The following is a 144,179-nucleotide window of genomic DNA, read 5'->3' on the forward strand; positions in this document are numbered from 1 at the left end:
ATCTGTGTCTAAAATCTCTTTGGGAAATGGCATTAGGAAAATATGTTTTTTGACCACCCCCTTCTCTCAGCCCCTGCTTCACGGATAACGCTGAAACTTTCCATGCAGAACTGGGCAACAAAGGGTCCTTTTTTGGAAAACTTCATGAAGATGCGTCAAACGGCCTGAAAGTTATTGGCAAACCAAGAAACGATTTTCCTATGGATACTAGGTCCTAACTATAACTACCTATTGGTGACTGACAGTAGGTTTTATATATACATACATATATTATATATAGACATATAAATTACTTACTGGCGGTCACCAGTAGGTAGTTATAGTTAGGACCTTGTTTCTATTCAAAAAGCGTTTTTTTCCCAATAATTTTGGCGGCGATTGACGAATCTTTGTGAAATTCTCAAAACTATTCGGGCGCTCCAGTCACTCCTGTCTATTAGGTTTTGGGGTGAATCGTCAAACGGGGCCGAGAAAAAGGGGGGTCCCAAAACACGTTTTCCATATGTTATTTTCCATAGGAAATTTTAGACAAAGCTACAACCCGAACTGCTGAACGGAATTACACCAAATTTGGCTAAAAGGTAGCCCTTGGTTCAGAAAAAACCCTTTTTGTTAAATGGTGTAAATCTGTTCAGTAGTTTTTGAGACATTAGAAAAAGAAAAAATATCGATATCTGTGGGTGTGGTGGGTTCACGAACCCTCCCGAGCAGGAGCTTCATTCTTATTGGCTCCCAACACTACAAACCAGGAACGGTTGGCAGCCATTTTTGTGACTCGGTTACCAAGTCAGAAGAAATCTTTTCAAAAGTGGAGTTACTCACACACCTAGTCAGTCATGCAAAGAATCAATCACACTCCATGTACTCACCTATACAGTTATACACACACCACCTCACTTATTCATACAGATACTAATGCATACTTACTGTCTTATATATTCACTGATACAAGCACACACTCATCCATACAGCTGCTGTCACAATCAATGAAACTCTCACGTATAGTTATTATATACTCCAACTCACACATACACTGCCTTTTACATATGTAGTTCCTTGGACATGTACCACTGAGACATCCATTCACTCACCAACACACCCAGATACACACTCACCCACCCATACAGCTGTTTTCACATGCACTCTTGAATCCATATACCCAGTGAATCAACCACTCATACATCTATGCACAGTCACGCACCTCCCACCCACCCACACACACACTCAGTCTCTCATAGAAATACTCAGGCAACCAATCAATTACCAATATAGACACTTGTGTGGCTACTGACCAACCCATGCAGCAGCTTACACAACAACAGACAGACTGATACAGACATTCACACAGTTTAGTCAGTAACCCAGGCATTCAGTAAGACACATTTAATCATTCAGTCATGCACCTACAAAATCCTCCATCCAGACACTTATACACCCATTCATTCTTCAATGCACCTTGGCATATATATAAAACATATTTAAACTTTACAGGAGCACACAGTCACTGGATGATGTCATCAGTGATGTCATTTGAGATGTCATCAGTGATGTCACTGACCATGTCATGAATGATGTAATATGTGATGTCATCAGCAATGCATTGCGGGGGCACAAGTTATGGTTAGCTGAACTAACTATAACAGTGGAATTTCTATGGTTTTGTACAATTGAAATGTCCAACTAACTATAACGTCCCTGAAACCTATGTTTTTTCAGTGAAAAAACAAAGGTTACAGGGATGTTATAGTTAAGCTCAGATTTTACATGCACAAACCTGTGAAATTCAGCAGTTACGATTACCTGAGCTAACTATAACTTACGACCAGGCAATGCACAGCTTATGACCTCAAATATTACATCACTCATTACATGGTCAGTGACATCACTGATAACATCTCCAATGACATCTCTGATGACATCACTGATTACATCATCCAGTGAGTGTAGGTATTTCATAAACATTTGTGAGACTTAAAGCTAGATACTAAGCTATTGCATCAGGTAAATTACTATTCTTTCTCTACTACCAGTGAGTGATACTATTTCTCACATATGTCATTTGAGCGGTAGGGTGAATGTATCTGTGTGTGATTGGTTGTATGGGGTGTGTGAGTGGCTATATGTGTGAATACATGGGTGTGTCAGTAGCTGTATGGGTGAGTGAGTGGCTGTATGAGTGGCCGTATGGTTGATCCAATGGCTGTTTGAGTGGGTGTTTGGTTAACTGAGTGGGTATGTGAGTGGCTGTATTGGAGAGTGTCTGTGTGAGTGGCTGTATGTGTGAGTGATTGGTTGTGTGAGTGTTTCTATGGATGTGTGAATGGGTATATAAGTGGTTGTGTGGGTGTGTGGATGGGTGCAAGAGTGATTGTATGGGTGAGTGAGTGGTTCTGTTGAAAGGCTGTATCGGTGAGTAGAGGTGTGAGTGACTGTGTGCGTGTGTAAGTAGCTATATTGTTGAGTGAGTGGGTGTGTGAGTAGCTGTATGGGTGAGCGAGTAGCTATATAAGTGACTGTATGGGTGAGTAAGTGGCTGTGTGAGTAGAATATGGGTGAGTGTCTGTGTCAGTTACTGTATGTGTGAGTGAGTGGGTATGTGAGTGGCTCTGTGTATGAATAAGTATGTGTGTGAGTGGCTGTGTGGGCATGTGAGTAGATGTTTGAGAGGTTGTGTGGGTGTGTGATTGGTTCTATAGATGATGTCATCAGTGATATCATTTGTGATGTAATTTGGGATGTCATCAGTAATGTCACTGACCATGCCATTAATGATGTAATATGTGAGGTCATAAGCAGTACAATATGGGGGAAAAATTATAGTTAGTTGACGTAACTATAACTGCTGAATTTCACGGGTTTTGTGTGTGTAAAATCTAAGTCTAACTATAATGTCATAAAACTCTTTTATCCAGTGAATTTGTACTCTTATTTTTAAATATTATTTCCTAACTATAGCTTCCTTGCAACCTTTGGTTTTTTTAAATAAAATTTCCTAACCATAGCATTCCTGTAACTTTTTTGTTTTTTGTTAATGGAAATTCTGCATTGTTTTTTACAGTTATTTCCTAGCGATTGCGTCCCTGTAATGTTTGGTTATTTAGGAAATTTTTATGTTTTTAAAATTTTTAAATCCTATCTATAACCTGTAACCTTTGAATGTGGGCATGTGAGTGACTGTTTAGATCGGTGAGTGTAAGTGGTTTTGTAGGTGTGTGAGTGGCTATGTGGGTCAATGAGTGGATGTTTGAGTGGCTGTATGGATGTGTTATTGGCTGTGTAAGTGGCTATATGGGTCTGTGAATGAGTGCGTGAGAAGCTGCATGGGTGAGTGACAGGATGTTTGAGACTGTATGGACCTATGAGTAGACAGGTGAGTAGCTGTTTGGGTGTGCAACTGGTTTTATGATTGGCTGTATGGGTCTGTGAATAGGTGTATGAGTACCATTATGGATCTGTAAATGGGTGTGTGAGCGGCTGCATTGATCTGTAATGGGTGTGTGAGTGGCTGAATGGGTGTGTGAGTGGGTGTGTAAAAAGGTTTTTGGGTGTGTGAGTGGCTGTATTTGTCTGTGAGTGGGTGTGAGGCTGTGTGTGTGAGTGGCTGTATGGGTCTGTGAGTGGGTGTGTTAGTAGTTTTATGGGTCTGAGAGTGGGTGTCTGAGTGTCTGTGTGGTTGTGTCAGTAGCTGTGTGCATGGCTGGGGTAGAACGGAACCCCACCTTTCAACAAGTGTCCACCGTTTAGCCCAGAATATCTACCCAACTGGAGTACTCACTACTTCTTAATTACTGAGAGCTACCTCCTTGGGTAAATGTCCAGTGCGTATTGTATGCTACATCTGTGTAATGGACTCTTAGGAAATGTCTCCAGTGGCCTTATGTGCGTTACCGCAATGTGAATGTTACTTATGTGACTTCATCCAGAAATCTGTGAGGAGATAACAAGACTACAAAGAGGTAAATCTCCACCGAAACAAGGGTCTTTCCACTTGACTATATGAAGTAAGTGCTTCGTTGTTTGACTGAGATGTCCTCATATTCCTCGGCTTCAAGAAAGTGTCACCAGGATTTGCAGGAAATGCGCCGGGGTGCCTTTAGGCAAACTGTCTATAACCCTGGCAGAAGGCGGGAAGACCTTTGCATGTTACTAATGTGGACAGAGAGGGCCAAAGGGGCGGATCTTCCAGGTTATTTGCCCATCTGCCCACTCATAGTAATTTAAACCGAGAACCTTGGACTCTGGTCTCACCAGGAAAGGCCAAGTAGGAACCCACTGCACAGCCACTACAGATAGCGCTCTAATAGATCAACAATGCTTTCGATACTGTAATGTACTACAATGTAATGCTTTCGATACTGTGTCCCACCATATACTGATCCAACGCCTAGAGGAAGCTGGAGTAGCAGGCACCGCTCTTCAGTGGTTTTGATCTTTCCTTTCAGATCGAACCTTTAAAGTGGCAATACCACCCTGCCAATATACTATCCATCCCTTGGGCCTGGGGGTCCCACAGGGCTCCTCGTTGAGCCCCACCTTGTTCAACTTATATGTGAAACCGCTAGCTGCAGTCGTCAAACAGTGGGGTTTGACGATGACCTCATATGCTGACGATACACAGCTGGCGGTGACACTGAGTGGAGACCCTGAAGGTGAGGCCCCCAGATTCTGAGCAGGACTTGTGGCAGTAGCGAGTTGGCTTCGTACCAATTGCTTACAGTTGAATGCCACCAAAACTGAAGTGCTGGTCTTGGGGAAACATGCTGAGCTATGGGGAGACCAGTGGTGGCCTCCAGAGCTGGGCATTATTCCTATCCCAGCCTCAGAAGTGAAAAACCTAGGAATTTGGCTGGATCCCGCGCTCACCTTCACAGGCCACACGAAGAAGGTTGCAGCCACCTGCTACGGTATCTTGCGTGGCATAAGGCCGGTCCTGAAATATTTCGACCCTCCCACCCAGCAGCTCATGGTCCAAGCCTCGGTTTTATCCCGGCTGGACTACGGAAGTGCGCTGATGTTAGGGGTAAACCAGGCTGAGGCATCCAGGCTTCAAAGGGTACAAAATGCTGCGGCGCGGGCCATTGTTGGTCTTCCCAGACATTGTTCTGTTTCGGGCACCATCTCGGCCCAACATTGGTTACCGGTCAGACGGAGGATCAAGTTTAAAGCGCTCTGTCTGGCCTTTAAAATCATGAAACATTCTTTGCCGCCGGCTCTTGCTAACTTGCTTATCCCCTACATCCCTTTGAGGTATTTAAGATCAGAGGCTCTTCATCTGGCAGTCTGCCCCCGTTTCAAACTTAGTAGAATGGGTGGCCGCTCCTACCGGGTGCTCGCTGAGGGGCTGTGGAATTCGCTCCCGGTGCACATCCGAGCTCTGAATGATCTGTTCACCTTCAGGCGTGCTATTAAAACTTTCCTGTTCCCTGTTTCCAAGTAGCCGCCCCCCTTTCTTTTTCCTTCCGTATGTTATGTTATAGTACCTGTCTAAGCGCCAGGACGCCCCTTTGCTGGGGCAGCTGAGCGCTATAAAAATAATATTAACATAACATAACATAACATAACATAACATAACATAACATAACATAACAATGCATTAACCTCCAGGAAGGATATCAGATCATCTTCCAATGTGAATTGCTGAGAAAAAACACTTGCTTTGTGTTTACAAGCCCAGGAAGTTTGGATAATTTGTCATTTACAGAAGTGAATCTTCAACTGAGGCACCTGCTATGTTTATCCTAGACCAGAACCGTTGTCTCTGGAGTTCAAAATGGCCTCTTCCTTTCTCAGGTTCAGGAAAGCATTAAAGACCTGGCTTTTTACTTTGGATCTGATTAGTTATCTTTGAATCATGTTTGATCCTCTGTACCTTACCGGTCATGGGCAGCTTCAAGACACCTCTTAGCAAACATTGCAACTTATAAATTAGAAATTAAACCAAATTTACATTTGTAAGTGCCTCACGTTGAGTTTTAATTTCTAAAATGAGCATCTGGGTAAGAAAGACCAGCCCAAATTTAAAGGGGGAAGGGGGCCATGTGGACCCCCTACCCAGGTTGATTTAGCCCCATTGACCCCATCCCTGGTTTCTTACTCCAGAGTTCCCTGGAGCCAACACAGTGCATCCAGTGTACTACATTAGGAACCATGGGAGCCTCAAAGTCTCTGCAGTCTTGGCCTCCTCCCCGCCTCCAGTGGGTGACGGCAATGCTCCCACACATACGGAGCAGTAAAAAATCCTGCTCCCTGCATGTTGGAGCAATCCTTTCATCAGTTTCCATGCTGGTTGACAGCAGATAGGGAAACAGATGAAAACACTGCTCCCCGGTAGCAGGAACAGTTATCCTACTCCCTCCTGCTGGGAGCAGAGTTACTGTTTGCTCTTGCGTGTTGAGAGCTGTTGAAGGTCCAGCCAAGAGAGAGCATGCTGCGCTGCTATCTCCTGAGGGTGGGCACCTCAGGAGATAGCAGGAGCTGGCACTGTGGGGTGGCTGTCCATAAGCCCTTTATCGGTTCTAGGACGGGGCCACTTGCCCCACTCATTCAATTAACATAGGCCGTTCCAGGGTGGTAGTGGTCCCTCTGGCCCTATATGGCCCAGGAGGAGGGCTGCACACACGCCCCCTCCCACTTTTAAATATTCCATAGGCCCCAGGAAGTTGGAGGTCACTGGGGCCTGGGGAGCCTGCCTGACCCTTCTTTAAAAGTTTTATTTTAGCACCAGGGAGTTGGTGGTCCCCAAGCTACAAACAGCCCCAGGAGAGAGGTCTGCTTGGCCCCTCACATTTAAAAAGCAAGCCCCGGGGAGGTGGTGGACCCCGAAGCTTCCATGGGCCCATGGAGGGGGTCAATATGGCCAGTCTCGATTATAATACAAAACCCTGGGAGGTGGTGGTCCCCGGGGTTCAATAGCACCTTAGGAGGGAAACCCATGTACCCCCTACTACTTTTTTTAATTCCCACATACCCCATGGACCTGGCCCACCCAGGTCCTATATTATAAACAAGCACATCAGACATTTTGTTTTGCTTACTAAATTTTCACTGAATTCAACATTTTTGGCAAATAAATAGAAAAAAAAATTCCCCTGGTGAGGTCCCGGCACCAATGCAAGGGGATCAGGGTATTTTTACCCTGCCTCCTTTCTGTCTTTTTTAATCTTTTTGCTTGAGACTCGGCTGAACCAAGCCCTAAGATCCCTGCCAAAGTTTAGCAGCCAAACAGATCTTTCCATGAGATTGGGAGGATTCACAGATGGGTAGCATCCCTAGATCAAAAAATGTGGTTTTCTTTTAATGTCTCAAACTACTGAACGGATTTATAACAAATAAAAAAAGTGCTCCTTTCAGACCAAGAGCTTTCTTTCTGCCAAATGTGGTGTCATTCTGTCCAGTGGTTTTGTCTGTAGTCATGTGTAAAATCAGTATGTAATTAACATTGGAAATGCTCTTTTTTATAAACCCCCACCCCCTTGTTCTTGGCCACTACTTGACGGAATACCTTGAAACTTTCCATGCACAAAAAGACCCGGAGAAAACATTCTTGGGGAAATTTTATCAAGATTTTTCAGTCGGTGCCAAATATATAGGCAAGTCAAAAAAGCTTTTTCTATGGAAAAGAGGTCCTAGCCATAGCTACTTACTGGTGACCGCCAGTTGGTTTTATATATATATCTATATCTATATCTATGATGTCGCAGATAACCATTTCCATTTTATATGCTTGCATCTGAACTGCGCTGCGGCTGGTATCTAGTGCCCCCAGGACCTTATTTCCTGACAGACAGTTGTCATGGATACTAAACATTGTGTTTATAGGTTTTGCATGCTTATAATATTATCATCTGGGACTCAGTGCGAGGCCGCCTAAATATATCAAAAATATTTCAATCATTGTAATTGAGAACTCCGATTAACTGGTATAAATTTCAATACTACTAGCCCCACAATGCCTCATTTTATAGGCACCAGTGAATGTCTATAAATAGCAGAAATGAAGGAAGGACCCTGTTTTACTACCATGATCAAGAACTTGATGTTTGAAACGCGTAGGAAGAGGAGAGTAATGGTCTGAATAAACCAGTTTTGCAAGCCAAGTAGAGTGCTGCGTGATTTTTCAACCTTGTGGGAAATCATTTTGCGAGAATTGGCCCTTTTCTCGCCGCGAGCACCAGCTGGAATGTGCTCCCCCCGCGAAGGATTGTTTTGCGGATTTGTTTTATATAAATATATATATATATGATGCTCAAAAGGGACCGTTCGGGTGAGAGGCACTTATACCCCAGCATGCAGTACAGCAGTTCAGTGGTATAAATGGCTCAGGCATGCCAATACATGCCAATACATCTCGCAGCTCAAGTCATGTCGCCTGACCCGTTTTGGATTTTATACAATTGCATTAAAAATGAGGATGCAGTTTGAGGCAGTAACATTCGCGCATTACACTGACTACTGAGCACAGAAAGCAACAAACTTGCATGAGCAGCCAATCCAGGGCGGGAAATTGTATAAAAGGGGCGTGGCCAGAACAGACAGTTTTTTAATATCAAGAAAGTCTTTGAAGAAGGAAATCCAAAACACGTCAGGCGACATGACTTGAGCTGCGAGATGTATTGTCATGCCTGAGCCGTTTAAACCACTGAACTGCTGGACTGCATGCTGGCGTAGGAGTGCTTCTCACCCGGACGGTCCCTTTTGAGCTTCATGCTTAGGCGGCTAGCCTGCTGCTGAGAAAGCACCACCCCAGGACGTAGGACTACATCGTCTGAGATACACCCGGGTGAAATATGTGGATTTGCCAGGCTGGATTTAAAACGAGGATGGCAGACTGAGGCAGTAACATATGATTTTTGATTTGCCAATATCTTTGGCGTCGTTTGACGAATCTTCACGAAATTTTCAAAACAAATGGGCCGCTTTAGTCAGCTCCTGTCTTACAAGTGTTGGGGTGATTCGTCAAGCGGGGACCGAGAAAAAAGGGGGGTTTCAAAACACATTTTCTCCATGTTCATTTGCATAGGAAACTTTAGACAAAGCTACAGCCTGAACTGCTGAACGGAATTACACCGAATTTGGCAAAAAGGTAGCTCTCGGTTCATAAAGTGTTCTCTTTGTTAAATGGTTCAAATCCGTTTAGTAGTTTTTGAGAAGTTAAAAAAAGAACGATATCTGGCTGACGCTGTGTATCAGCGAACCCTCCCGAGCTTGAGCTTTATTTTGATTGGCTGCCAACACCACAAACCAAAAAGTGTTGGCAGCCATCTTGTGACTCGGTTGAACGAGTCACAAGAAAAATGGTCAAAACACAAGATAAGGGGGCAGGGTAAAAACACCCTGAGCCCTAGGTCTGTTCAGGGGATCTCACAGGGTGCCCCAGGGCCAAAAAAGGATTTTTTTAAAAAAAAGATCAGATGGATTGGTGTAGGTTCTACAAATCTGGCCTAAATTGTTTTAAAAAATGATGCGTGGGCTCCTGCGCTTCGTTTGTTTTATGTTCTGAGTGGGCCAGGTCCTGGGGGGCAATGCTTTAATATGTAGCGGGTGCCCACAGGGGCCCACTGGAAACCTGGGGACCACCACCTCACTGATGCTTTGTTAATTATGTGAGGGGGCATGAGGCCCACCCACACTGCCCCCGGGACCACCACCTCCCTGGGGCATTGAATAATAAAGATACAGGTTCAATTATGGACCCTGGCATCCGGGACCACCACCTCCAAAGCGTTTTAAACACTAAGGGAGAGGGGCCATGCGCCCCTCCCCTCCAGGAGCCTTCAATTGTCCTGGAGACCGCCATGCCTCAGAGCTGGCTCCAGCAATGTCCCGGGGTGCAGACACCCGGGACATTGCAGTTGGCAGCCTTTCATTGTATACTTCTGCTTCACTTCATGGAAGCAAGAGCAGAAAAACTGCTCTCTCTTCCATGAAGTGAAGCAGAATTGTTTTTGGACAAAGGGAGCTGCATGGTTGCAGCTCCCTTTCCCCAAAAGCAATGCCGGCTCCAGCAGAAGGCTGGGAGCCGGCTGTTACCAGTGGGGCATTGGGGCTCCCTTCACGATCTCCAACATGAGGCCAGGACCCAGGGAAGGGAGCCCATGTGGCCCCCCTACTGTAATGAAATATTCTTTTTTTAAACTTTAAAGAGGCAAAGCCCCGGCGGATGGGGTCCCTGGGGTCAAAAAAGGCCTCAGGAGAAAGGCTGTGTGGCCCCTTCCTTTAAAAGGAATTAGACAAAAAAGTGACCATGCCCTGGGGGATGGGGTCCCTGGGCGGAAATCGGACTCGGAGGAGGGCCACATGGCCTCCTTCCCATTTAAAAAAAAAAGAAATGGCTTAGGCCCTGGGGGATTGCATCCTAGGGCCCCAAACATATTAGGAAAGGGGGCCACATAGCCCCACTTCTAAAAAAAAAGAAAAGAGAAGCCGGCATCTCGCTGAGGACTAGCCCCTTCCCTGCACAACTCTGCAAACACATCTCCTGGTGGATTTTGGGTTCCCTTTAATCCTAAGGGTCCTTAGGGGCCAACTAGCCCACCAGGTACCTCCAGTAAGCCCCACACAGTGGGATTGGTGAGAGGTCATCTGAGGCCATGCCGTTTTTTACACCACTCTGCAACATGCCTCTTGGTACACTGCTGGTCGGGTGATGACGTCCTCCTGTGTCCTGAGGAACTCAGGACTAAAGTGGACTTCATCCTCCGAGCAGCAGTGCGCCAGGAGGCACGTTTGCAGAGTGTTGTAAAAAGGGGGCTTGGCCTCAGACCACTCTGAGAAATCCAGCTGTGTGGGGCTTACTAGAGATAACAGGAGGCCAGGGGATTTCATCTCCCAACCAAGAGTGCACCTGGAGTAAGCATGAGCGGATTTTGCGGATTGGCAATCCGCGAATTTGCGGATTTGCGAACTCGCAATCCGCAAAATCCGCGAATTCCCGCGAATTTGCGGATTTTTTTTTTTTTTGTGTTCGCCCGTGTTTCTGCCAGTTCGCGAGGGTTTTTACAATTTCGCAATTTGCGAACTTACCTGTCGGGTCGCAAGTTTTGCGAACTTGTTGTTTCTACGTGTCCAACCTGTTTGGGACACTCTTCTTCATCACTGCCACTCTCTGTCACCACTGCCACTCTCTGACTACTCATGCCACCCTCTGGCCCACCCATGCCACCCTCTGTTTCATCACCACACCCTCTGGTTGTCCAGTGTACATTATTTTCGGCAAAGCAAAGCACACCTTCCCTGCCTCAAGTGACCTGAATTAATTTGGGGCTGATTAATGTGTCACAGAATATTTTTTTAGCTGGCACCTGCTTCCTTAGTGCGCCCTGATTAGTGATCTTTTGCACTTGCTAAGTGCTTTCATTGTTGCAAAATTAGTTACAACACCTGCCCTGCCCCAACTGACAATAATGAATTAGGGGCTGATTAATGGATTTTAACTTCCAGCCTGGCTCCTGCTTGTCTCCCTTAGCTGTAATTCATGACCTTTGTGGCATATGTGTAACTATTCTGAGGTTCAGAGCAGGGTCACATAATAGTTTCAACTGGCAACTGAACTCTGGAGGGGCCCCTCAGGAAGCACTACAGGAAATGGCTACTAATGATGTGCCTGAACTTTTGAACCTGGTAAGTAGTTACTTTCAGTTTTGCTTAAATCGTATTTCTGCAATTTCGCACTTATTCGCGGGGCGCGAACTCACGCGAACAGTGCGAGCAGTGCGAGCAAAATCCGCTGCTCGCGGATTTGCGGATTTTGCAGGAAATTCGCAAATCTCGCGGATTGCGGATTTCCCGAAAATCCGCAAAATCCGCGAGCGGAACGGATTTTCCGCCCATGCCTAACCTGGAGGCGTGTTTACAGAGTGGTGGAGAAAGGGGGCGTGGCCTTGTCCACCTCCTAACAATCCCACTATCTGGGGTTTACTGGAGGTATCAGGTGGGCTAGTTGGCCCCTAAAGACTCTCAGGAGGCAAGGGGATTTCAATCCACATCCAAGAACGCACCAGGGAGCGCATTAGAGGCTGGTTGGCAAAGGGGTCGTGTGCTGCTATGAGAACTTCCCAATGCTGCTGTGTGGGACTTACTGAAGGTAAGAGGAGGGGGGTTGGCTCCTAAGGTTGTCCCCAAGGGCTACCTACCCCTCCTGTTACCTCCAGTATGTCCCATACAGTGGGATTGCTAAGCGGTCTTCGGAGGCCATACACCCTTTCCCCGCCCTCTGCAAATGCACCTCCAGGCACACTATGGGTTGGGGGATGAAGTCCACTTTACTCTTGAGGAAGTGTGGCGGCCAAGAAGCCCTCCTGGTACCTCCTGCAAGTCCTAAGCAGCGGAATTCCTGAGCGCTGGTTGGGGGCTCAGCCCCCTTTCTCCTCCACTCTACAAACATGATTGCTAGTTAAATAACCAAAGAAATTCGCTGAAAATAAAACAGGTTTCAGGGTCGTTATAGTTAGAAATCAGCATTTGAAAAACATTTGAAATAAGCTGAAAAAACCACAGGTTTCATGGACATTACAGTTAGTAATTAGCATTTGAAATACCTTAGAAATTCAGAACTCACTGAAAATACCACAGGTTTCAGGGACCTTATAGTTAGCAAATAGCATTTTAAAAACCTTAGAAATTCACTGAAAAAACAAAAGTTTCAGGGACGTTATAGTTAGGCTGACATTTCACTAATACAAAAGCAGAGACATTCAGCCGTCATAGTTAGGTGGACTAACTATAACTCGCGCCCCCGCAATACACTGCTGATGACGTCACAAACTACATCACTCATGACGTGGTCAGTGATATCACTGGTGACATCACTGATGACATCTCAAATGACTCAAGGATAATGTATACTACATTAGTAAGGTGAAAGTTTGTCATCCTATGTGAGTAACATGAGTGTATTGTCAGTGGTAGCTGCTGCCACTAAAGCTTGGTCGGGCAACATGGGGAGGAAGAAGGGGGAGAAATAATATTTTTTTAAAAGAACTTACCTGCTACTCCTAGACACCTCCTCAATGCTTCTCTGCTCCAGCTCCCGTGGTGCTCCTCTGCTCCCCTCCCCACCCAAACCAGATGCTGCTCTCATGCTGTTACCCATCTTGAGAGAAGCTCTGGGATTGATCTGAGCGGGCTGAAATGCCGCTCAGTTAGGGACCAGGAGCCCCTGTCTCTTCTCCCACCGGACTGTGCAACACAGCTGTGTTGGGGAAATGCTAAGTGCCCATGTTGGTTGCACTTACCACTCCTCCTCCCTGGGCCTGGCTACTGCTGACGCAGAGCATGACCCCACCCCTCACTGGACTCGGCTGAATTTGCTGAGTAAGTGAAACATAAAATGATCATAAAATAATTTTGTCATCATTTTCTTTTTCATTTGCTGACTTTCAGCAGTGGGGTGATGATCCTCAGCCATAACGGAGGAGCCTCCCATGTAAAATATAATTACAAAAGAGGTTTGGCTGTTTCTTCCAAAACTTTTGTACATTTTCTCTTTTGTCTGTTTACAAAGAGTATATAATAGTCCTTTAACTTCTCTAACTCCTGCTACTGAGTTAGTTACCTGTGCTGCCCATGTTGTTAATTTTTCGTTCTGTGAACTCTGTATAAAACTTTATGCTGCACAAAAGACAAAACAATTCCCATTGCCAATGCTTGTTTAAATGCATGAGGTGAGCGAAGAAGTGAACTCTATACAATATGTGAGGAGGCTTCATATCAGGTATAACACCTTCCACCAATGCTGGCATTTTAGCCAACAGCATTTTGTATGCTGTGTATTTTCAGCTCATAATGGGAGTGTTAATAGAACATTTACAAGCCCCACAGTAAACAGTTTGTTTACTGAAAAGCCAGGAATGGCTGATGGTATTACATGTCATGGTGCCAGTTGACAGCCTTGTGAAATGCAGCATAAAATCTTGGTCTAGACTTTCTGCCTTTCTTCCTTGTAGACAATAAAGGGTTAGACAGTCCAGAGTGTGAGTGCAGAGATAGGCTTTGAAATGCAGAAAGGAGCATCACATTGCTAATACTTAACATTAGCACTCCTTGGAAAAGATGGCCGCAAGCTAAAGGCACTTTATTTACTACAGCAATGTGAGAAGAAGCTGAATGTGTATGAAGGGACACTGAGGACCTGATTCACAAAGGTAAACATTGACCTGAAGTCTAATTTTAAACATGAAGTCTAAAGGCTCGATTCACAAAGGGAAAGTTAGACTACAGGTCTAGGTTTACCTTTGTAAATTTTCCATTTAGACTTCAGGTCTAAACCTGGGGACCTGTCCTCCGCCTGCAGGCTTGAGTAATTTAGATGGAGCGTCTCCAACACTACTGTGATGTGCACAGCATTTAACAGGAGCTGCACTTGCTACAAGTTCAACACCAAGAGGACTGCCAGTCCCTAAAATGTACTGTATTATATTTCTTTATTGCAGGCTCATTTTGATCTGCATTATTGTAAGTGGTAATTGATGCCTTAGTGCTTAAGGGGTATTGCTGACTTTACGCAGATTAAAGGAAGTTGGTGCGCAAGAGCTCAAGCAAAGTTTTTGTACAGCAGCAGTTTCTAAAATAAATTGGCATTTCACAGAGAAAGTGCTTGGGGTTGCATTCGAACTTACCTCATTATCTGTGGAAAAGAAAACAGGTCTTACACATCTTGCAGGAATGAGCAGCACTTCCAAGTAAGAAAAGAATAATTTCTTTCACAGTTGATGAGTTAGCAGATCAGTTTCCTCAATCCTTCAGCTATGAAAGAAATTCTTTTTTGATTCTTGGCTGGGCCATGTTTGCTGAGGCTACATAAGTATAGTTGCCAAGAGGCATCACATCATGTGAGACCCCTTCAGCAATTTCTGCCTTTTTGCATGCAGCAGATTGCCTTCTCTAACATTTATCTTTGCTTCTACATTGAAAATTCCCAACATGCAGATAATGACGGGCTAAAAAGGCAGGACCAACAGAAGGCATCACATGTAATGCAAGGAAAAGTGTCAGCAATGCAATGTGTTTTAAGAGCTTCAAAGTCCATGTATTATGTGGGGTAAAATGGTTCCTTACTTTAGATCATGAAGTATATTACAAGTATACTCTTGGAGTTTAGAGACCAATAAAGGTACTCAGCCTGAGGTCGTATTACTCCATATAATCATGAAACTCATTGATGATTCCCAATATCCACATATTGAACAGAAGGGGGTACTTTATCTCACAAACACACGTTTAACATAAAACAATTATGATTTCTTCAACTAAGCTCTTTCCAAATTGAACATTCTATTAAAATGACATAATACACATCTGCTCTTTCTTGCAAAATTGCATCCACCATGCAAAATGTCACCATACATGCTCTGTAGATTTTGTTAATACCTCTTCTAACATATGAGCTGTCAAATTGGAGTACAGAGTACGTGATTGTTTCTTATCTAAATAAGAAATATACATAAAGAAGTATCTCTTAGATTAACAAGGTTATATTTTTTAAACTATTCTGGTATTTTAAATTACATATATATCTTCAGTTTACATCATTCATGTGGAAGAGTACTAGCGTGTTCTTTTCTGACTTCAAAATCAACAGTAAGTCATTAACATAGCTTACCTAAAAAAACTGAATGATTGTTAATATGCTTTTTTATGCCTAGAGTGCCATCTGCCTGCAAACTCAGTAATAGTTTGGAATAGGTGGTAGTCATATATAAGACCAGTGAAGTGCCTCCAAAATGAAATGTCATAAAAGGTGAAATAGTTCATTTAGCAGATTGAATCTTTCGTTTCAAGTAACATAATATCAAAATGAAGAAGGTATGATGCTAATCTTTCACTCAGAAAGTACTGTAAGACATTCACACCATTATTGTGACTGTTACTGGTAAACATTTAATTTACATCATCTTGCTAGAGTATATGCAAAATCACAGGGTAAGCTCTCCACTCTATAGAGTACATTTATAATATCATGTAAATATGTTGAGCGTCATTAAATCAGAAATATTACTAAAGACTATAAAATGTACTTTCATATACTATGCAATAAACGTTATAGTATTGGGAACAATGTCTGCTTCACAGCCTGTCTTTTTGGCAAAGATGTTATAAAAAGCCTGAATATGGCGTTGGCCAGACTCCAGCACAGTGAAGGCTGACCTGACATTTATAAAGTTCTCCTCAATGTCAATGGGAAATTTACACTGAGAGTGCTCCTGGCAACAATGCAAGAAACACTTTCGACAAGCATATTTTGCCAGCTGGACTGCCATGTCATGTTGACCCGATAAGCTTTTTTTTTGTTTTAGGGAAATAAATCACAAAAGCTGGGGATTATTTCTGTAAAGAAAAAAACATTGTCCCTAATACACTGTACTTTTTCACTTAGTACTTGTTGTGTCATTGTTTCTTTTTTCTGTTCACAACCAACATGTCTTTCCTAGTGGTCACAAAAAGAAGCTGTGTCAGAGGGCCCACACTAAATAGGACTGCTCTATTGATGGCTTAGAGCAGGTGGCAAATATAGTGGATGATAATAGTAGTAGGATGGCCACTGACATTCCTTTCTTTTTCTTTTTTGGATTGGTTTTAATTTATCCAATGAAATATGCCGTTCCCCATTTTATTGCGTGCTGTTTGGTATCGTAAGGCTGCTTGTCCCTAGTTTCAAAATATCTTTTTAATTGACGGTGGATGATAACATATCATCACCTAACCAAGCGCACAGCTTTTTTGCTTATCCGCTATTCGTCTTTATTCAAAAGATACTACAATGCTCAATTTGTTTGACACTTATCTCTTTTGATTTCACTCATGTGTCATTTATTCTGTGCTTTAAAGGATTCTTTTGTGCTTTATATTTTTGTGTTGTTATTATTTATTTTCATACCAACCTTCTTGTTTTTGGCAAATACACAATGATAAACATGTATATTACTATTCATACAGTTTCAATACATCATAAACGGCGATTGTTGAGATAATTGGCCCGATGCATTTCGTGACCGGTTTCCCTTCTTCAGGGGCCACTGTAGAAAGTAACAAAAACATTGTGTCATTTCTATTATTTACGTACATTATTTTTCATTTCATCTTCTTATTTTATCATGCCACTGCAGTTATGAGTGTGCCACCCTATTCTACAATGTTCAATCATATGATCACCTATATTCCTGATACAAACATTTAGAGACATCTTTGATTTTAGTATCCATCTATCCAGTGTATTTTCATATCCACTCAAGAGCTTGTGTGTGTTTTTTCAAATGATACTTACTGATTATAAACAGAATGTCATAATTAGATCTGTGTTTATGCATGTTCCTGTTGTGTTTAATGGTAGTTTAAAAGCATGTACAAAATTGTGCTGTGATCGCATTGTGAATGATATAAACTAGACCGAGAAGTTATGTGCGCCTTAATTATGCTGGCCGTTCTAGGTGCTCATGAATATCTTTAAACAAACCATGTTCCACAGACAAAATGGTGGAAAAACTATTTGCTCAGTATATACCACAAAGAGTTCAACAATGACGCCTATCGAGAAAATCTATTCAAGTACCTTATTTAACGGGAATCGTCCAGAATCGACAATGAAAGTGACATGGCCAATCAGTGTCAATATGCTTGTGTAGTTGAGTTAAGAGAATACCGCATATATTTAAAAGCGAATCGGGACATACCTTTAGGATGAACGGATCTTCCGTACTCTGAAAAATATATTAAGGGACTCTTGTCACAAATCAGCATGAATTTCAGAAAAACAATAAAGATTCCGTTTCTATCAACTCTCTGTGTCGAGAGTTAGGTTGCATGGAAGGGCTCACCTAAGATGCTGTGTTGGTTTTCCTTGTACTCGTGCTCATTCTTCTGAAAGTTTCCGCATTCACTGATGTGAACTAACGCGGAAGTATAAAATGCATTGCGGTGAAATAACGTTCAAGGACGGACTAACGTTTATCGACGTTATCTATCTTATCTGGAAAGGTTCCAAAACAACACTAGAACAAAATATCAGACAGCTGAATTAAAGAAATTCCAGAATAAAATTCACCTACCAGATAGAAGATGAGGCTATATCCTTTTTGGATGTAAAACTTGTAAAAAAAGAACGAGAATTACAAACACAAACATTCGTGAAACCTACTGATCGGAATAACTTTACTGTATCACAGTTTTCACTCACCGCAATTGATCAGAAATTTGCCATTTTCTCGAATGCTTAGAAGCAAAAGGATATGCTCTACATCACAAACACATGAAAATGACTTATGCAGATTAAAAAAGAGATTCGAGGATCGTGGATATCCAACTACCTGCATCGAGAAAGCAGCAGCAAGAGTCAAAACCATTGACAGAAACAATCTACTGATAAGCAAAACTAAAACAAAAACTGCATCTCACAATGTGTTTGTATCAGAGTTTTCAATGAAAGCATTCAGCATAAAAAAGATTATCTCCAAGAGATGGGAGTTACTTCAAAACGATGATGATCTCAAAACATTTTTCAACCAAAACCCATTTTTGCCTACACTAGTAGTCGTAATCTTCAAGAACAACTGAAACACAAAGAGCTACGCAACAACACCCAATATAAAGGGATGAGAAAATGTAACAACTGCACTCACTGCAACAATGTGATGCAACAAAACGTTGTCACACACCCTAGGACAGGAGAAAAAAATACTTTACAACTCACTGCAGATTGCAACACAAGCTTTGTAATATACAGTATCAATTGTCCCTATGGGTTGATGTATATAGGGAAGACAGAGAGAATAGTACAAATATGAATAGGAGAACACAAAAGTATGATTCGGAACCAAAACACAAATTCAAACTTATCAGCTCATTGGCTGACACATAAACACAATATTTCTCAAGTAAAATTCATGGTGATTGAAAAAATTGAAAACAGAGAAGGGATAGATTGTCGCAAGCTCTTATCACAAAGGGAGGTCATGTTGATTAAAAGATTTCAAACAATGGAACCATTAGGTTTAAATGATAAATTAGATCTAGTTTGTTTTCTGTGACCTCAAAGATAGAGTAGCCCCAACTTACAATGTTATAATTGGAATGTTTATGTTATTTTTTTTCAAGATATGTAATGTATAATTGTGATTGAATGGTATGTCTAAGCCACACAAGGAAGAAATGACATTTGGTGACACATATGATTACGATCTTACCACAGGGGATAGCTTTGCCTATTACCCGGCTTTCACTTGTTCTAACGACGGGTGAGTTATACAAGATCACAGACACATGAGCACCACATTATACAAGGAAAACGCCAAGTTCCCTTGGAACTTAAGACAACTAGTCAGTGACGTTATATGCAACACTTGACGCTGCTTCCGATCATTGAATTATGTTTTAGTTCTTATTTTTGGCCACATGCATTCTCTAATAATTTTTGTCTTTATATTAAGTATTTCAGCACTGTGCATTTTTTCTCACTACAATTCAGTTGGTTTCAGACGATTTCATAAGGGGGTCCCTATCGATTAGGCACCATTCCATTATGGATGTTAGAATACTCGTTCACTACGTTAGTCCACTCTTTGCATGTTATTTCACCTCATTACATTGTATACCATCTCAGAACTCGGAATTTTTTCCCGGAACGTTATTTCACCACAACGCATTTTATAATATTTTAGCACTTTGAATTTTTGAACTCTACAATTTAGCCTGTTTCATTCGATTTTGTACGCGGGTTTCTATAGATCAGGCACCATTCCATTATGGCTACCAGAACACTCGTCCCTAACGTTAGTCCGTCTTCGAACGTTATTTCACCGCAATGCATTTTATACTTCCGCGTTAGTTCACGTCAGTGAATGCGGAAACTTTCAGAAGAATGAGCATGAGTACAAGGAAAACCGACACAGCGTCTTAGGTGAGCGCTTCCATGCAACCTAACTCTCGACACAGAGAGTTGATAGAAACTGAATCTTTATTGTTTTTCTGAAATTCACGCTGAGTTGTGACATGACTCCCTTAATATATTTTTCAGAGTACGGAAGATCCGTTCATCCTAAAGGTATGTCCTGATTCGCTTTTAAATATATGCGGTATGCTCTTAACTCAACTACACAAGCATATTGACACTGATTGGCCATGTCACTTTCATTGTAGATTCTGGACGATTCCCATTAAATAAGGTACTTGAATAGATTTTCTCGATAGGCGTCATTGTTGAACTCTATGTGGTATATACTGAGCAAATAGTTTTTCCACAGTTTTGCCTGTGGAACATGGTTTGTTTAAAGATATTCATGAGCACCTAGAACGGCCAGCATATTTATGGCACACTTAACTTCTCGGTCTAGTTTATATCATTCACAATGTGATCACAGCACAATTTTGTACATGCTTTTAAACTACCATTAAACACAACAGGAACATGCATAAATACAGATCCAATTATGACATTCTGTTTATAATCAGTACGTATCATTTGAAAAAAACACACACAAGCTCTTGAGTGGATATGAAAATACACTGGATAGATGGATACTATAATCAAAGATGTCTCTAAATGTTTGTATCGGGTATGGTGGCAATAAGAAGATGAAATGAAAAATAATGTATGTAAATAACAGAAATGACACAATGTTTTTCTTACTTTCTACAGTGGCCACTGAAGAAGGGACACCGGTCCCGAAATGCATCGGGCCAATTATCTCAACAATCGCAGTTTATGATATATTGAAACTGTATGAATAGTAATATAGATGTTAATCATTGTGTATTTGCAAAAAACAAGAAGGTTGTTATGAAAAGAAATAATAACAACACAAAAATATAAAGCACAAAAGAATCCTTTAAAGCACAGAATAAATGGCACATGAGTCAAATAAAAAGAGATAAGTGTCAAACAAATTGAGCATTGTAGTATCTTTGGAATAAATACGAATAGTGGATAAGCAAAAAAAGCTGTGCGCTTGGTTAGGTGATGATATGTTATCATCCACCGTCAATTAAAAAAATATATATATATAGTGGATGAGCCACAAGAAAACGGCTACTGACAGAACCAGCAAAGGCTTCCCAGTCAAAAACATAGGTGGTCCCGCTCTTATTGAGGTGGGAGACTATGGGTCAGGCAGATGGGACACTCGTCTATTTTTGGCAGTTGCCCAGCTTCCGCACAACTCTAAATGATCCCTTAATGACAATAGACAAACTCAAAATGTCTGGACAATGAAACTGAAGATATTATTCATTGATAATGTATGGGGTGATATTTGTGTTTGTGGAAGCAACAAGAAGGCACATTTTGAGCTCAAAGTGTTCAATGTCACCAGTAGGTTTCTGACCTTCCATTGTTATCTATACTACTATCATAAAGAGAGAACACAAACCTTTTGGCAAGGTAAACTCGGGAACCACAGCCCCAATCCACACACCCAATACATTGTTGTAATCCTCAGGGTGTGCAGATGGACATCGGCTATAGAAAATAAAAAAAAACGTAAATTTAAAAATATAACTTAAAAAAAAAGTAGTGCCCTGAAAGTAGCGCCGGCCGCGACGCTGACGGCCCCGACGTAGCGCTGGCCGCATTGTACGTGATGACGAGGAGGAGCGGTGGTGAAGTGAGGAGCTCGGGGAGGAGCGGCGGCTCAGGTACAGGCTCTGGGACAAGGGACAGGAGGGAGCCGGTGCGGGAGGTTGGCCCGGAACAACTGCGGTAAGGCTCAGGGTCTCGGGCAGCATTTCAGGAACACGGGACGGGAGGGAGCCGGTGCGGGAGGTTGGCCCTGAACAACTGCGGTAAGGCTCAGGGTCTGGGGGCAGCATTTCAGGCTTGCGTGCACTCCCGCCCGGGACCCCGCCCGCCACGACATTGTCCGGGACACAGACAATGGCACAGACCGACGCCGGACCAGCGGTCCGACCTGGCCAATTAGGATGTGCGTGATCAGTGTTCGGTTGCATTCCTACAATTTACAATGGGAGCATGCATTCCAGCCTTAATCTGCCCAGAATGTATGCTCCCATTGTAAAATTGGAGGTGCAGTTCATCCTTCAAGGCGCCTGCCACGGGGTGCAGGGATCAACAGGGGGCTCGACCTCCAACCAGAGGCTTTGCACCAAAGGGGGCCCCCAAATGCGAGTTGAGACAACCTTTCTGTGTCAGAAAAGGCCGGCATGGAAAGGCTGCTAAAACCCAAAATCGTAATCCCTAGGGGCGGAAAGAGATGCCCTTAGGATTACTGGCTTCATTCCGACTGGCCGATGGGCTCTCCGAGCCCGTCGGAAGCCAGCCGGAATGACCGGTCGGATTTCTTTTTGACCTCCTCCATCGTAATGAGGTGGACAGAAAAGAATCCGACCAGCATATTACCATACTAATAACATTCTGAAAAACATTGGTGCCTTAGAACGCTCCCAGAATGGATTCCGCCCGTCATAGTACCGAGACCGCATTTTTAGCAGTGAGTGAACATCTACGGACCATCCTGGATGAGGGACAAACTGCGGCTCTCATCCTGCTTAACCTCTGCGCTGCGTTTGACGCGGTCTCCCATAAGATCCTCCTGCGTTGCCTAGAGGAGGTGGGGTGGTAGGTCCGGTCCTGGAGTGGTTAATTTCTTTTCTATCTGACAGATCATTCCAGGTCTCGCCCCCCCCTTCCTCTCAAACGCTCATGTCATCAAGCAGGGGGTTCCTCAGGGCTTGGCATTAAGCCCTGTCCTGTTCAATCTCCATGTTCCAACCCTGGCAGCGGTGGCGAGGGATTCTAACTCGACCATGGTCTTGTACGCCGATGATACGCAGCTAGTGGTGGCCCTCTTCAATGACCATACTCGGGGCACCACACATTTTTGGGCGGCCTATCAGTGGTCGCGCATTGGATGACCACCAACTGCCTTCAACCTAATGCCAACAAGTCAGATGTGCTGCTGGTGTGGAGAGACAAGGGGCTCTGGAGCAAGCATTGGTGACTGACGTCTCTGGCAGTGCCCCAACCCCTAAGCCAGTTGTAAAAAACTTAGGGGTCTGGTTTGACTCTAATCTTGGGTTTCAGAAGCATACCAAGAAGATCGCTGGCACTTGGTTTGGTCTCCTCTGGGGTTTGAGACCGATGCTGGGCTTCTTTGATCCAGCTACCCGCCAGGTGATAGTCTAATCGACTATTCTGTCATGGTTAGACTATGCTAACTCACTTATGTTGGGCACCAATAAGGCGGAAGTTACGCGCCTTTTGCGGATCCAGAATGCAGATGCCCGAGTTCTATTGCGGCTCCCTAGAACTGCTCTGCGACAGGTGCCTTGCCGGGCCTGCACTGGCTACCCATTCCTCAAAGGATTCAATTCAAGGCACTATGCCTGACCTTCAAAACCTTAAAGCTGTCTTCCCCCAAGATTTTGTCTAACTTGTTGATCCCCTATGTAACCACACGCTAGCTGCGCTCACTGAGCAATTCTTGGCAATGGTCCCCTGGGTGAAGCGCCTCAGAACCGGGGGTCGGTCATTTTGGTACCTTGGCGCCAAACTATGGAATTGCCTCCCTGTTCAGATTCGTCGGCTAGATTGCCTGTTGTACTTCCGTAAAGCTATCAAAATCTTCATATTTCCGAAGGTCTAGCTTTATTTATTTATTTTTTTGGATTTGTAAAGCGCGTTGCTGCCACAGCAATGATATCAGAAACCCCAAGAGACCCGGGCCGATCAGTAAACGACAACAGATTAGAATACTTACAGGGAAAGAGCCAGGTCTTTAAGGCTTTACTAAAGGCCAAATGATTCGGCTTTACTCTCATGGAGAAAGGGAGTGTATTCCAGAGTTTCGCGGCCAGATAACCGAAGGAACGACCACCGGCCCTTGCTCTCCAGATGCGTGGGACACGGACCAATGCAAGGTCAGCAGATCGAAGCAAGCGGCCGGCTCATAGTTTTCCAGCAGGTGGAATAGCCCTGGAGGGGCCTGTCGTGACAAAATCTTGTGAGAGTAACAAAGTGCCTTAAACTCAATACGCCGATCAACTGGCAGCCAATGGAGTCTAGGAAGCACATGGGCAACTGAGTGAGATCTAGGCAGAGCAACCAAAAGCCGAGCTGCCGCATTCTGAGCCCTCTGAAGGCATTTAATGCTCGCTTTATTGGCGCCCAGGTAAAGACAGTTGGCGTAGTCCAATCTGGACACAATAGATGCCTGGATGATGGTCTGTCGCACCTTAGGGGGAAAGAAACCGAGCAGTGGCCAGGGACCAAGTAAAAGTCCAAAGCAAGTCCTTGCGACGGCCTTCAACTATTTATCAAAGGTCAGGTTACTGTTGAACCATACGCCCAGGTTTTTCACTGCCTCTTTAGGGCGGGGGCGGGCTTAAAGCGATCCGGCCAGCACTGGTCAGACTTTTGCTCTCTACTGACACTGCTGCAAGTGCCAGGACGCCTCTCCACTGAGGCAGCTGTGCGCTATACAAGTATACCTGACAATAACAATAACAACCATGCATTCGGAAAGACTCCAACCCCAGTTGGATCATTTTTCGACCGCATTGTAACATAGCCCATAGTTTTAAAATTGTTTTAATATTAAATATATTATATTATTGTTTACTATTATATTGGTTTTTATTATGTGTTTTATTGTAAGTTTTAAAAATATATTTTAACATGTATGTTATTATAAAAGTATTACTATTCTTTAAAAATGTTATTGATATTTTTTAGGGTTGTTGGGTTTATTGGGGGTTAGGGTGGGAAGTATTTATTTTTAATTATATACTAAGTTATGTTAATTCATTTGTTAATGTTTTAGCTTTTATATTATTATTTGTTTAAGTAACTGTGCATTCACATTTTATTTTAGGTTGTTGACTTCATAGTGGAATGCGTGAGTTTTTTATTAGTTATGTATTTGATAAACATTAATTGGTTAATATACTGATTATTTTATATATTCTAATTTTTATTTGTTTGCCTCTTAAATGTCATATTTAAGCATTAAAATTTTAGTTTAGGATGTGTACTTTTTTTTAGGTTGCTCTGTAGGTAATTTCTTAAGTTATATATTTGTTTTTGTTAACTCAATACTGTGTTCGTTTTTCAAAATGTTTGTTTCCAACTTTGTAGAGTTATGTATTTCATTTTATATCCAGGTTTTGGTGCTACTGGGAATTGGTTGGGTAAATTATTAAAAAAAAAGTTTTAAAAATGTGAATTGATTAATCTAATATTTATGTTCAGTTTTACATTGGCAAGTAATTATTATTGTTTTGATAATTTTTAATGAAAAATATATATTTTTAAAATATATGTATTATTTAATGGGTTGTTTAGTTCTCCGTGTGTTTTTGTTTTAAGGTATTTTCGAATTATTTTAATTTGTATATTTATTCAATTTGAAAAGAAAACATTTTGTAAAGAAAGATTTTATAGTATAGAGTACAGTTTTAATGGTTGCTTTTTCTGGATGAGTTTGAACTATACTTTTTAGTGTAAGATTTGTATTTTTACTAAATGATTCTATTAATGTATATATTAGTCAAAACAAAATCTACATTTTAAAGTATACAATTAAATGATGTTTTTCTATATTTAAAATATTTTAAAGGACTATATATTATTTGGGTGTAATGTGACCCCTCATATATGCACTTTCTTCAATGGAGTTAGAAAAATAAACATTACCCTCAGCATTCAATGCACTGTCCCTAATGTCTGTTAGACTGTGGATAAAATACTAGCAATCTCCATCACTGTAGTGGAGAGTTCAAAATGGAAGGGAAAAGGGAACCACAATTCAAATGACCCAAATCCCACAAGCAAACAGGAAGCCAGGCAACACCTACATATTACAAGGAGCAGCCAGTCGCACTCAAGAGGATAAGGAACTTCACTGAGGAGGAGTCATGCCATGTAGTTATCTGTGTAGTTGATCATGCAAATGAGCTTCCTGGGCAGTCTTCATATACTTTCAGTGGAGCAGAGAAGGTAGCCACATGGCAAGAGTTGGCAGACTATATCCATGAATTGGTGGTGGAGTGATTCACTATGGGGAGCTGCCAGAAAAAGTGACAGAATGAGAGGGGTCGATAAAGGAGAACATCTCCAATATAAAGATCGCAAAGGCTCTTCCCAGAGGACAACCTAGATCTTGCCTCTGTCTAGCCCCCTCTCTAAGGGGGGGCTTCACCATCCAGCACCTTGATCTCCTGTTTGGATAGTCTGTTTCAGGGAACTCCAATGAAAGGCCAGGTGGGAACACTGACTCTTCTCTCACAACTAGATCTTCTACCAGCACAAATCCCACCTAGTCCTCCCCACCTTTCACAGAGAGGCAGATGTTACACACTGTTAAACACGTTTTCAATTAACTCTGCAATAAAGACTAACAGTTTCCATAAATAGTGCTTTGTTAGCAGCAAATGGAACAGGTGTACTACTGTTAAATAAAAGACAGGAAGTGGGCTGGGTAGCCAAACGGGTCTTCAAAGAGGTAAAACACTTATGATAAGACCCAGGCCCTCCCCCACTTCCTGTACCCCCAGCCAGATGGGAGATCCTGTAATTGAATTAGCAGAGAGGCCGGAAAGGGAGTTTTCAGGGGAGCTAGTCACACCTGCTGGTTGGATTAGCCTGACCTTTAAGCTCTAGGAGCAATTTTCTCCATTTTAGATTTTATGGAACATTGCTTTCTGGGACACGAATTTGCCACACTTCAGGGGAAGTGGTCATCATTGAGGGTGGAACCCTGCATCCCTTTGGACAGGGGTTCCCACCTGCTTGCCAGCCCAGAAGCCTAGATGCATATTGGAGAGCTGAACAGCAACTCAGATCCCTGTCTGGAAGAGACAAGAAGAAGGAGTGCCCTGTGGAACCCCTGCATCAAGGTGACTACACTCTGAAGAAATGCACCTGCTGCACTCTTTGTGCTTCAGCAAAAGAAGGACTTTTCCTGACTCTAAAAGTTTAAGGAGTGGACTCCCTGAAAGCAGCAGGTTAAAAGAGCTCCACCTGCATCATCTCCACCAATAGGAATACTGACAGCATTTAGTAGACCTTTAAGGATTTGGCCACTTGTATTTTAAGTCAGGTAGTCCCAACTTCCTGAGGAGTAATTCAAAGATTCTGGAACCTTCGATTGGTGTTGTGGACCCTTCAAGAGCCCATTACGACCTTTTGGAAGAAGATCCAGAAGACTGGAATCATTTGGAGAATGTGTGTGAAAAAGCTCCATAAGTTGACCAACCCGTTGTCACGAGTAAAGCCATCGATGTTGAACCGCAACCCAGCCTGAAATTCAGATACGTCGAACTGAAAGCTCTGGAGCTCCAAGACAACCAGGATTTCACTGAGGCCACACGCTGAAACCAAGACACCATCATCGATTCGCAAACCAGCCTGACGAGGACCCTCACTCATCGTCAAGAGAAAAAGCTCCAAAAAAGTGATTACGTCGGAAGGTAAAAACTTGACCGTGCCCTACCGCTCATTGTATCCAACATGTGCTCCATTGCGGTCAGCCTTAAACTTTGACTTTGTCCCGGTTAAGTGCGACCAGATGTCCCAAGTTGGCGCTTTTGGCTTTTAGGTCCTATAAATTATTTATTCTTTTAAAAAATCACATCTCGGGTTCCCTACAGCAGATATTTGTAGTTTTGGTGTCATTGTAACCATAAACATATTTCCTATTTATATACATTGATGTTGGATTTTTATTATGTATTGTATCTTGCTTATTTAATGTATTGGTGTTTTAAATTCTTAACACACCTGTCTTCTAAGTTGAGCTTGTCTGCTTGCAGCCAAGCTACCAAGAGTTGTTCAAGGATTAACTTATTTAGAACTTGACTGGACTTTATTTGTGATTGAGGTGTTATTACAAAAACAACGACAACAATTGATCTTTATTTTGGTTAAAGACCATAAAAGTTTAACAAATAATAAAAGTACATTACAAAAGATCAACATAATGTCAAAATAAGCTTAGGACACTAAACCACCAGACACACTGAAAACTCCGTAGAGTAATAGACCATTCTTTGACATTAAAATAATAAATATATATAAAATGTCACTGTTTGACAATTTAGTTTTAAAATAGGTTGAGGGGCGTTATGTTTCAGACTTTCAAAACAAAATTCAACTATACAGTTCAATTCAATTGTCTGAGATAATGTGTAAAAATATGCTTTTTCATTAATAAATAAATACAAACTAGTCTATAACTAATTGTGTATTCCATTTTATTACCTTAAAGTGCATGTGTCAAGTCAGTTATATTTCAGGTATAGCAACCTCATATTTCAAGACTTCCCTTTTTCTTATTAAGCTTACACCAAACAGGTTGTTGCTGACACTAAAAACCACTGGTTGTGTGGTATCCAATCGTAGTAATCTTTCTGCTTTGTGGCATTTCCTCCTACTTTGTATATAAGCTGGACAGAAGACAATAGATGCAATTCGTTTTCTGTTGAGCCTGTGTCACATAAAACACATCTCCCCACCTCCCCATGGCCTGACATCCATTTTACTGTATTTGCATTTATCTGTAAAACACCATACCGGAATTTCAAATATCGAGATTTAGCTAATTGTGGTTGTATTTTGTCTAGGAATGGCTCAAACTTCCAGATTGTTTTCATTAGGAGGAACTGTATTCTCAATGATCCTGCATTAGAAGAGTAAGACAAAGAATCTTGCATAAAGGGCCAAAATGTTTGCTTTAAAAGCTTTTTGGAGCCATGGCCAGACCAGAGGGGTCCTCGCAGAAGCGCTTAAGTCCCAGTTTGAAAAACCAGTCATGCACATGCTTCAACCAAGTCAAACCCGTACCTCCTTTGAGCCTTAACATTTCCCCTCTCTATAGTGAATAAGTTCATCTGTAGACCACAGGCGGACACAAAACTATAGTGGCCTTAGGTTTGGCAGATTGTCTGTACGGTGAAAGTTTAGGTCCATTACAAATGGGGTCAGCGGTGTACAAATTGGAAGGTTTAAAAGTTTCCTCAGAAACTTATTTTCACCCACCGTAATATATCATTCATCGCTGGGCCCCACAGCTCTGTCCCACACAATTATGCCGACTGCGACCTTTATTGAAATACCTCAAGAGCAGGTGAGACTGCTTTAGACAAACTACTCTCAAATCTTCTTATTATTGGGAGAGTGTTTTGGAGTAGTATATTTTCACTTTTTTCTAACTGTGGTCTCCAAGTCATTTTAGTGTCCAAAGTAATACCTAAATAATTAAAATCATGCACATATTCTACCGTCTTGTTGTTGACAGTTAAATGTTTTCTAAAAGATTTACGTGGATTACCTGCCATATATTTAGTTTGACTAGGATTTATTTCTAGGCCCTTAGTCTCACAATATATTCCAAAATATGTATTAAACTTTGCAGGCCTTTAAGAGTTTGGGAGATTAAGATCGTATCATCAGCAAATAGGAGTGCCGGTACAGGCACACCCCCTAGCTTAGGAGAGTTGCGTTCACAACCGAAAAGGTATTCAGGGATATTGTTGACATATAGTGAGAATAAGGTGGGGGCCAACACACATCCCTGCCTTACACCCCCTTTTACCTTTAGGATCAGTGAGTTTGCCCATTGGACCCCATTTAACCCTTGCAAAGTTGTCTTTGTGCAGTCTTATCTGCAAGAGTATTTCCCCGAGTACTCCCTGATTTTTTAGGGACTTCCAGAAGAGATTTCTAGGGGTGAGGTCAAACGCCGCCTTTAAATCAATGCTATTTATAAGTGACCCTTCCTAAATATTGTATATTTCCAAGTTATGCAAAGAAATCTGAAAACCTGATCAGTTGTACTAGTTTTTGTTTTAAATCCTGCCTGATATTGTGATAAAATATTAAACTCCTCAATCCAATCGGTCAATTTATTTAAAATGTTCCTTGCGTATATCTTCCGTAAAACGTCTATTAAACTAATTGGTCTTTAGTGTGAAGGGTGATGGCGATTACCCTTTTTAAAAATAGTTGTGATATCTGCCCCTTTCCATGTTTCCAGTATAGGTGCACACGGAGCGATAGAGTTGCATAACAAATTAATGTAAGGGCCCCAAACTTCTTTGTCATGGTTCCTTGAGTCACCAGGTATCTTATCAGGACCAGAAGCCTTCCCCGATTTTACTGCATCTATAGCTGCCAATGTTTCTTCCAAACTAATTAATAATGGGGCAGTGCTTGAAACTCTTTCATAATCTTGTGGGCAATAGTCGATGTCATTCAAAGGTGTAGAATAGAGACAGGAAAATTGTCTTACCCACATTTTTGTGTATAAAGAAAGGACTTTACTACAGCTCCCATTCTTATTGCCATTTAATAACAAGTGCCAAAAGCAGGATTGGTCTTTTGCTTTGGCCGCAATGATTAATTCCGTCCAAATGTTGTCCTACCATTCTGTTCTGGTTTGGATTAGTAATCTCTTATATTGAGCCCTTTTGTCCCTTAAGCCCACTATATTTTTAGCTTTAGATGCCAGGATGAGCTCCTTTTTTGCATTACGACATTCTTTATTATACCAAGGACAGCTCAACTTACTAGCTTCTGAAATCCCATTTTTGCGTTTATTTGGAATCTTACTTAGTTTAGGTATCAGATCTTTTACCAGTTTATAGTGAATTTCCACGATTGGGATCTCTTAGACAGGTAGGTCTTTCAGATCAACTAGCTGAAAGAGATGTATGGCCAGTGTCAAACATAGGGGGTAGTGATTGCTCTTGATTCTAGCATCGACTACTAGGTCATGAACCATTGGCCACAATTCAATTGAAACTAATATGTAGTCTATACGGCTCTTTGAGCAGCTTCTACTAAAAGTGGGGGCATTTGGACTGTCAGAAGGCAGTGGACCTTTGGAAGCTCGTAGACCCTGCCCTGAGACCAATCTTAGTAGCTGCGCAACAGCAGTTGTGCAGGATACTACCGGGGTACTTTCCAATAGGGGAATATTGTTGGCCAGGTCTTCTTCTTCAAAGATGTTTTCGAATCCAACCACAAGTTCAAATTTGCGAATGAAATCCCCCCCAAAATTATCAAAGCCTTTGAATCAATTGATGTTAAGAAGTAGTCTAAATACTCGATGACCTTGGATTCCTTACTTGCTAAATATGGCCTGGAGTATATATTGAGCATGTGTACTTCTATTTTATCAGGTGTAGTAAATTTTATTCCCAGAATATCCTGCATTGGGGTTTCTACTAGTTTTACATCTATGCCTAAAGTCACCTTTACCCAAATTGAGAGGCTTCCTGAGGGCCTCCCTCTAGCTGAAGGGATGGCCTCTATGCTAAATGTGTTAAAGCCTACTTTATAAGGGGTTTCTTTCAACTGAATTATATCACTCTACCCAATGTAGTCCTGCCATACAACATCTTCCATATTCCTTTTAAGCCCTGCAATATTCCAAGAGATTAGTTTTACCTCTGATCGACATTCTTCCTTATTTTGTTCCTTGTCTACGTCTTCTGTTTAATTTCTCTTTTTTAGCAATTCTTCACAAAGGTTGAAGGAATTATAGGTAAAGTGGTTATTTCTAGCATCCCTTCCCTGGTTCTGGGGTTGGTAGAGAGGCTCCTTATTCAGCCTGCTCTCCTCAACCAGGAGTAGCTCATTCTCATGGACAAAGGGCAACTTTAATTGATCATTATTATCTTGTATTAAGGCCCTCTCTCTGTTTTTAGGGTTGCAAGTTCTATTCTGATAACTATTATTTGAGTGTGGTCTTCCTACCACCTTTGCTGGGATACTAAAGGCCATTTCAACTCCAACTTGGTCAATACTCGTATTTGGTTTATTATCGCTTCCGTGAGTCATAAGTGTGGGGGCGTGTACCCCAGCTAACAGTGCTGTATCTGATTGGGGTATAAATAGTTGTCAGTCTTGGGCATCCAAGTCCGACAATACATGGAATCTATTGGTCGTTGTTACTAGGGTGGGCCTATTGTCCAAGGGCCCTAACTCTGGTATATAGAAATTAAAAAAACAATGGAAGTGCACAAATATTAGTGTTGGGGGAATATGTTGTCTCACAATAATTTAAAAGATAGCGAACCATCTATGGCCTACGAATATTACTCACTATATAATCACCTTTTATAGTTTGGGTAGATTGACCTACCCCTCCTACTCTACGGACCATTAATATCTCCTTGGTATCTGAGGGATGGAATCTTTTATGTTTTGCCAGCAAATCTACGGCAGTATTCTGTAGATCATCCCAACTTTCTCTCCGGTTCACCCTAAGTGAGGGGTACACCACCCAATATTAGTGTATATCGGCATTAAGCTGGAGACAAGCTCAGTACATCCAAATTGGTATACAAGGAGTCATTAATTAGGTCTTTATTTAGGTTCGAAGTCGAAGCGCTTGACCTCCTGCCTACATTTAGTCGTGTTGTACAGCTATTTTGTGTGCCTGGGGGTTTTGTGCTATTAACTGCCCCCTGAGGCCTGTCTCCCATACTATTGCGAGTAGATTTGATCATATTGCCTCCCCTTACTTTCCCATCATATACTTAGAGCAGACATCTATCCACCACTCTCCCATGGTCTCCCCTTTGTAGCTCTTCTGTTTTGCTACCAACCATGTTATATTCTAAGTTTTTTATAACAATATCCAGTTGATTCAATTCAGCCCAAAGCTGTGTAAAATTTTTCCCAAGCAAATCTTGTACATGGGTTTATGTTACACCTAGAATTGGTTCATTAAAGGCAGCATCAGTTTCTGTAGTGGCATCCTTAGTATTAGTGCCTCTGCAATCGTAAGGCACAGGAACCGTGTCAGTCTATGTACCAATGGAGCTGCTTTTAGGTTGACACATATTCACATTATGGACTATATTTTGGCAGTCAATTATTTGAGACCACTTCACAGGCTTGGGTTTCTTTACAGGAGCCCCCATTTTCTTTTTGTCAGCAAAGCTTCAGTTTTTCGCACTACCACATTCTTCAAGACCCTAGTCCTAGTAACTGTGCCTGAAACTACTGGTGTAAATGATTTTGAATCTGGCACAAAAGGGGAAGGAGAGGGTGTAGGTGAGGCATTGGTAGAAATGATGGGCAGGCCATCATGTACACCGTCCCCTGTTCCATCTAACTGAATACCCGCTAGTTGATGATTCCGAAAAATAGATGGTTCCAAGGAGAGGTGTCGCTCAGTTAGTTCTATCTCGTGCATCAGTAATGATTCTGCCCTTACCAAAAAAGCATCTAGCGTACCCGATACTCCCTTTCATTTTTCCATTCTGAATTAACTCCCAGTTGTTGATGCAAAAACAAGACAATAATTTACTACGGTCAACACAATACACAATACCTTTGTTTTGTCAGTATATTACCAAGTCAATAGCTGAAGGGGGCAAGATATTAGAGAAGTTGCCCAGCCCAGCCTCTTCCAGGCTTTGCCTGGGCGCGGGAGCCCACGGCCAACTAAATGGGCCTGCTGACTCAGAGAAAGTGCGCTGACGCCTCCTGGTGCAAGGGCTGCTGGGACTTGTGGTCCGGTCCCCCCTGGCGGTGCTGAAAAGTGCACTCTGCTTTCCTGTAGGGTGTGACAACTGCCGTGGGGATCCTGCTCCTGTCCTGATGGAAGTGTTGAAAGTACGCTGTGCAAGGGAAAAAGTCTGACACCGGCTGTTGGAGGCTGTTATTACTAGTTGAATCAGCTTTAACAGATGAATTTAGAACATCTCTGACAAAACCTGAAAGTCCAGCTTTGCTGATCTATAACTCAAAGGTGGTGAGCTTGGTTTTGTATGGGTCGGAACTATGGGGGTTCGAGAAACTGTCCAAGCTAACTCTTGCAGAAAACAAGTTTCTACGTACACTCACTAGTCTACCTCAAAGTACCCCTACCCTTCCATTTCTTAATGATTTAGGAAGCAAATCTGTTGGTAGATTTAGCTAGGCTCCTTCCCATTTTATACTGGCGTAGAATATGGAGCACCCCGGAACTGAGCACTTTTGGAAATGGTCTGAGGGATGTTATTGAGGATGACCATTTTGATAAAATAGGCCAGTTACGCGATATTAAAGGGGCACTGGTTGGTATGGGATTGTCTACTTTGGGAAAAATCCAGCTAGTACCTATTTCTTATCTAAAGAAGCGATAAAGGAAAGATACTGGAAAATGGTGTGACTAAACATCACACAAATTAACAATAGCACTAGCGATAGCACTACATTGACAGGGAGTTTCTTAATATTGAAACCTTGTCCTCATTGTGAACATTATTGGGATATAATAACAAAACCTCTTGACCGTAAACTTTTCTTTCAATTTAGAGTGGGTACTCCCTCTATCCCTTTAAAAAGCTTCACAGATACATGGTCTCCATCGGGAGAAAATAAATATCCCATCTGCACAGAGCATGCAGAAACCTACCTTCATATTTTATTTGTCTACCCCACGTATGTTGCCCCTTGTATGGACTGGCTAGCCCAGACCTGTGAGAATCTGGGTATTAGACATAGCAGTGTTGTGCTGAGAATTATGTCCGTGGATCCTTCACCTTGCTATGCAATCCCCCAAGCCAGAGTCCTAAAATGCATGTGGTGTATACAATCCAAATTTGTTTTAAACTAATCTATCCGGAATAATTAATGGTTCATATTGGAAGTTACCATCATTGGCATTACCTTTTATTTGTTTGGTGGCTCACTTTTTTGACTCTTTTAAGCTACGGTTCTGCATACTTATAGCAACCTTCGTACAATCCAAACCTTGCTATTCGCCTTGGTATTGATGATATGATGTGACTTTTTAAATGTCTTGTGATGTTTTGACCCTCTATGAACTTTGGCATCAATCCTGTTTCTACGAGGTGTTACCAGCACATTCTTATCTTTTATTTTGAGTCCTGGCCCAGTTTATTTACTATAAAGCCTACATCATCTATAGCTGCTTCTTGCTTGTTTTTAACATTTTTTAATGAATCGTTATTGATTCTTGCACAGCTTTTGGTCTTTTCATGAGTTCTCCTTCTGACGATTAAATTGTAATGTTTTTATCACTTTTATTAGCCGCTTAAAGGAGTTTTTAACCAAATGAATCCATTTACAAATTATTTTTGATGACTTGATATCATTTGAATAATGTCAATGTATGGTATGATATTTTTATTTGATCACACTGTATTTTTGCAGTAATGTTTTTTATGACATTCACTGTCAGAATAAAGTTATTTGACTTAAGGATGACATTAAGATAAATAAATGACTACTTGTAGGCACCTACCTGCTCCTACTAACAAACCACTCTCCAACAATATCAACCTACATAGTATCAGGTGGGGATTTGTTCTGGACAAATGATTAGGAGGAAACAAAAGCCCCAATACTGCTGTTTTAATGCCACCATTAATCAAAGAAAGAGTTTTAGGCGATGGCACCAAAACAAACTCCTTCACACTGAACAGTGTTTTTATCTGGGCAACAGATGGCTATATATAAGGACTATAGCTTATAAATGTTGCCATTATTATGAACCTTTATTTTTAAGAGTCAGACACAAAAAGGCGAATGATCACTACAAAAATCATTGCTGTACGTATGATTATTCCTGATTTTTACTGAAGTAAACCACATTGTGGCTAAGCACTTTAGTCTTCCCCTGTTTTTCACCTGTAGAATTTAATTAATGTGTAATAAAGAAACTGTACCAAAGTGGCTAAGAAATGTATGGTGTTATTTATTAACGTTTTGTTCAGCCCATATCCCTTCCAATAGGGCCATTAAAGAGGAGCCCAAAACAGCTCATGTAATTCACTTCTGGTACAGAACCGTTGTCTGTTTATGAGTGATTCGTCTCACAATCTAAAGTCAGATGTCATGATTGTGATTGAAGTACTGTGATGAGGAAGACAGTGGCAGCCCATCATTCTGAGGGCTGGGGAACAGTTCCTCCATTTTCCAAACCACGATGAGTGTCAGGCTGAGCAAAGGTCAGCCTGATAGATATGCATGGCAGTCAGGTGCTTTACAACCACTAATGCACAGGCGCCAGGCAGCCTGAACCAAGGTTTCCCAGGGTTTAGATCTCACAGCCCTGAGGGCAGTGACCTCATCAGTCCGACATACCCTGTGAGGTCCTCCCTCTCCTGATCAGAGGAGTGCCACTGATGGTTAGCCCTATGAGCTTCAGTTTTAAGCTTTGAAATGTCCTTGGTTGACTGTCTATGAATAATATCTTGCCACTAAGTTGGTGGGGTTGCAAATTTCACTGACCCCACTGAAGGACTGGGTTCTTTAAGACCCAGCGGTGCCAGGGCACAACACCTGAAACCTTCGTGGGTAACCTGCTCCGGCGTACGAATCACAGAGACACGGGACACTTCCTTCGACGTCAAAGATTCAAGGTTTATTTGCTGCAGGGAACACAGAGATCACGGCAAGTACACAGCGTGCAACTTGGGGAGACTGCTTCAAATTGGTTCTGTGGATCGCTCCTTTTATACAGTTTTCACCCATAGGATAACATTGAACACAAAAGTTTACAACCCGGTTCCCACCATTATCTCCCAGAGGGGTCGCTTTGGTCACTTTGAAACACATGAGGTCCGGAACATAAGTGCGGAAACATTTGGCGGTTCCCAACTGTAAAAACCATCTTCCCACCATTAGCAAATTCCAATCAGCAGTAAAACAGATCGAAATAGGAACAAAGACAGGTGCAGAGGAAGACGGAGACAGTGGGGAGATCGGAAAGGGTGTAAAAGGGGAGGTATCGGGAAACACGAGATACAGGCATCAAAAGAACGTGCCTAATGAGATGCACGGCTGAGACAATAAGTCCGTGCGGCAAGATGAGCCTCGAGCGGCGCCATCTGCTTTACAGTAGCAACCCCCTCGTCATAAAGACACTCACAAAGAACATGTGTCTTCCGCAAATATCTTGGAAGTCCCAGGGTCGCGAAGCGGACAACGTCCGTTCGCTGGCTACTTGAGGGCAAGAGACAAAATGGATGCCGTATCTAAGATGGAACCCGTGGGTACAGATGAAAAACCCACATAACAAACGAACGGTTTAAGTTAGCACAGCGAAACTGCGCACACTTACTAAACTCGTCATTTGCGGTTCGTAGATACCAGACTCGACCATATTCGTGCGAGTCGAAAACACCACTTACAATTGTCACGGAACCTCAGACGCTCCTTTTGCCCTCATGTAGGCAAGCACTAGTCGGAATCATATTCGATATTCATCAGACCATCGAGATGTTGCTGTAGCATAGCTCTGTCCAACCGAGTCCCCTTGGTAACAGATGGTTGTCTCATACACGTTGTAGCACAGAGGCCACATAAGGCAGGACCACACTGCACACAAAGGCAACACGTGAACAGGAACACTACAACGACTCCGATGATCATCAGAATTTTCCAACCCCAAGTCGACATCAGGCCCCAAAACCATCCAAGTAGCGTCCAATCCCCTACATCCACGTGTATGGATTCGGAGATCTTATGCAACCTCGAGATGGCCTGATAGACAGTAGGAGCATTATCTGGGATGAAAATGCAGCAGCTCGAATGGATCACCTTACATACCCCACCTCTATCTGCTAAGATGACATCTAAAACCATACGGTTTTGTAACGTCATAAGTCTCTCCGCCTGAAGTTCTGTGGTGATATTACCAAGGGCACTGGCAGTAATATTAGCTGTTGATTCTACCACTCGAGTCAACTGTCTCAGGTTCCTACTATTAACCATAGGTCCCCAAAACGGGAGGAAACCCTTGAAAAAGTCTCCTGCCTCTTGACCGGCAGTATCCTCTTCGCTAATTACGCCTCGTATAACTCTAGTCTTATGATAATCGGCATCTACGGTAAACGTCGGAGGCAACAGATTTGCAATAAAACATGAGCCCATGAAGTCAGCAGGCAACCATGTGTATGCACGATCATAGCAGATAAAGTATGTACCCTTGGCAGCCAGAAACACAGGGGACGAGAACATCGGCAGAATGTAATTTTCAGTGCAAGAACTTGCTCCAAGTCGGGCTTGCGATCTTCGACCACGACCCATAAGACAAAAATTACCAGTGTGGGGTACGACCCATATCGGAGGCGAGCTTTTAAGCTGCTTCTCGCTAGTGAACACACTATATTCACCTCTACTTAGGACCCTATAGGCTTGTATCTCTTCTTCAGGAATAAGCGAAGGATCATAGATCTCACTGTCTAAATCCTCTATTGCTATCGACAAAGGTTTTTGATACGAGGTAGGACCAGAGTAGGGGGAACGTGGTTCTCGAATGGGGTGGAAACCCAGTGCGCTTCGAAACATTGTTTGAAATGCTCGAGCTGACCCTTGGGAACTATACGGTAACACCAGATATGGAATTCCCTTATCTGTAGTATGTGGCATCAACCCACACACCCAACAATTAGTAGTGTTAACCACTAACTGATGCTGATGAAGGAGCTGAATAAAGGAATTGTTGCGGAATTCTACACGTCTAGCCTGTTCGTGTTCCGGTAACATGTGAAAGGAATGGGGAGAAGCAGTAGAGGTAAGATTATGTTAAGGAGTAGGAGTAGGTGTAGCAGGTAAGAAGTAAGACATCGTGTAATACACCCCACCCGCCAATAATGCAGAAGCAGTCAAAAACAATACAAACAGTTGGAATATAAAACATTTGGTACGACTGAGTTGCTGCAGCTTGAATCTGTGGACTTGAGCTCCCTCCAAATCATTCAGCATCGAGAATGCGATTCCCTACGACCGTCCGCAACGTTTCTTGACGCACTTCGTTCTGTGCAGCAATAGTCAATCCCTAGGAGTTCCCAGGAACCAACGGCCTTTAACATAGCGTCAAGACCTACTGTCCAGAAGGAAGTACGCGCGCGGCCCTACGGCCTTCAATGCACAATATGTACGTATGCAAAAACAAAGTCTCTCAGCTGTAAAGGCAAAAGTATAAGGAATGAAGCTCAATATATGTACAGAAATAATTACAGTAATACGAAAGTTCAAAACTGATCACGGAAAACAGGGTAATGCAATCGTCGATACAGCGAAGCAAGATCTTTTTATTTGTCCTTAGTGCGAGATCGCAAAAAGTATCGGGTTTTCCCAGGACGTGTCTGCTCGTCAAACAGAGGATCCGTTGAAGGGACAGCGTCCTGCTGATCAGTTGAGTGTTCTGGTCTTGAGTCTTTTGATGCTACTCGTTCAACAATGTCTTTCTGCTGCGCTGAGGATCCTCCAACTGGCTGCGCGTCGCTAAAAGGCACAAACGCCGGCAATGTTTCTGTTTCAGATGACGCAATGCCTCTCCTTACCCACGGGTCTGCTGGCAAAGGGATGGGGACTCGTTTGGTGTGCGTGGCATGCACCCAATTCTTACGTCCCTCGAGACGAACGGCAGTCCTCGTGGCCAGGAGCACTTGATAGGGTCCGGTGAACCTCGGGTCCAGGTTATTCTTGCGTGAAAAGTTCCTTGTCACCACCCAGTCTCCGGGCTGGAGCTGGTGGCCTGGACCCTCCGTCTGCGTCAGCAATGCGTCGTGAACCTGTTGGTGAATTAACCTCAGTTTAGCAGTCAAGTCATGTAGATAATCGACCAACATTGGGTACTCAAGATCAGAAAACATTCCTGGCCTAGGGACCCCCCACACATTCGCAGGACGGCCGAACACTATTTCATAGGGACTAAGCCCTACTCGGGAGTGTACAGTCGCCCTAGTTGACAGTAATGCTAAAGGCAAAGCGTCAGGCCACGAAAGACCAGTCGTAGCCTGAATCTTCGCTAACTTTAGTTTAAGGGTGCCGTTGTACCCTTCAACCAATCCAGCTGACTGGGGATGATTGGCACTGTGGAATTTCTGATTAATTCCAAGGCCCTTACACACACTCTTCATCACACTTCCAACAAACTCACTTCCGTTATCTGACCACACGACTCTAGGCATTCCATACCGAGGAAAGTATTCCTTCAGTAGGATTTTCGCAGTAGACAAAGCAGTATTGTCTTTGAGAGGATAGGCCTCAATCCATCGGGAGAATGCGCAAACCACAACTAAAACGTATTTCATGTTATTGCATCGCTCCATATGGATGAAGTCCAATTGAATCACCTCAAAGGGATACGAAGGGGGAGCAAAACTGCCAGGAGGAGTTGGGGTTCCTTTGCCAGGATTGTACATCATACACACCATACAATTCTTCACCAGACGTTCAGCACATTTCGTAATACCATCATTCTTCCACACAGGAGATAGCAACTTGCAAATACCTTTCGCGCTAATATGTGCTAACCCATGCGCCATTGTCACAACGGCCAGCACATACGCATCAGGCAACATCCATCTTTTCTGATCCGACAAATCAATCCAACAACCATTCGCATCCAACTTTCCCGTACTTTCTTTCCACTTCGTTTTTTCAGTCTCGGTGGCCTCATTCTGAATTGCTTTCACACTCTCGATAGTGTCTTCACACATACTCGATTCTGTAGGCCACCTAACCGAACTCGTCACATACATTCGAGTGCTAAGGTTCCGGGCAGTCTCCTTAGCAGTCTCGTCCGCAAACGCATTACCACGACCAACATCATCCGTCACCTTACGATGCGCACTACATTTAACAATCGCAACTTGCGTAGGCAAAGTCAATGCATCCAAAAGATCATTCACAAGCTGGCCATGCTGAATCTTCGTACCGTGCGACGTCAAGAAACCTCTCTCTCTCTACAATCGTCCAAAGCTGTGAGCAACACCAAACGCGTATTGACTGTCGGTAAACACATTCACACGTTTCCCTTTTGCTAACACACATGCTCTAGTAAGAGCAATCAGCTCTGCAGCTTGGGCAGAGTTCTGATTCAACCTTGCAGTCTCAACAACAGTATTCAACGTTACAACAGCATAAGCAGTAGTCACATCGCCATTCGGCAACTTAAAGCATGACCCATCCACATACAAAGTGCCATCCGGATCTTCCAATGGGGTGTTTTTAAGGTCCACTCGACCTTTCGTTTCCTCTTCAGTCCTCAAGTAGCAGTCATGTTCTGCTACTTCATCTGACTCTGTGCTAATTGGTAACAAAGTTGCCGGGTTCAGAACGTTACAACGTTTTATCTGAATGTGGCTTGCCAAGAGCGTCAATTCGTACCCAGACAACCTCGCACTCGTCAAGTGCTGAGTTTTCGTTCGATTCAAAAGAGTATCGACTGCATGCGGAACCATCACCGTAAGCATATTATCCATGACCAATCCTGCTGATTGTCGGATGGAGACCGCAGCTGCCGCTGTTGCTCGTAAACAACTCGGCAATGCTCTAGCTACTGGGTCCAAGGTCGAGGAAAAATATGCACATGGACGTTGATTACCACCAAAAGGTTGCGTTAGAACACTCAAAGCACAACCCTCTCTCTCGTGAACATATAACGTAAACGGCTTACCGTAGTCAGGGGTACCTAACACAGGAGCCGAACACAATGAATCACGCAGTTCAGAAAAACTTTTCTGACATTCGTCCGTCCATGGTAAAGGAGTTGAAACATCCTTGCACGTAAGAGCCACCAATGGTTTCCCTAGCAATGAAAAGTTAGGAATCCATTGCCTGCAGTACGACGTGATACCTAGAAAGGCACGCACCTCTCTTTGGGTTTTTGGCACAGCCATTCGCGCAATCGCTGCAATTCTCTCTGGGGTCAATCTCCTTCCCTCCTTTGACAATAAGTGACCTAAATAGGTTACTTCTTGACAACAATATTGGAGTTTAGAAGGTGACACCTTGTGATTTAACTCACAGAGATGTTGCAGCAACGACACCGTAGCAATTTTGCAAATGTCCTGAGTATCAGCAGCCACCAATAAGTCGTCGACGTATTGGATCAAGGCCGCACCAACCGGCAACCTAAATGCATCCAATTGACCCTTCAAGGCTTGACTGTAAATAGATGGACTTTCACAGTAGCCCTGAGGAGCGCGTTTGAACCGGAAGCTGCGTCCACCGAGAGAGAAACCGAAAAGGTCCCTGCTCTCCTCGGCAATCGGGATGCTGAAAAACGCATTTTTCAAGTCAATCACCGAAAACCACGATGCAGAAGCTGGAATAAGAGTCAGTAGCGCCGTGATGTCAGGCACAACAGGAAATTGAGGAACCACAATTTTATTTACCTCCCGTAAATCGATAACAAAACGATAAACAGGTGGTTTTGAAGGATCAGTACGTTTGAGAATGGGCAGCACAGGGCTGTTGCACACGTTTCCCCGAGTCTCTTCAATAACATCTTTCTCGATCAAATCATAGATGATCGCCAATAGTGCTCGTTCACCATCAAGGGAGATACGATATTGGGGAATACGTGGCAGCCGCACATTAGATTTCAACTGAACAACATAAGGGGAGATATCAAGCAGGCCCACGTCATTTGGACCTGTTGCCCACAAAGACGCAGGAAGAGAACTCAATTCCGGTGGGAGCTTGTCGAGGGACAAATACATAGGAGAGACAACCCTTTCTCCTAACGTAAGCTTTACACCCGCAGGGGAACAATACAAAGTTGCGTACAAACGTTTAAGCAAATCCAGGCCCAACAGATTTTCGCCACAACCCGTGGTTAAAATCAACGGAGCTTCTAGCTCACGTGGCCCAATTTGAAGGGGCAAAGGGCACGAAACTGGATTGCTAACGGGGGCGCCAGAGAATCCAACGGAAACATTTGTTAAGCCAGACAAAGGTGCGCCAGGGAGTTTCGAATACATGATAGAACTTTTCGCTGCACCAGTGTCCAACAGAAAAGGCTCAACGACGCCCGATGTAGCAACTGCGACGTAAGGCCCTCTCTGATCAACCGGAACTGATACCACTCCCTCTCCTTGTCTTTGGCTGTCCTAGTAATTACTGTCGTCAGTTCCCTGATCGACGTAATAATCGTCTACATTGTACTGCGCAGATCGTCCTTGCGATGATCCACGTTGGTCGAAACAATTATTAGAATTGGATGAGTTATCTGAGCGATCGTTCTGAGCACCACGACCTCTACCACGTGATGTTTGCTGTGAACCACCACGACCTCCTCTAGATGAGTTACCACTATTACGTTCGTTTAAAACAGGGCAATTGAATTTAATGTGTCCCTCCTGTCTACAATAAGCACATTGATTGTACCCTAACGAGGATCTTTGGGAGGAGGAGTCATTACGGGTTTGGGATCTGTTCGATTGTGGCTGTGACCTATTCTGTTGCGAAGTATTCTGATTTGACCGCGGAGGATACGCTTGTTGCAACAACACTTTAGTTTTGAGTTCTTTCGTCTTTTTATCAGCACGGTCGTTCTCTTCTTTCTCTCTATTCTCATAGTATTGTGCCGTAGCCAATATCTGAGCCGAAGTAGAAACGGCCCATGCACTTTCCGAATTCCTCAATTTATTACTCAAATCGGGCAGTAAGTTTGAAACAAATTTATCCACGAACAACCTTTGACCACCCTCCGTGCCCATATCCTGACCACTATGGTCGATGAATGCCTCCTCAAACTTCGTAAAGAAGTCGGAAACACTCTCTTCTTTCTTCTGCTTACAGGCTGACAACTTGTCCCAGTTCACCTTCATAGCTGGCATAAGAGTTTTCATTAGCGTAATAATCCTTTGAGGAAGATCAAGAATCAATTGGTCGGGTTTAGTAGCAGCTACTTGTCCGGCGTCTGCCGCTACAATGGCAGCCCAAGCACCACCTAATTCAGCCGGGTGATTTTCCTGTCGAATCTTTGCCCATACCGGTTGCGGTACGACATTGCCAAACAACATATCGATATCGGCAAGATTCATTACCGTAGCATCTACAAGCTGAGATAATTCTTTGTAATACCCTGTAGGATTCTTGCGTGGGTCAGGCAAAGATTGCTTCACCTGTAACACTTCCGAGCGTTTCCATGGGAGATGTATCCATACTCTCTGGAAATGCGCCAATGTCGGAGGATTAGCATTAGGATTAGCTGGTATCCAAACCGGCGGAACTTCACGCATGGGATATTGGCCAGACTCGTCTGGTTGTTTTTCAACATCCTCAACAAACAATGCATGAGGGATGGGAGCGGGACGAAGAGATAACAATCGTTCAACAGCACGTCGAACGTTGGTATCCACTATCAGCCCATTTGCGAACTGAAGCTGGAGATCAGACAGAGCGGTGAGCACCTCGTCAGGCGCATCAGCCGCTATTTGATCATAAAGGAACTTACACATTTCATTAAACACATATCTCTGGGTTGGTATATTGAATTGACAAAATGTTTCGAGGACAACACGGGGTGGACTTCTCTGAGGATTTATCATCCAACCCATCGCCATGTTATACAGCGCAACGCGTTCTCTGTTTCCAGGAAGCTGACTACGTCTCTGAGGACCATCAGAACCAGCGGACCCATGAACAGGTCCGAGCGAATGAAAGAAACTAGCCGCAAGAGGAGAATTGCGACTACGAGTAGAGGGAGAAGAATAAGACACAGGACTAACAAGAGAAGGAGTAGAAACAGTAGCAACAACAGGGGTTAACAAAACAGGAGCAGTAGCAGGAGCAGTAGCGGGAACAGGAGGATGTGGAAGCGGAGGAGCAGTAGGAATAGGAACAGACAAAGGAGCAGGAACAGCCGGAAGAACGGATGCAGGTTGAGGAACAGGCGGAAGAATAATAGGCGGAAGAATAGGTACGGCAGGGGCCACAGGAGCTGCGGAACCCTGTACGTACGGAGGTGGCGACTTCATAAGATAAGACATTAAGGGATCCTCAACCGGCTCTTCCTTCTTTTCCGACTCCGTAGGCAAAGCGGGGTAACATTTATCTACAGTCATACGCTGTAATCGGTCAAACACTTCCTTATCCTTAACCTCCTTATCACGCTGAAACTGCTCTGCTTTCTTCACTATGGTAGCAACATTATCTCGCTGATTACGTTTAGTCTGTCTGATTTCTTTCTGTCGGGCTTCTTTGCGCCACAACCGAAAGGCATCAAACATGGCCGGCCTTGACTTTCTTTCGAACAATTTAATCTCTAAATTATCTAAGATCGGAGCTTCGAGGCTACCATGAGGTGGCCAACGAAGGTCGCCGTCCTTCTTTGTGTATTTAATCCAATAATCGTTAAAGGTAATTGGGCCTAGCCCATGTTTACTATAGAGCTCATACATGGGAGTTCCAACCGGAGGTATCGGACACGAGTCCTCCAATCGGGAATCCGTACCACAAGGTCTGAAACAACTAAACAAAGTACTGCGACCAGGCATCTTGCACACTAGCCGAGTTTCACAAACTTCAAGGGTTACGGGATTTACCAAGTCCCAGCAAAGAACAAAACCCTCGGTTTTTGGCGGCTGCAGTCGTCAAACAACACAACAAAGTACGCTAGCAAAGTGTCACCGACAAAAACACTCACACAGCGTTAACAACAAAGACACTTGCTAAAGTGTCAACAACCAAGAACTATGGGAGCGACCCACAAATACTTAACTCAAAGATCGATGGCGTCGCCAGGAAGGCCCGTCAGTCGTCTCGCTATACCAAGGTCTACGCCAGGCGCCAAAACAGGTCTACAGTCAGGGCAGCAGTCCGTCGCAGCCGTCCGGAGGCGGGAATCTTCGCGGGAAAAGTCTTCGGGCCACTTATTTCGACAACAGGATCGATGAAGCGGAGTGCACCTTCCCTCGGAGATTTCACACGAAGTTCCTCACGATCGTCGGGCTTGGACCAGTACCACTGATGCAGCCCCACGTTGGGCGCCAACTGAAGGACTGGGTTCTTTAAGACCCAGCGGTGCCAGGGCACAACACCTGAAACCTTCGTGGGTAACCTGCTCCGGCGTACGAATCACAGAGACACGGGACACTTCCTTCGACGTCAAAGATTCAAGGTTTATTTGCTGCAGGGAACACAGAGATCACGACAAGTACACAGCGTGCAACTTGGGGAGACTGCTTCAAATTGGTTCTGTGGATCGCTCCTTTTATACAGTTTTCACCCATAGGATAACATTGAACACAAAAGTTTACAACCCGGTTCCCACCATTATCCCCCAGAGGGGTCGCTTTGGTCACTTTGAAACACATGAGGTCCGGAACATAAGTGCGGAAACATTTGGCGGTTCCCAACTGTAAAAACCATCTTCCCACCATTAGCAAATTCCAATCAGCAGTAAAACAGATCGAAATAGGAACAAAGACAGGTGCAGAGGAAGACGGAGACAGTGGGGAGATCGGAAAGGGTGTAAAAGGGGAGGTATCGGGAAACACGAGATACAGGCATCAAAAGAACGTGCCTAATGAGATGCACGGCTGAGACAATAAGTCTGTGCGGCAAGATGAGCCTCGAGCGGCGCCATCTGCTTTACAGTAGCAACCCCCTCGTCATAAAGACACTCACAAAGAACATGTGTCTTCCGCAAATATCTTGGAAGTCCCAGGGTCGCGAAGCGGACAACGTCCGTTCGCTGGCTACTTGAGGGCAAGAGACAAAATGGATGCCGTATCTAAGATGGAACCCGTGGGTACAGATGAAAAACCCACATAACAAACGAACGGTTTAAGTTAGCACAGCGAAACTGCGCACACTTACTAAACTCGTCATTTGCGGTTCGTAGATACCAGACTCGACCATATTCGTGCGAGTCGAAAACACCACTTACAATTGTCACGGAACCTCACCACCCCACTCTGTGATGATTTGGGGAAGATCCTACTCGTATTGGCTGACCCATGACAAGATTAGCCAGTGAATGGAGGTGGCAGTATCTTCCATTTTTCTCTTCCCTCCTGAAGCCTCCAGCTCCTTCAGGCACCTACATGCTTCTCCCTCCCACCACCCGTAGGTCCTTCCATCACCACCCCCCAAGAAGTGTTTATTGAATGTTTGGATGCATGTGTGAATGTATGTGTATTTGCACACATGTGATTGGATGTGCAAGTAGGTGAGTGACTACACTCTTGGATTGGTTAGTGCGAGTATTTGAACTGCGTGTGACTGTATGGGGTTCTGCTTGTGAGTGTATGGGTGCAAGTGAGTGTGGGTATGTAGCCCGCCCCTGCCTACCCCACTATTCCTAAAAAGTATGAGCTGCAATGGAGTAAATCACAAGAATGTTTTAAATAGCAAGGTAATTAAATCCATTTACTTTTGAATAATAACAAGTGAATTCATTATGTTTCTCCAATATCCAGTAAGATATAGAGGCACATTATGGAACTTTTAATATCAAGCTGCACATATATTGACTCTACAACATCAACTTGCACTCTATCATCAAGTTTAGTAACTGTAGATTTAGAATAGTATACCTATACTGTCCTATGTATATCATACCATGACACTGATACACTGAAGTTGATATTCATATTCACTGAAAAAAACATAGGTTTTACAGACGTTGTATAGTTAGGAATTAGCATTTAAAAAACCTTAGAAATTCACTGAAAAAAACCTAGGTTTCAGGAACATTATAGTTAGTTGGACATTTGACTCATATATTACCAGAGAAATTCACGTGTTATAGTTAATTGAGCTAACTATAACTTGCACGCCCGCAATGCACTGCTGATGATGTCACATATTACATCACTCATGACATGGTCAGTGACATCACTGATGACATCACTCATGACATCTCAAATGATATGGTGTATCTAAAATCTTTGTTTCAGAAAAATCAAGTATGAGTTGGGTAATTCATAAGGCAATCTTGGTTTCATTTCCAAGTGCGTATCGTTACAGTGACTCCAACCATTATTACACTTTAAATAAACTGTATAATGTCCATTTGAAGTAGTACTTCCAGCATGGAAAACAATAGCATCTTCAGAAATAGTTACTTGATTAGCAACAAAATGTTTAATTTTGGTTTCCACTTTTCTTCCATTTGGTCGACAGTGTTGCAGCATTATAATCATATATTTTCCATATCTTTTGTAGGCATAATGTAGATAGCATTCTTGATTTACAACGAGAACACATCATCTTATGATCAGATTATTTTACTAATTTGGAAAATGGTACAGATTTGTGGTCAGGTATTGTTAAATATAAAAATCGTTCTCTGTCAACTATAGTCCTTGAAGATAATAAGCACTCTTCACATTTATATCCCATTTGTAACTGAGACCAAATAAACTCTCATTCTGAATTCCTTCATCTTCTAGCACTCCAAGCATAACCATCAGAAATTCTTGTGCATCTTTCTGTATATTAGTACTGTACTATAAAGATCCAGTACATGTATCCAACAGTTGGCGAATACCAGAAGCAGAATGGTTCTTACTTCTATCAGTTCTCAATTCTTGAAATAAAGTGTAAAGTGCAGAACATAACGTTTTTTCCTGACTTTCCATAATTTCACCACAAACATCTTCAAGATAAAATATAACATTTAGAATAATATTACCATAGCAGTTGACACCAGAAGCATTTTCTAATTGGTATCCAACAACATCACTTGTTTGTATTTTCTGCTTCTTTACATCTTTTCTTTTCTGTTGATTTTCTTTCTGCTTTTCAACCATAGTTAACTCTTCAACATGTTTGCGTTTTGAACACACAACACGTTTCTCATAAAAAGGATATTCACCTAAATGGGGAGTATAACGCCTTCTCAAATGATGCATTCTCTTACACAATTAACATCAGCACTAACCTTGTTCTCATCAAAATCAATTAAATACAAACCAGGCAACGTTTCTCACTCAAGACAATGAAACATATGCCATTCCCTCTTTAAACACAGTTCTTCCAACATTTACCAAAGCATTATCTACACTTAAATCTTGTGATTTGTGAATAGATATTGCATATGCTAAACAGAAGTGAAATTATTTTCTACGAACATACAAGTCTTTTACAAGCAAAAAATGTGCAATCTGTCTTACCTCTGCAATCTGATCAAATTTAACTTTCAAAAATTCAATTCCATTTCTATTTTGATATTTCACAAAATCAACAACTTTCCCCATTGCTCCATTCACTAAACCTTCTTCTACATTCAGATTACGCTTTAAAATTACCCGACAGTTTTACCATACTTCTACATTTTTTTCTAAGCCAGCAGTTTTTGATACAGACTTTTCCAAAAAAGAATTTAGTCTGTAGTTTTTCTGAAAGAACAGTTGTTATTCCTTGATGCTCAATGTTATCAATAGCTTCAATGTGAACTATTTCTTGATTTTCCAATATCAAATGTATAACACTCTTCCACTGTAGGCATTAAGCAAACTATAGACTTTTTTTAATTTAATTTTCTTGCACATTACTTCTGCTGGTGAGTTTTCATTTCTAAACAATAATCCTCATCTGAAGGCAGGTACTCAGAGCACACACAGTCACAGCGTGAGTTTGCGCAGATTGACATTCCATATTCTATGCTTTGTGCAGTAGAGGTCAGCAGAGGTCAGCAGAGAGCAGTGACGAGCAGCAGTGGAGCAGCGGAAGCAACGGTCCGAGAACGCCAGAGATCACCGGACCGTCGGACCGCGCCGAGAGAAATCTTGGAGTGCTCCCTCCCGCACTCTCCTCCTGCGGAATACGAGCGAGGGCAGAGTGCGAGGGGAGGTGCGAGCAGCGGTACACTGTGAGCATAGGCTAGGAGCGAGGAGCAGGGGGTGAGGAGCGAGGAGCTGGGGTGAGGAGCGAAGAGCAAAGAGCGAAGGGCAGCTGCTGATTATCACAGTACGGCTGACCCACGCTCCCACGCTCCCACTCCCACGCGCTGCCTGATCGCCTGACAGCCCGACTGCTCCGAGGGCAGAGCGGAGAGCAGAGCGGAGCAGGGCTGCACGGAAGACCTCAGCCATCAACGGAGTTAGAAGGGGCAAACCGGTATCAGCAACTGGCAACCGGCAAACAATGGAGCAAAGGGGTCAAAGTAACTACCCGAAGTGACAATTGGAAAGACCCGCAATTGTTTTACTCCCAGCGACAGTTCAGCGCAGGGGCGCGGGGGCACGGAGCGGCTATCAGCATCAGCACATTCACGGCTGGGCTGAACTGAGAACTGAAAACGCAGTGAGGTGTGGTGTGGTGATTTTAGCCAACAAATAAACTCATCAACTCAGTAAAGAAAGCTATCAGCGACAGCCACAGCCACAGTATACACAGTAACAGCAACAGCGCAGCACAGACTACGTGGGAGGGGATAGCCAGCCAAGCAGAGGGGTGCAAGGTCATCAGACAATCGGTTAACTAACCTTCCTCCTGTAACTCTCAAACCCACGCGGACGAGCCCGTGAAGCCGCTGACTTTTGCCAGTAGAACTTGATCATCCCGGGTGCTGGATACATAACAGGACAAAAACCGGTGAGTGGCGGGCTTGGTGTGCTGCGTGCTAGTGCAGGGGTGCAGGGGGGGTGCTAAGGGACAAAAAAAAGGACTAAGTGTGTTTTTTCCATTGGGACAGCAACATCAATACCACGGTCAGTGAGCATCCTAAGCTTCCCCTAAGTGTTTCCTTGCCCTCCAACTTCCACCCTCCACTGCCTGTCTGTTGGTGGGCCGCATCTTAAATACCAATAGATTAACATGAGATCGGGCAAGATTCGGGGGAGCCAAACGAACAAAGGAGGGCAAAATAAGCGAAAACAAAGGTCCAAGCTAGCTAAGGGGGGGATGGAGGCTCAGACGGACGTCTCTACACCTACAGCTAGGGGGGACAGCCCCCTACCAGAAACAACTGACCTGACGGTAGCAAGTGAGACAATGGAACAAATACAGGACCAAATTGCCACGACCATACAAACAAGAAAAACAACGAAAACAGAAGGGGGAAATAAAATGAACATAACTCTGGTTCAGCCTAAAATTTACACAAAATGTTGTTTTCTAAAGAGTCCAGGGGGCATTTTATTTTCAAAGATTAACAAAGCATCAGGCCTTCAATCGCCTTTTGAACCATTTCAATCAGCCTCTAACCATCATCCTAGAGATAAGCGGCCCAGATTGGACGATAGCTACAGCAATAGCATCAGTAACAGCAGAGGAGACAAAAGTACAACATCTATAACACCACCCCAAAAAACTTCTACACCTCAGTGCAATAACATCAAAATGGGGGAAAAGCTCGGGCAAAAGCTCGAGATGACAGGTACCCCGGTAGGACGGGAACTAATCATAGATGCCAACCTAATACAAATACATCGGTCAACGGAAACTATGGATTTGCTGCCATCAATTATGGAGAAGAAGAATTCAAACATCAACGGTAAAACCGAGAAAGCCAGCATAACTAACGAACCAGGCCATGAGGGCAACGCGGGCATAAGTAACAATGAGCAGGGTACTAGTAAAGAGAATACTGCAATTCCATCAGCATGCTTAATGAAGATGGAACCCTCATTAATAGTCCTCGATACAACAAATAACGAATCCATACAAGTATCCAAGGCATCAGAAGGGATGCGAAATAAAGATATAAGTCAGTAGAATTGCACACCAGAGGTGATCGAAGTCTCCTCTTATTTAAGGAAAGAGGAGTGGGAGGAACTCATGGCGGCTTATCCAAAAGACCTCAGCGCAAGCAGGCTGGCCAGCGAGTCAACAAAAAGTGGAACGGTACAGCTGGAGTTAAATACAGTAGGCGTAGGGGGGCCAGGAACAGCGGAACCCTTAAAAAAACCACCGGTGCCCCAAGAAGCGGGACTCCAAGAGCGCCACGGGAATCAGGATACAATTCCGGCTCAGGCAACTCCAGCTCAGGACAGGCAAGAAAGCGCATGGCCCAGTCTTCTTAACACAGTACAACTCCTGGTGGACGCAGCACACTACCAATCAGAGAAAATGGATGCCCAACTAACATTGTTAGACATGTTGGCAGTATTTGTTGCAATAGATGGGAAGCTGGGCACATTAAACTCGCTTCTTCAGAGCAAATTAAATCAATTTGAGGACTCCAAAAGGAGAAATGGCATTGAGTGTGAATGTGGCTCAATCATTGATAAACTGGCCACCCTGCCAACACTAATGTCAGACTTATGTGGACACCTCAAAAGATCTGCCGGATATAGACAGAGGATCGACAGTGACGCACTGGGCTGCCCAAAAACAAATGGTCCCGGTAAAGTGTCTATAGTACAAACAAAGGAGGCTGAGACTGACGCTACCTGTAGTAAGGACACTGATGCCAAACGGCATGATCATCTAAGGTCGGTAGAGAAAACTGAGGATACAGGGGAGAACAGGACGGAGCCACCAACGCCTCTTTTGGCAAGAGTCGAAGACGACACGGATACAAACTATAAATTAAATGCCAAACAGAGGAGAGCAAAAAAACGTAAAGGAAGAAAACAAAAGCTCTGCTCTAAACGTGAAGGTTTTAGGCAACTTTTTGGGCAAACAAAGACTGCAGAACAAAGCATGAGCAACTTGGTGGAAGAATTATCACTAGATCGTGAACACGACGAAAGATGTGGCCCACCTGAAGACATTCCACAATCAATAAACAAAAGCTCAGAGGAAACAACAGCTGTTCCATCAAGTAACCAAGCTGTGGTGCCCCAACTTTCTGGGTCCATCACTTCACTGGCCAACCCTGGTTTACGGAGCGGGCTAATGCACAATATGAAGCCTCGCACAAGCCCGAAAGCTTTAACAACCCCAAGGGGAGAAAAAAAAGGAAGACAAGATCTAGGACCCCCTGAAAACCAAATATTAGCCATCACGAAAGAAACTGTGCCAACCTACCTACAAGCGGAACAGCCAAAGTCAAAAATTGCACATGTAGACCTGACCTTAAACAAGCAGCTTCCATGCCGTGAAACCACTGATCCTACTGTATGTGCAAGCGATCAAATCCCAGCATGGGAGCACCATCGAGAGGGCTCTGGGGCATCAGCAAACATAACAAGTAATTGAAGCTAATAGCAAGATTAAACATGGACAAAGCGGTTGGAGGTGCTATCAACCAAGGGCAAGCTTCGGATGCCATATGGTTCACCCCTGACTATACCTCCAAAGGGAGACACGATATCCTTAACAGAGGCAACATCTTGCGATTATTGGGCCATATCCCTTCACTAACAACTGTGGCAAATTCTGACCTGAAGTCCATTGAATTCATAGCCGTGGAAGGCACAGGAAAAGAAGCGACGAAGACGATTTGGTCTTCGGTAGATCTGACACAAAAGATCCTTATGGAATCTGAGACTTTTAAAAACTGGGGCATCATGTTGAGGCCCTTTTCAAAGCCTCGATATCCGGATGTACTGTGCTCTGAGAGAAGCCTGAACCAGAGGGAGCAGGCAAAAGGAAGAATTATCTCAGTTCTCAGGGGTGCTGTCGGGCCTAGTTGTACGGATAGAAATGGGTTCCTTGAACTCACTCTAGGGGAGCAGAATGGAAGACAAGCCCCTAACGGGTGGCAGGAACACAGACGGTTCGTGAGGACCATAACAAACAGCAATTGACAAATGAAGCGGACAATAATGGAGCACCTACAGGATCAATTGTGCCTATGTTCGTGGAATATAAATGGCCAAGCATCCAAAATGCTTGACTTGGACTTCATAGCTTATATACGATCTGTTGACCTAATAGCGCTACAAGAAACTTGGCTTGCTGAGCCTCCGCACCTTCAGGGATACCTACGTTTTTTCTCTGACGCAAAGAGCTTAGCCAAGTATGGTAATTTGAGAGGAGGCTTGGTAACATATGTAGCTACAACCAGCTTTGTGATGGCCAAAGAAATCGGGCCCTCGGCGATCTGACTCTGACGACAGGACAAGGCAAAACAATTAACACCTGCACCCTGGTCAATGCTTATATACACCCCAAAGAAAAGAAAAAAGCAGCGGAGGAGTTATATGCATATATAGAAAAGTGTATCATGGGTGAAAAAACAGCGAATCTAGTACTCACTGGGGACTTTAACCTCAATCTCATGGGAACAACACAAGAGGAGGGCATCATGGCACAAAATACTATGTGGGCATTACCACAACAAGGCAAGCCACAAAGAGCCGATAAATCAAAGCTGGGAAAGAAGGTACTTGAGGCATTAGAAAACTTTAACATCAGGGCACTAAACGGCAGGTTTACAGGGGATAACCCGCCAGCCTCAACTTTTCACTCGGGAACAGCGAGCAGCACGTTAGATTATACCTTCGTGTCACTCCCACTTTTTCAATTTATAACATCTTATCGGATAGGGAATCAAACAGACAGTGACCATTGTCCTCAGGAAATTACTATGGATCTTGCCAAACCATATTATGAGCGTTCAACGGCTCCTAAGGAGTCCATCTATACCGTAAACTTCAAAAAGATCAAGTATTCGGTTGCAATGTGCGAACTTTTGATTGAACAGGCAAAAACACACTATATGGAGCGCACAGGCACCAATGAAGTAGCAAAATGGGTGCAGTTCAGTACTATTCTGGGGCAATATGCAACAAAGCCAAAAGCGCACACAAGGAGGAACAACCTGGGCACCCTTCCCCAAGCATATAGAGGGAAAGAGTTAATGAGAGCAGTACAAGATCAGAACAACAAAGGGATGCTGCATCAACTCTCTAAACTAAAAGCTTCCCTAAAAAAACTAAAATGGGAAGCAAATAGAACTAAAGAGGAACAACTTTGGGCAACACTCCATGAGGACATAAAAAAGAATGACGGTGCAAATTTTTGGAAGAAAATAAATTCATTAACGCACCCTGCAAAAATGGAGATTACATCTAACATTGCAGAAGCAACTTGGGCAGCATATCTTGAAAACCACTTTAACCGAGATCTGTCGGCCAATCAGATTATGAGCAAATCTTGCCAGGTACGAGGCCACGATGTCGGCGATAGGCTACAAATGCACCCAATCAATCAGGACATGGCAGGAGACGCAGATTATACATCTTTGGAACCCATAATAAAGCGGCAAATAAAGAAAGGAAGAAGGGAAGGTGCGCCTGGTCCAAACGGGATTCCGCCTGTCCTTTTTAAAAAAGACATGGACTATTGGGCAGCGGCACTGGAACACCTCTTTCGGGAGATCAGGCATACTAACATCCTACCAGACACTTGGAAGGGCTCCGTTATTGCCCCCATATATAAAGCAGGGGATAGAGGTATTCCTCAAAATTATCGGTTATTTGCTCTAATCGATAATGATGCGAAGTATTTTGCAGGTCGAATACTGGAAGATCTAAAGACATGGGCCACGAGGAAGTCTCTAATACCTGTCAATCAAACAGGTTTTGTTAAAGCCGTGGGGACAACAACAAACATACTGACAATGAGCATGCTTATAGACAAGGCAGAGATGAAAAAAATGCCCCTGCACCTCTGCTTTATAGACTACAAGGCAGCATTTGACAACATCAACCGCAATTTACTATGGACAAAGCTCAAGGACTGGGGTATCCCAAAAGGTCTACTGGAGCCATTAATTAACCTACATACAGACACTTGGATTCAGATTAAGGTGGGGGACGGCTCAATGCTGTCAAGGCGGATACATACCAACAACGGCCTTAAGCAGGGTTGCGTGTTGGCACCCACACTATTCAATCTGTTCCTGGCGGATCTGGTGCCCTATTAAATAACTGCAACTCACACTCGCCAAAATTAGGAGGCCTAAATCTACCATGCCTCCTATACGTAGACGACCTGGTGTTAATAAGCCATACTAAAGTAGGGCTTCAAAATCTCTTAAATACAACCCAGAGATATTCTGAGCTAAATGATTTAACAGCGAACCTCGAGAAGACGCAAACAATGACAATCAGCAAGAACAAACACAAGAAAAGCTTCTCGTGGTTCTGGAACAGCATCCGCATCAAAGACACCTCGTCGTATAAATATCTAGGTGTGAAGATTGATAGGGGTGGCCAATTCAGTGAACAAAGGGCCAGTATAAGAGGTAAAGGCCTTGCTCTGGCAATCGCCTTAAAAACATTAAATAACAACCTCTCTGGCCCTTCTCTGACCCCTTTACTACATGTCATGCGTGCAAAATTATTACCAACACTAACTTATGGGAGTGAGGCCCACCGAGGCAGAGATGCCGTAACACTTGACAGTACAATTGTGTCGGAATATAGAATCATCTTCGGCCTTCCAAAGCGATCCTCCCCAGCAAAGATCAGATTGGAGTTTAGTATTCAATCACAGCTTTTTTCAAGACAAGGGGCATATATCTGCTCATGGGACAAAGTAAGAACAGCGACACAGCCTAACAAATAGTATTACTTAAAATCACATGTAGTTCACTAATGTCAACAAATTCATACGGAAAATATACCGCACATTTTCATTTCTTTTTTGTCTCTCACATTTATAAAACATCTCTTCTAAAGAAGCACTCCCCAACCACTTTTATGCCATAAGAACAGGCAATAATGAATACATTTACTACCATATATTTTAGTATGTCATGTGATCAAGGTCCAGGTGGGACCGACACGCGTCATGGCGGCTTTGGTGCGGGATATTTGAAAATAAAATTTGCCACAAAGAACTCTATGGGTCCGCTTGTTCATCTGCTTACAGAGAAGCTGTTTTGGTGAAGTACGATAATACATTTTAGTATATCTACCTTTTCATTAATCACTAATAAGAAACTACAAAAACTATTAACTAAACCCAAATGCAAACCAGAAACCGTGTTCATATTATATCTCAACCTAGGGTCACATGATTCAAACTATGCGTACATATAAAAGGAACGTATCACTTTTCCTATCTCCATCTCCTCCCCATGTAATCTCTAAACACTGTAGACGGCCTCACAGTTCAACAACCTACCTCGACTTACATTCAAATCTACCTCTCTGTGTCAAAAATTAGACCAGAACCCGTCCACATACCATTTCTGGGTTTCATTTCATTGCTTTTAACTTAATAACACATACATCTCCTACCACCCCAACCCCACTATTAACACAAAAAGTTGCAACATTTTGTTTATCTCAGCGAATACATTACAAACCCAAATTAACGCTGTACCTCATTTTCAAAACCAGACAATCCTAAAAGATTACAAACTACACTTCTTTTTTGTGAAAAATTCCCAAACATATATAAAGTACTTATTTAACAACAGCTCAAAGTTCATGCATATTTTATAAGCAATATCAAACACCACACTTTACTAACACTATATTATTATGAAATAAAAAATACTTTCAAAATTAAAAACATCACCTCAAATACTTAATCACTACTACAGAACATGTAACACACCTTGTTCATTTCTAATTCACCGTTGTAGTTGTTATCCAGATTTCAAATGTCACACAGGCATGCAATTCTTTCTTTGTCACCTAGTACATGTAAAGCTTCGACTTCATCAAGAATGAAACCAGGAATGGCACAGTTTCTCTGTCGCTCCACACATAAATACATGCAAAGAACAAATCAGAATACTTAATTCCTTCAACGAAATTCCAAAACTTATCTCCATTGGTTAATTTTGAATTTTACATACGAAAAGCTACTTAATATTCCACGCCACATACAGGTCACAAGTTCAACCTATTTTATCACCACACTTTCTGGAACATTCTACGACACCTGCAGGTTAAAAGTTCATCCATTTTTTTTGTAACCTAAGGATATACTTTTGCAACAATTTATCGAACATTTAACGGCACATGCAGGTTAAAAGTTCACAATCGGGGCCAGTAGTTTATCAGCTTTATCCCCAACTACAGCAGAGCCACAGATTACGCCTCAGCGCCATCAGACCCGTGGGACTCAGTGCTTTCCACTTTCCAAATACCAAATTCATTTCATACACACAAATGTACCTTCACACTCCCTATATAACATCCCCTAAGCACCATACACAGGCTACAATGTTCGAAACAAAGGTTTCTCCGAGTAGCTATAACTACATGCTGACGCTACTTGGACAGATGTGGAACAGCGGCCAGAGCACATGACTTCACAGCATATGACACACAGTTTGGGCTCACACTTTCATCCCCGAGTCCGGCAGTAGCTCAGCTTACCAGCATGAGACTCTACATACTACCTCACATATTTTCTGTACCTCAGGACTTTCAGACCAGTACGGGTCAGTAGATCGTCCTATTAGTTATAAACACATGCTGACACTACTTCCACAGCTGTAGAACAGCAGCCATGGCACATGACTTCACAACATAAGACACTCAATTTCGACTCACCCTTTAATCCCCGAGTCCCGCACCAGCTCACCTTACCAGCATCAGACTCTAGGCAATATATCACTTAATTTTCATAGCCTAGCACTTTCAGACCAGTAGGTATGAGTAGTTCACTTCCCACCCCCTGTATAGCACACCCTAAACACCCCACAGAAGTTACAGTGCTCCTACCCTCCTCTTTCCTACTTTTTTTGCCCTTTTTTCTTCTTACTCATTTCAACTGAATCACAAAATGGCAACCAACACTTCCTAGTTCCATGCGACATTGGACAATACTATCACATTTTCTGATATTCCTGTAAATCTTAAGGGACACTACATGTGCCACACAGATTTTGCTGTTTACCTTCTACAGTGTATCTGTGGACTTCGCTACATAGGTAGCACAAAGCTGCAGGCTTATGTGCGAATCCAGAAGCATTTACGTGCAATTGTCAATTCCGAACCCTCTTTATCCGGTCGCTCGACATATTAAGTTGGAACACGGAAATAATTTAAACGTTCTCCAATATTATGTCATAGACAGTGTACCTATCAATAAACGAGGGGGTAATCGCGAGAAACAATTGAGGCAGTAGGAGACCAAATACATAGTTGAACCGGACACTAAGGCCTCTAGGGGATTTAATATTTGCGAAGACTTACACCACTATCTGTAATGTCTATCCAGTCACTAGTCTACAGTCTCTCATCTACCCAAATGCAGGTTTGGAGTTATATTGATTTGAGTGGCGGATGATGCACTATGGCTAATGTGCTATTGTACTCCGTAAACATTGGAAGAGTTAGCCCCTGGTCAGTGATGTCTATAATAGACAGGTTCATTTGTTCTCTGTCCCATATATGATATGTGTATAATCTGTTGTATATATGCAACCAGAAAATCCATAAATCACGCTCTCAGGACACAACGAGGAAGTCACCAGTATCAAATAGTGCTGTTTATTTCACAACGCGTTTCGCCGACAAACGGCTTGATCACGTGAAATACTGCTGAGAAACCATTGGTATATAAAGGAATCTCCATGGACACAGACAGAGGACTTACATCATATCAACAGTCAATTGTTATCACATCTGTAAAGCATCATGATATTACCACGTTACTTCTTTTCTGGTTTCCACCATGGGTCCATGGCATTGTAAGCCTTTATTTATTTATTTATTCACGGACAAGGGCTTTCCTCACGCATTGTGCGTGAGTGTGGGTGGAGTCATGTCATACTCCGAGGCACGAAACTCTCATTGGTATTCACACATTTTGAATAACATCTTATTGATATCTGAGAAGGTATCTGACACTCTTTGCAGTAACCCACACCTGATAGCATGAGGTACATAATATACGCACAACCTCTGTTAACAATTGCAATTTATCTCACAATTTTATTATGAACGCGGAACTTAAGCGGTGTCTGTGCACATCATATTGTAATACAGATCATGATGAATCTTGTACAGTACGTGGTAATATCATGATGCTTTACGGATGTGATAACACTTGACTGTTGATATGATGTAAGTCCTCTGTCTGTGTCCATGGAGATTCCTGTTATATACCAATGGTTTCTCAGCAGTATTTCACGTGATCAAGCCGTTTGGCGGCGAAACGCTTTGTGAAATAAACAGCACTATTTGATACTGGTGACTTCCTCGTTGTGTCCTGAGAGCGTGATTTATGGATTTTCTGGTTGCATGAGAGCATACTATTGTCGGAAGAACTCCGCCGACGTTCACGCCACCTTTCATGGGTCAAGGGATCCAGAAGGACTCTCGTCTGTGTGGTTATATATATATATATATATAGTGGGTAAGTAAATACAATAAATAGAATGCCATCCCCACGCACATCCTCAATTACCTTGCAGACAAGTTCACCATCTTCACCATCTTTGGTGGCTTTCTGCATATTCACAGTGGGGACATCTGTCTGCAGACTAAGGACCTGATTTATCCTTTGACGGATAGTGCTCTGTTCTTCAGGGTGGAAAAGGATATTACGTCCAGCATCCTCACAGACTGCCATCCATTAAATTTAGAGATGACAACCAACCGAATAATCCTCACTGTACATTGAAAGGAACCACTGCTATGGCAGTTCCTTTCAATGCACAGAAATGTTGGTAGATGACCACTGTCGGTTTTGACCATTCAGCTCATTTTTTATTTTTTGTTTTTCAGAAATAATCTCCAAAAGCGGGAGTTTGTTTCAGAAAAATAAAAACTTTTGACCCCCACATCCTATTCGAGTTTTTCTGGGGATGAGTAACATAAAGAAAAAACATTAACCTAGCCACGCTAAATAGAGCTGACTTTCCTTCACCTGCCCCTACTTCCTTGGGCCATTTGATTAAGTTTGCTATTGATGGTACCAATGGGATCGCTGCAGACAGAAAACTTAGGGTCCACCCATCTCAAAATCAGGCTGGGCATACCAAGAGTTTGGCAGACAGGGTGCTCTATCTCCTTTGTGATAGAATACCCTCTCTGTCAAACTCTAAGTGACGCCCTAAGGTATGTAAAAAAGAAGAAAAACATGTAGATCTTTTTTATCTCTTCACCCAGGATCTGGAATAACATCCGAGTACCTATCAGGACTGTCACAACTCTGCTCCAAAGTAGGAAAGAGTTGAAGACTCATCTCTTTAAAGTACACTAAATCACAATACATTACCCATCCACAAAAACAACTTTCACTCGTTGAGTTATGCTGGTCTTGGATCCTGTCCTGCACTCCACTGCCTTTTGGATAAAATTGCGCTATAGAAATACCACTTACATACCTGGAGACACACAATTGTTGATACTCCACTACACTTTAGAATTCAGCTCACTCCACATCATATCTTGAGTGCGAGGGAGTTTTTAAACCATTATGTTAGTATTCTAAATGCCAACCACCTACAGAAACATACTACGGGGATAAGAAGTGCACACTGACTGTAAACAACAGTCTAGATTCCAAGAATCGATGATTCTAATCACTGTTCCATACCGCGAGTCCACATCACTTGTCTGAAAACACGTGCCTCGTGTCTTGAATGGACTTACTCATCATTGTACTGCTGAGTGGCTTGTATTTAACTAACAAAAGCACAGGAAACTGACATATAGGAAATTGTATAGAAAATGACAGGCTATTCAACTGAAATACACCGTTGAAAGCAGACCATTACACGTGAGGGCAAATCAATGGTTACCAAGTGAGCCAGCCAGCAGCAGGATCCTGAGCTAATAATACACTGCAGATGCCTTTTAGCTTCATGTTCAGACAAGTATTTTCTTGATTGCCTTCTGTGTGCACCCTGTTTTAATCTTTTACGGCAATTCTCCTTCTAAATTAAACCCACTTTAACATCAGTGACAAACTTCATGATCAATGAGCATCTAATTCTGTTTGTTCCTAGAATAAAAATACTTTATTTGACTGCACATTTTGAGCTTTTCTTTACAATGAATGTAGGTAAGCGGTAGAATTGATCGTCGAGTCAGGAAGCTCATCCACTTACTTTTTACAAGGTCAGCAGGATCCAGCCATGTCATTCTTTCTGCCTTTTGCCCTCTCGAAAATCCACCATTGGCAATATATAAGGGAGAGGCAGAGGAAGCCAATAAACTTTCAAGCCTTCTGATTGCACTGTATGTGCCAATATACGAAGGTCAAGAACATTATCGACTACCCCATATCGTCAACTTAAACTTACATTGTGAAGTATAGATTTACTATTCTTAACACTGCATCCACTTACCTTGACAATATGGGGTTGTCAATATTTTTGGACTACTCACAAATAAGTGCAGGTCGATATTTGTGCAGGCTGATGTAAATGCAGTTCGATACTATGGTAGAATACAACAGGGTGTAGCTGTCAGGTGAATCTATTCAACAGGGAGCAACTTCAGTTAGTCCTTTGTTAGATACAAGGATCGCTGCCTTTTGTGAATTGTAATTTGCCTTTTTCTGTTTCAAGTATTGACCAATAAAAAGCTGCAGCCAAAGTGAAATGATCAGAAAGCCTGGACAGGCTAAATATGTAACATTACAAAGCCATTTGACCACCATGGGGGTACTTTTAACAATACCCTGTGCCTAATACAATTTCCCATACTGACAAAATGTCATATTTTTATGTTACAACTTTAAAAACATTCACCAGAAATGTGTCTATCATTAAAAAAATGCAACAAAAAAAATCAGCTATACTGAGCCTTTGAGGAGACACACCCACCAAATGTTGTATAAATATTGTAATGATGTCATAAGCGCTGCATTTGCTGTGCGAGTTATGGGTGTGTGTGCCTACTGTGCGAGTTATGCATTGTGGAGCTAACATTTACTGGCAAATTTCCGTGCTTTTCTAATCATGTAACAGTACTTTAACTCACTGGTCGAAGTGGGGGGAAAAAAGTAGGGGAACTGTGGGCAGAGAATCAGAGGGCGGGAATAACCTGTGGATTGGATCAGTGGGCGGAGTCAGAGGTGTGGCAGAAAGAGCAAAATATCCGAAGTTTTAGTATTTGTTTCCCATTTCACATTTACAGCTTATTACGTTATTTAAATTAACCAATGGATACACATGTTTATTTAAGGTGGAATATGAGTTAGTGACATTATTCAGAAATTAGTGAGTGCTTTTGCATGAAAAGGTAAGGCCATGACTACAGAGCCCATTGCTTATATCCTTACAAAACGTAGGCAATATGGATTAAAAAGACCCCATTCATGAATGCACAGCTGCTGTACACATTTTGTTTTCCAATTCACCCACAAGAGGGTATTTCAGTACTTCCAGGAATAGTGCTCTTGCCCACCCAGGGAAAACAATGCTGTTGTAAGAGACGAGAAAACAAAAGTAGCGCTGAACTGGCAAACACTGTAAAGTGGCGCTAATGTGTTTAGGTGTGAATAAATTTATCTGGCCACCTTGCAACCACTCTGTTTTGCTTTAGTTAGTTATTTTTCCTATTTTCAATGTTTTATTTCTCTCCACCCCGTGGCTGCAGTTATAAATTGAAAATTGAAAACATTTCAGAAAAATATGTCATTTCCAGTTAAGGAGCTTTTCTTTTTTGGATCCATTTCACAAGGGAGCAAATAAATGCAAGAGAGGAGAGAGCCTTTTCTTCAAGTCTCGGTTTTCACTAAATGAGGAACGAGACTAGCCCCCCCCTCCTCCTCCCCCCACCCGTGTGTGTCAGCCCGAACTGAGACAGCTTCCCGGGCTGGCGGCCGCCCTCGAGTACTTCACAGGTCTTTAAAAGACCATTCAAGTTTTAACGTGGCTTTGTTGTGTTTTCGCCCCTTCTTGAGCCCCTGCATCTTCACTCAGCCGATTGCTGGAAGAATTAGCCGCCCCCCCCTCCCCCCTGAAATGTTCATTAGCCTCCCAAAATATGGCTCTATTTGCACCTCTGAGCGAGACAGAAAGAGAGGGAAGAGGGGGAACAAAGGGGGTGGGTCAACTTCCAGCTGCGGGAGAACTGGACAATGTCTTGTCTTCAACGAGCATGAAGGAAAAGACAGAGTCCTTTTCCTTCTCTGCCCCTTCCGCCCGTCCCCGAAAGCCGAGCCTTAACTATCGGCCTTGGCATTTATGCAGTCCGGGACGCATGTTGAAAAGAAGGAAGTATGGGAACGGAATCTATAAAATTCAAGAAGTAGGGGCACGCCGTGCCCTGCCGATCCCGCCCACTTCGACCACTGCTTTAACTCTGTATTTTACGGGAAATTCAGATATTTTCTGAAACATACGTTAAAGTGTTATGAATGATCGATCCAAACCATAGATTCACTTTAACAGTAGTTTTTGCAGTGAATGTATGCTTTCTGTACTGCGTCTCGCAGCGTTCTGCTGCTGTGCTGTTGCCCAGCCGGAGGTCTGTGGTGCCTTCCTCCAGCGAAGGTTGGTGTGGCTTCATTGCCGAAGCTGTTTCCTGCTTCCTCTCATGTTGGGGCTGCGCGTCTTCCCGTGCACTGATGGTGCTTGTGTGCGGCCTAGGACTTCTTTTTGGGCTGCAATTTTTTGTTTGTTTCCCACTGAGCACTTGAGTTATCGGTGCCTGTTTGCAGATTAGGACGCCTACCTGGTTCTTTTTGCTGCCATTGGGCCAGAGGTCTACGATGCTTGCCTCTGGCCAGCATGTCACTGTGTGCCAGTTGCTGGAGAGACGGTGTATCCTCTGTGTTCTGTTTTCTCTCCAGGGTCCGCCCCCTTATCCCCCCCGCCCCGGGAGTGAGGGGGACGGCTGTCTGTACTTCCTGGTTGCCAGTGGGTCTCTGCTTGGCCTGTGTGCGGTCGGCTATGGTTCCCTGTCTTTTGGGCCATGCGGTGCCTCTGGCTTATGTGGTAGCATCTTCCTTGCATCATGATCCGGCTGGAGTGTCTCTTGCCACTGCTCCTTTAGAGGAGCTCTGATGTGACATCAGGAGCAGAACGTCCATTGGCCTCAAAGTGCTTCACCCCCCCCCCCCCCCCCGGTCATGTGTGGCAGTCCAGTATGAGAACCCTTCCCGGGCACACACACAGCCGCACCCGAGTACTTCACAGGTGTTTTAAAGACTTTTAGGTTGCTAATGAGGCTTTGGTGTTCTCCCTGCTTAGAGCCCCTGCAGCTCCACTCTGCCTTTTGCTTCATGAGTCAGCCACACCCGAAATTTTTCCTTAGCCCCCCTCCCGTCCCCAACCCCCGAAATTTGACTCGAGTTGCGCCTCTGGGCACTATGGCCTGTGCTGCCAGGTCTCGGCATCTGATCGACGTCCTGTGTTTCTGTGCTACTCTCATTCTCTCCCCCTGACTTCTATTGTTATCTGTGTTCTTCTTGGCGCTGGTATTGTCGTTTGTGTCCTGGTGCTGTGGTCCGGGACCCATCGGCTCACTCTGCTCACTGCGTGGGGGTCCTACCAGCCTAGTCTTCGCTGTCGGCCAGTGCTGGTGGCTTGCTCGTGTTTACTTATATTGTTTCTTCCTCAGGCCTGAGGTGCATCCGTCTTGTGCGTTATGGGAGGCTTGTGTGCTGTGTTGTTTATTTATTTATTTATTTATGCGTTTGTATATAGCGCGGACTTTACCCGAAGGTGTCAGAGCGCTTCACAATAGGAATGTTAATGATACATGAGAAGAAAATACAAGTGAACAATTACAAAAGCAAACGTTACGTTACATGAGGTAAAAGTGACAATTGTGAGCAAACAAAATAAAAGAGATAGCAAACGGTGCATTACAGGATAAAAAAAAGTGACGTGTGCAAGTAACAAAGGCGTACAAGTAGAGGTATAATACTGCAATAGATGGCAGACACTCAAACAAAATGAAGGAGCTAGCAAACAATGTGTTACAAGAGAAAAGTGACGTGTGCAGGTTACAAAAGAGTACCAAACACAGGTAGAAGAATAATACTTCAATAAATGTCAGAACACTCAACACCACTCAAACCACAAGAACACACTGGGAAGGCACTTCCATAGTCATGGAGAATGGAATTTCCTATAATGAAAGGTCTTCCTTCAGATAATAGAGAGGGTGAGAGTTATATTTGGAAGTGTCTTTGAAGGAGGAGAACTTTGAGGTCAGTTTTGAAGGCCTGGGAGGAGATGGTGGTCCAGAGCTGTGGTGGAAGTGAGTTCCAAATTCTCACTGATATTTGATATTTGACATTTATGGAAATTTGTAAAGCGCAACTATCGCTCCGGAAGGAGCATCTTGGCGCTGAGCGTGCAGAGGTTAGAAACGTGGTGATAAGAAGGATCATATAGCTTTTAGGACCAAGGTATCAGATTGCTGGAACACCCAGGTTTTCAGAAGTTTCCTGAAATGAGATTCAGTTTCCACTAGCCTGAGATTAACAGGAAGGCTGTTCCAGGCTCTGGCAGCTAGGAAGGAGAAGGTTTTTCCCCCCCTGGTTTTTAGCTTGAATCTTGGAATTATGACAAGATTAGTTCCTGAAGATCTTAAGCAGCGTGTAGGGTTGTAATACGTGAAACGCTTGGAAAAGTAGAGGGGGCCTGTTTTCCTAGTGGCTTTGAATACAGTGAGCAGCAGTTTAAACAAAATTCTTTTGTGGAGTGGTAGCCAATGAAGGGCGTTAAGGGCTGCTGAAGCAGAGGACCTTCTGGGGAGTTTAAGCACGAGTCTGGCCGCGGCGTGTTGGACGCTTTGGAGTTTCCTGAGGGTGGACTTCTTTACTCCTGCCATTAGTCCATTGCAATAATCAAGTCGGGAGAGAATTAAAGCAACCGCGACTGATTTTCTGGCTGCAATGGGGAGGAAGTCAAAGAATTTCTTCAGTGATCTAATGAGACTGAAACAGCACCCGGCAGTGATACGGACATGGTAATCGAAGGAAAGGGATGTGTCAAATTGAATGCCAAGGTTACGTGCCGAGGAGACAGCGCTCGGAGGGGCTTCTGAGTTTTTTGGCCACCAGTCTTTTGGGCTGAAGGAAAAGTCTTTCCCTAGAGGTATTATTTCAGTCTTAGCACTGTTGCATCTGAGATGATTTTTGTTCAGCCATAGAAAGACCTCAGAGAGACAATTCTGGAATCTAAGTTCTGCATCAGTACATTTTTTATCAATGGTGACGACAAGCTGAGTGTCGTCAGCGTACGATGTAACGAGGATTCCGTGAGATTCAATCACTGCAAGGAGGGGGGCCATATAAATGTTTAAAAAGAGAGGACTAAGTATGGACCCCTGGGGGACTCCTGATGTGATAGATCTTTCGCTGGATAGGTAAGGGCCTAATGATATCGTTTGGGATCTGTTGGATAAGAATGAAACTATCCATGCCAACACAGTGTCTGCCACACCGATCTCGCGCATTCTGTTAATAAGAATGGCGTGCGAGATGGTGTTGAATGCAGCTGTTAGGTCAAGCAGGATGAGTACAGCCTGTCTCCCCTCATCCTGCAAGAATTTAATGGAGTCCGATAATTCTATCAAGGCCGTCTCGGTGGAGTGGCCGGGGCGGAAACCTGGTTGTTGTGGGTGCAGAATATGATTGTTCTCTACAAAGGTTTTTAACTCCCCGTACAGTAATTGCTCGGTGATTTTACCTAGGGCGGGTAATAACGAGATCGGGCGCATATTAGTGAGATCAGTGGGGGATTTGTCCTGTTTCTTCATTAGGGGTTTTACAATGGCCTTTTTCCAATCATCGGGTACAATACCTGAGCCGAGAGATTCGTTAATGATGGCATTAATTGTGGGGTTTACAGCTTCGATGAGGTGGTGAAGAATACTAGGGGGGCATGAGTCCGTAGGAGCTCCCGATTTAGAGGCAAGGATTGCCTTCTGAGTTTGTTGAAGGGAGACTTGTGAAAAACTGCCCAAGGTGAGTGGATTTGTAACGGCTTCATGGGTAGTGATTATGGGTTGGGGGAAATACTTCTGGATGTTAGATATTTTATCTATGAAAAAGTCAGCAATTAGATTGCATAAGATTTGGGAAGGGGGAATTTCGGGTACGAGGGCTTTAGGATGGGTAAAGGACTTGACTATGGAAAAGACGGTTTGCTGTTTTTGTTGGGCATCATCTATGGCTTTGGTGAAATATTCCTTTTTAGCGGCCTTGATGCTAGAGAGGTATGATTTCCTCTGCTGTATATAAAGTAGTCTTGAGGCTTCATCATAGGTTTTTCTCCATTTCCTTTCTTGAATTCTGCAAAGGAGATGGATTTCAGTGAGGGACTGGGTGTACCAGGGAGCATTGGGCTTTCTTTGCCGGCGGTCTGGATGATGGGCGTTTGGACCGGAGTTGTCAGAGACAATTTGGTCAATCCAGATGTGGAAATTGCGGGAGTCGGACGTTACATCTCCGACTAATGTGGGGGTCGGGGCAGGGGGCTGAGGGTCTGACTTGATACGTTCAGCCACTTTCTTCCAATTAGTGGAAAAAGAAGGGAGGGAGTGTTTGGCGCTAAAAGACGTGAAGGGTTTCTCCTTTATGGCAAAAGGGATGATCATGAAACAGTGGTCGGTCCAAATTTGAGGGATCGGGGGGGACGTAGTTAAAGTTGTCATGTTAGAGCAGATACCGTCTAGCGTATGGCCAGCCTGGTGAGTCGAGGTAGTAACGAGTTGGGAGAGACCAAAGATGCTTAGCGACTGTTGAAAGCTGATGTTATGGGGGTCCGTACAGGATTCCAGATAGAGATTCATGTCGCCTAGAAGAGTAAAAGTGGGATAGTGAGTCATAAATGACCCAAGAGCCTCGTCAAGGGAGTCCAGGAAAGGGGTGGCATTACCCGGAGGGCGGTAGATAAGTCCCCCTGAAAAGGAGGTGGAGGCATTAATTTTGATCGAAAAGCCCATGCCCTCACTGTCCTTAAGATGACCTAGATCAAAAGTATGACACATGAAAGATTTCTTAATAGCCAAGTCTGGGGGGAGGGCAGTTGCTAGGTCTGGGTTAGATGAATCATTGAGCCAGGTTTCGGTTATAAAAAGAGCACTGCGTTGCCTTTAAAGGATTGGGCCATCGATCTTTCCTTCTTGAAAGTCGGAGGTTCAAGCAGTAGATTTTCTGCATTACGTGATGGTCTAGAGCCTCCAGAGAGTTTCAGTTTATTCGCCAGGTAGCTAGGAGAGGAGGAGTGCAAGGCTTTGTGGGTGTTACAGGCAATCTTGTAGATAGATCTGGCCTTGATGAGAAGCCAGCGGAGGGTGGATAGCATGGGTGTGATGTGGTCGCTTCTTTTAGCCCCATAAACAAAACGAGCTGCTGAATGGAGAACAGATTTAAGGGGGGACAGGTGGGATTTGGGGAGGCCAGTAAGAAGAGAATTACAGTAGTCCAGTCTGGAGAGGACCAGCGATTGGACTAGGGTTTCAAGGTATTGCTCCGGGAAGAAGCGACGAATTCCCCAAAGAAGGCGCAGTAGGTATCGAGCAGACTTTGCAACGGAATTGATGTGGGAGATTAGATTGAGTTTTTTGTCGAGAATGACATCCAGGGATTTGGCACTGTCGATGATGATGGGTTTATTGTTAAGTAGATTCATCTGATACATCCATGATTGAACCGGGAGAGGAGACAGTGAGGAGGAGAGGAGGAGGAATTCAGTTTTGAAGGGATTCAGAATCAGTTGATGAGTTGACATCCAGTTTTGAATGGAGTCGAGAGTAGAGCTTAGGAGAGAGAGATCGAGAGTGGAGGCAACCTTGAGGTAGATTTGAGTGTCGTCTGCATAGAGATGATAGTGGATCCCGGATTTACTTAGAGATTTCCCAGTGGTTCTAAGTAGAGATTAAACAATGTGGGTTCAAGTTCGAGCCTTGAGGAACACCTTGACCCACCGCCAAAGGAGATGAAAGACTGTTGGCTATTTTGATCATTTGGGATCTATCAGAGACGAAGGAAGCAAGCCATTTAAGCACAGTGGCCTCCATTTCCATTCTCTGTTGAAGAGTGTTGAGGAGAGTGTTGTGATTGACAGTGTCAAAGGCTGCAGAAAAGTCAAGGAGGATTAGAAGACAAGACCCCCCCCCCCGAATCGAGTATCCGCAGCGCGTCATCAATCACTTGCAGCAAGGCTGTTTCAATGCTGCAGTATTGGATGCAGCCGGACTGAAAATTGTCAAGAAGATCATTGTCCTTGATATGACGAGAGAGTTGTTTCACTACACATCTTTCTGTGATCTTCGCAAAAAAGGGCAGGTTAGTGATGGGGCGGAAATTGTTGAGGTCTTTCGCATCAGCAGTGGGTTTTTTAAGCAGAGGGGTGACCTGCCCAGTTTTGAATGAGACAGGAAGGGAGCCTTGACAGAGGGAGAGGTTGACCAGAGTGGTCCAATAGGAAAAAGAATGGGTAAGGATTTGCACTCCTTTGGAGGGGTAGGATGAACCACCTGATCCACAAGTGATTTCACTTTCTCGTCAAAGAATATAGCGAAACCCACTGCTTTCTTAGTAGAATCCTCCAACTTGGAGGTTGGGGGAGAGCAGTTAGGATTCTTGATGAGATTGAATAGCTTTGCGGTCTATTTTTGACTGAGTCAAGGAGAGCTCTGAAGTGTAACGCTTTCCCAAGGAAGATGTGCTTGTGGTACTTGGATCTTGCTGAACGAAGCGTAGCCAAATTATCGATGGAGGGCGCTTGCTTCCATTGTTTCTCCAGGAATCTTAGGTGCTTCCTTTATTCATAGAGGGATTTGTTGAACTAAGGTGCTGAGGGAGTGGGCCTTTTCTTTTTGCTTTGGAGAGGAGCGACGTTAATGATTTTGACCGCAAGGACATTGAGGCATTGGGAGGTGAGTTTGTCAACATCTAGGCTCGGGTCTAGCCTTGGAAGTGATAGCCTTGTGATGAGGTCTGCCTGTGTTACCTCTGCTGCTCTTCGGCTATTTGGTGGATACCTGCCTTTCAGTTGCTGGCCTTGCGGTTCCATCTCTGGTGTCCCCAGTGGCATTGGTTGGGGTTCCTGGTGAATTTCTGTGCAGTCTGCCTTCCCTGTTTTTGGTGCCTTGCTCCCAGTCCTCGGGGGGTGCCGGCTCCAGTGCTCGAGTGTGCTGCACGGTTTGCTTTGTTTCCTGCCCTCTGTCACCCTGGCTGGATGGCATGCTGTTTGTGCATGCTCTTGGGCTGTCATTCCTGGTGCATTGGTTGCCTGTTTGTGTGGTTTGCGCCTCTTCCTTTACGTTGTGGTGCCTGTGCACCATCAATTTCTCCACTGGCCTGGTGCGGTGGTGCCTCTCTTTTCTTGCTTGCCATGTGTCAGGGTGTTAGTGGCTGGCTTTTCGTGTCCCTGGAATGTGGGGTTCCTGTGCTGAATTGACATAAGGGGTGGTGAGATGCACACCTTCTTCTTTCTCTGCTTTTAATCCACATTTGAACTGATTATACTTTATCGGCGTGCAAACTTGTTTTACGCTTCGCCTCTTTGCGCTGCATTCAAAACAAATCAACGGGGGAACCACCTCTGATTCCACCAAGCTGCACAGCCCATCTGCAGTATGAATCCAAATAATTAAATTCAATGTATTTTAAACTCGCTTATCTCCATATATTTCTCCAAGTGTTTCTCATCCTTTTTAACTGTAATCTTCAATTCGTTTTATCCATACCATTGCATCTACGAAGATATTAAACCAAACTCCAAAGCACAGGTAGGTTCCACATGTCATGATGTTTATTCAAACAACCCAATGCATTTCGGGATAAATAATCCCTTCGTCAGGGGCATCTACAACATAATATATAAAACATGATTTTTAATCCATCAGCATTTGCATTGTCTATATTGTCAATCATCATACATTTTTTCATTTCTCTAGTGATGCACGCCGATAAAGTATAATCAGTTCAAATGTGGATTAAAAGCAGAGAAAGAAGAAGGTGTGCATCTCACCACCCCTTATGTCATTTCATGAATTTTTTCGTCTCAATTGCTGAGTTTGCACCCATGAGCAACAAACATGATGAAGATGGTTTAAAAATACTGAACAGTGAAAGAATGAAACGAACTGAAGAAAAAACAGAGCAACAGATGGTGATTGGCACAGGATATTCGTTCCCTGTTTTGACAATATTATGGGCATACTGTGTCCACGGTTAGTTAAAAAACACAAGATGGAAATATAAAATGAGGAACACCTATTTAAATACACTACTGTGGAGACTTTTTATTTAACATGATTAGCTTGTATTCATTGGCAAGGAATATTGGGTGAAACAGTTTTTTTGTATATAGTTCTTTGACGAAGCATTTCAGCGAGAATGCAAGGTTTTGTTAATCACACGTTGAATATGAAGTAGAATGAATGCTGGGATGTGTAGTTGTTCAGGCACACACTTAGGAGAAACGCATTGCCATTGGATTAAGCCTGCAGTTCAGTTTATGGCAGAGGTTAATGAATCACCTGATGGTAATTAAGGAAGGGTGGGGAACAGGAGTAAATAGGCTTCCACTGAAAAATGCATTTTACTTTCAGATACTCTACTCACGCTGCGGCACGCTTTGATAAACAGGAGAATGGTACAATTGCTGGATCATTTTCTAATGGAATTGGCACTTTTGGAATGAGAAAAATAGACATGTTATGGTAAGCGTGAGTGAAATGAGGGTTGCTGTTAAACTTAGAAATGAAAAATATTGCTTAAACTGAATGGAGGGGGGAGTGATACAAGAGGAAAACAGGTGATACTGCATACTAAAAAACAGTTTAAATGTGGTGGCAGTTTTGGGAGCACGAGTGGGTATTCTCAGATAATCAACCTGGGAACATATATAGTTGTTTTTAATGTTCACTTTTTTATGCATCACTAGAGAAATGAAAAAATGTATGATGATTGACAATATAGACAATGCAAATGCTGATGGATTAAAAATCATGTTTTATATATTATGTTGTAGATGCCCCTGACGAAGGGATTATTTATCCCGAAATGCATTGGGTTGTTTGAATAAACATCATGACATGTGGAACCTACCTGTGCTTTGGAGTTTGGTTTAATATCTTCGTAGATGCAATGGTATGGATAAAACGAATTGAAGATTACAGTTAAAAAGGATAGGAAACACTTGGAGAAATATATGGCGATAAGCGAGTTTAAAATAAATTGAATTTAATTAATTGGATTCATACTGCAGATGGGCTGTGCAGCTTGGTGGAATCAGAGGTGGTTCCCCCGTTGATTTGTTCCTGTGCTGAATGCCATGCTGTGGCTTGTGTCTGCCCTTCTTCAGCTCTTCCGCTGTTCTCGGCTTGTGTCAGTGAGTGTCTCCGTGGGCTCGTGTGCTCCTGCCCAGGTCCCTGTTCGGTGCAACAGTGTCTGTTGGGCTGTTGCTCTTTGCTATGGTGGGTTATCCTTTGTGGGCTGTTTCTCCCCCATTGGTAGGGTGGTGATCTGTGCCTTCGGCTTCACCTGTGCGCTGGTTACGGGGGTGCTGTTGTTGCCGCTTTCTGCTCTGGTTTTCCCCTCATGGCATCACCTGTTGGCTGCTCCTGATTCATTCCTGGGATTTTTTGCCTTTGGTTCCATTGGCTCGCTAGAGGGTGGTGGCCTGTTGGTCTTTTTCCTGGACTCAGGTTTTGTGCCCGGTCTACCTTTTGTGGGATGTTGCCTGCTTTCTTCTTGGGTGGGGCATGTGTGTCAGTTGTCCACATACGGTTGTCTCAATGTGTTGTGTTCCTGGCTGTTGTGTCTGCAGTTCTTGTTGGGGTGTCTGTGACATCCTCCTCTTCTGACCTGGCCTGTCCTTTTTGTGGTCTGTGGCCTGCTATGCAATTCTGGCCTCTTTGGTGGACTTCGGGGAAGCAGCTCTGCTTGCTCGCCTCCGGGTTCCTGGCATTCTTCCGCTGTATTCTGCTCTGTGTTGGCTGTTGGGGTTGCGGCGTTGTCGCTTTCTCTTGGGTTGTATTCTTTTGGCAGGTCCTGTGGGTCACCTGGTGGCTGGTGTTCTGCTGCTGTCTGTCACCCGGTCTTCTATGATACCCAAGCTGACTTTTGGGGCCTTGCCTGCTTGTTCCTTGGTGCAGGCTTTTTGAGGCTTTGGCAGTTGCTGGGCGTGTGGTATATGGCTGTTTGTTGTCCCAGTCTGGGCAACCGGCTGCCTTCCCTGTAGTGGTTCCTTGGGGTGTAGGTGCTGGATTGGTATGTACGATGGGGCACTTGTGGCTGCATGGCATCCCTTTCAGCCTGGGTGTTTTCCTTTCTGTTCCTGCTAGTTTGTCCTTGTCTTCAGTGAATCTGTGTGTACGCTGTGATGTTGTGCTTTGCCAGTTCCTGGTCCGGCTGTACAGCGTGTATCACAGTCTTCAGGTTGGTGCTTGAGTGTTGGCTTCTCTGCGGGCTGTTCTTTTATGGTGGGTTCCTTCTGCCGTTTTGCCTGGCTGTTAGTCCACAGAGGCTTTCTTCTTCACTGCCTTCTTCTTGTGCTGGCACTGTGGGGGTTTCTGCCATGTCTTGGTGTGGTGTGCTCTGCCGCTTGGGGTTCCACTTTTGGTTTCTCTGCCCATAGTGCTTGTTTCTCCGGGTGGGGCTTCTCTGGCTTCCGGTCCCCATGCAGGGGTCTGGTGCTTTCCCGGGCCTGTTTTCAGGTCCTTTTTCTGAGTCTTTTTGTTCTTGTCCTATCCCTCTGGTGCTGTATTCATTGGGCTTTGCCTCTGTGTTTGTGGCCTTTCTGGTTCCCCAAGTTTGGCCTCTGTGGTTTACGACTTGGCACCCTGCTTGTATTGTTTTGGTTGCCGCCTGCTGAACGTTTGGTTGGCTGTTTTCTGGCTCTTCATATTTTCTGTCTGCTGGTTGCTGGTGTTTGTGGCCAAATGTGTTCTTTGGTAGGGTTCGGGGTTTGTACTGATGGGGCTGCTGTCTATTTCTTTTTCTTTGGATTCTTGCTGGTGCTCTGTTGGTTTGCCTTTTTGGCTCACTGGTTTCTCCTATTGGCTCTCTCTCTTGAAGGGTTTTGCATCCAGCGGATGCAGTTGCGCTGTTCTGCAATGATGACTTCCGTCTTGTCCTTGATTTGGCCTGTGGCTTAGCTTTGTGTTACGTTTTCTTTGAAGTTGGCCTGGTCCTTTTTGACGCTTCGGCACATCTCACTGTATGATTCATCACAGGAAGAGGGACGAGCTGGTAGTTCTGCAATTACTTACCTGTAATAGCATTACTCTGAGACCTTCTCTCACCGTGATGAATCAGGCCCTCCCTCCAGTCCTGTCTGCTTGTCCAACTGTGTGGTGTTTAGGCTTGGCACGGAACAGGCAGTGAGGAGGAGGGTCGTGGGTGTTTTATACAATGAGGAAGATTTTGAATAGAGGCACAGGGGCCTCTCGATATGTTTCATCACAGAGAGAGAAGGAATCAGAGTAATGATATTTACCATCAAGATATCACAGCCTAATGATTCTTTGAGCACTGGGGGACTGAGCACTGTGTTCTATAATGGCAGACTGAATAGATTATCTTTGTTGCACCCAGCCAGTCAGCGGCTGAGAGTCCTTGAATCCATCTTTGGGTTTGTTAAAAAATGTAATGGTCAAAGCTCACTTATCCAATAACTGTGTTTTGTTTTTTAATTTGGGTCCATGGAGGGTCCATAAACCTGGCTTCAAATGGCCATTTGTTAGCTAATGATTGAGATTGAGATAGCCCTAACGTTTCAACCATTTACCCACTCAAAACATATATATGAAACAAAGCAAAGGCACTTATACTTTCATGTTTGGTGCAATTCTATTTAGCAGCTTTCTCAACTTGTCAGCAACAATGGCAAATGTCACTTTTTTGTCCCTTTCTTTTTTGCCCACAGCTTGACGGATCTACATGAAAGTTTCAATCCCAACCCCAAATATGATTAACTTCTTTGGTGTGGGATCTGTAGATTTTTTGAACAGTGACAAGGTATTAAGAAGACCAAAAAAGTCTTTAACAGGATCTTCGACCTAACCTTAACTACCTAGTCACTATCACTAAATGCATAATTACTCACTGTTGGAGATATCTTAGACATTGAAGAGATGTTTATTGATTTGCCTATAACTTTAGCACCATATGAAACATTTACATGAACTATGGTAAATGTGTATCATGTTTGGCTTACTCTTTATATTTGTTAATTTACGCAGGTCCATAAACGAGGGGAAGGATGCAGCTAAATCTGTGGTCACAAAAGTGTTCATTTGCCCATAACTTTGGCTAATTTGATGAATCCACATGAAATTTAGTAGGCGTTTTGCATGTTTAGTCTTTGGTGGGTTTGGCAAGGTGCATGCAGATCCATCAAATGGCAGGCAATGTTAAAAGGAGGGGCAAAAATGTTTTGCTAAAACATTGTTTTTGTTTATTGAATCTGCATGAAATTTGGAAAGCTGTTAACATGTTATTGCCAGTGTAGGAACCTCTGGTTTCGTGCAGATCTGACCAGGAGGGAAAGAGTTGAATGGTTTGGGGGTTCACAAACTCATTCATTTGCTTTCAACGTTCATAGAGCTTCACGGATCTGCATAATACTATTTAGACACTTCTGGACCTATTCACAAACCTACTTATGTAGTACGTTTGTTTAGTAGTCTTACAATAGTACTGCTGACATACTACAAAATGCTATTTACAAATGTATACGAGGAGATCTCCACCTCTTTTATCTTTTATGTGCAGAAATATCTTCCCCAACTGTGGAGGTCTATGCAAAAGTAGGTATAAGTTTTTTGTAGAAAATGTGGGAAGGAAGGGGAAGTGGCTGAAAAATTTAGAATATATATTATTAAAGGTAAGGTTTTGGCAGAAGTAATGAGGGGTTCGGAAATGGCTAGTGAAGGGTTTAGGGAGGGACAAGCATTCACCGACAAAATAAACCCCTTCCTATTCACAAAGTGTGCTTCTATATTTACTACCGGCAAAAGGGCCCAAAACAGTCATAAATGTACTGCAGCTCGGATCTGGAGTAAGTCCAGCAACACACCTGGCCACTCACTTCTACTGTTACACCCTCCCATAGAAATCAGTGGCGGTAGAGTCTTAAAATAAAATCACTTTTCCCTCTACTTTACCATAGAAAGATCTCAGCCCCAATTGCCAAGTGTGTAGACCATCAAACAGAGTCACAAAGTCACTATCGGTACGAAGTTTATCGTTGTATATGATGTTTATTGACTGCACCTCTTATTTCAGTGAGTGGGCAATGGAAGTCCACACTTTTGAGAAAGCCAAAAGTAGTATGGTTACTCAAAAGTGTAAGCAAAAATTGACATGTAGATTTACCCTCATGCAAAATAACTTTTTTTAATGAATTGGATACTTAACATGGCCACCTTTGCCATTAACTGATATTTTGAGTTTCATGAAATTTTGTTTGAAGAGGGTTGCAAAAGTGTTCATTTAATGATAACTTTTTGGTGTTCAGAAAATCTGAAAGAAATTTTGCAGACTGTTAAGTCAAAGACAGTTTTGCGATTTTAAGGTTTAATGAGATTTGATAAGGGGGGCAAAGTTTGAAAGGGGAAAGACAACACTCTTCGTTTTGTAATTGCCATTGGTGTTGTCGTGATTACAAGCAGCGCAAGAACACGCATGCGCCACTAACCTGATTCCAAAGACCAGCAGGGACGATAAGATGATAGTCCTCAAAGCCTCTCTCCGTAATTCCTCAACACTGGGAACTTCACCACTGTGTGAGGGAATCTGGAAAGAGGCCGCGAGGTGAATGGGCAGAGGACGTCTAGGGTTCTTCAAATGTCTCAGATACACACTACCATAGTAGACACAGGGGTCGACAATACAAGATCTATTCTTCTTCTTTCAATATAGATCCCAGGAAAATCAGAATTACGAAGATTAGCAAAGAAAGTACAAGAAGTTACGTCACTTCTCAACAAGGGCATTCACCTCGGTTAAGTTGCTGTACTTGGTAGCTGAATATCGATTAGACGTTAACAGCACGTCTAATCATCACCACACCACTCCGTGTGGACAAAGAGTTAAACAGAAAAAATAGGCTTCCTCTGATTACCTACGTCGGGAGGACACAGGGTACACAGAATACTCCACTCACGTAGGGTTTTTAAATAGGGAGGCGGCAAAACGAGGTCTAAAGTAAATACTGAGAAACACAAATGGAATTATGAAAGTAATCCCGCTCTCCCCATAATACTTGCTGTTAGTAGATATGGCTTGTGCAGACTGCACGAGGACGGAAATCCTTCAGGCTTGTTCTCTTGGAGCAGCGCGTGTGAATACTCTGACCGCGCTGGCTCTTGATCGGCGAGGGAATCCCCAATGTGTCTGACCGCGCTGGCTCTTGGTCGGCGAGGGTTTCTCCACGGAGTCTGACCGCGCAGGCTCTTGGTCGGCGGTGAACTCTCCAAGACGTCTGGTCACGCTGATGCTTCTTTGGCGATGTGACACTCGAAAAACGTTGATTCCGTCGCACACGCTGACGGCTAGCAGGAACAGGCATTCGCAAGGTAGTAAACAAAACAGGCTCTGGAACATCATTGACAAGCACCGTTCCAGTGATAGGGAGGAACTATATAGTGTCCGCCCACTTCCCTGTTTCTTGGCGCCTCTTTGCCTTCTGGGACCTGTAGTTTCTCCAGCAGGGACTCATGATGAAAATGCACTTTTTCCTTCTTGTGCCGTTTTGGGTGATCGCTACAGTACCCCCTCTCGAGGACCGCCGTCCCGGCGGACGACCAGGTTTCCCAGGGTATTTATCATGAAACAGCGCCAATAAGTCAGGACAATGAAGATTGGCAACCGGTTCCCAGGTACGGTCCTCGGGGCCAAAACCTTTCCAATCCACCAGGTATTGTATTCTACCTCTCACCATCCGGGAGTCTAGGATCGCTGCAACCTCGTACTCCTCCTGACCCTCTACCTCCAGAGGTGGAGGGTGGACTGGCACCCGAACATCAGGCAGACAAGGGCGAAGAAGTGACACATGGAACACAGGATGTATGGACCATGATAGAGGAAGAGAGAGCTTCATGGCCACAGGATTTATCACTTCACAGATACCGTAAGGACCTATGAACTTCGGCTTCAATTTACTGACTCCTTTCAATCTCAGGTTCCGTGTAGATAGCCACACTTTATCCCCAACCTTATACTCAGGTTCCAAGGAATGGTTAGTGTCTGCATAACGCTTCTGGGCCTTTTGAGCATTCTCCAAGCAGTGCCTGGCATCAATCAAAACAGCCCGAAGATGAGCGTGATGTTCCTGAACAGTAGGGACCAATGAAGTGGCCGGCCACTCAAAGGGAAGCATGTTAGGATGTAAACCATACAAACAAAAGAACGGGGAACATCCCAAGGTAGAGTGTACCGCATTGTTGTAGGCGAACTCCGCCAACCACAAAAGGGTGGTCCAGTCAGTTGTGCTTTGCAAGGTGAAACAACGAAGGTATTGTTCAAGGGTTTGGTTTAGCCTTTCCGTTTTTCCATCCGTTTGCGGATGGAAACTAGAGGAGAGGCGTGCATCGATTTGGAGTAATGTACATAAGGCTTTCCAAAAATGTGAAGTGAATTGCGTTCCACGATCCGTGATCAACACACTCGGCAAGCCATGCAGCCGCACAACCTGCTGTAGGAATACCTTAGCCAATACTAATGAAGAGGGTAGACCTGGCAAGGATATAAAATGACCCATTTTTGTGAGGTGGTCAACTACCACCAATATAACAGTTTGGCCTTCACACGGGGGCATTTCTACAATGAAATCCATAGACACAGTATGCCAGGGTTTAGGTGGTATTGGCAAGGGTTGTATGAGACCTGAAGGTTTAGCATGACTAGACTTCCCTTGAGCGCAAACAGCACAGTTCTTGACGTATTCTTTCACGTCGGCTCTAAGACTAGGCCACCAAAATGATCGTTCCACTGTGGCAATGGTTTTATGTATACCCATGTGTCCGCCTAGTACTGAATCATGAGCCCATTGTAACACTTGTAGTTGTAACTCACTTTGGGGAATGTACAATGCATGATAATGGTATGCAAGTTGGTCTTTCTCACAGCGATGTGTCGGATCTTCTTGTATCCAGGAAGTAACATCAAGAACAGAAAGGGCAACTTTACAATCCTCTAGGAAATCCTTGGAGGTAATCAAGGCTATAACGTCATCCTGAATGTGTGTCTCCTTAAGGATGGACGGAGGTTCTGAGGGGGCAGCCGTCTCTTCTTCTCCAAGCCGCGAGAGGGCATCTGCCTTCCCGTTTCGTGTTCCAGGTCTGAACTTGATCACGAAATCGAAGTCGGAAAAGAAGAGAGTCCACCTCAGCTGGCGAGGGGTCAGTGCTTTAGCCGTCTTTAAAAACAACAAATTACGGTGATCTGTAATGATTTCCACCGTATGCAAGGCCCCCAGAAGATAATGTCTCCACTCTTCACATGCTCTCTTTATGGCAAGAAGTTCTTTGTCCGTAATAGTATAGTTAACTTCACAGGGAGAGAGCTTCTTCGAGTAAAATGCCACGGGATGCAGCTGTCCTGTCGAAGGATGTCGTTGAGACAACACTCCCCCAAGAGCGTACTGTGAAGCGTCGGTCTCTAGAATGAACGGTATGTGGGGGTCTGGGTGTCGTAGGACAGGAGCTTGTGTGAATTTCTGTTTCAGCAGACAAAAGGCGCTTTCTGCTTCTTCCCCCCATATGAATGGAGCATTCTTTCGCAAGAGTGCCGTGATAGGTTGTATGGTCTTCGAGAAATCCTGAACAAATCTCCTATAGTAGTTGGCAAAGCCAAGGAAACTTTGCACAGATTTCACGTTTCTAGGCGTCTTCCATGACAAAATGGCTTCAACCTTTTTCATGTCCATCCGAAATCCTTGTGCGTCAATAACATACCCTAGAAATGCCACTTCTTGTACATGAAAGAGACATTTCTCCAACTTCGCATACAGGGAATTCTGTTGCAATCTGTCCAATACGGCCTTCACATGGGAGATGTGCTCAGAATAAGAAACAGAATACACCAGTATATCGTCAATGTACACTATGCAAAAAGACTCCAAGCACCCCCTTAAAACCTCATCCATAAAATACTGGAAGGCTGCGGGAGCGTTGCAAAGCCCGAAAGGCATCACCCGATATTCATAGAGGCCAAATTTGGTTCGGAACGCAGTTTTCCACTCATCCCCCTGTTTCACTCGTACTAGATGGTATGCTCCACGGAGATCAAGTTTGGTGAAGTATCGAGCGCCTTTTAATTGGTCCATTAAGACCGGAATCAGGGGGAGAGGGTATCTGTTCTTGATCGTCACTTTATTTATGGCTCTGTAGTCAATACAAGGCCTCAATTCATCACAGTCCTTCTTCGGAATAAAGAACATGGGTGATGAGGCAGGGGAGGTGGAATGTCTTATAAAGCCCGTAGCCAGGTTGTCCTCGATGTAGGTCTTAAGATACTGTCTCTCTTTCTCCGTTAAGGCATACACTCGACTACAGGGAATGTCTGCTCCAGGAACAAGGTCCACGCGGCAGTCGTATGTCCGGTGAGGAGGTAGCTGGGTGGCTTTTTGTTTGTCAAACAGAGCACTATACTCTATGTACTCTTCTGGCAAAGTCGTGGCACAACAGAACAGGTCGACTGTACAGGAATTCGCTAAGTATGTAGCAGGTGATGGGTCGGTTGTGTGACTATGGATTGCCTGACACCGACAATGCTCTCTGCAATACTCAGATGTCATACGGACTGTTCTTGATGACCAGCTCACCACAGGATCGTGTAATGTGAGCCAGGGCATTCCCAGGATCAGACGAAATTGTGGTGCGTCTATGAGATCGAACTGAATATTTTCGCTGTGCTCCCTTCCAAATTCCATCCGTAGAGGAAGGGTATGAGACACAACTGGTCCTGAAGAAAGAACCGTTCCATCCACAGCCTTGACGGTCTCAGGTTTTTGTTTCTTTTCACATGGTATGCCCATGCGAAGGGCATACTCTCGATCAATATAATTGCCAGTTGCTCCTGAGTCCAGCAGAGCATCGACTAGAAAAGACTCCTGTGTCGTAATCCATAAGGAAACGCTGACATTCATATGGGCGACAGCGGGATGAAGGGTATTCGCTACAAATGGGGAGACCATGGGAGAAGGGTGTCTCGAATCAGAGGTCTCTAACTGATCCGAGACCTTTAGTTTTCCGTTGGTTCTTCCATTCTTGAAGTGGCCTGTACACGGGAAGGAGGATTTTTTCCAGTTACATAAGATTTGGCTCGACATTCATTCACGAAGTGCCCACTTTTTCCGCAATATAGGCACAGTTTGAGTCTTCTTCGCCTGTCCTTCTCTTCTTTGGTGAGTGGACCACGGATTCCCCCGATCTGCATAGGTTCGGGACTGTCTGCCACCTTGGCCTTTTCTTCACCCCCTTGCCGACTTTTGGCCAAAGGGTACGAGAACCTGTAGTCACCTCTTCCTCGATCCCCCTTTCGTTCCAACAATCGATGATCAAGTTGGACCGTCAGATCGATGAGTTCCTCACAAGTGGACGGTAGTTGCACCACCTGTGCCAATACGTCCTTCAGTTCACTCCTCAGTCCCTGGTAAAACAAGGATATTCTTTTTTGAACCGGCCAATCCGTTTCCACTATAAGACGAATAAACGTGGTAATATAAGACAAGAGGTCTTGGGACCCTTGTCGTAAAGTCATTAATTCCCTGTCCAAGGTCATCATGTGGGACTTTCTGTCAAACAACTTCCGTAGTTCAAGACAACAATCAGAGAAATTCTGAAGCACAGGATCATCTCGTTCCAGCAAAGGGATTGTCCAACTGGAGGCATTTCCTCCCATGTACGACATCATGAACGCTGTTTTGGATGCATCATCCTGAAATACCATGGGTTTACATAAAAAATGAAGACGGCATTGGTTCAAGAATGTTTCGAATTTTCTGGGGTCTCCATAGAATCTTTCGGGGGGGGCTAGAGGTATCCCTTGATTCTGAATAATATGTACGGTAGGAGTAGCCTCAGTAGAGGAGGAAGGAGCAGCAAAGGAACCTCCTGACGGGAAGGAGGCTGGCGGGGGCAAGGTGGCTGGTCTCAACAATGGTTTAGTAACGGTTTCTCTTTGTGCAAGATCGGACATGTCTTTACGCAAATCCGCCACTTCTTTATACAGAGCTTGATTTTCTGCTCGAGAGGTCTGGACTTCCTGCTGCAAGTTCGAGAAACTTTCCAGTAAGGAAGTAAGGACCGCGTTCGTATCCATCGTCCAGGCTGGACAGTATTCTTGGGCTTGTCAATCTGTCGTGATTACAAGCAGCGCAAGAACACGCATGCGCCACTAACCTGATTCCAAAGACCAGCAGGGACGATAAGATGATAGTCCTCAAAGCCTCTCTCCGTAATTCCTCAACACTGGGAACTTCACCACTGTGTGAGGGAATCTGGAAAGAGGCCGCGAGGTGAATGGGCAGAGGACGTCTAGGGTTCTTCAAATGTCTCAGATACACACTACCATAGTAGACACAGGGGTCGACAATACGAGATCTATTCTTCTTCTTTCAATATAGATCCCAGGAAAATCAGAATTACGAAGATTAGCAAAGAAAGTACAAGAAGTTACGTCACTTCTCAACAAGGGCATTCACCTCGGTTAAGTTGCTGTACTTGGTAGCTGAATATCGATTAGACGTTAACAGCACGTCTAATCATCACCACACCACTCCGTGTGGACAAAGAGTTAAACAGAAAAAATAGGCTTCCTCTGATTACCTACGTCGGGAGGACACAGGGTACACAGAATACTCCACTCACGTAGGGTTTTTAAATAGGGAGGCGGCAAAACGAGGTCTAAAGTAAATACTGAGAAACACAAATGGAATTATGAAAGTAATCCCGCTCTCCCCATAATACTTGCTGTTAGTAGATATGGCTTGTGCAGACTGCACGAGGACGGAAATCCTTCAGGCTTGTTCTCTTGGAGCAGCGCGTGTGAATACTCTGACCGCGCTGGCTCTTGATCGGCGAGGGAATCCCCAATGTGTCTGACCGCGCTGGCTCTTGGTCGGCGAGGGTTTCTCCACGGAGTCTGACCGCGCAGGCTCTTGGTCGGCGGTGAACTCTCCAAGACGTCTGGTCACGCTGATGCTTCTTTGGCGATGTGACACTCGAAAAACGTTGATTCCGTCGCACACGCTGACGGCTAGCAGGAACAGGCATTCGCAAGGTAGTAAACAAAACAGGCTCTGGAACATCATTGACAAGCACCGTTCCAGTGATAGGGAGGAACTATATAGTGTCCGCCCACTTCCCTGTTTCTTGGCGCCTCTTTGCCTTCTGGGACCTGTAGTTTCTCCAGCAGGGACTCATGATGAAAATGCACTTTTTCCTTCTTGTGCCGTTTTGGGTGATCGCTACAGGTGTCATTTCATAGATCTCGACACAATTTGCAAACATTTGGCATGTTTAAATTACTTGTAATGGGTTGAGCTTCCTGCAGGTAAGTCGAGGGGGGAATGGTTAAAGGGGGAAGAAAAAAGTTTTCATCTGCTAGTAACTTTAGCAACCTTTAAAAAAATCACACAAAATTCATCAGGAAGTTAAATGTTTAGTTTTCTAAAGGTTTGTCAAGTTAGGTAAGAAGAGGAGGTAAAGTTAAAGGGACAGTCAAACAAAAAAGCTTTGAATTTGCTAATAATCTTGCAACATTTAACAGGTTTTGCATTACAACTGAGATATCAAAATTTGCTTTATCTTGCAAACTGCAAGTGCATCAGGTGGTTGGCTACATGGGATTTTGGGTGCCTGCTCAAACTACTGATTCACAGGACCGAGGGCTATGTACAGATGTGGTTATCCAGACTGGGGGTTTGCTCAGGGCCCGGCTTGTTGCCAGTCCCTGTAGTCAACACTAGCTACACAAAGCCAAACATCATCAGAATAGGTGGTCGATACATGGCCATTGTCATTCACCACAACATCTAACACCCACCACTATATATATACATAACAACCAGCAAAACCCTTTTAGCCATCTATCAAATAAATTACAATACAATTAAGTTATTGTTATCTTTGGTCGCAACAATACCTTAGTGTATGTTTAACAGATCTTTGACATTCAATTTATGATTATGAAATTAAGCCAGAAAAACCAAGAAAACTCCCCAGTCCTGGTTAGCTCCACAAAGCACACCTGCCATGCAAACCATATTTACATGCAGATGCAATGCTTATGATGTCACAATATTTAAAATAATAAATATATGGATTTCATGCCTAGACAGAAGCTCGACCTTAAGGACATTGGTTGGGGTTCCATTTTCATTATTTCCTGTCATTTTTATTACACTAATAACTAATAGTACTATTGACCATTAGTGTAATTAAAATTTGCTGGAATATGACTTTCCATGGCAGCTGAGGTAAATAAAAAATGCTTTAAAGTGTATGTTGTGTGTGTGCTTGTGGGTGAGAGTGTGTTTATTTTACAAAGAGCATGTGTAAGCACTAGGCCTGGGAGGAGTTCGCGGAGTCAATTTACGTGAAACTCTGCAAAGTGGTTAAAAAAAACTCTGTCCTGCTATGCAGAGTTCCACAGGCAGGCAGAGTTCCACAGAGTGCCAGTTCTCATTACGTCTTACTGTCAAACGCAACAAGTTCAGAATTATGCGCAAATGGCACCACACGGTTCGCATGGGCAAGGCCATCTTGGTTTTTTTCTTTGCTTATGGTGCTGGACATCTTTTTCAATCCCTTCTTAATCTTTTTAATCCTCCACCTTCCTAATTAATCTACCCCTCTAATCCTGTTATTCTTGTCTTTTTTGGTAGTTAACTTTTTTCTGTCTGTAGTTTTCCACTGCTTTGTTTTTCAACTTTCCCTATCCCATATATATCTTGTGATACCTTAAGACTAAGAACAGATTTTTGGTACTCTACTGTCTAGTGAGAAGATTGCAGGCCTGAGTAAGCTAGTATTATAATATTCACCATGTATGTGTGTTGAGAAGGCTTTCTTTTTCTAGCTTATGCTCTAACAGTTTTCAAGAGAGTTGCCATTGTCAGGGACCACACGCCCCAACACCTAATGTTGTGCAATTCATTTATACAGTATACCAGCAGTTCAGCGTGGCTGGAAATTATGAGGTCCATTTGCATTTGCCAACCAACACCATATGTCTCTCATATGAACCACTATTATTCCATCCCTTCATTGTGCTTCAATTACTCAGTCATCATAATCATAGGCTATAGCTCTGACCATCAATAATGAAAGGTTTTTAGTGGGCTTGACTGCCTGGGTTTTCTAACATTGTGAACAAACCAATTGACCAGAGTGATATTTTTGACAGAAGATACTCCTGTGCTAACTGGACGGGAGTGATGTATTGAAGTTGTATTTTTTTGATTGAAAAAACTAAGGCAGGGGCATATCTGGCATCTAAATGTTTTTTTCTCGCCACACAAAACCCCGCTGGCTCAATTGCCGCTGCAGGAGGAGAAGATTCAGTTAGAGGAGAAGAAATGGCAGCAGGGACAGTGGTGGTGGTAAGTCACATTGCTTGCTTATTGACAATTGCTATTATCCTCACTAGCTATAAGGGTGTCATTGTAACTCTCTTGTGATAGTGAACTCCGGGGCATATTATCAAGGGGGGTGATAGGAAATTGTCGTTGCATTAGCGGCCGTTTTCAGCCGCTAAGCGGCGATAATTCTATCGCCCTATTAGCAAGCTGTCGCCAACCGCAGTTAGCGACAGGTTGTAGGTGATAGCGAGCGGTTTGGGGCCCGCTTTGCATGTCAGCGATATTTATCGCTAATGACATGCAAAGTGGGCGTACCCAACCAGTTAGCGACTGAAAGCAGTCGCTAACATCGCTATCACCTATTACCAACACAGGCGTAGCGATGGGAATATTCGTGTTAAGCGCGAATATCTCCAAAAACTAACGCCTGCTCAGACCAGTTCTTAGCCATTTTATCCAATGGGAGGTGGATATAATGGCTAAGACCCTGTTAGCGATAATGCATAAATATCGCTGTATTCTCCGCGATATTGACGGATTTTGCCGCTATCGCCGGGAATTTTATCGTTTTTGAGATAAACGTTGCTAATAGCACGTTACCTCAGCGATAAAATCCGGTGATGCGCGGCGATACAAAAATTGCCGCTAAGCCTACTTAGCAATAAATATCGCTATTTGTTAATAATATGCCCCTCCCTTCTTTACCGGCTACAGAAGTGATTGAGTTATGTCCTTATATATCTGCAACTCAGCAAAAGCTCACATAACGTAAGCTGAAAATGATGGGTTGATGGAATTGGGAAAGAGCAGAAGGTTAAATGAAAGGATGGGTGTAACGGTATATGAGTAAAAGGATATGATGCGTGGGAGGGTGAAAGGATGCGTGGGCAAGTATTGGGTAAATGGATGGATGGGTGAAAGGATGTCTGAAAGATGGGATGGATCCTGAGTGGGTGGAAAATGGATTGTAAATTTGGATGAAAGGCTGGTTAAGCAAAAGTAAAGCATAATCATGGTGGCTATAGGTGAATGCAGTAGAAAGAATGAAAGGATGATTGAATAATTGCTTTGATGAAAGAACAAGGGAGATCTTCTGGAGAGGGCCGTGCTGCTCATCTACTTCACTTACTTCATTTTATGTAATCAAAGCTATGCTTCAAAGTTGGAGGTATTTTAATTTTTGTTCTAATCTCTTGACTCAATGTATTTGTTAAGCGAGGCAGATATGTATCATAGCCATCATCATTCATCACCTCCCTCCCTGCCCACGGCATTTCGCCATCAATGACTGAAGAGCAATAGGGTAATGACTGCAGTGTTGGTTGTGCAAAGTGTGTCTGCTTCAGTTAATGCAACATTTACAAAGTTTTCAATACATTGCTAACCAAACATACAAGGTGTGTTTCTCTTCGCCAACTCACCAGTTCGTACTTCACTCCTTTATTATTTCCTACGTTCTTCCATTGCAGCCTACCAAAAAATTGAAAAATCCATTCTTGGCATATGCCAAATTTTGATGGCCATGTGAAGTGATTCCAAAATATATTTCAGGGCTTTCCATAACAGATTTATTTTACACCTGTTCAGATTTTTCTCTTTAGACTTTCGTCTATTATAGTGATTGAATTAGCCAAATCTTAGGAACATAACAAATCGATGATGAGAAACACATATCTATTTTATAGCAAAGGCTCTACCTACTTGCCCAATCCCTCTACCTTACCCTGCAGTAGAGTAAGTCAAGTTTCCTTTCATTACTGTTCAGCGAATTAACGTATTGTAAATAACTTGTGGTGGTGGGGGAGGCAAGTGAGCAAAGTGGTACTAAGGGCCTGATTTGATTTCAAGTTTTGTGTAAGGGATGTGACGAACATGCCAAATACAATCTATATAGCCCATTCCTTTCCCTGTAGTGCAGTGCATCATTTTCCCCATCGTCTGCTTATGGCAGACAGGATAATAATATCTACATTTTATATGTCATGTGTGTGATGTAGTATCTTATTAATTATTCATCTGCCTCTTTGGAGTCAGGGTAGAAAGTAAAAGACATTTGCAGAAGAGCAGGGCCATTGGAATTAAAGATAGATAATTGCCAACTGCAGCTGCCCCAGTGCTGGCTAGCATGCCTCCATTAACTTAGAGGTCATTTATTTTAATTTTACCACTCAAAGTGTATGGTTAGTTACCAGAAAAGCATTTATAAGAAATACATCAAACCACTTTTTTGTTAATCTGGTGTTATTGTGTCTTAATTCTTTTCTGCCAGTCTGTGCTTTTTTGTGAGGCGTGTGTGGGTAAAAAATAAGGTTGGTCTGTGAATCTCCTAATCATAGCAACATCACAAAGTATAATGATGGACGGAGTGTTGAAACGTTTCAAACACTCACCCCCAGTCACAGATCTGGCTTTAATCCAGTGTTATGTTGCCCACCACATCACCCCAGTTTGAACCCAGCCATCTGCAAATGAGTCTCCTAATCATAATCACATTGAATTCCAATGACCCTAGGAGACCAGCAATGTATTGCAACTGTGTGACCCACTACTTAATTTTAAACAAGTGTTTGCAGAGAGCATTGTTTACAAATTGTCTTTTTTCTTTTTGTTTTTCTCGATTTATTTATTTATTTGAGTTTTATATACCGCTGGCTAGACACGGCGGTATCAGAGCGCTTTACATGAGAAAGTTACAATAGTTACAAGTTACACAATGCTATAAATGATACATCAATTACGAGTTATATCTGTTGGTTGGTGGCATGTAGAAGGGTAAGGGGAGTAGCGTAAAAAGGTAACGAGGCGGGTGATACAGCCGAGAGACGAAGGAAAAGGCTGTCCAATGTCCGGCTGGGTAGGTAACAGCTGAGGGGGAAGTCCACAGCCCATCTCCATTATAGCTATCAAGGTAGCGCCACCAGACATTTGCCAAAATGTTAAGTCTCCATGGTCGGTGGCAAGATTTCCAGGTTTAATGTTATGATGGGTGAGCCAGAGGTGGGTGGAAGGTGGGGTAAATGAGCGCGGTCTGGTCGATGTCCACAGTAGGTGATGTCATATTCATACCCCCTGAACGGCATGGATGTCGCCCACCGCTACTCAGCTTTCCTGCTGACCTGAAACTAAGTACTGCACCTCAGGGTACGGCCTCATCGATTTGCTGGGTTTGGGTTCAAACTGCACCAGGTGCCATTTTAGGGTCAGGCGGGCTCTGGCGTTTCCTACAGCCTTTCCTGCAGTGAAAGCCGGTGTCCACAGGGGCAGAGCCACCCCCAGCGTTGGCCATAGGTTAGCGTCAGGGTAACGGACCTAATATGATCGTTGATCTTTCACCATCTTTTCCCATACATTGCTGTGTCACTTAACTGAGGGTTCGGGCCCAAAATGGGACAAATGATTGCTTCCCAGGTGCCATCTTAGTCAGGCAGATGAAATATATATATACCAATAACGTGGTGCACTCGCCGGTGGGTGCTTCTGCATGCAGGGGTGCTCTCGCATCACAATTACTGCTCAACTCTCCTCCCCTCAAGACCTCCGTCCGGAAGAAAAAACACTTTCAGGGGTTGCTTACTGATATTTAATTCTCAGCAAACTTTGCATTAAACAAAACAGACACGTTTCGCTAAAGACATTTTTCTATGTCTACCGAAGTGCCAAAAGTCAAACTATTTAAACATACAAGTTCCGACATTGAAAAAAAGGGGGGACTACTTCTTGATGATGCTGATGACTCATGTTCTTCTGTATCTAAAATATAGATCACTATTTTGCTCAGATAGGTAAATAGGGCCATTGTGGGCTATTGCTTAGGTAATACAAGATCTTGCAGTGAGTTGGTGTCGCTTTCACCATATCCGTCCCTACAAATGTGTGATCCATTTATGGTGTCAATGAATTCACACCTCAATAAATCACACAGCCTGGGGGAAGAGGGTTAGGGTTTTGAAGAATGGATGAGAAAGAAGATTTGGGGAAAAGTATGATAAAGACATACACTACACAAGGCCAATATTCAGCTGGGTGATGAGAAGCACATCATTGTCCTCAATATGTTATGGAAGGAAATAAAGGAACAAGTATGATACAGTACAGTTAAATGCAGTGCAAACAGTCCTTTTGCCCCAGAGATTCAAGTTGCACAATATCTAAATGTTCTGTCTTCTAGGTTTGAAAAAATCAAATTATGGAGGAGTGAGCCCAGCCAGTTCTAAAAATATGGTACTGTATTTATAAAGTAGGTGGTGCATCTGCTTTCTTCTTGGAAAAGGCTATCTGGTCAGGTAGGTAAGCAGGATTGTTGAGCTCAGTGTTCGCCTTTTGTTCATGCAGGAGGTGAAAAGGCTTGCAGATTGTAAAACAGAAACTGTATTGTAATGTAGAGTCAAGGGGAAGGACAGAAGGAAGGTAAGCTTCATGGGTAGTGAACCAAGAAGACTCAGAGGCAGGGCAAAATGCGAGAGGACTTGCAGTTTCACTTTTGCAACCAGTTTACCACACAAGCTCAGCAGCATTTCCAAAATCAACACAACTCTCTCTATTCCACATAGTTGAGTACTAGGCCTCAGAGTCATGGCGTCCTTTTGAAGTTGATAACGTCTTTCTTCCAGCTGTTCATGAGGTAGTGCCGCCCTGAGTTCTTCTATCCTTCTCATGACTCCGAGCAACTCCGTCCCAGTCCTGACCCAAGCAAGATAGGCTTGTAGTGCACTGCTGTTGAAGATCAAGTATAGAAACAGATTTGCAGTATTTTGTGTAGGTTTTCATTTGTTAATGAAACTGACTGGTCTGGTCTCTGAAGAACCAGAAAAAAGGAGTGGATCCTTCAAGTAAATCTGGCTAAGTGTGAAAGGGCCAATAACCTCCAGGAATAATGATCACCCATCATTTAGGCCCCAAACATTGCAAATCATCTAAATCAGGATTATAAATTACAATTGAACACCCTCCCTCTCTATCTGCCACCACATGAATCTTGAAACATCTTTCACAATCACTCAATAATGTATCACTCATTGGTGCAATAGTTACCTTTTTCAATCCAAGCACGTTTGTAGGTGGATAATTTTATCGACTATTTGATGCAAGCAACAGATCGGAATTTGGCAGTCTTGAAAATCAAATGATATTCTGGGGCAGCCGTTCTAGTTGATGAAAAAAGAAGGATCATCAGAGTGGACTGTACACGTTAGTTTTTACTTAGTAAATTTGTAAAGACCAATCATTTCCAAGAAAGATGATCATCCATCATTCAGGCCCCAAGCATTGCAAATCATCTCAATCAAGTTTACAAATTAACGTTGATAACCCTCCTTCACTGTCTGCCACCACATGAACCATCAATCATCACTCACTCACTGTTGTAGTTTTTCTTTTCCAATCCAAGTATGGGTAGGTTAGGTAGTAGGTACACAATTGTATATTTCACACAGGCAACACATTGAAATTTGGTAATGGCACTCTTGAAAATCTGCGATTTTCTGTGGCAGCTCAGCTAAGTGATACAAAAAAGGATAGTCATATGAGGGAGGCAGATATTGTATCAAATTTCATGAAGGATTTGTGGAGGCTTCTTCACTGCACACTGGTCCAACTACAATACTCAGTCCAAGAAGTAGAGTTTATTCTCAAACTCAGGTGGTTTGGTCAGTTAACGCATTTGATTCTGACCAATCCTCCTCCACCTGTACAGTTTTATGAACAGTGAAATTAAGTGGTATGAAATGCTGGTTCATTTTTATCATAGTCAATCTCTCCATATACAGGCAAAGTGGTCCAGGGAGAATTGGAATAATCATTAAAAAAATGAATGATGCTGTTGTATCCGCAATGCACAACAGTCAACAAGTTCATTATACCTAGGCAGCTTTGTGCCTATGGTGGATGGATGGACGGATGGGTGGATGTTTCCCCTGAAGCAAAATAGAAAAAAAACAGGCAAAGAGGTATGGGGAACAGAGAACACATTAGCGCGGGGACACACCGTTTTGAGTGTAACCAGGCGCTCTATAAATGTCTTTATTATTAATATTATTATTAAAGCTGATGACAAAGGCACTCTGGCTGGATGCACAAAATGGCCACCAGCCACATGGCCAAACAATAACAGCAAGCGACAACACATGGGGGACAAAGAAAACACATTCAGACCTTGGACACTGAACTTAGGAAATAGCCCCCAGCCATGTGGAATGGAGAACAAAGACAAATCAATGGTGGCCCGTGGCACACACATACACACAATAGACAAAGGAGGTATGGCAACACAGAAGAAAACACTACCATCAATTTAGAAATGGCAAAAATGAAAATTAACTGAGCTATAACAATTTTACAACAACACACATCCTCCCAAGGCATGAAATATTACCCCACATATACACTTTATGTACATAAAAAAACATGAAATACAAAAAACACTACAGGCCTGATTCATAAAAATAAACTGAGACAAAAGTCTAACTTTACGACTTTTGGTAGTCACAAGGGCCATTTACTACTCGTAAATACCCTTTTTGAATACCAAAAGTTGAACTTTACAACTCTGAGTATTCACAAAAGACATTTATGAGTAATAAATGCCATTTGTGAATACCAGTGGCGGTTTTTGAGCCAGGGCATCGGGGCTCAGCCCCATTTACTTTCACTCCATAAGGTTGGGCATTGCTAAAGTTAAAAAACAAACTCTTCAATATGTTTAAGGAAAAAATTGCACACACATCTTTCTTGGGGCTGGAGCAGTTTGTTTTTGCTGTGATTAACTTGTGACACAGTGCCAGTGAGTGATGCCGATTCGTGCTGTTTCCAAAACCTGCTACCTGTGGGTGGGGTTAGACCCTTGTGATTTGCCGGGCTGATGAGCTCATAGCCCTGAGGCTGGTGAGGTCATCAGTTAGGCAGAAACATAGCCTAAAGGTCCAGTCTCCAACCCCTGACGACGTTGGGTTAAAATTAACCCTGGGCATTTTAGACTCAAGCCCTAATTCACAGGGGCTTTGCATCAATCAGGGAGTGGAGAGGATGGTCACCCCCACCCTTTCTCAACTCATCACAGGGGGTGGTTCCACCCTGTCATGAGTTTTGAAAGGGTGGGGGGAAGGCTGCAGGCAGGCGGAAGGCCTAGAAATCGAGTTGTCTACTTCCCACACTGCTGTTAACAGCAGTGTGGGAAGTAGACACTATGGACACTATTATACGAGTTCCACTGGTGTCTGTGTTTCTCTGAACCTGCACTGCCAGCAAGGAGCTGAGGATCAATGACAGTCCTGAAGGTTTCCTATTGCAAATCACCACCATATGAGTGCACCACTGTGCAAAGCTACTCAGTAAGCAAAAAAAAGCTTATCAAGTATTCAAATAGTGGCACGTTGAATTGCCTGTACTTCTGTTAACCCCTTCGCTGCTGGGCCTTTTCCCCTCCTGTGCTGAGCCCTTTTTTGGCTATTTGGGGTAGTGCGCGCTTAGGCCCCTGTAACTTTTTGACCACATAAGCTATCCACGCCAAATTTGCGTCCTTTTCTTCCAACATCATGTGGATTCCAAAGGCGCCCAGGGTTTGTGGATTCCCTTGGAGGGGTCCCAGAAATTAACCAAAATATAGTGATTTTTTTGTTTTTTTCAGAAAAATGGGAAAAACGGGCTGCAAATGAAAGCCTCTGGGTTTTTCCCTGAAAATGGTATCAAAAAAGGGTTTGTGGGGCTGAAATCTCCGTTTTCTCAGATTTCAGGGAATGACAGTCTTTTGTCAGGGAACCAACATTTTTCACACAGTTTTGGCATTTTTCTGGGACATAGCCTATTTTTGCTATTTTTAGAGCTTTCCACCTCCTTCCAATTAATGGTAGAAAAGAGTTTGAAAGCAATAATGGATCCTAGAAAGCTGTACATTTTCGAAAAGTAAACAAAGTTTTGAATTCAGAAAGGGGTCATTTGTCTAAATCCATGAAGGATTCTTTATCGAAAGTAACAGTTAAATCTTGGAATAATAGAAAATTTGTTGAAAAAAACAGCCTTTTGTCTCAACGTTTTCACCTATAACTTTTTCTAATCTTGACAGCTCTTGGAAAGCAATATACTGTTACATCCGTTAGACCTTCCTGGTTGTGGGGATATATAGGACTTGTAGTTTCACCAAGAACCCAACGAACCCAGATCCAAAAACTGAGCAGCAACTTGCAATGGTTTTTTTTCTTTTACTGGGTATAGAGCACTTTGTCTTAGAAAATGTATACATGGAAAAATCTGTATGAAAGACACCTATGTATTTCTGAATTGGGTACAAAATATAGAGTTCAGAAACAGTATATAATTGCACATTTTCAAAATTGGGAATACCCATACTAGCTTGAGAATTATTGGTCATTTTTCAAAAACATTTTTTTTTTACACAATGTCTGTCATTGAAAGGGAGAAATGCTAGAAAGCTCATTTGGTAATAACAGTTGATTTACAAATCTGAATTACCCGAAGTCTCCCGATAAAAACGGTACCTCACTTGTGTGGGTCGGCCTTGTGCCTGCGATAGGAAACGGCGCAAAATGCAACGTGGTCACACCTCAATTTTGCAGTTACAAATTGACCCTTTTATGGCAAAGTGCCTACCTGTAGTTTTTGCACCCTAGCTCTGCCGGCACCTAGGGAAACCTAGCAAACCTATACATTTTTGGAAAGTAGACACCCTGGGGAATTCAGGATGGGGTGACTCGACTGCCTACCACCAGGCTTTGTTACCCAGAATCCCTTGCAAAGTTTAGAATTTGACAAAAAAAACACATTTTCCTCACATTTCTGTAGTGTAAAGTTCTGGAATCTGCGTGGATCAACAAACTTCCACCCACCCAGCGTTCCCCCAGGTCTCCAGAGAAAAATGGTACCTCACTTGCGTGGGTAGGCATAGTGGCTGCGACACGAAACAGCTCAAAATGCAACGTGGTTGCACTTCAATTTCCCAGTGAAATCTTGTGCTATTTGGACAAAGAGACTACCTTTTGTTTTTGAGTCCTAGCTCTGCCAGCACATAGGGAAACCTAGCAAACCAATACATTTTTGAAAACTAGACACCCAGGGGAATTCAGGATGGGGTGACTCGTCTGCCTACCCCCAGGTTTTGTTACCCAGAATCCCTTGCAAAGCTAACATTATGACAAAAAAAACACATTTTCCTCACATTTCTGTGGTGGAAAGTTCTGGAATCTGCGTGGATTAACAAATTTCCACCCACCCAGCGTTCCCCCAGGTCTCCTGAGAAAAATGATACCTCACTTGCGTGGGTAGGCATAGTGGCTGCAACACGAAACAGCGCAAAACGCAACGCGGTTGCACCTCAATTTCCCAGTGAAATCTTGTGCTTTTTGGACAAAGAGACTACCTTTAGTTTTTGAGTCTTAGCTCTGCCAGCACCTAGGGAAACCTAGCAAACCTATACATTTGTGAAAACGAGACACCCAGGGAAATTCAGGATGGGGTGACTCGTCTGCCTACCCCCTGGTTTTGTTACCCAGAATCCCTTGGAAAGCTAAAAATATGACAAAAAAAACACATTTTCCTCACATTTCTGTGGTGGAAAGTTCTGGAATCTGCGTGGATCACCAGATTTCCACTTACCCAGCGTTACCCCAGATCTCACGAGAAAAATGGTATCTCACTTGCGTGGGTAGGCATAGTGGCTGCGACAGGAAACAGTGCAAAACGCAACGTGGTCACAACTCAATTTTTCTGTGAAATTGTGGCCTTTTTGGGCAAAGAGACTACCTTTTGTTTTTGAACCCTAGCTCTGCCGGCACCCAGGGAAACCTAGCAAACCTATATATTTTTGAAAAGTAGACACCCAGGGGAATTCAGGATGGGGTGACTCGACTGCCTACCCCCAGGTTCTCTTACCCAGAATCCCTTGCAAAGCTAAGAAATTGGAAAAAAAAACACATTTTCCTCACATTTCTGTGGTGGAAAGTTCTGGAATCTGCGTGGATCACCAGATTTCCACCCACCCAGCGTTCCCCCAGATCTCCCGAGAAAAATGGTATCTCACTTGCGTGGGTAGGCATAGTGGCTGCGACAGGAAACAGCGCAAAACGCAACGTGGTCACAACTCAATTTTTCTGTGAAATTGTGGCCTTTTTGGGCAAAGAGACTACCTTTTGTTTTTGAACCCTAGCTCTGCCGGCACCCAGGGAAACCTAGCAAACCTATATATTTTTGAAAAGTAGACACCCAGGGGAATTCAGGATGGGGTGACTCGACTGCCTACCCCCAGGTTCTCTTACCCAGAATCCCTTGCAAAGCTAAGAAATTGGAAAAAAAAACACATTTTCCTCACATTTCTGTGGTGGAAAGTTCCGGAATCTGCGTGGATCAACAAATTTCTACCCACCCAGCGTTCCCCCAGGTCTCCCGAGAAAAATGGTATCTCACTTGCGTGGGTAGGCATAGTGGCTGCGACAGGAAACAGCGCAAAACGCAACGTGGTCACAACTCAATTTTTCTGTGAAATTGTGGCCTTTTTGGGCAAAGAGAATACCTTTTGTTTTTGAACCCTAGCTCTGCCGGCACCCAGGGAAACCTAGCAAACCTATATATTTTTGAAAAGTAGACACACAGGGGAATTCAGGATGGGGTGACTCGACTGCCTACCCTCAGGTTCTCTTACCCAGAATCCCTTGCAAATCTAAGAAATTGGGAAAAAAAACGCATTTTCCTCACATTTCTGTGGTGGAAAGTTCCGGAATCTGCGTGGATCAACAAATTTCTACCCACCCAGCGTTCCCCCAGGTCTCCCGAAAAAAATGGTATCTCACTTGCGTGGGTAGGCATAGTGGCTGCGACAGGAAACAGCGCAAAACGCAACGTAGTCACAACTCAATTTTTCTGTGAAATTGTGGCCTTTTTGGGCAAAGAGACTACCTTTTGTTTTTGAACCCTAGCTCTGCCAGCCCCCAGGGAAACCTAGCAAACCTATATATTTTTGAAACGTAGACACCCAGGGGAATTCAGGATGGGGTGACTGGACTGCCTACCCCCAGGTTCTCTTACCCAGAATCCCTTGCAAAGCTAAGAAATTTGAAAAAAAAACGCATTTTCCTCACATTTCTGTGGTGGAAAGTTCCGGAATCTGCGTGGATCAACAAATTTCCACCCACCCAGCGTTCCCCCAGGTCTCCCGAGAAAAATGGTATCTCACTTGCGTGGGTAGGCATAGTGGCTGCGACAGGAAACAGCGCAAAACGCAACGTGGTCACAACTCAATTTTTCTGTGAAATTGTGGCCTTTTTGGGCAAAGAGACTACCTTTTGTTTTTGAACCCTAGCTCTGCCGGCACCCAGGGAAACCTAGCAAACCTATATATTTTTGAAAAGTAGACACCCAGGGGAATTCAGGATGGGGTGACTCGACTGCCTACCCCCAGGTTCTCTTACCCAGAATCCCTTGCAAAGCTAAGAAATTGGGAAAAAAACACATTTTCCTCACATTTCTGTGATGGAAAGTTCCGGAATCTGCGTGGATCAACAAATTTCCACCCACCCAGCGTTCCCCCAGGTCTCCCGAGAAAAATGGTATCTCACTTGCGTGGGTAGGCATAGTGGCTGCGACAGGAAACAGCGCAAAACGCAACGTGGTCACAATTCAATTTTTCTGTGAAATTGTGGCCTTTTTGGGCAAAGAGACTACCTTTTGTTTTTGAACCCTAGCTCTGCCGGCACCCAGGGAAACCTAGCAAACCTATATATTTTTGAAAAGTAGACACCCAGGGGAATTCAGGATGGGGTGACTCGACTGCCTACCCCCAGGTTCTCTTACCCAGAATCCCTTGCAAAGCTAAGAAATCGGAAAAAAAAACACATTTTCCTCACATTTCTGTGGTGGAAAGTTCCGGAATCTGCGTGGATCAACAAATTTCCTCCCACCCAGCGTTCCCCCAGGTCTCCCGATAAAAATGGTATCTCACTTGCGTGGGTAGGCATAGTGGCTGCAAAAGGAAACGGTCCAAATTGTACGGTGGCGAATTAAGTTTTCAATTTGAGAGCGTGTGATTCAAGGAAATTTTGACCGACAATTTCAAGTTTGCAGGAGATTGTGGAAAAAAATCAATAAAATTCACCAGAAAGACATGACCATATACTTCCATGGTTTAACAATAAAATCTAAATTTAGTAAGTTATTTATAGCTATAATGTACACCGTAACAGAGTTACTCAAAAGTCAAACATTCAAGCACGGCTAACTATTCCTCAAAGACACACACATACAGGTTGGATTTGGCACGAGGGCGAGTGATGGTTCAGTACATAAAATTTTATTAACAAGATATTTCAAAAAATGAAATGCTCTGTCAATAAATAAATGCATAAAAACCAAACCAGTGACTCCCAACTCGTGAGCTGTAAAGCCACGACAAGGCACCAACCGTTTTACAGGCCATTCACGCACCTTTCATACCTGTTACACACCAGACCATTGACACCATCCGGAAGGAAAAGCAACACATTACAACATTCACAAAAAGGGACAAGGTACACCCTACTTCTAAAAGGGAAAACAAAAACAAATATTACTGGACAGCCATCTAAACCGCAAACACACACACATACTGGTTGGATTTGGCACGAGGATGAGTGATGATTCAGTACATACAATTTTATTTGCAAGTAATTTCACAAAAATGAAATACACTGGGTATAATTGAAAGTATGATAAACTGAACCACTGACTCACAGCTCGTGAGCTGTAAAGCCACGTCAAGGCACCAACCTCTTTACAGGCCATTCATACACCTTTCGTACGTGTGACACATACAAAACATTCACGCCGCCAGCCGCGGACCCATCACATTACAACACTCACACCAGCAGACAGCGCCATTCAAGGGCCCATCACTTTCACACGCCCATATATCTGCCACAGCAACTACACAAAATGATGGACTGCGTAGAGTGTCACTCAACTAGCAGTGTATGTAGTGACCAACAGAAAGTTAGTACTCACACACCGCCAGCCGAGCGCCAGACCACCCACACCACCATCTAAGCACCAAACCATGCACACAGCCAGCCAAACATCACTCAGCGCACACAGACAGCCAAGTACCACACCACGCACACCGCCAGCCAAGTACCACTCCACGCACACCGCCAGCCAAGAACCACTCCAAGCACACCGCAAGCAAAGCGCCACTCCACGCACACCGCCAGCCAAGCACCACTCCGTGCACAGACAGCCAAGTACCACTCCACGCTCACCATCCAGCCAAGCGCCACTCCACACACACCGCCAGCCAAACACCACTCGACACACACCGCCAGCCAAGCAGTACTCCATGCACAGACAGCCAAGTACCACTCCATGCACACCATCCAGCCATGCGCCACTCCACACACTCCGCCAGCCAAGCACCACACCGCAAGCCAAGCACCACTCCGCGCACACCGCAAGCCAAGCACCACTCCACGCACACCATCCAGCCAAGCGCCACTCCACGCACACCATCCAGCCAAGCGCCACTCCACACACACCGCCAACCAAACACCATTCCTTGCACTCCACCAGCCAAGCACCATACACTCACACTGCCAGCCAAGCACCTAACCATGCACTCCGCCTGCCAAACAAAAATCCACACACACCACCCGCAAAACACCAAACCATGCACTCTGCCAGGGAGGCACCAATCCACACACACCTCCAGCCAAGCGCCAGTCCACGCACACCGCCATCCAAGCGCCAGCCTGCACACACCACAATCACATTTAGAATTATTATTTTCAAAAAAACACTAAACAAATGGAAATACCTACAAATCAACTTACACAAATTTTAAAACCAAACACATTGCACTAAAGCCAAACCTTGAAACAAACCAAATTTTTTACAGACTACAGACCAGGCAATTCACTTCACAGCTCATTAAAACTCCCAATACTTCTTTTTCGTGTGGTATGATTTAAAACAAGCTGACAGACACAATCCAGGCTTAGAAGGACAGTCAGGGCAGTACATACGAGACTCCTTCCGCACGCCTCTACGCCAACAGACTCTGCATCTTCTAGTCGGAAAGTCTTTTGCGGTAGTGGGAGGAATGAATTCAGCAAAGTGGCGATCTTTCAATCTAGCCACCTCCTCCACCACTCCAAATCTAGGAACACTTGCCTGCTCCACTAGTACAAGGCTGGCTATTACAGACTCCTGAAACTTAACAAAAGGCATCTTCGACTCAGGACAAGACTTCTGGAACACAACAAAAGCATTGAAGGATGCCAAATGGAAAAGATGAATAGCCAATTTCTTGTACCAAACGTAAGCCTTTCGAATAGCATCATAAGGTTCCAACCTCTGATCTACTCGGTCAACACCACCCATGTACTTATTGTAATCTAGAATGCACACAGGTTTGCGCACTTCAGCAACCTGACCCCAAACAGGCAGAGGTACAGTACTTTCGTCATGGATAGTAGTCAGCATGTACACATCTCTCTTGTCTGAAAACTTCACAGCCAGAAGCTCCCCACATCGCAATGCAGTAGACTGTCCCCTCACAAGCCTTTTGCAAACAAGTTCCTTTGGGAAACCTTTCCGGTTACTGCGCATTGTGCCACAAGCAACAGTGCCCACTTTGGCCAACTCCTTGAACAACAGCACACCAGTGTAGAAGTTATCTACATACAAATGGTGGCCTTTGTGAAATAATCCTCTACCTAGTTCCCATACAATCTTCTCAGTCACTCCAAAAGTGGAAGGACAACCAGGAGGGTTAATGCTGGACTCCTTACCAGTGTACACCCTGAAATTGTAGACATATCCAGTCTCACTGTCACACAACATATACAGTTTGATTCCATAGCGTGCCCTCTTACTAGGAATGTACTGCCTAAAAACCAAGCGGCCCTTGAACAATAGCAAAGACTCATCCACTGCAATTTCTTTTCCAGGAGCAAAGATCTCAGAAAAACGATCAACAAAGTGATCAAGGACAGGCCGAATTTTAAACAGACGGTCACAATCAGGGTGATCGCGTGCCAAGGCTAAACCATTATCAACAAAATGCATCATCCGAAGAAGAAGCAAAAACCGATCACGACTTATGACTGCTGGATATATAGCTGTTGTCATCAAGGGACTAGTGGACCAATATGAAGACATTGATGGCTTCCTTAGCAAGCCCATCAAAAAAGTTAAACCCAAAAACTTCTTCATCTCTTCAACATTTGTGGGAGTCCACAGAGTAGCTCTAGAATGGGGCTTAAGCCTGGCACTATTGTCCCTCAAAAACTGTTCTGCATACAAATTGGTTTGGTCAACAATATTTTGCAAAAACACATCGTCCATAAACAACTGAAAAAAATGTATTGGCTGAAAATTCTCAGTATTCACTCTACACCCAGGAACACCAGTGAACTCTGGCAATGCCGGCTGCACCATGCCAGGGGGAACCCAGAGGCCATCCCCATGAACGGGGGGAGCAGCCACCTCAGCCTGCAGACCAGAAGCCACTTGTTGCTGTACACGTACGGGAAGCCTAACATCCACAGATACTTCTGGCTGCACATCACCAACAGAAAACATAGCATCCCCAGAAGACTCTTGCTGCACTACACCACCGGGAAACAAAGCAGGTCCAGATGCATCTTGCTGCTCTACAACAATGGGAAGCCTACCAGCCCCAGATGCCTCTTGCAGCACTTCACCAACGGGAAGCCCAGCAGCCTGAGAAGCTTCTTGCTGCACTACACCACCGGAAAACAAATCAGACCCTGATGCACCTTGCCGCTCTACAACAATAGGAGGCCTAACAGCACCAGATGCCGCTTGGCGCACCACAGCAATGTGAAGCCTTTTGGGCGCAGGCTGCAGCCCACCTGCCTCATGCCGACGTAAAAAGAAAGGATACCTTGCAGCCCTAGGAAGTAGCACAGCTGCCTCTTGGTCCACTACCGGCGCAACAATGTCCTCCGCTACCATAGACACTTCATCAGCACTAGAAGAAGATTCTTCATCCGATGATGATGAATGCAGGCAAAGAGAAAACTCACTGCCTGAATCTTCTCCACCAACCTCCAAATCCGAATCAGAGTCAGTCTCTGAACCATGGTCAGAGGAAGACTCAAAAAGCAAACTAAGAACCTGCTGAGCAGTAATCCTGCGACTAGCCATTATCCTTACGAAGAAAGACAGCACACACAAGTGAACAACAACCTACACTGTGCAAAGTAAGAAGTAAACAAGGTAAGGCTTTCACACAAAGATCAATACAATCCAAAACAATTTCACTCTTACCAAATACAGCTACACTCACCAGCACCTACTCTGCTGAGACACAGCAAAAAGAAATGATATCCCACTAGAAAGAAAAGAAAAAAAACAAATTAGAAATCAAAGTGCACATAAAACACTAATGCTGAAGAAAAAAAGAAACAGAGCCACACAAAGTGATATAAGTACAACCTTTTTCAAAAAGACAAAAAACAAGGGAAAGTAGTACAAAATACATTCACTTACCAAGCACAAGCAACTACACAAGCTGCAAAACCAACAGTAACGGACCCGCAACCTACAACAATCCAAACAGCAAAAGCCTGGAACAAGGCAAAAATGGAGAAGATAAAATAATTACTACCACATTTCACAAACAATATAACAATTGAAAAAACCACACACAAATTTGCCCCCCAAATTTACATTTGCACAGAGGGGCCATCAAATAGGGCAAAGACCAATTGGGATTAGATGAGGTTTAACATCAAGACACTGGTTAATTTTTTGAATTTATTTTACTGCCTAACCCCTTTGGTGCCAGTCGGTCTTCTGCTCCTACCAGTACCCCCATCACACGGGGGCAGTAAGGACATTCATACACCTTTCGTACGTGTGACACATACAAAACATTCACACCACCAGCCGCAGACCCATCACATTACAACACTCACACCAGCAGACAGCGCCATTCAAGGGCCCATCACTTTCACACACCCAAATATCTGCCACAGCAACTACACAAAATGATGGACTGAGTAGAGTGTCACTCAACTAGCAGTGTGTGTAGTGACCAACAGAAAGTAGGTACTCACACACCGCCAGCCGAGCGCCAGTCCACCCACACCACCATCCAAGCGACAGACCATGCACACTGCCAGCCAAACACCACTCCACGAACACCACAAGCCAAGCACCACTCCACGCACACCGCAAGCAAAGCGCCACTCCACGCACACCGCAAGCCAAGCGCCACTCCACGCACACCATCCAGCCAAGCGCCACTCCACGCACACCATCCAGCCAAGCGCCACTCCACGCACACCATCCAGCCAAGCACCACTCTGTGCACAGACAGCCAAGTACTACTCCACGCACACCATCCAGCCATGCGCCACTCCACACACACCGCCAGCCAAGCACACCGCAAGCCAAGCGCCACTCCATGCACACCGCAAGCCAAGCACCACTCCACGCACACCGCAAGCCAAGCGCCACTCCACGCACACCGCAAGCCAAGCGCCACTCCACGCACACCGCAAGCCAAGCACCACTCCACGCACACCATCCAGCCAAGCGCCACTCCACACACACCACCAGCCAAGCACCACTCCGTGCACAGACAGCCAAGTACTACTCCACGCACACCATCCAGCCATGCGCCACTCCACACACACCGCCAGCCAAGCACCACACCGCAAGCCAAGCGCCACTCCACGCACACCGCCAGCCAAGCACCACTCCACACACACCGCCAGACAAGCAGCACTCCGTGCACAGACAGCCACGAACCACTCCACGCACACCATCCAGCCAAGCGCCACTCCACACACACCGCCAGCCAAACACCACTCCATGCACAGACAGCCAAGTACCACTCCATGCACAGACAGCCAAGTACCACTCCACGCACACCATCCAGCCAAGCGCCACTCCACACACACCGCAAGCCAAGTGCCACTCCACGAACACCGCAAGCCAAGCGCCACTCCACGCACACCGCAAGCCAAGCACCACTCCACGCACACCGCAAGCCAAGCACCACTCCACGCACACCGCAAGCCAAGCACCACTCCACGCACACCGCAAGCCAAACGCCACTCCACGCACACCGCAAGCCAAGCACCACTCCACGCACACCATCCAGCCAAGCGCCACTCCACGCACACCATCCAGCCAAGCGCCACTCCACACACACTGCCAGCCAAGCACCACTCCGTGCACAGACAGCCAAGTACTACTCCACGCACACCATCCAGCCATGCGCCACTCCACACACACCGCCAGCCAAGCACCACACCGCTAGCCAAGCGCCACTCCACGCACACCGCAAGCCAAGCGCCACTCCATGCACACCGCAAGCCAAGCACCACTCCACGCACATCGCAAGCCAAGCACCACTCCACGCACACCATCCAGCCAAGAGCCACTCCACGCACACCATCCAGCCAAGCGCCACTCCACACACACTGCCAGCCAAGCACCACTCCGTGCACAGACAGCCAAGTACTACTCCACGCACACCATCCAGCCATGCGCCACTCCACACACACCGCCAGCCAAGCACCACACCGCTAGCCAAGCGCCACTCCACGCACACCGCAAGCACAGCGCCACTCCACGCACACCGCAAGCCAAGCACCACTCCACGCACACCGCAAGCCAAGCACCACTCCACGCACACCGCAAGCCAAGCGCCACTCCACGCACACCGCAAGCCAAGCACCACTCCACGCACACCATCCAGCCAAGCGCCACTCCACGCACACCATCCAGCCAAGCGCCACTCCACACACACTGCCAGCCAAGCACCACTCCGTGCACAGACAGCCAAGTACTACTCCACGCACACCATCCAGCCATGCGCCACTCCACACACACCGCCAGCCAAGCACCACACCGCTAGCCAAGCGCCACTCCACGCACACCGCAAGCACAGCGCCACTCCACGCACACCGCAAGCCAAGCACCACTCCACGCACACCGCAAGCCAAGCACCACTCCACGCACACCGCAAGCCAAGCGCCACTCCACGCACACCGCAAGCCAAGCACCACTCCACGCACACCATCCAGCCAAGCGCCACTCCACGCACACCATCCAGCCAAGCGCCACTCCACACACACTGCCAGCCAAGCACCACTCCGTGCACAGACAGCCAAGTACTACTCCACGCACACCATCCAGCCATGCGCCACTCCACACACACCGCCAGCCAAGCACCACACCACTAGCCAAGCGCCACTCCACGCACACCGCAAGCCAAGCACCACTCCACGCACACCATCCAGCCAAGCGCCACTCCACGCACACCATCCAGCCAAGCGCCACTCCACACACACCACCAGCCAAGCACCACTTCGTGCACAGACAGCCAAGTACTACTCCACGCACACCATCCAGCCATGCGCCACTCCACACACACCGCCAGCCAAGCACCACACCGCCAGCCAAGCACCACACCGCCAGCCAAGCGCCACTCCATGCACACCGCAAGCCAAGCGCCACTCCATGCACACCGCAAGCCAAGCGCCACTCCACGCACACCGCAAGCCAAGCACCACTCCACGCACACCGCAAGTCAAGCACCACTCCACGCACACCATCCAGCCAAGCGCCACTCCACGCACACCATCCAGCCAAGCGCCACTCCACGCACACCATCCAGCCAAGCGCCACTCCACACACACTGCCAGCCAAGCACCACTCCGTGCACAGACAGCCAAGTACTACTCCACGCACACCATCCAGCCATGCGCCACTCCACACACACCGCCAGCCAAGCACCACACCGCTAGCCAAGCGCCACTCCACGCACACCGCAAGCCAAGCGCCACTCCATGCACACCGCAAGCCAAGCACCACTCCACGCACATCGCAAGCCAAGCACCACTCCACGCACACCATCCAGCCAAGAGCCACTCCACGCACACCATCCAGCCAAGCGCCACTCCACACACACTGCCAGCCAAGCACCACTCCGTGCACAGACAGCCAAGTACTACTCCACGCACACCATCCAGCCATGCGCCACTCCACACACACCGCCAGCCAAGCACCACACCGCTAGCCAAGCGCCACTCCACGCACACCGCAAGCACAGCGCCACTCCACGCACACCGCAAGCCAAGCACCACTCCACGCACACCGCAAGCCAAGCACCACTCCACGCACACCGCAAGCCAAGCGCCACTCCACGCACACCGCAAGCCAAGCACCACTCCACGCACACCATCCAGCCAAGCGCCACTCCACGCACACCATCCAGCCAAGCGCCACTCCACACACACTGCCAGCCAAGCACCACTCCGTGCACAGACAGCCAAGTACTACTCCACGCACACCATCCAGCCATGCGCCACTCCACACACACCGCCAGCCAAGCACCACACCGCTAGCCAAGCGCCACTCCACGCACACCGCAAGCACAGCGCCACTCCACGCACACCGCAAGCCAAGCACCACTCCACGCACACCGCAAGCCAAGCACCACTCCACGCACACCGCAAGCCAAGCGCCACTCCACGCACACCGCAAGCCAAGCACCACTCCACGCACACCATCCAGCCAAGCGCCACTCCACGCACACCATCCAGCCAAGCGCCACTCCACACACACTGCCAGCCAAGCACCACTCCGTGCACAGACAGCCAAGTACTACTCCACGCACACCATCCAGCCATGCGCCACTCCACACACACCGCCAGCCAAGCACCACACCACTAGCCAAGCGCCACTCCACGCACACCGCAAGCCAAGCACCACTCCACGCACACCATCCAGCCAAGCGCCACTCCACGCACACCATCCAGCCAAGCGCCACTCCACACACACCACCAGCCAAGCACCACTTCGTGCACAGACAGCCAAGTACTACTCCACGCACACCATCCAGCCATGCGCCACTCCACACACACCGCCAGCCAAGCACCACACCGCCAGCCAAGCACCACACCGCCAGCCAAGCGCCACTCCATGCACACCGCAAGCCAAGCGCCACTCCATGCACACCGCAAGCCAAGCGCCACTCCACGCACACCGCAAGCCAAGCACCACTCCACGCACACCGCAAGCCAAGCACCACTCCACGCACACCATCCAGCCAAGCGCCACTCCACGCACACCATCCAGCCAAGCGCCACTCCACGCACACCATCCAGCCAAGGTCCACTCCACACACACCACCAGCCAAGCACCACTCCGTGCACAGACAGCCAAGTACTACTCCACGCACACCATCCAGCCATGCGCCACTCCACACACACCGCCAGCCAAGCACCACACCGCCAGCCAAGCACCACACCGCCAGCCAAGCACCACTCCACGCACACCGCAAGCCAAGCGCCACTCCACGCACACCGCAAGCCAAGCACCACTCCACGCACACCGCAAGCCAAGCGCCACTCCACGCACACCGCAAGCCAAGCGCCACTCCACGCACACCGCAAGCCAAGCACCACTCCACGCACACCGCAAGCCAAGCACCACTCCACGCACACCATCCAGCCAAGCGCCACTCCACGCACACCATCCAGCCAAGCGCCACTCCACGCACACCATCCAGCCAAGCGCCACTCCACACACACCGCCAGCCAAGCACCACACCGCAAGCCAAGCACCACTCCACGCACACCGCCAGCCAAGCACCAGTCCACACACACCGCCAGCCAAGCACCACTCCACGCACAGACAGCCAAGTACCACTCCACGCACACCACCAGCCAAGCACCACTCCACGCACACCGCAAGCGCCACTCCACGCACACCGCCAGCCAAGCACCACTCCACGCACACCGCAAGCAAAGCGCCACTCCACGCACACCGCAAGCAAAGCACCACTCCGTGCACAGACAGCCAAGTACCGCTCCACGCACACCATCCAGCCATGCGCCACTCCACACACACCGCCAGCCAAGCAGCACTCCGTGCACATACAGCCAAGTACCACTCCACGCACACCATCCAGCCAAGCACCACTACACACACCGCCAGGCAAACACCACTCCGATTTGCCCCAAGGGGGGGCAGAAATTCAAAAACAATTACTTGCCACCAGGAAGAGACCCTTGCCCAAGGGGTCGCCTCCAAAACATATACATTGCCTCAAAACAGTTCCCTGGTGCCAGTGGGGAATTTCTGCCCCCACCTGGGGGCAAAGCAACTAAAAAAACGGGCTGATTTGCCCCCCGGGTGGGGCAGAAAAACAAAAATATTATCACAGCCCACCTGGAAGCGACCCTTGCCCAAGGGGTCGCTTCCTAAAAGCTAATTTCAAGATCCCTGGTGCTAGTGGGCATTTTCTGCCCCCCCCCCCGGGGGCAAAACGGCAAAAAAAGGCCCTTTTTGCCCCAAGGGGGGGGGGGACAGAAAATAAACAACAAAATCAAGGCCCCCTGGAGGCGACCCTTACCCAAGGGGTCGCTTCCCAAAACAAACATGCACTAATAAAAAATCCCTGGTGCCAGTGGTTTATTTCTGCCCCCCCCGGGGGCAAAACGGCCAAAATAACGGCCCGATTTGCCCCCAGGGTCAGCAGAAAATCGAAAATAAAATGGCTGCCCACCTGGAAGCGACCCTTGCCCAAGGGGTCGCTTCCTAAAAGCTAATTTCACGATCCCTGGTGCTAGTGGGCATTTTCGGACCCCCCGGGGGCAAAACGGCAAAAAAAACGGGCCGATTTGCCCCCAGGGGGGACAGAAAATAAACGACAAAATAAAGGCCCCCAGGAAGCGACCCTTACCCAAGGGGTCGCTTCCAAAAACAAACATTGCCAAAACAAATAATCCCTGGTGCCAGTGGTTTATTTCTGCCCCCCCTGGGGGCAAAACGGCCGAAATAACGGGCCGATTTGCCCCCAGGGGGGGCAGAAAATCGTCAAGAAAATGTCTGCCCACCTGGAAGCGACCCTTGCCCAAGGGGTCGCTTCCGAAAAGCTAAATTTACAATCCCTGGTGCTAGTGGGGGCATTTCCGCCGCACGATCGCGACGCTGTGCGCGATCGTGAGGCAGAAATGCCCTGCAAAGAGACTTCAGGGGAAAGGAAAATCTCTTTCCTCTCCCCTGATGCCTCTTTGCGGCCCCAAACCACCGCCGGACACGAGAAACTCACCTTTCTCCTTGGCGCGCAGGAAGCAAATGGCTTCCCGAGCGCAGGGAATCCCTGATGATGTCAGCGCGCGCTGTGCGCGCTGACGTCATCAGGGATTCCCAGGGGGGGGGGGCGGGGGCGGCAGCGGAAGCTCTTCCGCTGCCGCCCCGAGCAAAACAACGAAGATCAGAGAACCTCGGGGGGAGCGCCAGCGCTTCCCCCGAGGGTGGGGCTCATGACGAGCTGGGCTCGTCATCAGCACACGACCACCGTGCACCATGACGAGCCCAGCTCGTCATCAGCATCGAAAGGGTTAAGCAAGTACAGGGACTCTGACTCTGTTAAACTGTTAAACAGAAGTCCGTACTGAGCAAGATAATTGCTTGTTACATGAAGTGTTTGTTTTAATCATATCTAAGGAAAATGAGGTCATGGCCTGCAAATGCAAATCCCTTTGCCCTCTCAGTAAAAGACAAGGCAGTGAAGTGGGGTGGGGCAGGCTGGCAGAGAGGAAGCCCTCATCATAGATAGCACAGGCTGCTACAACATCTCCCGGTAAATGACTGTGAACAGTTCTGGTAGTAAAGAAAGTCCTAACTTGATAAGGCAGCACCATATTTCTACTATTTGCAGTAGGGCATTTTCCGATATGAGACAGTCCGAGAAGGCATTAGAGCGTAATTGACAACTTCATATTTGTGTAAAAATGGGTATTATTACAACATATTCCATAGAAGCACTCGTTTCATGCACCCATGACTAGCACGTGCCTGGCCTACTGGAAGGATAGCCACTTGGCATAATAGGCCACATAGTAAAATAAATAAATATTGCAAATTTAACAAATATGGACAAAATGCACTGAAATGTGCAACATTGTTCCTTTACAAAAGAAGACCAATTAAATGAAAACATATAACTAGGCCCCTACTAAAAATGCAGGCCACCCACCACAATACATTTGAATAAAAGTACAAATACATACTTGTGCATGCCCTCTGTGAAATAAACAGCACCCTTACAAAAGAGATTTTGAACTTACTTCTAGAATCTCAAATACAAAGTCCTTAAATCAAATGGTATATCTGCAGCAAACAAGGAGAGTGATCCTTCCAGCTCTCAATCAAAATGAAAAGTTATCAGGAGATGGACAAAGCACATCCTATCAACATTATGGTAAGTACAAAAATATGGAGAAAAAAATATCGATGTCAAAAATATTGATGTTAAAAATATCGTTTTTTTAAAGTTGAAAAAAATAATGTTAAATTAAGTAAATAATACATATAATTAAAATAAACAAAGTTAAAAATATTTTAAAATGCTTAAAAATTATAAGTTATATATATATTTAAAACGACACTAAATATATACACATAATATATAATATATACACTTATTAATAGGTTTTAATATTTATTTTAATAACTTATAAATTGTTTACATTTTTAAAATAAATTATACATACATCTATACACATAAAACAATAATATAAAATAAAATAAAATAAATATCTGTAACAAATTTAAAAAAGTAAGTTATTTTTAATCTTTTTAAAATTAATTATACACTACATTAGCTAAAATAATACACAAAATATTAGATAGCGGAGGAAATAAAATTACTATTCCAACTCCACTGACTGCAACAGTACAGAAAATGTTGCATGCGTAGGGGAAAAAATAACTATTCCCACTCCACTGAGTGCAACAGTAGGGAAAGTGTTGGATAGCGTACAGGTTAAAATTACTATTCCCACTCCAGTGAGTGCAACAGTAGGGAAAGTGTTGGATAGCGTACAGGTTAAAATTACTATTCCCACTCCAGTGAGTGCAACAGTAGGGAAAGTGTTGGATAGCGTAGGGGTAAAAATTACTATTCCCACTCCAGTGAGTGCAACAGTAGGGAAAGTGTTGGATAGCGTAGGGGTAAAAATTACTATTCGCATTCCTTTAAGTGCAACGGATGTATGATCATACATCGTGCACCATGACATCGCGGGCTTAAACCCAGCGGTAAATACATCGCAAAGCCCAGCACTTCGCCATCTTTTACATCGCACTTAGTTACAACGGCAATGCCTTGATTCCTAGTGGCAAGCATAAAACATTGCAGGCGCTTAAATAGCACATCATGACAACGCGTGCTTTGCCTTTTTTATTTGTTAAATATTGCAAATGTAAATATTCCACCTTTAAACACCGAGTTAATCTCTATGTCGTGACAGCAAAACAATACCATTATCACAAGACACCATCATGGCATGTGGCGTGCTTGTATAAAGCTCTGTACTCGGATAGAGCAAAAGACAATGAATACCCTCAAACAAGATACCAATTAAATCTTTTGATGCATCCACCTATAAACTTAAAACAAACAGATTACATTCTCCTTACTTTCGCACTAACTCACACAGGCCATCACGAATGTACGCAGTGTACAATGTCTCTACTAACGACACACAACCAAGCGCCAACGAAGTAAGAATGACTATCAAACTAAGATTTCTCTAGTTCAACCGATGGCTTTCCGCGATGCACACGAACGAGCACCCAGAAAATGAATTAGCTGAGATGCTAAATCAATTTTTCTCAGTGTCATACAGCTATGAATAAGAGATTACATTATATTATCACTACAAAAAGTCCATAATCAAGGTTAAATCGATTTTTACATAAAATTAAAAATTAAAAACAATCTAATTGAAAGTCAACAAAAGGTATGACTAATGCACACAGGGGCTTTTGCCAGTTTTTTAATGAACTCTTTGTTTTAAGTAGACTCTTTCAGATGACTGCTTTCAGTATGGACGATCTACCTTGTTTGTATTCTCCCATCACTCAATTTATTCCGACCAAATAAGTGAATTTGGGCTGCGATGTCATTAGGACAGTCCCTGCAGACACTCAGTGCCCCGATAGCATCAATATCTTTTTGCTCAAGCTCATCTAAAAATGAAGCCCTGAACGTTGCACACTTACACAAATACACATTTGCCAGCACAGATCACAAACGAAAAACATGTTTCTGGCCCCTCTTCTTGAAACCGCAAGGCAATCTCACCTGTGAACTAACTTGAGAGGGGATGTTTGATGGCAGTGGGAGTTTTCAGTTATCTTAATGAGGACTTTCATCCTACAGTGGTTCTTAATAACTGTTCCCCTCTTTGTTTTCCTTCTGTGTAACCAGTGGGAGCTCATCATGCATCCATCACCAATTGTCGACACCACCCACCCAACACCCACCCAGTCATCCATCCATCCACCCATCAAGCTATCCACCCTTCATGCATCCATCATGCATCCATCCATCCACAATTATGGTCATCCATGCATCCAGCCACACTTCTTGGCGATCACAGCTTCCCCTCACCTGTGCAGCTTCAGGTCTTCCCTGCCTGCTTCCACTGGTGCACCATTTGCTGCCAGTCAGTTTGTTAAGTACTGGCAGAGCATCCCCGCAGTATAACGTGTGGTTGGTCAGGCAGGCGATTCCAGATGTTCAAATTCAACAAAGGATTTGGACCATGCAGAGAGGCTGTTCCTGTCCATCTTGGTTCTGGCCTCCTGCCTGCTTCCACCGGTGCATCGCACACAGCCACACTTCTTGCCTGCTTCATGGCTATCACAGCTTCCCCTCACCTGTCCAGCAGCTTCAGGTCTTTCCTGCTTTTTGGTTCTCGCCTCCTGCCTGCTTCCACCAGTGCATCGCACACATCCACACTTCTTGGGGATCACAACTTCCCCTCACCTTTTTTCCTGCGTTGTCATTGCTAGCGATGTAATCGCTAGCGATGTATATGTCATTGCGCCGTTGTAGCATGCGTCCCGAAAGCATGCGTTGTAAAGCCCGCTGCAATCTAAAAGTCGCATTGCGATTGCAGCGTGAAGCAATACATTTGTTGTAACGGGTGTTTCCTGAGTGCAACAGTAGGGAAAGTGTTGGATAGCGGAGGGATAAAGATTGCTATTCCCACTCCAGTGAGTGCAACCGTAGGGAAACTGTTGGCCTATCACCTGGCTTCTCCAAACAGCTCTTTTCTTCTTTCTTTCTTTGAGTGTGGAACATCATAGAACTCCTTTGTAAATTGTTTCAAAACAAAGCCACACGGTGATTGCTCAAGTTGTGCAGTTCTCCTACCTCAACATTGCCGCTTGAGCCCGGGTGTACGAGTATAGGCTAAAACTCTACAACCAATTCTGATGCTGCTTTGAGACTGTTTATAACAGTAAACACCATGAAAGCAGCACCAAGATTGGTTTGGACAGGCAAATCCCACGCTCCATAGGGGACTGGGGTGCTGCATCTGTGTTCTTCCGGTCTTCTAATATAGCATGGATTTGTTAGACATCGAGTGTGCATGTCGGGCTGGACATACAAGGACAACCGTCCAACAATACATGCGCACTTCAGATATCAACATTGGCCCCGCCCTGAAATGCACCACCTGACCCAGCACAACAGAAAGAGTGCTGCGGTCAGGGCATTGGAAACCCACAAAAATGAATGAGTTTATTTCTTGAAAATATATGTTGCGTGTCTCACAGCAGGGGGCAGGGCAATGCCCTTTTGCCCTAATGGAGAAAATGCCCCTGAATTATAGACTACTAAATCTACACTTACCTATGAATATGTAACGTCAATACGTAATGGTAGTCAACATTCTGCAATGTCATATTTGCAGATCGAAAGTTTGTTGCTCGATATTGCGACAGAAATACTGGCAGCAGCTTCAAAAAATCTGATTTCTGCAAATGAGTTTTTAACACAGCAAATATTTTTTTTTTCTAAAACTCTCTTTTGTTAGCTGCGTAATTTCAGAGAGCTTGCGACTCCTACTGTGAATGTGGTGAAGCAGGTCATCTTGACTCAGTGCTAGCTGGGGCTTAAATGTGAAGCTTCAGCAAGCACACAAACTCAGTAGCTGCAGATGCTACAATACATCTGTGAGCCTCATATGTAGCTGCACCAGAGGAGTTAGAGTGGATTTAAATTGTTCTGGGACAAGCAGCGGAGGTGTGACCAAATTTGTCATGCAGGATTCTTGTATTCTTCCGTGGCTGGGCAGTCAGCACTTATAGGTTTTATATGGGGTCAGGCATGTGATTTTCAGTGTGCCTTGGAGGCAAGGGAATATGACATATGAGTCAGTCTAACAAAGTTTTCTCAGACATACGACTCAGTCATAAACAAGACACAAAGGCATGCAAATATCAAAATACAAGTATATAGCACAAAAGGCCACATCATTCCATATCAACACAGCTAAAAATTCAACAAGAGATCCTATTTAAAATGTACACAATAAGACTAGGGGACTTTGCCCAATAATATAAAACGATTAGGGCATGAGCTTTAAACAATCTAGCAATATTTTTCTCTTCTTAACCTAAGTACTTTTTTAACATAACTGATAACAGAATAGTAGGTAAATGGCAAATCTAGATGCTGGGAAGCTTGCAAACTTAAAAAACTAGATCTAAAACCATACATACGCAAAATGGGGTATAAACATTGATGTCTGGATTTAATATAAAAACCTAAAAAAACAATAAAATGAACAAGAGATTGCTCTGAAATATTATCGCAGGACAGCAGGGTAAAGTAGAAAACCAGGTATCCTGCTGCAGGAAAGCAACCAAAAAGTGCAAAGTGCCAAATTTGAAGTGAGTCAGATAACATCTGTGTTTATGGTTTTCTATCCATAATAAATATGGTTCTATCCCGTCATTAGGTTTTAAGTTTTAACTCTAGGTATCAACATGAACGAGAATTATTTCATACTGGTATGGTGTGATGACCTCTTCTCGCCTTTCTGACCAATCAATTGAAGGGAATACACAAATTTGCCCTGGTAAATAGTATAACTAAGGTAGGCTTAGTCAGTTAGATTGTCCGACTTGTCACAGATCTGTCACTGACCCAACGTATGCTGAAGGAGAATCGAGAGCAGGGTGCTAGCCGAGCACTCTGTCAGAAGAATCGAGAGTTTGCTGAGTTAGAAGATTTGATGACCCAGTCGGTGTCCGAGTGTTAGCTGCAGAGAGGGGTGTGACGCTGGTGTTGTAGTTACCTGAGGATACCTGTCCTGACCTGCATCCGTCCTGTCCCGTTGCCACCTGATTAGTCAGCCCTATTTCTTTGTCCCAGCCCGTCACAAAATATTGCATAGATAAAGTGTTTAAACTTTTTTCCCTGAGTCTGTGGTTTTTTCATAAAGATAAATGTTATTTTTCTACATATTATTCTAAAACCCTTTTCGATCCTTAGGACTTAGAGTACAGGTGACAAGGATTTGGTAAGTCATGGTGTACAGGTATAAGTCCTAAAAGTGAATAAAAAATTCTGATAGGCAGGAAGTTAAGCTGGGATACCGGTTCAAGGTGTGGATGTTTATGGGCCCAGGTGTGTATGGTAACCTGAGCTGGTAATCCCCCGCGCCATCAATCCCGCAGGGCCTGAACCAAGCCTCCCATGCCCTCGCAGTCTCTAGTGCCTTCTCGTTATCAGTGCAGCCAACCTGCTGGAATTGAACTCTACTTTCGTTCGCTGCCCACTTAACAAAATCTGCCTTCCACCTCACAAAGCTGGGCCCTCCCATTGACTTCCAGTGAGCTGCAATATCTCTCTTTGCTAAGAGCAACCCCAGGTCTAGGAATTTGCTCGTTATCTTTGTTTTAGGAGTATGCGGAAGCCAATGTGGCAAGCACGTGCCAATGTCAGCAGTTATTCAGTGGTCCGTGACATCGCATAGCAGGTCTACTACCTCTTTCCAGTATGTTCTGAGTTGCGGGCAACCCCACATCATGTGAGGGAACTCCACCCCTTCCAATGTACATCGTGGACACTGAGCCGTATCTACTCTAAAGTACTTCTTAATCTGAGAAGGAGTATGTAATATAAAAAAGTGTACCAACTGAAATCTAGCATTTCTGGTGCTCTTCCACACTCTCCTAACTATGTGTGCCCATAACGTGTCAGGAATCTCTTTGCCAAGGTCTTTCTCCCATTTCCTTTGTAGGTCCCCCAGTGGTTCCGTCCCCTCTCCTACCGTGAGCCGATATAAACATGCTATCGCCTTGAAGGTCCCCACTGCCATCACTATATATTGGCATACTGTGGCTGTCTGTGGTTCTGAGAGCCCCTCTCCCCAATGTTTCTACACTGCTGTCATCAGGGCAGAGTGTGAGAGATAGTCGCCCCGAGGGAGACCATACCTATCTTGCAAGGTCTGTTATGGTAATAGGACTCCGTCTTCGTTCATGTCCCCCAGCACTTTTACTCCCAATGCCTACCACTATGCCAGGGCTGTCCAATCTCCCCTGTGAAAGAGGACTGTACAATACCTAGTTTTATCTCTGGAGCATAAGGGCGAGCAGCTCCCGCTCTGTGCTGACTCCAGTTCCAACATAACCATAACGTTGTTTCTTTATTAGTAACCGCACCCAGGCAAAGTCGCTGGGTTAGCACTATGAAAGACATTACATGCTGCAGTATCCAGCGCCTCTCAGGTCCGGCAGGGCCCCTAAACTCCAATGCAACCGCTTGTGTAAGCCACTGCAATTGAGCCTCTAAATAATAGAGCTTGAAGTCCAGTACTGCCAGTCCTCCTTCAGCTCTCAAGTGCGTCATCGTCGTCAGTGCCACCCGTCTGCTACCAGCTCCCCACAGACACCTCCAAACCATTGAACGGAGCTGTTGGAACACGGATCCGGGGATCCACATCGGTAGTGTGTGAAAGTAACACAACAACCGGGGAAGCGCCACCATCTTCAAAAAGGCTACCGGGCCAGCCATCGAGACCAGTAAAGTGCTCAAAAACGCAAAACTACCCTTGAGCCCTCGCACAGCCCTTCCTATGTTCTCCTCCAACATATCATCGGGTGAATGATATATGTTAGGTCCAAGATATGGCAAGCAGCTAGATTCCCAACAAATGTCCTGCACATTGAGAGAGGCACACAGCCCTTGAGGCCACCGGGAACAAGCATTTCTTTGTCCAGTTCACTCTAAGCCCGGAAACCTTGCCAAATTCACACCGGTGTGTCGTTGCTCCCTCCAGAGCCTCTCCTGTGTTAGCCAAAAACATGAACAAGTCATCCGCTTATAGCGATATATGCTGCTCCTCTCCACGTAGGCCCAACCCTGCTCTAGCTTGTGCCGCCAGTGGTTCAATGTGAATAGCAAAGGTGAAAGAGGGCATCCTTGTCGCGTCCCTCGCCCCACTGAGCTGGAAGAAGAAACACCATTCCCCGTCCGAACCTGGGCGGTCGCTGAAATTCCACCTCACAAACGCATCCCCAAGGCCGAACATAGCATAACGTGGAATAAGTAAGGCCATTCAAGCCTGTCAAATACCTTCTCAATATCCAGCGACAACACCGTTGCTGTCGCTGCCACATAATGTTCCTACCCCATTACTCTAAGTAGGCGTCGCACACTGGTGGCCGTATTCCGAATCTGTATAAATCCCGCTTGATCTTGGTGAACCAGCTGCACCATATATGGAAGGAGCTGAGACGCGAGAATCCAACTTAAAATGTTATAATCGGACGTAAGCATGGATAAGGGGTGATAAGCAGTTGTATCTGAAGCGTCTTTTCCGGGTTTCAGGAGAGGGATAATAATCGCCTCACGCATGGAGGCCGGTAACTTTCCAGAGTCCCTTGCCTCCTTAAAAACTGCCAGCAGTCTATGGGCCAATATATCAAAGTAGGCCAAATAAAATTCTATGGGTAGTCCATCTATACCTGGTGTTTTATCACGCGACATGTGCTTAACCTCACATCTTAAATCTCCCAGTGTAATCTCCTGTCCAAGCAGATCTGTCTGCTCCTTATCCGGCTGCGGCAGCATGACACCGGTCAGAAAGGTCTCTAAGGCACCTTCAGTAACCCTCAATTTTCTCCTATATAACTAAAATCAACCCATTAATCCCTTGTTGGGTATAAACCGGCATCCCCGTCTACCAGGTCAGGTTTAGTATGGGGGTGCCCTGGGGAGCAGGGTTAGCCAACCAGGAAAGTAGCGTGCCCGCCTTATCCCGCTCTGCATGCGCCTGTGCCAAGTATTTCTTGTGATCAAAGCATCTCAGTGTCTCTATTTGCGCCGTCATTGCTTCATTTGCATCCAGGACTTTCCCCTACCCCGCTGGATTCTCAGGACGTGCTCTCTCAGCCACCCTCAAGCGCTGTTCCGCCAGTTCAACATCCTGCAACAATGTCTTCCGCACTCCCACCATTTAAGTGATGCATAGCCCCCTCACCACTACATTAAAGGCATCCCCTTCAAGCGCTGTCGACGACGCCGTACCCTCATTATCAAGGAAATATTGTGTAATACCGCGCCCAACTTCCTCTCGGAAGACAGGGTCCTCCAATTCTTCTGCCCGTAGCTTCCAGGTCGGAATCACGTGGCTCTCCTAGACCCACTGACTCCTGAGTAACAACGGGTTATGATTGGAGATTGTTCTTGTCAGGTATTCACTATGAGCCATTGTAGCAGATATATCTGAAGAGCATAATATTGTGTCTAGCCGCATGTACAATTCGTGCAGCACAGAAATGGAAGAGTAATCACTTTCCCCTTGGTGCTGCACATGCCATGTCTCAATTAGACCCCATCTGTCTTGCCAATCTCGTCTGACCTTTGCGAGTCTATGAATCAGCGACTCCGGCAGTGGGGGGTGGGACCTATCCATGTCAACGTCTGCAATAGTATTAAAATCACCTCCCATTATCACAGGACCTGTCAAGAATGGTGCCAACCTACCCGATAATTGAGCAAAAAATGTCGCCTGATTTACATTTGGAGCACACACACTACTTAACGTGACACCTTTCCCATTTAGGCATCCCACTACCGCTACAAACCTCCCTTCCGGGTCCACCACTTGTCGTGTAGGTTGAAACGGTATCACGCTCTAACCAATATCAATGCCCCCCTGGCAAAGGCTGAATATGTTTTATAGAAAAGTTTCCCTCTCCAACTATGCTGCAACACTAAGCCTTCAGGACGGGTAATATGTGTCTCCTGGAGAAATGCAATGTGGGCTCCTCTTCGCACCAAATAAGCATGCACCTTATGGTGCTTCATCATTGTATGTAACCCCCGTAGTTCCATGTAATACAATTTACTTCAGGTAACTCCCCCTTTGTGGATCCGTAATCCTCCACACAGCTGCTCGTCCCCTTCAGACACACCGGCGGCCCCACTTTCCCAGCACACACCCCAACATCCCTCAATTCCTCCCCCCCAAGAACAGGAGCTAAAACTCTAGTTCCCATCCAAACCTAAAGAAGAAACCCCCCCAACTATGTCCACCAGTAGCCACTGAGGACTCGCAAGCCTTAAGGGCAAAGGAGGCGGCCAGAGGCCGAGACGACTGGACTCACTACACCACCCCAATCCAGCGCCCGACCCCACAGTAATGTGACCGCCCCAGATTTCCCAGGGCGTCTAATCATGGGAGAGCCCCCAATTGCAAAAGGACCAACATCCCTGGAGCTGACCACTTGCCGGCTACTTCCCGTCAACTTATGCAAGCAACCCAATACAGGATCTGACCCAACCAACCAAAAACCCCTCGCCAGCAATGACCCAGCACTCTCCTCACTACCCTAAACATCAACAAGTTTGTCCGCTGTCCCAGGCATAACATGCGGTAGTGAAACACTTCCCGTTTCAGAGCCCTCTGATTTAGAAACTTCCTTTTCCTTCTCCGAGTCCGTGTCCGCCACTGATTGTGGAAGCCGTTCCAGCGAGATTTCGGACACAGACTTCAATTCGCTGATCTGTTTGTCTCTGATTGGATCGCCTTGGGCTTTCTCGTGTCTGGACAGTGGCGTCTGATACGTCGCAATGTACGGGGACACGGCTCCTCAGTATTCATTCTCATGGTCCGCCCTGCATCACCAGTTCCTGTCTGGTAAGATTCCAACCAAGTCCACGCCTCCTTCAGGCTGTCGCTAAAGTGCGTCTTGCCGTCCAGTACGATTCTGAGGCGCGCAGGGAACATCAATGAATATTGCATTCCTTCATCGCGGAACTCTTTCTTAACTGTCAGAAAGGAAGCGCGGTGGCGTTGTACCTCAAAAGTATAATCTGGAAACAGCGTCACCTTGCCATTCTGCACTTTGTATGGGCCTGCCGACCTGGCTTTGAGCAGCAGCAGGTCTCTGTCTTTGTAGGGAAGGAGCCATGCCACCACCGTCCTAGGAGGCCTCCCAGGTGCCAGTGGGCACGCCGGGACTCTGTCGGGTCTTTCCAGGGTATAAAATTAAGACAATCCCTCCGGTGCCACCAGTTTTCGACCAGTCTTCCAAGTAGTCTAGCATATTAGCCCCTTCCACTCCTTCCGGCAATCCCACCACTCGTATGTTGTTGCGGCGGTTATGACCTTCAGCGTCCTCGGCCCGCCTTTCCAAGACCTGCAACCTATTCATAACATCCCCCATTCTGACCTCCAAAGACTTTTGAGCCGGCTCCATGACCTCCAGCACCACTTCCATCTGCTTCACTCTATCGGACTACTTGGCATGATCCGCACAGAGGAGACCCAGACCCATCGCCACCTACGCAATGTCACGCTGCAGGGCCTTTCTGGTGGGGGGTGTTGAGTCGGTGCCGTGGTCTTGGTCATCGAAGTTGTCGTAGAGCATCTTGATCTTGTGGTGGAAGAAGGTACTGCGTTTGTTGCAGAGGTCTTGGAAGGTGGACATCAGTAGTCTTGCTGTTGGGTCTGGTGAATTCTTGTATGATGGCAAAAAGTTCCTTGGAGTTGTGGAAGTTGGAAAGGATTCTATCTTGCATGAAGTTTCTCTTAGTTGATTTGATGAGTTGATGGTGTGCTGTGGTTGCGGCTTTGTAGACGGAGGGTGCTTCCAATGTTTTGTTGTTTCTACACATTTTCTCCAGTCATCGGCAAAAGCGATTGGACTCTTATAGGTCCGTGGTAAACCAAGTGGCTTTCGCGTTGTGTCGTCTGGTGGAGTTATGGAGGGGACGAGAGTGTTGATGCAGTTGGCGATCTATTGGGGAGGTTAGAAACTGGTATGGGAGCACACTGCTTCACCTCCCAGCAGATTCACCCGTAGGCATCATGGTGGATGCAGTTCAGTTTATCAAGCGAGTACACTTGGAAAGTCTCTAGAGTGTTTCACCAGGTGGGTGCAGATTAGTGCTGGCCATCTCTGGACACGTGTTTCTGGATTATTATCCGTCATCAGCAGAGATTAGGCAAAATGATTTGGGGTTGCTGAGCAGGCTGCCGTATTCTTTGATCGCAGTATCTCTCCAGGCGCGCAGGTGCCTCTCAACAAGCTCATCAGCTCAAAGGTGAAGCAGTGTGCTCCCACACCAGATTCTTGTTTAAAGGCTCCCTCGAGCCGCTTTGAGCTGACGAGCTCGTGGAGAGGCCTGTATTCGGTCCGGCCACCTGTATTTATTTGCTTTTCCCCATGTGTTAGCGGAGTCGCACCATTATTCCTGAGAACTTGAGGACCACCACCGGACATCCACGTGCCATTCTACGTGCTCTACCAGTGTGGATCATGACGCCCTCCAACTGACACACATCACCGGCAAGTCACTATTACTACACCACTTTGGCATGGGTAAGAGGTGATGTTTATTGACAGCTCAACACAAACATGATGATCACAAAATATATGCAAATATAAAGAACAGCAGAAATGAAGTCCTTAACAGATGGGCCTCCCCCCAAACCCTCCCCCGCCCAAGTGCCCAGCCCTTTTTCTGCTATTTGGGGAGTTTGCACTTACGGCTTCATAACGTTTTTCCAAGAAAGGCTTCCAGGCCAAATCCAAATTTGCATCCATGTTTTGGAACATCTTGGGGATTTTAAAGGCACCCAGGGTTTGTCTATCCCCTGACGGGAAACGAGAAAATTGGCAAAATATAGCAAAAAGTTGACTTTTTTTAGAAAAATTGTAAAAGGTGCTCCGGATGAAAGTGTCTGTTTTTTCCCCCTAAAAATGACACCAGCAAACGGTTTGCTGTGCTAAAGTCACAATATTCCCAGCTTTTAAAACCTGGAATGCTGAATCACAAAAACTAATTTTCTACCAGAGTCTTTGTATTTTTCAAAGAAGTAGCCCATTTTCACTATTTTTTGTGCTCTCATCCAGTGTGAAACCTGTGAGTGATCCAGAAAAGCCATACTTTCCTGTAGAGTAGAAAACAGAAAACTCCAAATTCAGCTTTGAGTCATACGTGCAGATCTCTCAAGGTTTTCTCAAAGAAAATAACTGTTGAAATAAAGAAATATTGAAAATGAGTAGGAAGAAACAGCCATTTGTGACAACATTTTCATCTGTAACTTTTTGTTATGATGGCTGATTTACAAAAAGCAGGAAACCTATATGTTTGCTAGACCCATTATGGTAGCGGGGATATATAGTGTTTGTAGGTTCTCCAAGAACCCAAGGTACCCAGAGCCAACCACTGAGTTGCACCATGCAATGTTCTTTCATTGTGTACCCAGTATAGGCCAATTCATATGATGAAATATGTAGAGTGCAAAATGGGTTTCAAGGCATCCTAAGTGTTTCTCAAATGGACACAAGATATGGAGTTTAAGAGCAGTGGTTATTTGTACATTTCTGAATTCATGGGTACCCATACTAGCATATGATTTAGAGGGTATTTTTCAAAATGTCTTCTTTCTTATACACTGGCTTACATTTGAAAGGCACAAATGCAGCAAAATCCAATTGATATTAACAAATGTTGTACTATTCTGTTCCCCCACAAGTCTTCTGATAAAAATCCTACCTGACTTGTACGGGCATGCCTAGTGCCTGCAACAGGAAATGGGCCAAAACACAAAATGGATGCATCACATTTTTCCACTGAAAACTGAACATTTTGTTCCAATGTGGGTAGCTGTAGGTTTGGACCCTAGCTCATCCTGCACCTAGGGAAACCTAGCAAATTTGTATATTTATGAAAACTGGATACCTAGGGGGATTCACGGTGGGTGACTTACATGACTCTCGCCAGGTGTTTTCACCCAGAATTCCTCGCAAACCTCAAACTTTGACTTAAAAAGCATGTTTTCTTCACATTTCTGTGATGGAAACTTCTGGAATCTGCGGGAAGCCACAAATTTCCTACCACCCTGAGTTCCACCATGTCTGAGGGTAGCTGCTGTATATGGCGCTACTCATGCAAACATACAAACCACAGACATTTTTTAAACCTAGACAACACGGGAGTCCGGAGTGGTATGCCTGGCATGAATCCCACTAGGTTTTCCTAACCACAATTCTCTGCAAACCTCAAACTTTGCCTAAAACAAAGCCTTTTCCTTCCATTTCTGTGATGGAAACTTCCGTATCCAAAAGGAATCTACAAAATTCCTACCACCCAGCATTACTCAATTTTGCTGATAAAAATGATGCCTCATTTTTGGGGCTTGGCTTAGTGCCTGTGACAGAAACGGATGAAAACAAGGTCAATCGGAGTCCCCTGGCGAGGGATTCCATTGGCTTTGCTTTCAGCCGTCCTTGTTACAAGTTGCTAATTGAATTTAACCCCTTCCATGCTCATGACGAGCTCAGCTCGTCATGCAGTACACTGCTCGTGTGCTCATGACCAGCTGAGCTCGTCATGAACAATGGGATTCAAGGGAGATCAGCACTCTGAAGGAATTGCCTTAGCATTGAAGGTGTTAAAAGTAGAAGTGTTAGTGAATGAGTCCCACAGGACTATGATACAAATTACTAATTGACTTTAAATGTAGAAGTATTGAATCCCATTGCCCATTTGTTTGATTTATTACACTTACTATGGTTCTCGTCTGCAACAAGGGTGGTCCTTGTCTTGGATACATAATTTCCCTAAAAAGCACTGAAAAAACTAGTCAAGTCTTAATATTTTTGACACTCAGCGTACTCGTTGACAATATGGCTCATGTTCTGTCCACTATTATGTGCAGCATGGGGACTATAATCACAATCAGCGTACAAAACGCCTTCCACATTCTGACGGAGTATAAAGATATTGAGTAGGCCATAAGCAAGTTGATGATTTTCTCAAGTGGAAGAAAAAAAAACTACAGCTGCTTTCGGCCCATGAAAGGTAGGTATGCATGCACAGTGATTGAGAGGTTTCCTCAGACTGTTCATATTCACACAGGCTACAAAGAGCCTAGATGATTAGTTCTCAGAATACTGGTACACATCATGTTTGCATTCTATCAATCGGTCAAATAACAAGCTTCTATCTATGACTACATGTATTGCCTGGCCATTATTGCTAGGTTAGACAGTGTTCTAAGACCTGTTCCAAGATTTAAGAAATATTTAAATTCCCTTGGCGGAGATACGTTATGTTATGTTACAGCGTTCTTTTATAGCGCACGGCTACTCGAAAAGAGTGTCCCGGCGCTTTCCACCTGCATCTCAGAATAAAAATAACACAACACAGCAAAAGAATGAGAAAAAGAACTGAAACTGAAGCAATAAGAACAGCCTAAAGATTAAAAAGCCAGGTCTTCAGGCTCTTCCTGAACTGGAACAAATTGACAGTGCTGCGCAGCGAAAGAGGAAGCGAGTTCCACAGCTGTGGGGCTTTGCAGCTGAACGAGCGCCCTCCCGTGCGGGCCTTCCTCACCCGAGGGACCACCGCTTTGTAAAGGGATTCCGAGCGCAAGGAGCGGACGTGAAACTGCCTCCTATCAGAGACATAATAGAAAGAAGTAAATTGTCTGTACTGTGTTTAAATGTGTCTTGTATTGTTAAAAGTATGTCTTGGTAACATACTTCAAAGCACAATGTATGCATGCAGACAAAGGGAGCAATGGGAATTAAGCAGTAACACTTTAAAAAATGAGTATTTTTTATGGAGAAACTGCAAAAAAAATCCTTTGCCAAATTTGGAAAACATTGTAGAGTTAAATGTGTAGTATATATAAGCACAGTGAGAGACATTTCTTTGCAGGTTTTTTTAATAACAAGGCAAGATAAATATATATCAAACCACAAAGATATGGTGCTTGAGCTGTCTTCTAAACCAAGTACTCACATATTACTATAGATAGATCATAAACCATAGACTTTATTTCATAATTTATGCACTCCACATTCATGTTAGTTGGGCTTGAGCTACATAATGTTTGTACAAAAATTCAAAGAAACATTTGAAAATCTGTAGGTGCAGGTTTATACATTTAAATGAGTAAAGGCTTCAAAATTCATGGAATGAATGAGAACTTCAGAGAGTTCAATAAAAGCTAGCAAGAATCACGGATTTCCAGACATACTCCTTTAAAACAATGTGAAATCATACGTCTGCCTACAAAGAGGTATTTGAGCATTCCAACTTGCATATAATACAAAATTCTATAGTGGATATAGAATCAAATTAGTGCAATTGAACTTTTTTTTTGCTCCATGTGGAAAATATTATTCCTTTAGGTGAACCCCTCTCCACAATAAGCTCAGCAATTTTGAGGGGGGAGGCTCAAAAGGGCTTTGTTCTGGTCAGAATAGATGAGAAAAACGTATCTGAATGCCCTCAAACTCTTACATTTTCGGGTGATCTTGAACTTGCCTTGCCATCTCCAGCATAGTACACTCAGTAGCTGCCAAGATTACTGACACACAATATCATAACATTGTGGATTTAGATGCATAAATAGAATTCCCAATGCAAGGTCAGCTGCTGTGAATGCCTTGCACTTTCAATATAGCCAATTTCCATCAAGTAACTTAAAAGTACAAGCACAAATGGCTTCGAGATTTGTGTCCTAAGAATAGTAAGAGAGTACAATAAGTTGCAGGCATCCCCTGCCCTGAGGTGGTGAGTTCTCCTGTCCCGTGTTTACATTCTCTCTCACTCTAGTGGCATTGGGTCTTGCAAGATCTGCCGGAGCACATTAAGCCATTGAGGAGTGAAGTGGCATGCTAGGAGGCTGGAGCCGGAGTTGGAGCAGCAGGCTTGCCAACCGACACAAAGGCCATATCGACGTTCCCCTGCACTGTGCTGAAAAGCCATTCGCAAGCCCTCAATTCACTGAGCAAAGCTCCTCTTTGGCATAAAAGGCAACCCCCATGCTCGGTTTTGGCGTGCAGTAAACATGTTACACGGTCCAAAGAAAGGAGCCTTAACAAAAGTCCTTCATGAGCACTTCAATCTTTCCAAGGAGGGGCAAAGTGCATCCGATGAAATACCACCACCCCTTCTAATAAAAAACACCAAAGAAGGAAGGGGAAAGTCCAGCTTATGGTCAATGGTCTCATCAGGATATGACCATGGATTCCATTATAGTAACCAGGCAGTCAATAAAGAGACAGAAAATGAAGGGGAGGGGGCCTGCGCCCCAATAGGATTTCACCTGCAGTCTTCAAGCAGGACATCAATTACTGGTCAGAGAATCTAGAGGTGTTTCACCAGCTGATTTCAGAGGGTGCCATAATCCTGGCCTCATGCAGATGGTCCATCATTTCACCAACTCACAACTCAGCTTGTGGTGCTGATTGATAATGAGGACAAATACTTTGCCAGCACTATTTTAGAGGAGCTAACATCTTGGGTATCGGCCAACCACATCATTACATTAAATCAGTCCGGTTTCTGCAAGCATGTGGAAACTACAACTACCATATTGGCCCTGTTCCTAATAATTGGCGGGCTATAGAATCAAATTCACCCCTACACTTTTGCTTCATCAACTCCTGGGCTGCATTTGACCACATTAACCACTGCAAATTATGGACGAAATTGGCTGAACGGAACATTCCACCCGCCCTTCTGAAAATACTGATAAGATTACACACAGACACTTGGGTGCAGGTAAAGTTAGGGATAGGGATGTATTTCTCAAGACACATCCCAACCATTAAAGGCCTGAAGCAGGGGTGCTTTGTCACCTTCACTTTATTCAATATTTTGCTAGCTGACTTAACAGCAAAACTGGACTGCTGGAACTCCCACACCCCAAAGCTGGACGGAATAACCCTCTCCAGTCTCCTTTATGCAAACAACCTGCTGCTAATAAGTCACAGCCCAGTCAGGCTGCAGTGTTTTCTTGATGCCACTTATGTCTATTCAATTTAAAAATGGCTTTAAAATCAAATTTGATAAAAACAAAAGCTATTTTGGTGAATAGCATGAAAATGAAAGCATCATGTTGGTGTATCACCTCAAGATGCTTAGGGTCTGTTTCTGAATACAAATCTCTAGGTATCGTTATTGACAAAAAGGCATCTTTCAAATCGCAGGATGATGCCTTGAAGAGGAAGTTCAATGCCCCGGCACAGAAGAATCTAAAGAAGAAAGTGACCAGTCCTAATCTAACCCCACTGCTGTGCGTAAACCAAGCAGTACTGATCCATACAATCACTTACAAGAGCGAGCTGCTAAGTAGAAGGGATGCATCGACGCTGGACCGGATTGTGTCCAGGACTTACAGAATGACCCTTTGCCTTCCCAGATACACTTCTTCAGCACATATAAGGCTGGAGTTTGGGTTTCAGAAACAACCTCTTGCCAGGGAAAGGTGTGTACATTAACTGTTGGCACAAAATCAAGAACACATAATTAAATACACTAAACTCGCACCTATGACGTGAACTGACAACCAGAAGCAGCACACCTGACCAGGCATACCTCAATCAATCAATCAATCAATGTCACTTGTAAAGCGCGCTACATACCCGTAGGGTCTCAAGGCGCTGGGGGGGGGGGGGGCCGCTACTGCTCGAACAGCCAGGTCTTCAGCTTCTTCCTGAAGGAGAGGTGGTCTTGGGTCAGGCGCAGGTCGGTCGGGAGGGAGTTCCAGGTCTTGGCAGCCAGGTAGGAGAAGGACCTTCCTCCTGTAGTCGCTCTTCAGATGCGGGGGACGGCGGCGAGGGCGTGGTTGGCTGAACGGAGGTGGCGTTTGGGAGCGTAGAAGTTGACTCGGCTGTTGAGGTAGCTCGGGCCTTGGTCGTGTAGGGCTTTGTGTGCGTGGGTGAGGAGGCGGAAGGTGATTCTTTTGTTGACGGGGAGCCAGTGAAGGTCTCTCAGATGTCCGGAGATGTGACTGGTTCGTGGGATGTCGAGGATGAGTCTGGCTGAGGCGTTCTGGATCCGCTGGAGTCTCTTCTGGAGCTTGGCGGTGGTCCCGGCGTAGAGGGCGTTGCCGTAGTCCAGTCGGCTGGTGACGAGGGCCTGGGTGACGATCTTCCTGGTCTCGGTGGGGATCCACCAGAAGATCTTCCGTAGCATGCGCAGGATGTTGAAGCACGCCGAGGAGACGTTGTTGACTTGCCTGGTCATGGAGAGGGAGGAGTCCAGGATGAAGCCCAGGTTGCGTGCATGGTCTGTCGGTTTGGGTGCGGTGCCCAGGGCGGGAGGCCACCAGGAGTCGTCCCAGGTGGAGGGTGAGGGGCCCAGGATGAGGACCTCCGTCTTGTCCGAGTTCAGTTTCAGGCGGCTGGTCGTCATCCACTCGGCTACCTCTTTCATCCCTTCGTGCAGGTTGGCTCTGGCGGCGGAGGGGTCGTTGGTCAGGGAGAGGATCAGCTGGGTGTCGTCAATGAATTGATAGCTCAACTCAGCCAACACGATCTCTGGGGCATCATCTGCAACCCATGCCTGCTACAAAGAGGCAGTAAATTCAGTACAAGACAGTAGTCGTGGGCAGAGCCCACGTTTGGCTTGTGCTGCATAGCTATGGGAAACCCGTACTCCAACCTTATTTCCACACAGGCTTTTCAAACTCACCAGAAAAATAATTCCTGAGATATTGACTGGACATTCTACCTTGCTTCCTCCTTAGAGACACAACCGAACTGTGACCGACTCCTGGTTATATGGAAAAGGGACAGAAGACCTGGCGAACTTGGGATGCACTTGTGAGGAATTATTGGCAGGGAACAAAATAATGGTATGCCACTTTTCAACCAAAGAGGAATTAGAATAGAATATGCAAGCAGTTGGTATTGCCCTGCCTTTCCCCAGCGGATTTACAGCTGAACTCGTGAGATTTCTCATCAAGGCAGAAAATAATAAATCAGCAATCAATCAGTAGAAATAAACTGCTGCGCACCGTCTAAATTAGACTCGAAACACGGAATAGCCTGCACACAAAGAACTGGAATTAAGTAGGAAAAGCCTTGCCGTTTTCTTGCCTTCTGCTCCCCTGATTGTACTCGTTTTTCTTGCCTCTACTCCCCTTTTGTCCCTCTATGCCACTCGTTTCCCCCCGTTTTTTGTGACCTTTCTGCCCTTTCTTGGGACCTTTGTGCCTCTGTGCCACTTGTTTCCCCACGTTTTTTGTGACCTTTTCCTCCCCTTCTTGTGACCTTTCTGCCTCTGTGCCACTCGTTTACCCCCGTTTTTGTGACCTTTCTGCCCTTTCTTGTGATCTTTCTGCCTCTGTGCCACTCGTTTCCCCCGTTTTCTGTGACCGTTTCTGCCCTTTCTTGTGACCTTTCTGCCTCTGTGCCACTCGTTTTCCCCTGTTTTTGTGACCTTTCTGCCCTTTCTTGTGACCTTTCTGCCCTTGTGCCACTCGTTTCCCCTGTTTTTTGTGACCTTTTCTGCCCTTTCTTGTGACCTTTGTGCCTCTGTGCCACTCGTTTCCACCAATTTTTGTGACCTTTTCTGCCCTTTCTTGTGACCTTTGTGCCTCTGTGCCACTCGTTTCCCCCTGTTTTTTTTTTGCCTTTCTGTGCTTTTTTGTGACCTTTGACCCTGCTTGCAGGCAGGTCTCCCCCAGGCCGCTGCTCGTCACTTGACTGCCTGGTTCCTGCCTCCTTGCTACCTCCTTGTTTTCATTTTTTTTCTCTCCCTTATGCCCTGTGCACAACTTCCCCCCACCCCCGCTGCTCCCAAATTGACCCTTTCCCGCCACCACTGCATCCCTGCGGCCCACCCCCTGCACACCCATTTGCCTCCCCGCTCCCGCCTCCCAGCTGCTTCACCCTTCCAAGCCACCTCACATGCAGGCCCAGAAGCAGCCGCGCATCAGACGCGCACAGTGGGCGCCCCGCTGGCGTACCGTGCCCATCCGCGTCTGAACCACACCCAGTGCAAGAACCCCTGGACCCCGCAAACGCCTCAACACCAGAATCCACTACGACGCCAGCACCCTCCACGCACTCAACGCCGGCCAAAACCACACCTGCTTCCAACCCTCCCCAAAACTGACCCACGGACCCTTCTCCTGCCACACCTGCAGCTTGACCTGCGACAGAACCAACAAACCTCCAAGGAATGGACCCAACCATCTCCGCTGCATACTCCTCAACACCGGCTCCGCACGCAAACAAGCCGTCGAGCTCTGGGATCTGCTCAACACCTCCGCCCCAGACGTGGCCTTCCTGACCGAGACCTGGTGGAATGACTCCTCGGTGCCCAACATCGCCATAGCCATCCCGGACGGCTACAAGATCACCCGCAGGGATCGCGCCAATGGAATAGGAGGAGGAATAGCCATCACCCACAAGTCCACCCTCAAGGTCGCCAACCACGCAGATGACACCCTCCACACCGCCGAACACCTGCACTTCCGGATCCACACCAACCCCAAAACCACCCTCAAAGGAACACTCATCTACAGACCCCCCGGACCCCGGGCTCAGTTCAGTGACTCCATCGCTGACCTCACCAGCACCCACGCACTAGCCTCCATGGACTACATCCTCCTCGGGGACCTGAACGTCCACCTCGAGAACAACAACGATGCCAACTCCGCCACCCTGATGGCCAACCTCGTCAACCTGGGCCTCAGACAACTAGTCAATGCACCCACCCACGCCGCTGGCCACACACTGGATCCCGTCTTCTCCACAGGCTCCCACATCGCATTCGACCACACCACCAAACTCCACTGGACCCACCACTGCTGCATCCATTTCACCTTCAAGAAACCAACCACGCACCACCGCACCCAACAGCTGCCTCACCGCTGCTGGAGCAAAGTCACCGAAGACCAGTTGATCACCTCCTTGCCAAGAACCCACCTACCGACCCCACCAACCCAGACGCCGCAGCCCGAAACCTCAGACAGTGGATTGACAACTGAGCCAACACCCTCACCCCGCTCAAGAAACCCTCCAAAGCCATGCCAACAAGAGAGCCACCTGGTTCACTGACGGGCTCCAGACCTCTAAACGCGCATGCCAGAAACTGGAGAAGACATGGCACCACGAACGCACACCGGATGTATTTTATGTGTGTTCATATCAATGCATTGCAGATCAGTCATGATTTGCACACAATATTTATTTTTAATCTATTTTTTAATATTACTCTTAAGATTTTATCCCTTGCTCATTGAACTGCGGAATTGTTTTACATATCAGCATAATGTTACGGGTTAATGATACAAAGATTTTAATTAACCAAGCAAATACATAAATAAAGCAACTAAAAACAAATTATGTTTCCTAAGAAAATATCAAAAAATTGAAGTGGAACATCTCATGTCTTGTGCTTGATATTTTCTGAATAACAAAAGAAAGCAAGCATTATCTCATGTCCTCTACTAGCACTCTGAATTCAGTCCAAGGTGGTTAGTAGCACTTTAACTCTTAATAAATGAATAAATACATAAATAATAAATAAAAAATATAAAATTCAAGATGTAAAAGGAAGTGAAGTGTAGGACCTCGCCTTTTCAGGTGCCTGTGATATGAAGAATAGTCTTTTAACTACACCAGCAACATAATCGTAGAGCAGGTAGCTCCTGCAAGCCTGTTTCGAATAATTCTTCAATATTATAGTTATAGTAAGTGGCAAGAACTCGACCAATCAAAGGTGTATTATTGTGCCTTACACCTCCTACTGCCCTGGTAGAATCATTTCTTGATTATTAAAGTCAGGCATAAAGAAACCGATATCTGATACAATGGCACAAATATATTACTGGCTGGACGGCAGGTGTGTTAGCATTGTATGAGAATCAGACTTAAAAAAACAATGATACTTAAAAAATATATATTTTATAGAGAAATTTGAAAATAATTTCTTTGACAAATCAATAGTCTGTTCCCAGCTCGGAAATACGCTCATCCACTTTGGTATTGCGTTGAAGTGGTGACCAGCCACCTAGACCCCTGGAAACTGACTCAGCTGCCAAACATACTGCTATACAGTCACAACTTGTACATATACAATATTAAATAATATGAGCACAACGTTGGTGCCTGCACCCAGTCATACCCACTGCTTTCAAGCATATGCTGCCACAAAATAAAATGCAGTTATTAACTTTGCAAACTGGTTTAGTTTCAAGGAAGATCACACCTGAATACTCTGCAGAATTCTGTTTATATTAAAGTTGGCCATGCGCTCCTTTGTTGGATTGTGCACATTCTTTTTATTGCCTGGAAACACTTCCACTTAAACCAAAAATATACAAGGAACCGCAAAATGCAAAACCCCCTCCCCCCACCCGGGGAGGGCTCCCATTGACCTTGCTTCCAGCCATTCCTGTTACAAGTTACTGATTGAATTTAAAAGTAGAAGTGTTATTGAGGGAGTCCCACAGGACTATGATATAAGTTACTAATTGAGTTTAAAAGTAGAAGTGTTGAATCCCACGGCAAATTTGTTTGACTTATTACACTTACTCTGGTTCTCTTCCGCACTCAGGGTGGTCCTTGTGTTGGATACATAATTTGCCTAAAAAGTACTTCAAAAACTAGTCGAGTCTTTATATTTTTGCCACTCAAAGTACTCAATGCCAATGTGGCTTATGTTCTGTCCACCATTATGTGCAGCGTGGGGACTATAATGGCAATCAGTGTACAGAACACCTACCACATTCTGACACACTATAAAGATGTTGAGCATGCCTTAAGCAAGTCATGATTTTCTGAAGTGGAGGAAAAAAGAACTATGGCTGCTTTCGGCCCATGGAAGGGAGGTATGCATGAACAGCAATTAAGAGGTTTACACTATGACAGCTCCACCTCAGTCAATTTCCCTATACTTCACGTTTGTATGATACAATCAATCAAATCACTTAAAATGATAAGTATAGGATCTTTCCCAGGAGTGATCACTTTGCCATGGATCTGCAAACATGCATTGAAGCACACAAGGTTTCATCGAATTTGGTATATTTTGTGGCTTATTGAATCTAGAAGAGTCTACAGCTGTATTAGGAAGAATATTAAAATATCCTCCAATTACCAAAGGACCAGGCTTTTCTTCTGTGTATTTGTGCAAAGACTCTAGAGTCTCTGGTGAATCCTCAATGGGACTGTAGCAGCGTTCAAAATTATAGGCCTTGCGTAAAACCTTAATTCTCAACCCATATCTACCTGGCCCTCGAACCCGTATGTACTTTAAGGATCTCACTCTGTACTTCTTTATCCAGCAATATTACCACTCCTCCAATAGTTGCAGTAGAAGATCACCCCTGGGAAAGATGCTACACTTATTATTCTAAAGTATTTAATTCATTGTCACATATCAATTACTTTCTGGCTTCACATCCCCTTCAAAGATAATTTCTAACTCATTTTTGGATCAGTCGATAATTTCTTTGAATCTTCTTCTGATAGGCTATCAACTTTAGACCCTGAGATGGGTGTTCGATAAATCACTGCTAGTGAAAAATCAATGGGTGACCCAGATGCGTCAGGATTTGGAGCCCTTCTTAGAACTTAATATAGATACAGCTGCTGATTTTGCAGTTTTGGAGCCCTGAAGGGTTTCTTTAGGGGAGAAGTGATATTGTTCATCGTCAACATGCACCTGGGCCACCACCTTGAAGATAACAACATCTTGGACCCGTCCCAGTCCGGATTCAAATGAAACCACAGCACTGAGACAGCCCTCATCGACGCCACAGATGACATTAGGCACCAACTAGTTAACGGCGAAACATCAGCCTTCTTCCTCCTGGACCTGTCAGCCGCCTTCGACACGGTCTGCCATCGCACTCTAAAGACACGCCTCCTAGAAGCCGGAATCCAAGAGAAGGCTCTTGACTGGACCACCTCCTTCCTCTCTGGCAGAACCCAGAGCGTCCGGCTCCCACCCTTCCGATCCAAAGCCACCAGCATCATCTGTGGTGTCCCCCAGGGCTCATCACTCAGCCAATGCTGTTCAACGTCTACATGACCCCCCTCGCACAAATGGCCCACCATCATGACCTCAACATCATCTCCTACGCTGACGACACCCAGCTCATCCTCTCCCTCACCAAGGACCCGCACACCGCCAAAACCAACCTCCACGAGGGAATGAAGGCCGTCGCCGATTAGATGAGTAACAGCCGTCTGAAGCTGAACTCGGACAAGACGGAGGTCCTCATCCTCGGACCGACCCTCTCAGCCTGGGAAGACTCCTGGTGGCCAACCACACTGGGAACAGCACCAACACCCACCGACCATGCACGCAATCTAGGATTCATCCTCGACTCCTCCCTCGCCATGGCTAAGCAGGTCAATCCCATCTCCTCCTCCAGCTACAACAAGCTCCGCAGGATATACAACTGGATCCCGACCGAAACAAGAAGAACAGTGACACAGGCCCTGGTCAGCAGTAGACTGGACTACGGCAACACACTCTACGCAGGAATCCCAGCCAAACACCTACGACGACCAAAACGCATCCAAACCGCCTCCGCCCGACTGATCGTCAACGTCCCCCGCTGCAGCCACATCACCCCCCCACCTGAGAGACCTACACTGGCTCCCCGTTGACAAGAGGATCACCTTCAAGCTCCTCACCCACGCACACAAAGCACTCCACAACGCCGGACCAGCCTACCTGAACAGCAGACTCAGCTTCCACACCCCCACCCGCCAGCTCCGCTCCGCCAGCCTCGCCCTCGCCGCTGTCCCCGCATCCAACAAATGACCTCCGGCGACCGATCCTTCTCCTACCTCGCTGCCAAGACCTCGAAAACCCTCCCCACCCACATACAGCAGACCCAAGACCTACTCGCCTTCAGAAGACTTCTCAAGACCTGTCTCTTCGAGCAGTAGAAGCACCCCCCTCCCTTCAGCACCTTGGGACCCTCATGGGTAACTAGCACGCTTTACAAGTACACTGATTGATTGATTGATTATTGATTGCCTAGTAACAAACTACTCTACACCTTCAGCATTGAGCCAGCTACTTGTTACACCCTTTTTCTCTTTTTTTTACTCTGAACAACTCACTGCTCTGTACGTAGGCAATGTTAATCCTTCCTGAAAGATCATTTTCTTTTATGTGCATTCATATCAATGCATTGCGGATCGGTCATGATTTTCACACAATATTTATTTTTAATCTATTTTTTTATGTTATTCTTAAGATTGTATCCCTTGCTCATTGAACTGCGGAATTGTTTTACATGTTGTCGTAATGTTGCGGTTTAATGATGCAAAGTTTTCAATTAACTAAGCAAATAAATAAACAAAGCAACTAAAAACAAATTATGCTTCCTAAGAATATATCAAAAATTGGTAGTGGAACATCTCTTGTCTTATGCTTGATATTTTTTGAATAACAAAAGAACGCAAGCAGTATCTCATTTCCTCTACTAGCACACTGAATTCAGTCCAAGGTGGTTAGTAGCACTTTAACTCTCAATACATGAATAAATACATACATCATAAATAAAAAAATATAAAAATTCAAGATATAAAAGGAAGTGAAGTGTAGGACCTAGCCTTTTCAGATGCCTGTGATATGTAGAATAGTCTTTTAACTACACCAGCAACATAAATCTACAGTTAGCTCCTGCATGCTTATTTAGAATATTTCTTCAATATTATAGTTATTGTAAGTGGCAAGAATTCAACTAATCAAAGCTGTATTATTGTGCATTACACCTCCTACTGCCCTTCAAGAACCAATTTTTTGAATATTAAAGCCAGGCATAAGAAGCCGATATCTGATACAATATTCCAAATATATAACTGGCTGGCTTGCAGAAGCTTTGTTAGCATTGAATGAGAATAACATTTTTTTAAAAATGATACTTCAAAAATACATATTTTATAGAGAAATGTGAAAATAGTTTCTTTGACAAATCAGTAGTCCGACTCAGATAAACACTCATCCACTTTGGTATTGCATTGAAGTGGTGACCTGCCACCTGGACCCCTGGAAACTGACTCAGCTGCCGAACATACTGCTATACAGTCACAACTCGTACTTATACAATGTTATTAATATGAGCATATCTGGCTTGCTTGGACACAAAGTTGGTGCCTGCACCCGGTCATAACCACTGCTTCCAAGGATATGCTGCTACATCTATGGGCCATTCTCCAACCGTGATTGAGGCACTATTTAATGATTGTTGCTGGAAACCAGGAGACTGGGCCAGGATTATGCTTTGTTCACTTGGTACTTTGCATCTTCTGCAGTTTCTCATGCAGCACCTTATGCGTCAGCCTCCATCAAATGTACATCTGCTGAGCCTGGAGATGAGAAAGGACCCCAGCCCTATAGCCCCATAACTATTGGTCATAAGAAAGATGACAGAAGGAGGTGCTCACAGGTGAGTTGAAGACGAAAGACAGGTACGGTAGGTATGTTGCTTTACTGACTGCTTTTATATTTTGTTCTGTTTTGTAGTCTTCTGGGTTGATCTGTCTCCCTTATTACACCTCCCTGGAGATACGCCCCTTTTCTTTTTACTTGCATCCAGAAATTCTGCTATTCTCAGGCCCCTTCAGTAAAGATATTGAAATTGCACCTGTTACGGTGGGATTATTGATCTCTTATCAGATCACTATAGATCTAGATTCCACTCAGGTCGACTGAACCTTTGTTACCTGTCATAGAGTAAAAAGCAATCCACTACTAGGTTAATCAGCTCAAGACTTTACACAACTCTGAACAACCAATTACCACGAATAAGTTTTAAAGTTGTATTATAAAGCCAAAGATAACTGGAGATACAAACATCTCAATATAAGGTTCAAAAGATACACTGGCATCAATACAAACATGATTTCTCTAAATGCTCTTAAGCGACAGAAGAATATCACCAAGACTAATTCAAAGATCAGCAAGTTTGCAAGAATGGACACAAGTTGTAACTTGAGCGTCATTTACAAAAAGGAAGAAAAATCCAGATTAGACTATCCCTACACTAGACTAAGTGACATCCCTACTTAGCAGGATCTTGACCTAAAAAGGTGTCAGCCGTGGTGACTTCCAAAGAAGATCACTCACTTTTCCTTAGTCTTTGTTGTAAATCTGTGCATTGTAGTTGTGCCCTCTCTGCCTACCCATCCACTCTCTAAGGTTCCTTAGGCCATCTGCTCTAACTCCACCCCAGGGTGCTGTCCCTAAGACAAAATCACAATTACAGTTGAAACGCCCCTCAGAGACGCCCCTCACGTACACCTCTCACGTGGTGTCGGTTCTGGCTTTTTCCATGCTGATACTCCTCTGGGCTCCTTGTTAGCGTTGACCTTGCTTCTCAGGCTCTTCTCGGCAAGACGGTACCCCCCAGGAAATTCCTGAAGCCTCCTCCAGGCCTGTGCCTGTCTCCCAGAACAGAGCTCTATTCATCACTCTCTTGATTGGACCCCCCTCACACCTGCAAACAGACATCCATGAAGTGGGCCCCAAATTCCGGCCTCCAGCTTATCTCCTAAGTCGTAAAACTTTGAGCATGATCCACAATTTATGCTTAACACGACCCGATTTTAACCAGCACATGCAGATCAAAAGAAACAACCTTATCTCTTCAGGCCTACTAGAATTACATGAAGCAGGCCTGTGCACCCCATAAACCTTTATTTCTCAGCCTAAACAGTATTCTAACTTATTACACACTGATTATAGGAAACACATCTATAAAAAATATTTTTTCAGTCTATGATCAATAATACTTTGAATTATAACAACAGTAATTCATCTCAGATGAAATTGCAAAGGCACGTTTTCTTTCTTCAGTGAACTGCCATGAGGCCTACACATTTCTACGTTTGGCAGCACTACATTCTCCTTTGCAACAGTCACATAACATGGAAATTAATAACATTCTAACATCTCTAAACATTAGTACATTAGCTTTTCACACTGATATATGCACTCTATAATAATTAAACACCCTTATGTATACACTCTATAAATTCGACACGCTTATATGTTCCTTTAACTAGACTTGTGCAACGTGCTTGTAAATATGGTGCACTTCTACATTTTACTCGATTTGCGCTCTCTCAGTTTCCCCCTTTGATGACCTTTAGAGGTCATCACCATCACAACACCACCCTTGAGGGAATGAATTGAATCAAACAGAACTCGTTGCAACGCTCCCTCGCTTTATCATCTCTAGAGCCCTCAGACTCCTGTACTGGTTATCCTGCATCGCAGCTAACCTCTGCTCCTGCTCTCTCATGGATCTTTGCAACCTATTTGATCTATACCATTGATACAGCCTCACCAACCCCCACAATGTGATTACGCAAATCACTATTATGATGATAGGTTTCACTATGTACCAAATGAAACTCTTCCCTAGATTGGCAAACCAACCTCCAACTTTACCCATTCCATGACCCACTTTTTCCCACACATTCACCTTTGTCAAATCCTCAATCTCATGATGAATTTCAGTGATATTCTGTATATATTTCTCAAGAGGTTTTGAATTGTCTGGAATGTAAGTGCAACATTCCTGGACCTTCAAAGCCTTACAGACTCCGCCCTCTTTGGCTAACAGAACGTCTAAAGCAAGTCGGTTCTGGAGGACCATTGCCCTTATCGATTGCATCTCTCCCTATACCAGCATTAATGATCTAGCAGTACTGGCAGATAATCTCTCTACAACTGTTGCCAATCTCCGAATCTTGACATCATTCAGAATTAACCCTAAAAGAGGGAACATGGCACCAAATACGTCTCCAACTACCTCATCATTGCTTACATCCCTTCTCCCTCTGGCTTGAGTTCTTCCCTCTATGATTTCTAGATCTTTGGCATGATATATTTTGGGGAAGACAATTGCTAAATAACATGATCCATACCAATTATCCGGTAGTTTCACGTATGCATTTCTTCCACAGACAAAATATACATTCGGAATCACCTGCATTCCTTTCAAGAAATCCTTTGTATAGTATTCTATTTGGAAAGCATGTTCACAACTTACTTCTCCCACAAACACATTCTCATAGTAGGTTTTACCCCTGTATATACAAAGTTTCCTTCTTTGCACTCGATCTAAAGCTATTGGACCATTACTACCCTTCCATTTGTGTGACTTTTCCTCCTCGGTCCAATCTGTTTTCCATTGGCCTGAAGCCTTTAGAATCTTCTGCCTCCTGTATCGATCATCCGCCTGCCCTATAAACATTTTTCTCAATTTCTGACACTTTACAGGTCAAATTATTTCTTCGGGCATATGAAGTATCTAACGTTCTCCAAGGAATGAAAAATTTCCTCAATCTATCTTCACTCTTATAATAGTCCCATTTATTCATATGCTTGTAGGCCGGGACCTCTGGTAAAACAGCGTCAAAGTTTGAAAAATAATACTCAAAGCTATCGCGTTCATAAAATATGCTAAGCAACAAACTACATGTAATTCCATAAGTCAATGGAAGATGATGGTACCTAATACCTTCGTCTACAGAGGCTGGCAATTGCATGCAGACGTAACAGTCCTTTGCATCCATGGCATCAATGTATTCATACAGTAATTTAGCATATGCATTTGATTTGAAATTTCCTTGTGATTCATCTACGTGCAACCTACGAGCTTCTGCTGCTAGCAAAGCTTTATCTTTCTCTGTATAATCCCCCTTTTTACCAGCAGTAGTAGGTTTCGGTGTTACTACAACTTTTGCTTCTTTTGTTGCCTTCTCTTCATTTTCATGTCCCACTATATATGATACAGTAACTACTAAAACTATAAGAAAAATTACTCCCACTAAAAGTGTGCCTACTATGCATTTTGCTTTGCGGTTCGGGTTGCCGGCCTCCATGATCTCAAGACAGTGTAGTTCTATTTTTCTTTGATCCTTCAACAGTGTTTTCTTTGCTTATTCGATCTTTTCGAACCACACCTGGAAGCTGACAATCCCTCTTGCAAGATCAGTCTTTTGAATTTTAGCAACAGACAACCCTAGCCCTTCTCCATCCACTAAATGGAAGAGTCCCTAAATTTCTTCTTCTTCCACTTGGCGCTAGGTTATCTTCTCAATCTTGTTTATTTACAAAGTCTTTAGTTGTCTACAATCATGCGTGTTCCAGCTGCTCTAATCACGTATTCTAAAATTTCTAAGCGAAGAATGATCTCCTCGAGTGCTGGTATCGTTGGACCAAAAGTCGGAAATTCTATTCTGCTTAAAACCAAATCTCTTATTCTGCTCAGATAAGGAGGATTGGGGACAGTGAGTGTCAGCAACCCTTCGATCTCAAGTCCAGGTACCAACAACACCACTTCCAACGTTATGATTGGGTCAGTACTGGTCACTGTCACTTCCCTCACCCTCCCGGATCTCCATGCACAAGACATCTGCTGCTAGGTAGGTCCACTCAGGAGTGGCGTATCTTCTGCAGGGCACGCGCACCCTCCTTGATCTTCTTGGACCCTCCTGTTCTTGATTCTGTGCACCTTCGTCCAGATCTGAGTCTTCGGATATAGGAGCAAGGGTTCTCTCTGGAGTTGGCTTCAAGCTCGGCCTCTTCTTCCTTTCAGGCCAACTAGCTTCTCCACGCCTTGTTCTCCTATTTCTTGTACTCACACTCGGTTCTGGATCACTTGTGGCTTGATCAGTGTCTGAGTCGTATTCCCAGCAACTTTCTCCTTCTATGGCAACTTCAGTTTCACTGTCGTCTTGTCTTTCTTCCGAAATTTCTTCTGAAGCACTCTCAGATTCCTCCGACACCCCCACAGCTTGACTGATCCCCTCTAGTGGTTCGCCGTCCACTGCTGGATTTTAATCTGTGAGAGGAGCTGTTTCTTCCAGGGGTGCTGGAACTCTACGAGTGTTGCAGGCGTGAATCCAGTTTGGCAGCCCTCCACACTTGACAGCAGTATTCGTTGTCAGAATTATCTGGTAGGGTCCTTTCCAGCGCACATCTAGGCAGTTCTTCCGGACGTGCTTCTTCACCAGCACCCAGTCACCAGGGCACAGGTTGTGACATAAGTCTCTGGAAGAGGGAATTTCAGCCGCCTGCACCTGAAGAGACACAGAATGAATGACATCAGAAAGTCCCTTGCAATAATCCAGGATCAGATCATCTGTGATATTCAACAAAGCTGCAGTTGGAACAGATGGAAGTCTCATTGCCCTCCCCATTAGAACCTCGTGTGGAGATAGACCTGTTCTCCTGTCTGTTGTGCTACGTATACTCATGAGTACCAATGGCAGAGCATCAGGCCAGCTTAAGGATGTCGATGAACACACCTTGGCCATTCGGGATTTTATCGTCCCATTTATCTGCTCCACGATTCCTGAAGCCTCTGGTCGATAGCTACAGTGCAACTTCTGATCAATATTTAATGCAGAGCAAAGCATCTTCACAACTTCACTGTTGAAATGTGTCCCTCTATCTGATTCCAAAGAGGTCGGCACCCCGAAGCGTGGTATTAACTCTCTAAGCAACAACTTTGCTACTGTGAGTGTGTCGCACCTGCGTGTAGGGTATGCCTCGACCCATCTGGAAAACATACATACAACCACCAGAACATACGTGAGACGGTTGCATTTTGGCATCTCAATAAAGTCTAATTGCATCCGGTTGAAAGACCCACCAGACCTCCCAATGTGACTCAATGTAACTGGTGTCCTTTTCCCTACGTTTAATTGCTGACATGTTACACACCTCTGACACACTGCTTCTGCGGCTACTCTAAACTTGGGGTTATACCAAGTCTGCCTAAATACCCACAGCATGGCATCTCTTCCTAAATGTACTGGACCATGTATCTGTCTTGCCATTGGACTCACTAATTCATTTGGTAATACTGCCCTTCCATCTGCTGAAATCCACAAATCCATTTCACTTTTTACTCAACCTGCAGTTTCCCATGCCTTTTTCTCAAAATCCGATGCGTTCTCTTGCATGTCTTTTAAATCATCCCAAGTATCAACTGTTTCTAGCATCATGTTTAACTCTGTCTTTTCCTGTGTCCCACCCACTTCCACTTCCGTGAAAGAGTATCCTTGCTCTGCGCAGTAGCGAGCAACTTCATCAGCGTACCTGTTTCCTTGGGACACAAATTCTGTACCTTTGGTGTGGGCTACACATTTAGCAATGGCAATTGCTGCCGGACCTTGTAACGCTTCTAACAATAGTCGCACAAGCTCCCCATTTCGAATAGGTGAACCTGAGGAGGTCATGTAACCTCTCTGAGACCACAATTGCCCAAAGTCATGAACTACACCGAAACCATATTGGCTATCTGTGTAAATGGTGACTCGAATTTTGCTACCTGCTAAACAGGCACGTGTCAATGCAATGATCTCGGCTACCTGAGCGGAGTGTACTCCTTCCAAGCAAGCGGCTTCCACAACTCCAGTAATGGTACACACAGCATAAGCTGCTCTCAACTGACCAGTATTGTATCTTACACATGAGCCATCAACAAAGAAAATTTCATCTGGGTCGGTCAACGGCTCATCCACAATATCTGGTCTTGGCTTGGTGCATAGTTCAGTCACATCAAGGCAATCGTGATCTTCACATTCCTCGTCTTCTATATCATTAGGGAGTGGCATCAAAGTAGCAGGATTCAAAACAGAGCACCTCTTAAGAGTCACGTTCTCCGCAGCAAGAATAACTTGCTCGTAGCGCGTGAGTCTATTATTGGTCAAGTGCTGTGTCTTGGTCCTGGTCATTAACAGTTCTACAGAATGAGGTACGTACACCACTAATTGGTGTCCCATCACTATGCTTTCACACCTCTCAATGCTGACACCCGTTGCAGCAACGGATTTGAGACATCCGGGCAACGCTGCGGCTACTGGGTCTAAAGTAGCCGAGAAATATGCAACTGGTCTACGGACATTTCCATGAATTTGTGCTAGAACTGACAAAGCACAACCTTCTCTCTTGCAACAGTAAAGTAAAAATGGTTTTTCGTAGTCTGGCATTCCCAAAGCTGGAGCACGACACAAGTCCTCTCTCAGCTGTAGGAACGACATCAAACAATCCTTGTCCCATGGTACCGGATCACTCACCTCCTTGTGCGTCACATTTTGTAAGGGTTTTGCTTTCAAGGAAAAGTTAGCTATCCACTGTCGGCAATAACCAACCATTCCTAGGAACATCCTGACCTCTCTTTGTGTCGTAGGCGAATTCATCTTCATGAGCGCCTCGATCCTGCCTGGTGACACCTTCCGTTTTCCTTTTTCACTTCGGTGACCCAAGTACTGTACTTCTGTCAGACAGTACTGTAATTTGCTCGGAGACACCTTATGTCCATTTTCAGCTAAATGGTTCAGCAAGGTGATGGTGTCTATCTTACAAGCTTCCTCTGTTTCTGACGCAACAAGTAGGTCGTCTATGTACTGAACTAGAACCGAGTTCTGTGGTAGCACTAGACTTTCAAGATTTTTCTTCAGCAGCTGGTTGAAAATCAATGGGCTTTCTGTATACCCCTGTGGGATACGACACCATATTAAGACGCGATTTTCCAGCTTAAATGCGAAAAGAAACTAGCTCTCCTCATCTAATGGAATTGAAAAGAAAGCCTGGCAAAGGTCTATCACTGTGAACCACTCAGCTTGGAATGGTATCTGAAACAATATTACTGATGGATTCGGTACCACTGGACAACATGAAACAACTATGTTGTTAACCTTTCGGAGATCCTGTACTATTCTGAATTTCCCACTAGGTTTCTGCAAACCCATAATCGGGGAGTTACATGGACTACCCACGATTTCCTTCAGTATTCCCTGCTTAATCATGGAGTCGATCACGGGTTTTATTCCTGCAATCGTCTCCGGGGTCAATTTGTATTGAGGCGTTCTTGGATATTCAACATTTGGTTTTTCATGATTTTCACTGGTTCTACTCCTTTATTCAATCCTACCTCTTCTCCAGTGAAATCCCATACTTCAGATGACACAGTATCCCTTAAGTCCCAAGGGAGCTCTTCCACCGTCAGGGTAGGATACAGTTCTATGCATAATTTGGAATTTGCAACTTTAAAGGTGGCATCATCTTCGTTAGTCTGTACCTCTACTCCCTGAGGCGTGCAGTATATTGTGCAATTTAGTTTG

The sequence above is a fragment of the Lissotriton vulgaris genome, chromosome 1_1 (assembly GCF_964263255.1).
Source record: "Lissotriton vulgaris chromosome 1_1, aLisVul1.2, whole genome shotgun sequence".
Lineage (NCBI taxonomy): Eukaryota > Metazoa > Chordata > Amphibia > Caudata > Salamandridae > Lissotriton > Lissotriton vulgaris.